The following is a 127964-nucleotide window of genomic DNA, read 5'->3' on the forward strand; positions in this document are numbered from 1 at the left end:
CTCTAGGCCTTTCTACCCCAACAAGACCCCCCTTAATTTCCCCCCAATTCAGCTATGAGCATCTGTTCACAGTGCTATCAACACTCACGTGTGTCCAACACATACACACACACACACACACACACACACACACACACACACATATACCCACAGAGAAGCACAGAAATGCACCTTGAGGAGCACGCACACCCCACACGTACAAACACTGTACACATACAGGGAGACACACATACACACACTGGCAGAAAGTCATTTATCTGGTTCCGTGGAGGAACCAAACTGCGAGAAGCACTTTGGCAGAGATCGGGTTTATGGTTCTAATTTCATTGCGTTGCCATTTTAACTCCATTTTGGCGAGTTGCTGAAATGGTAAGTGACTCTAACCCGATTTGGACCCACCCAGCTGACCCTGGTCGATTATTTCCGAGAGAGAAGTCCACACGCTGGATGCCGTGCCGTGAAAAGAGATTAATCCGTCCCCACAAAGACAAATACAGGCATTTTAAACTTGTCTGTTTAACTGTTCAAAATACCAGATACAGTGGAATGGATGTTATTGTGACGAGGAAACGCGACATTGATCTCTGTGCTCTGGTTTCCGCTCGCAGACCAGAGCACAGCGATCAATGTCACGTTTCCACATCACAGTGAAATGTGTCACATTATAATGTGTCTCCTCTGAATTAGAGACTCTAAACTGCCCATGGTGTGTGTGTGTGTGTGTGTGTGTGTGTGTGTGTGTGTCTCTTTCAGTGACTTCAGGAGGAAAACAGGACTGGACCCCCCCCCCCCGACCCAGCAATTCTTAAAGAATTTCTACCAAAACCAGTAACCTGTCATGCAGAATAAACTGGGATTGGGAAAAACTTTCAAAAGCTTGTTAATTTTTTGCAAATACATCCACGTATAAACCGTAAAACAAGGGCTAAAGGGCTCAAAAGGTTCACTTTCAGTCATCATGCAGATGAAAAAATTAATTTTTTTCACGCAGAAAAATTGATGTCCCCTCTCCAGACATTTTCAAGAGGACATCGCACCTCCTGTTCTCTCACCGTCTTCGTCCTTTTTCATAGAAACTTCCGAGAACTTCACACAGAGGACGTCCGAATACCCACACACACACCATACAAATTGAGGTCACACATTACACAGCGGGTGGGATCATGTAACAGTATAAAAGAAGTTCCAACATCTATATTCCAAATATTTGGAATAAATTCAAATTATAATGCAGGTCAAATGAAAGAGGGAGACATCCTTTCTTGCCAAATATTGCTGAGCAGGGAAATACAGGGGGACAAATGAAACTTCTTGTTAAAGACTGATCTGCCTCCGATGTGGTGGAATGAGCTCCCTGTGTCACTCAGAACTGCTGAGCCCCGTGTGAAAAGATATCACGCTGAGGAACCACTTCTGTTCCGATCTCTTACCTGCTCCCCAATTTAATTAAAACATTACACAATAACAAAAATTTAAATATGTCGATTTTTTTTGCCTTTTCCGTTCAGTTTTGTTACATTAATCATACTTTCGACATTAGTTTGTACTATATGTAATTTTTTAGAAAAATATTCCATATTTTCGAAATGAGCAAATGTGGGGTTAGGGTTCCAAACACTGAATTTTCCAGTACGTTTTACAACTCTAGATAGTTTCGGTACTTTCTAAAATGTTCTTGTGCTTTCTAGAATCTTCTAGAAGAGCTAGTGGTATTTTTGTAATCAGTAAACTTATACTAATCATTATCGACGCAACAATCGTCACACCTAGGAACTAAATTGCGTTATCTGTATTATATTGCGTTATCAATTAAAAAAATGACTCTCTATCAGTTCTTTACTCTGCTATTGGTGTGATTTCATTAATCCTCTTTGCTCCAGGTGGAGCATAAGGCTCTAACAAATCTCTGCCAGCTGCTGTGATCCTGGACTATCCAGCTGTTTTTATTTGAGGTCTTTGACTGTCCTTCTTCAGGTGCCCAGTGATCTACATTTACATTCATTTATTTATCAGATACTTTTCTCCAAAGCGACTTCCAATGAACTCTATGTAGTGTTATGAGCCCGCACACCTTATTCACCGCAGTGACTTACACTGCTAGATACACTGCTTACACTGGGTCACTCATCCATACATCAGTGGAACACACACACACACACACACACACACACACACACACACACACACACACACACACACACTATGGATGAACCTGAAGAGCATGTCTTTGGAGTGCGGGAGGAAACCAGAGCACCCCAAGGAAACCCACGCAGACATGGGGAGAACATGCAAACTCCACACAGAGTGAGCTGGGATCAAACCCACGTCCTCTCGCACCACCCAGGTGCTGTGAGACAACAGCAATACTCGCTGTGCCGCACCGGAGCTACCTTCCTTTTGCTTGCCAGGTGGTATCCATCTAAGAGCTACACAGGGGTGTCCGGCCACATTCATGCGCAATACGTGGTCCAGCCATCTCCAACGTCTCTGTTTCGTCTTCGTCTGCAATGGTATTAATGCCCATCCGTTCACTTATTTCGGGAATAATGTGCGTAACGTTGGTAAAAACGGTGCTTTTGGACTTATTCGCTGAACTCGGAATATGCGCCTGCATCCGTATCGCTCCATCTGTTGGGGGAATGAACTTTAATTGACTCTGAGTCGTACATATGTCACTTTGGAGGAATCGTCTGCCAAATGATCAAATGTGAGTGCAAACCAGGTGTAGCGATGGCGGAGCTGCGCTTCTGCTCAGCAGGAACTCAGCGCACCGTGTCCCCTTCTGCTTCTCCTGTCCTCTCGCTCTCTTTGTCCCCCTACCTGCTGAGTCTGTCTTTCCCAGTCACTGCATGTGGCCCCCCTCCCCCACCCTCATCTCCTCACACCCATCAGCCACTGCAGGTCCAGAAGACCTGCGCTAAATAATGCATGAGAGCGCACGAGCGGGTTAATGTATGGGAGGAAGGTAACTGATTGGTCCCTGGACACCAGGACACAGCGCCGGCCATCAAGGGCTACTCACCGTACTGGGGAGGAAGTGCGTGCGGAGGGGGTGGGGTGGTGGGGCTGGGGGCTCAAGAGAGGCAGAGTAGGAGGGTCGGGAGCTGGGAAGAAGGATTAAGTGTGGCTGAGCAGATGGAGAGAGGGTGGAGGAGGGAAAAAGAGGAAGCAGGGACGTGTTTGTTAATGGACATTCTCTAGCCCCCCACCCCCGGGGCACTCGCATGCAAATGGGAAAAGAAAGGTGCAGATAAACACATGCAAGTAGAGAGGGACAAAGGAAGACAGGTAGGAGGCATCAAAGCAGTCAGTAGGAGGCGGGCAAGGATGGAGAGGAAGCTGGAAGATGGATCGGCAGGTTGGAAAAAGTCGTCCCGCGGTCCAAAGACGTGTGTCCAAAGTCTTTCCGGGGACGCGCTGACTATTAATTGCCCTTGTGTGTGTAAGTCAGTGAGAGTGTGATTGTCCTGAGATGGACTGGTGTCCCATGCATGGTGTACCCTGCCTCACGCCCTGTGTTTTCAGGATAGACTCCGGACCACCGGGACACCGCACCGGAAGACCGGTTCTCGATAATTAATGAATTAGTAAGCGAATAAATTTCGGGTGTGTATCCTGAGGATTTTGGGAGCCACATTTCCCCAGACGGGACTCAGCCTCGCAACTGCCGCTCCATTCCAGGACGGCGAGGTCGAAGGGACGGCGGGAGCCCGGACCCCGCGCCCTCAGCCTCGATTATGGGCTGTGCCGAATCGCTGTGATTTTAATTGAATGAAGCCCCAGGTGGCTCGTGAGAAATGTGCAGCGGAACCGGGGGGACGGGTAGCACGCAGCCGCCCGCCGCTACATCATTATTACTGTCAATTACGCTTTCTTAGGTCTCAAACCGCAGGTGGTGACCCGGAGCCACAGGCGCAGGTGGAGTTTCACATGCCCTGCACCGAAAAGGCCCCAATCGAGGGCGTGAAAAACCAGGGAAAAGGCGTATCGAGACATTTTGGGCATCGTTTCTTACACTCGGGTGGGGAGATATTGGACCGTCCCCGTTGCGGACTGTCCATGTCCTGGGTAGTGCCTGCTCTGCACTGCGGAAAACACCAGCCCTGCTTCTCGGAAGCTGGTAGCAGGGCAGCAGGCGATGTAGTGTTAGAACTGACTTGGGTTCGAACGCCGCATCCTGCTAGAGCACCCTTGACCAAGGTCCTTACCCTGAATTGACGCGGTAAAAATTACCCAGCTGTGTTAATGGGTAAATCACACGCTTAGCAGGCAAACCTGACACTTTCAGTAGAACTGGAGAAAAGTGCCGGGTGAATTACGATCTATAATAACTAATAATGTGTTCCAAAGGTCTACGTCCTTTATGCCTTCAATTCACTGTTACACCAAACCATACCTCACTCGACTTTATGTATGGATTAAGAAAAGGTCTTGTGCTCAAGACAAATAAGTTCTCCTTTCTTTTACTCATCTTACCATAATGTACCACACTAAGGGTAAAAACTGTAGGTGGCGTAACACCGTGAGTCACTTTGGACGAAAGTGTCATCGAAACGAACAAATGCGATACGGCATGCGTACATATATTGCGGTGATCGACCTTACGGTTCTGCCGGTTTCTCGTGCGGACGTTTCCTAATGAAATTAAAATGAAGAGGTCACCTCCCTTAAATTGTACCCTGAAAACTCTTGGCCATATCGTCGCGTCATTTCGCCTTCCAGGAATGTCCAAACGCCGGTGGAATCCCGTCGCGGTATTTCATCTGCGACGTTTTTAACGCTTACGGCCGCCCCGCAATCTGGAGCTCCCGGAGATATTCGGGGGTGCGAAGAAAGAGGAATAAAGGCCGCCCCCCCCTCCCACCACGTCCTGCTGCAACAAATCCACTTGGGAACCATCTACTTAATTTGTGTTGTTGGGGCAACAATAGTTAACACCAACAATAGGGAGCCACAGGTCACGGAGAGCTGAAGAAGCGCGCATCCTTGAGCCATTGTCCGGCCGCCGTATGTTTGTCAAACAGGGCTGGAGGTGCCTTTGGGGGGAAATCAAGCAGCACATATCGGCGCATTAGCGCACGAGGGCATCTCCCTCTTCGGCTGGAACGCAAGGCACCAGCGGAGGTCGGAGGGCTTTGGGAAGGAATCGTTGCGGCTGGGGGATGGGAGCTCCGATGGAATTCCACTCTCGCTCGTAGAGCACTTCTTCGTGGGTATATCTGCACCCTCCACTGAGATCGCCTCCATCCTCCGCTCCTCCTCCTTCTGTAACCTCCCCGAAAGATGTAAGGATGTTTCCCGGCACCGCGTCTACGAGCATGCATCAGTTCCACTGGGACTGTGGGAGACGCAGTGTGTGCGCGCGTGCGTGTGAGTGTGCGAGGGGTGTCCCGAGAGCACGATTCCATGTCATCTTCTGACCCCCATCTCCTTTTAAATCCCCGCCTCTTACAAGCATCTCCTCTCTTGCAGCAGTAATCTTTTCCGCCATATTCCGCTGCACCTTTAAACTTGTATTCGAATGTTCTAGTGGGACTAGAATGTTCCATACAGTACGTGTAGCTTTTATAAACTTGTATTGCTATCTCAGCAATAGTTTTGACTTTGCTACTAATATTGTAATTTGATGATTCCTGCTTCGGTTGCAGTAGTTCCTTTTTGCCGAGTCCTACCCTTAGTGCCTGTGCCGAAAGCTCCTCGTCTGTTGTCGGACGCACTTCTGTTTACTCTGAGCTGAAGGTCCCAAGTTGACCATGTGCGAGCGGCAGTGCCGTGTCTCATCATTGACCGCGATCGTGTGATTGTTACCCCGTAACCTTGTGTAAGCCGTAGACGTACAAGGGCAAGGCGATGCTTTGCCCTCAAGTTTCGCAGTTTTAACCCTTGATATTTGTGTATAACTCATGTGCTCTGCTGCTAACATAGTGCAACACCTGTCAAGTTGTTACATCAATGCTGTAAGCACTTTTGAATATTTCTCAAGGCAGACACTGTATGTCACCCTAGACAAAAGATTCAGTGGAATAAATAAACAAATAAATTCATAAAAATGTTTCCAACAGAGAGAATCATCATCATCATCATGCCTTGTAGTGACCCCTGTAGGCCATGGCAGGTACTGCAGGTCAATGATGGGCTCTTCTGAAGGACTTTGCTGCCCTCCTGTCACAGTTTTTGTGTGGGTCTCTGATGGGCTGCTGGACACACCTGACCCATTTTATCAGCTGGTCGCCTCCACACTAACACAAGGTGGGACACGTGAAACTGGTGCGTCCTTCTGCTTCAACGGGTTAATGGATTGCGTGCTTTTTTCCAGATGATCTGGTCCCCAGTCAGCCTCCCCCCAGGAGGCCAAGGGCATCGGAAGAGATTAACCGCAACTCAGACCTCCGAGTCCTAAAGTCTCCTTTCTTACGTGGATTAAACATGCAGGGTAATGATGGAACCCGGGCGCGGAAAAAGGGGCGGAGCCCTGCCATTTCCGACAAAGGCGGTTCAATGACATCTGAGCCGGTCTGGGACCCGCAGCCCCTCTGTGGGCAAAACGCTCAAGGAGCAGAGAGGCTGTCAGAGCCATCCGCACTCGAGACCCCGTCTTCTGTCATCTAGAGCACTGGGGAAGAGGGGTGCTGCGATTCTATGTGTGTGTGTGTGCGCGCGTGTGTGTGGGCGGGAGTGTCCAGATGGAAAAATCACAGCACCTTTGTCCTTTAGACCATCGTCACTTGTGGCAGCTGCTCTGTGACAGAAGTGTGGGGATTTGCTTTACCTTCCTGGTCAATGACTCATGACATCAGGACACCAAAGGAGGAATTTTCTTTACCCTGTAGGTCATTTGCTAACACTTCTTATGAGGCAAATTGGAATAAGAACTGGAGCTGCTGCATATAAATGAAGGATATAGGTTCGAATCCCTCCACCTTGAATGCTCATTGGTACAAAGGCAAGTTTTCAACCTTGTCCGGTAACCCAGTTATGCAGAACACTGGGGCCAGCAGGTGGCGCGGTGGTTAGATCCATCACCCTGCACTTGAAGGATGTATGTTCAAGCCCTGCTCCTGCAATAAGACCCTTTATCAAAGGTACTTACCCTGAACCGATACAGTAAAAAATACCCGGCTGTATAACATTTACTTATTACTGAGTCTTTTCTTTAAATCAGCTTCTAGTTCTTTACACAGCTGGGTGATTTTAATGGAGCGATTTCAGTACCCTGCCACAGCTTGGACTCAAACCCACAACCGGTGGGGCCGAACGCACCGGCTCCAACCACAACACCAGCAGCCACTTCTCATGATGTAAATCATTGTGGATAAAAGTGTCAGTTGAACATAAAGGAGTCCAGCTGACAGAAGACGTCCACCTGGCAGCAGGTATCTCGCGTGCCGGGGCTCGGGATTCAAACCCTGCTTCCTGCCGTAAGATTGACAGCAGTAGATGAGGCATCACTGGGACGCGCAGGTGACGCTCCGGGGTGACTCATCCGGGCTGCATTTGTTGTAAGTAGCTTGGTGTACAAACCTAACAGCACGTTGGCTTGGACAAAAGCGTCTGAAATATGGCATCACATTTATTCGAAGCAACTTACAGTTATTCATCCAGCTGGGTAATTTTACTGGAACAACCGAGGGTTGAGTACGCAGCTGAATCCCAGTTGACGGTGGGATCGAAACCCGTAACTTTACCTGACTAAATGATGACAAGAAGGCCGACGACCGAAGGAGTGTATCGGGTTGCGGGTCTTTTGTCGTTCGTGCGCAAAGGGGCGGGATTTCGATGGCTGATTGGTCAGAGAGAAGTGACCGCAGCCCAGCCGAGGGACGAGCTCTAAGAGGGCGGGAGGCGGCGGTAAGGGCCGCGCTCACAAAGGCGCTCAGCTGTGTTAGCGCTGCACATCTGTTAGGAAGCGGCGAGGTCTGCTGGAGATCTGCTCTTACGGGGGAGTGTTTGGGTGCTTGGCGGGGGGGAGGCTGAGGAATAAAGACATGCAGTAAATCTGTTCAGCTACTCACCCCTTCCCCCACAGCTTACCCCCCCGCTGGTGAGTCGGACCCATCAGGGTGGGCGTATATCTGTCCCGCTGACAGCTCTTCGATGGCGGCGAGGGAATCGGGAATTCGGGGGGACCCTGCGGACTCAGCGCCCTGGGGGGGGTTGCCCTTCATGAATAAACCGACGAGTGGTGAACTGCAGCTTGTGTCAGCTGCAGTTTTACCCCCCTCATCCCCTGTCCTCCTCTGGCCTCTGCTAGATGTTACACTCCGGGGGGGGGGGTTTAAACTGCCCGCCCCTTATTGGCAAGTTAGAACTGCCAATGGCTGCTATTGATCACCCCCCCCCCGCTGTGCCCCCAGCCCCCGACAGGCACCCACACCAAACACCATCTGATTATCGGTCAGTCCATCACCTAGACAGGTGGGCGTCCGTATTGGAGCTGCTGACCACAGCATTAAAGTGGACTGACACGGAGCAGGACAGCAGGGTCACCGTCATCATGCCGTCGGACTGCTAATAGAAATATAAAGGTAAAAACGGAATTTGATTTACAGAGCGCTGTCCGCATGTTCCACCCCGTGCGTTTCGGTGCTCGACAGAACGAGGCGCTACAACAAGTCGATCGTCACGACCCAGACGATAATAAACTGAAAAAATGTCCATTAGAAAGCAGTAAAGGATTAATTTCGAAACGACACACGATGCTCGAAGTCCAAGGTGAAAATGAGCCACAGACACATAAAGGAAAGTTTACGAAAGGAAGTCAATGGAAAAAGTGTGAAAGTCGATGAACAACCGCAAGAGGTGCGTTTACATTATTTACTGTCCGAAACATTTTCTCCAAGGTGACTCAGATGTTAAGCTGTTTTCTCCTTTATACAGCAGGGTGATTTTTAATGAGTTAATCCAGGGTAAGATCCTTGCTCAAGGGAGCTACAGGTGGAGGTGGGGTCCAAACCTGGGTTCTCGGAGTTCGAGCCCCGAACCAATACACCGCCTGCTGCCCTTGGATCCATGTCTAATTATCTTTCTTTTTGTTATTTCTCAGGCGAACTACTGTAGAAACACTAAACTTTGAAGCCTCTCCTGTGTTACTAATTAACCCTTTATGGGATGGCGGACAGACTTGTGATGGACAACAGCAGCTAAACGGTGGACGGGAGATTTTGGACAACTGTTCACTTTGTGTGTCCATGATGGACGAGAATGGTGTGTGCTGGGGGCCACCGTTGGGGGGTATCGCATTTCAGCTGGAGGAGAAGCATCCGATCTGTTTCGCTTTGAGGCCCCGTGTCCATGTGGCTCTGGGGTAACGGAACACGAACTGGGGAGACGGACAGCTGGCCGTGCCGGGGTTCGCGTTGCCCCTCGCAGCAGGAAGGGGCCTCGTTGGGGTGGGGGTCACAGCCTGGACCGTTGGTCTCGGAGAAGTGCCTGTTGTCCTGTCTCACGAAATGCAGCCTCGCTCCGAGGGTCCTGCCGCACGTAGACCCCGGTGAGTCTGCCTGAGCCTCTTTCCCTGCACCCGGGGGTTCTCTTGATCTGAAGCGTGGCTGTGTGTGCGTGAGGAAGTGGGATAATCTGGGTGACTGACCTTTGACCCATCCCCCCCAGCCCTCTATCCCCCTACGTCCCTTCAAAAGAAAAAAATATATAATAGAAAATATATTTGTTTTAAAATTTAAATTAGAATATATTGTTGTAATCTCGGTGGGGGGCGTGGTGGCGCAGTGGGTTGGACCGGGTCCTGCTCTTCTGTGGGTCTGCGGTTCGAGTCCTGCTTGGGGTGCCTTGCGACGGACTGGCGTCCTGTCCTGGGTGTGTCCCCTCTGGCCTTACGTCCTGTGTTACTGGGTAGGCTCCGGTTCCCCGTGACCCTGTATGGGACAAGCGGTTCTGAATGTGTGTGTGTTTGTTGTAATCTCACACACACTCACAGTGTGTATAACCGTTTTTCCCAAGTGGGGTTGTGGCAACCCGGAGGCTAACCTGGCAACACAAAGTGCAAGGCTTTTGCGGTGTTAGGGACACACCCACGACGGGATGCCAGTCCGTCACAAGGCATCCCAAGAAGGACTCGAACCCCAGGCCTGCCAGACAGCGGGCACAATAATAATATCAGTATGAATTCACAGAGGGGGGTACGGTGGCGCAGCAGGTTGGATCGGGTCCTGCTCTCTGGTGGGTCTGGGGTTTGAGTCCCGCTTGGGGTTCCCTGCGATGGACTGGCGTCCTGTCCTGAGTGTGTCTCCTCTCCCTCCAGCCTTACGCCCTGTGTTGCTGGGTTAGGTTCCGGCTCCCCGCGACCCCATATGGGACAAGTGGTTCAGACAATGTGTGTGTGTGTGAATTCACAGTCGTAGTCTAGCCAAGATATGACTGAAGCGTCAGTTACGCGGCCGCATTGAAAGATTTCAGTGACGGGAAGACAAACAACTAACACGCTCGGACAAAACGCTCACAGGGGTTCTAATTAAAAGGCACCGAAGCAGAAGGAAGGAACTGGGACAAAAGGGTGGGGTCTGTGCACCTCTGGCCATCCTTTTCTACACCTCAGGATGCTCTTACGGGTTTTTTTTCTTCTCAAAGCCCAGAATCATCCCAGTCGTGGATGCGGTGGTCAGTCCTTGCGGTCCAGCGTGTGCACGTGGTGTGGACTTGTCCTCCTGGACTCCACCACCACAGCGCGCAGCGCTCCGGGCAGCTCTTGCAACGCAGTATCGCTCTTCCATCGGCCCACTGGCGCCACCCGCTGGACTCCCGTAACACTGCAGTGATGCTCCCGCGCTTTGCAGCGTCAACGAACGAGCGCTCGGCCCCCGAAGCGCTTCTCGAAGCGTTACCCCCCCCCCCAACCCCCCACCTCCCTGCGAGGCGCGCGTGCAAGGCGACCGCGGAAGCGCGCTCTATTTCTTATTAATAATTCATAATCACCTGCGTTGTTCTATAGTTTTTTCTCCAGTCTGTACTGCACCCGTGCCGCGCGTGCGCTCTTCCACTGAAGTAAATATGTCAAGTTGCAAAAAAGCAACAAATTATCGATAATAAATATTATTTCTAGTCTAGAATTCCGGCTTAAAAATCTGCATCCCTTACGACCTAAAAAGTTCTAAATACTCATTTAGGCGTTTTCTTTTTGTCTAAATGTAAATTCATCTTTATTCATGATATTTTAGGCTCTGCTGGGAAGTTACTGAGCTTTTGGCGGTACTGTACTGTGGAACAGCAAGAACACACTGTCGTTAAATATGTCCTTGTTCGTTCTATCTACTACTTTTATTTACTCTCCTCTAAAAACGGCACAGTATTTTTTAGTTTTGCAGTTTGTCGCATAATGCAAAAAGTGCTTGGATTTTCCCGTGGCACTTTTCCGTAAGAAATGTTGTCTTTATCAGGCATTAAATATGTTGAACGATTCATATATTCATTTTCACTGACCGCTTGTCCTGATCAGAGTCGCGGGGGTCCGGAGCCTATCCTGGTCCTAGCCACTGAGCGCAAAGCTGAGGGGAGTACACCCTGGACCGGACGCCAGTCTATCGCAGGGTAGCTACACGAGTACATTCATTCACTCTTTTATACTATACGGGACATTTAGTGTTGCCAGTCCACCTGAACCTCCTGTCTTTGGACAGTGGGAGGAAACCGGAGCACCCGGAGGAACTCTGGCACACACAGGGGAGAACACTGACTCCACACAGACTGAGTTGTATCCTAACCTACGACCGAACAGCCCTGGCGCTGTGAAGCAGCAGCGCTGCCCGCCCCTCAAAGATTTATGAATACCAAAATATAACTGTCATGAAATATAATTCAATAAATACACTTCCATCACGAATAGGACCAGTATATTTTTCAGTTTATTTTCCTGTTACAGTTTCTAACCCGGGAAACATGGATATAACCTTACTGGAGATGTGCTGATGGATGGAACCGGCTGCGGCTGAAGATGCAGTGGGAAGATTGTGCGCCGCGGACGGAACGCTGCATTTCCACAGCTGCGCGGTAGATGGCGACAGAACACTAGTTTTTGGCAGCCTTCAGGCAGTGAACGATTTTTTTTCATTTTTTCCAAAGCGAATTACAGTGCACTTTAAGATTACAATTATTTACCCATTCAGACAGCTGGGTAATTTTACTGGAGTCATTCTGGATAAGTGTCTTGCTCAAGCAGAGTATATTTGGAGATGAGACTTGAACCTGCAACCACTGGCTCCAAAAGCGGTAAGACTAAGTTAGCACTAAACTTCAGTACCAACTGGGGGCGGTGTTATTCTATTCAACAGCTCACCCTACTGGGAGACGCACATATGGTGGGCTGTTGAATAGAATAACACCACACACACACACAATGCGACTTTATGGCTTTAAATTGCAGCGTTATCAATCAGGTCTGTTTCCGACTACATAGATTGTAACATAATAAATCTGAATACTGGAGATATTTCACTGGTTAGCGTTCACCGAAGCTTTGATAAAATAATAGCTACAGCCTGGACTTAGCTGTTTGGTTGTTTCCACAGTCACTGTCCAGCTGTTGATATGAAGTGCGTTTGCCCCGGAACAGTTCATTAAATATGAGCAGTTCAATCCCAGTAACAGGAATGGAGCTTTCCCTGGTGCTGAATGAACTGGATGGTCACTTGGTTCAACCCCCAGGTGGGGTTAGGCCAGGAGGTGTCGATGTCAGGGTGCAAGGCCTTTGACTTTTAAAGTGAGGAAGCACAACAAGCGGCGCGTAGAGGCCCGTGGTCCTCTCTGGAAGGTTACATCAGGAATGGAGCTGCACACGCGACAGAGGTAACGTCAGAGGTGTCAAAGTCCCCCGCTCCTCCTGGCTCGGTTTACAGCACTGCTGCGTTGGCACACGGCTGTCTGAGATCGGCAGGAATCTGCACTCCTCACACCCTCCACGTCAGCCAGGAGGTCCATCATTTCGCACGACCCTCCGCATCTGGTGTGTCTGTCTTCTAAAGCTTATAACTTGACCTGATCATGTCACTGAAGCAGGTCAGCTTACATTTATTCATTTAGCTCACACTCTTCACTAAAGCAACTTAGAGTGTTAGTCTACCCACAATTATTTACCCAGCACATAATTTTACCAGAGCAATTTAAGGTAAGTACCTTGCTCAAGGATATTACAGCCAACAGGGAGATCAAACCCACAACCTTCAGGTCCAAAGCTAACAGCTCTACCTGCTACGCTACCAGCCATCTCTACCAGCTTGCTCAGCATCTCCATGGCAACCACTCTTTTCCCTCTCAAACTTTCAACACGACACCACCTACTTCCCATAGTGCGGTGCCTTGATTTTCGAGTCTTTTTAATTTGTCATCATCCACAGACAAAGGTCTCATTTTAAATTTTTTTTGACTATAAATTTGGGGAAAAGTCGATTTATTAATAAAATAAAAGATATGCACAAACGAAGCATTTGGAACTATTTCGAGAGCCACAAGTGATGCTCAGAGGACTGTTTCCCACCTGCAATGTTCCCATGAGAACTATGAACCGCAGCTGCGCTTCAGAGAAGTTTGTAAAGTGATATTCACAATGAACGTCTCAAACAGCGAGCAGCTGAATATGTGCTCAGCTACACGCGCAGCTGTTCGGGTAGCCGTGAGCACCGAAACACACAGACAAGCACACACAGATGGAGACATGCAAGCTGCGCTTTAACGATGTAGTGTGTCGCTGAACACAGAATGGAAACTATTTAATTCCTGTTTGACATGTGCTTCAACTCAAAGGAAAATAGACCTGCTTAAAATAGGAGTGACGGCAATCGGAGGTGTTCTGACTTTCAGCCACTGAGAAGTGCAATAATAAATATACTCTGCGAGCCTTATTTTCCTATCATTTGAGGAAATAAAATAAGTTAGAGAATTCCAGTATAGCCTTGAGCGCAGTATGGAATATCAGCATCTTCTCTGAAGGGAAAATGTTTCTTAGGTGAAGAACATTTCAAGTTTCAGCAGGTATTTCTGCAGAAGCACAGAAAATTCCTATATAATTCTAATAAAAGGTCACTAAATTTCTCTCGCTGTTGAGTGCCAGTACACAGGATGGGGGCACGCTGCCAGCCATCCTCTTTGAGCCACAGGGACATGCTGCAACTTGTAGCCTCAATACCTGGTGCAACACCTTGGACCATTTACATTTATTCACTTAGCAGACGCTTTTCTCCAAAGTGACTTACAATGGATGCTATATAGTGTTATCAGCCCACACACCTTATTCACCGCAGTGACTTACACTGGGTCATTCATCCATACATCAGTGGAACACACTCTTGCTGTCACTCATACACTACGGGAGAACCTGAACAGCATGTCTTTGGACTGTGGGAGGAAACCTGAGCATGGTTGTCAAACACACTGTAAACAAACAATGGTAAAGAGTAAACCCCAGCATGTAAAATAACATTTTTCCGAGGCTCGGAGACCTGGGTACAGTATACAAGTACAGTATATGAAGTGCAGCGGTTAAGAATCCATACAAAGGCTTTATGATTAAAGTAACAGCGAAGCTGTTAAAAACGATATGAAAATGCGCAACGTCTCCAGTGACTGAGACAGTCCTTATTTCCTTTTTACCGTGGGAATTGCTGATATGTTGCACATATCTACCCAGAGTCACTAGAAATACTTCTGATCTGAGTTTTAATCGAGTTTTCCCACGCTTTACAGCGTCACGTCTGATTAGTAAGGTGAGCGGTGCCAGTTGTGCTTCCATTGTTTTGTTTTCACCTGCACAGCAGACACACCTTCCGCCGCAGCAGCCTGCAGCTCCATGAATCACCGGATTAGACGTCTTGAAACTCGACAGAAGATCCAAAGTAAGGAGCTTGGACAGGAAACGGTTACGATGTGAGGTCATCAGCCGCTCGGCTCCGGCGGAGGATAGCATGTCAGCTCTGTGTGTGTGTGTGTGACCTGTCACGTACACGTAGAAACACTGTACCCAGAGTGTAAACACATGGACCCTCCACGCCCCCCCCAAACAAAAATTAAAAACAAGTAAACCTCATGGGAGGGCACCCAACAGAGTCCACTTCTTCTGAACCTGCTGCCACATTGACAGCTGGCCTGGACTTTAGACTCATGGCAAGAGAGACGCTCCGACCAGGTGCGCCACGACCGTGCGGATGTGTCACGCTCGGAGCAGCTCCGACGCTGGATGCCGTGAAGGCGAATGGTTCGAGAGATGTCACCTGACTTCTAGACAAATGCGGCTCCGGTCCTTCACCACGTCACACTGAGCGAGGTTATTGTTGAGCTTAATAGCGGGAACTGCTGTCGCGCCAAAAACCGTGGCGGTTGAGATAAACCTCACGAGACTCGGGGCAGTTGCGCAGAACAGGAGAAATGGTGCAGATAAAAAAATGCACAGTCATATATAAATGCTGTTCTTGGGGTGTGTGATCAGTTTTGGAACCATCCGGTGAATATGAATTCATCTTTCGGTCCCAGTGAGGGACACTAGCAGGGAATTTGTGACGCTTTAAAAAACATTGGCTTTGGCTATTTTGTGACTTCTGGAAAGGACTCTTTACTCAAGTTAATTGCTAATTAAACTAATCTCCAGTCAGAAAAAGGGGATTCGTGTGAGAGCATAAAAGGCAAGGCCTATAAAACCGACTGGGACAGGTGCTGTCAATCACTAAATGAATAAAGTGAGAGTACATGACCCCACCTAGTGCTCCCTTACACATCGTGAGGATAAACATAAGGAGCATTAGATGAAATGATCAACTTCTACAACAGCTCATATATTAAAGGTAATAATTATAAAGCTTTGTAAACCCATCCTGACTCAACTCAAGCGTGTTATTACACATGAAAGCCTTTGTTGCTCGGCTTGCAGTCGGAAGTTAAGCCACAGGTTCCAGGACCTACCGTTACCACAGCGCCGATCTTCTGGTTCCCGTCGTAATATGCGGTTCTTTGAAGTGCCTCCCCGGCGGTCCCTTCCTGCCACATGGCAGCCACTTCTGAGGGTCCGACAGCAGGGTGACGACGAAGTTCAGGCTGGATCGCAATGAATCCGTGGAGCTGTTCTGTTGCTTTATTATAATTATTAATAATTGGATTTTTCTGACACCTTTCTACAAACCATTATAACAAATACTACAGCATCATATTTACACACAGAATTATTTATATTGATTTTCTCCATTATGTGGCTGTGTTATCGGGCCTGCATTGCTTCGGTGTAAGGACCTGGGACTAGGGTACAGTCAGCAGAGCAGAGATTCAAACCTAAGTTTTTTTTAAGTACAGGGTAAAGGCTCTAACTGTAATGCCACCTGGTACCCCAAAGCTCAGCATGACTGTCCTGCAGGACATGATCAATATTCTAGGGACAGCACAAAACACAGCAGTTAAGGATATCACATTTGCAGCAATAAGCAAAGCCCCGAAGATGAATTACTCCAGTACAATATCTAGATATATAAATATACAGAGTGTTTAAGCCCATTTGGCTAAAGGCATCCGATGAGTATTGGAAAAATAATAAGAATGCTGCCAGGGTTATAATGATGCAGCAGGTTATAGTAGAGATGACTATGTGCTTCGGGAAACCTGTAGCAGTCCTTGCAGTACAGTGTAGTGTATTTCAGGGTATTTAACCTCACATGACAGTGTCTAAATTTCAGGATGTGATGCAAAACCTTTCTGGGGGGAAAGGGGAACTGGTTTGTAACAGATATTCCATGACATGGATGAATATTGCGTGGGCCACATGCATTCTGTACATGTGCAGAAAAGTGAGCAGGGAAAGACGCTACGCAGCAGTGACCAAATCGGCTCAAGTTGCCGCGTGGAGATCTTAAGGATTAAATGACAAAAGGGTTTGAATTGTTTCCCATCAGTTCGTCTGTTGGTTTAAAGGAATTAATTAGTGAGAAAGAACGGAGGGTAATACCAAGGTACGTACCATGTCGCTGTTGGAGAGCAAGACTCATACGCAGCAAAGCTTCCCTGTGAGACTTCCCATAACACCTGATGCTATCTATAGCCACAGTGGTGAGTTCATTGGGCTCGAACCCATGGTGGACGGGCTTAATGGGAGTGCGTCACGGTGCCATGTTGGGCAACGAGCCCCAGGATGTAAATAAGGCAGGCAGCAAAAAGACACCCCTCCCCTCCATGAGCGTGTGTCAAGGATTTGGAGCGTCACCATCCGCGTGGCATCAGTGAAGTAGAATAAAAGAAACAAATAAATAAAACACAGTTTCACACTTTTCTCTTTTAAATATCAAATGTAAGGTGACTGACAATAGCGAGACAATTTCTGTGCCACTGATTTATTTGTGTTTTTCATTTCAAGTGGAAACTTGTCACGTTCAAGCATGGAATGTGAAAACATCTCTGGATTATCCATTTCATGAGTAATTTAGCAGATTTCACCACACTTTACCATAGCAACTTTGTAACACACAAAAGTTGCTATGTGACACAAAAGCTTGGGCGTCGGTGATGATGCAATTTCTGTACAGCAAGAAATGATCTATCACAAAGCGTAATTACAGCTGGTTGAACATGTCCACTGATTTTGTGTACATTTTTTTAACAGTTTTTTTTTTTTTTTCTTTTTTTTTACCACATTTGTGTCAGATCTATGACAGAAGGCTAGCTGAGTCCTGGGAGTGAAGCAGGACTCCCTGGTGGAGGTCACTCAAAGAAAGACTCTGAACAAACTCTTTTCCATCACGGACAATTACTCACAATCTCTGCATGTCACCACAGTAAAACAGAGGCATACTTTCAGCAAGAGGCTGATCCAGTTCTGGTTCCGACAAGTGACTAGAGGTCATTCCTATCTCTGAAGGCATGTGCCCTCTTAATGGTCCAGTGACAGTGAGCTTTAACCCATCAAACACTGTACCACCTCGCTTCACTCCACTCTCCCCTCTCTTGGAGGACAGAGAAAGGCAAGAGAGAAGGCTTTGAAAGATCCCCTTCTTATAATCCAGACTCAAACAATTACTTATTTATCTGACACTTTTCTCCAAAGCAGCTTACAATTATTTACCTGTTTATACAGCTGGGTAATTTTACCACAGCAGTTTCAGGTATGTTGCTCAAGGGTACTACAGCTGGAGGTGGGATTCAAACTTTTGGGGCCAAAGGCACCATCACTAATCATTACCACTACCGTACCAGCTGTTCTTACATAGATAGATAGATAGATAGAGTTTCCACTTAAAATCAGTCTTAGGAACCAAGTTGGAAGGGGAAGATCTACCAACCAGCTGGTGTCATATAAGGTGTGTAGCATGGTTTCCCTCTGGGGTTATCACTTAATCTCCCTTTTTTTTTTTTTTAACTGTTCCAAGATGTGTGGCGGCTTGTTGTGGATTTAGATATTTTTGGAATCTCCGTTGATCCTTCTGAAAGGCACAGCTGTGGTGAAAACATTGCGTGACTCTGCTGTTGGGTTGGGGACACTGCGTGTCAACAGATTAGACAAATCGCTTGATGCCGTTTTGCCACGACTTGACGCTGCCCTTGTCGCTCACATCCGATTTGAAGGCAGTGGTTCTTACATAAGAAACTCGGTGTTGACATCTAAAAGGATCCTGCAGACCTCACAGCTCCTTCACCATGATCTACCGCGACAACTGAACAACTCGGGCTTCCTGTGTGACACCACTGTGGGGTTTCTAATGACACTGGAGGCTGGGTGGAGACGTGGTCACTGCTCATCTGTGAGGAGCGTTATAGGAAAGACAGAAGACAGAGGACATGAAGCATGGGCTCTTCATTTGACCAGTAGATTGCAGGTTCAAAACCTACACTCTGTGGCCTCTTGACAGGTTTATAGATATAGTTCACGGACTTCCAACAAGATGTCCAAGCTGCACCACCAAACGTGGTATCAGTAGTATCCAGTTGCGGAGAATTAGATGTTACTCTTTAAATGCAGTGCAGAGCTACCTCTTACAAAGTGAGTGCAGCAACCCAGGATGGAATACTAGTTAGGGATCTTGTTTGACCAGTATGGGGTAGGTTCAAAACTTCAGGAATACCTCTGGCTTGGTGCCCAACCTTTTCTTAAGAAATATTAAAGCAAATTTTTGATGAAAATACACACCTAAATAAATAGGTGAAAACAGGTTCGATCCCCACCTCCAGCTGTAGCACCCTTGATCGAGGTACTTACCTTAAATTGCTCCAGTAAAATTACCCAGCTGTAGGTGTCAGCTAACTATGTAAATAATGCAACATGAAATTCTTCTTTATGTGTGGTTATCGGGGGTTTTCTATACTCTCGCTGGCTGTTTGATTATAGCCTTTAGTGTGTATTTTGGGGTTTCACTTGATGAGGACATTGTGGGTCCTTGAGAGCTCCGAAAGGCCTATCCTTGTTGTCTTTTTTAAAGTTTCTGTACTTCTTTAATTCCATACATAAATGATAATTTTACAAAACGTCTTAATTTACCAGAAGGTTTTATTTACAGCAGATTGGCCTGTTCTAAAGCTTATTAATAAGAATGAGTTTGTCCGAATTTTCCCCATGATTTTCCTCTTTATTTACAAGACACACAAACCCTTATCTAACAGTGACACTTTCCCAGGATTACTGGAAGTTCACCGCTGAGGGTGTCATGGATCTGTGCTCAGCGCTGTGCTGTTGACCTCTCCTGCGTTCAAGCTGTACGAGAGCCCGGTTATCTGTTTGTAAACGCGGCAGAGTCCGCGTGGCGAACCTTGGGACCTGGTGTGATGCGTGTTCTTGAGTGAGGGACATGCCTCCTCCACGCCCACATCCCCTTTCAGTCTCCCTCGCTCTCACGCACACACAACCTTTCACGAAGCAGAAAATTTGATAAAACATTAAGTTCAAAGTTTCTGAGATTTCATAAGGCGGTGTTACATTAAACTGCCCCGGAGAAATGTGTGTATGATAAATTCATAGAAAAAATTAGGAGCTGATAGTATATTGGTTAGTGCTGCTGCCTTTCAACCCGAACATGGTAGTTTGATTCCCTACTCTACCTATTGTACCCTTGAATAGGGTCCTTAACTTACCTTGCTCTCTTGAATTTACTCAGCTGTACTGATCATGGGTAAACAGTAGTGAGAAAAAGTGCCAGTCACAGCCTATATATAAACAGTCCTAATTATGCAGCATTTTTAAATTATGCGACATAATATTTGTTACATGAAGCCTTCAAGGAATTCAACATGGTGTCACCCAGCAGGATATATGACCCTCACTGATAAAGTCTCATTTTTTTTTAAATTACGTTATTTATACACCCAAATTTTGCTATATGAAAAAAATTCACGCTATATCATGACATGTGAGAAAATTATATCCAATTTTAAGATACTGAAGTAAACCAGGGGGTGCGGTGGCGCAGTGAGTTGGACCGCGTCCAGTCCTGGGTGTGTCCCCTCCCCGGGTGTGTCCCCTCCCCATCCAGCCTTACCCCCTGCGTTGCCGGGTTAGGCTTCGGTTCCCCGCGACCCCGTATTGGGACAAGCGGTTCAGAAAATGTGTGTGTGAAGTAAACCATTTATAGTCTTATTATGTTGATGCCGACGCGAACATGTATGGATTTAGAAAGAAAGAAAGAAAGAAAGAGCGTGTTACACAGAGTATCAGTAAAGACAGAGCGCGGAGCGGACGGGATGAGCCCGGGAGGAGGCGCGGAGACACTAGCGCATGAATGGCTGCCAGCCTGTGGGCGGAGACACGGGTTCTAGTGGCGATCGAACCGCGAGCGCGTCGCCTTCACTTCGCCTCAGTTCGCACAGCCCGCGCGCTCGGCACGAATTGCCGCCTTTCTCGCAGCCCGCGCGACCACGTAGAACGCCTCCGAGTGCACGCGCACCATGGCCCGGGGAGAGGGAGGAGAGCAGTTCTCCGCCACGAGCCTCCTGCAGAGCAAAGCTGCGGCCCCGGATGGAGTGAAGCTGGCCGAGAAGGTGGGTGACTGACTGACTGACTGACTGATTGACTGACCCTCATTCATTCATTCATTCCGCTCGCTCTCCGGAAACAAACGTACCGGAGTAAATCAATCATTGGTTCGGCGGGAAGAAGCGGGTGTTTTCGCGGCGACTCGCGCGGGGGCGGGCGCCGGAGGGTTGAAGAAAAACCGTGTTCGACGTGTTCGTAGCTCCAGACCGGTTTTTCCTTCCGAGTAGCTAACTGTCTTCTCCGGAGAAAACCCCCCGGCCGGTCAGAATTCTTACCGAATTATTCTCTCTTTGAACAAAGACACTGTACAGAACAGGATACGATTCCATACTACTACTAATGACAGTAGTAGTAGTAGTAATAATGAAGCAAGAGCACGGAGGCGTGAACGATGATGTGTCCCTACCCGTGACGTGAGGGAAGGTGAAGCGCGAGCGCCACGTGCGCGACACGTCACTTCTCCTCCTCGCGCAGAGCGCGGGATCAGCCTCTACGCAGTTGGTTGCTTTGTTACAATAAACTCTTACAGTGTCGTGGGGGGTTTTCAGGGCTTTTTTTTTCCTGTTTGCTTTTTATAGAGATGTTCTCGTTAATAGTCTTTGCCGCCCTGTTCGAATCGGTTAAAAAAGTAACGAAATGAGGCAGTACTATGAATATGATTAGTGGATTTTATTCCATGATGATCCAGGTAGCTAGTACCCTGTTTACTGTGGGCTGTTCCGTCATGGTGTGGTAAAGTTATTGTTTCCATAAGGCGAAGGCATGACTTTTTGACTTGTCCACAGTCATCAGGTCGCACAGTTTGGGTTCTTGGGAGCTTCAACAGAATCACCTTTTTGATGCGCTCCCCTTACTTGCACGTTACTTGGTCGAGAACATCGTGTCATTTTGTGTAACTTATTCTTTTTAATGAATAAACTTTCCATTGAGAACCGTGATGTCACTGGACACCATGGTTGAGCTCTGGGGAAAATCCAGTAGGAACCTTAAAAAAGTCCCATAGGTTCATTACCGTTTTCGGCCGGTTTTCACCTTAAAATCATAAGTGTAGGGGGAAAAAAGGGTGAAACTGGCTGCCGCAATTGGCAACGTCTCGTCATACCCCATCGTTACACACACTTACTGTCTGGGAGCTATAATTTACAGACAGAGTGATCGGTGAGGTCTGCGGGTTCATTGCACGCTCTCGATGCCGAGGACAAGAGCTCGGCCCTTTCGACCGCTTCCCACTGGGCTACGGTACGACTGCTTTGCATGCTGCCCGAAGAGCTCACATATGTCTGCCTTGCGATGCCAAATCTCTCCCTTGGCGTGATCCAAAATGTGCCATCGTAGCAGTCCTACTTTTATTTTAGAAGTTTTATGGATGCATATTTATAAAACTGACTCCAGGCTTTAATCTCAACCGTCAGCATTGACAAACCCACTTCCCCCAAGGGTATTACTTTATTTGTGTAAACAAAAATAAAGTAATCGCATTAGTTGTCGGTGGCATGACGCTACAGCAAGTAGCGCTGCTGTCTCACAGCGCCTGGGTGGCGTGAAAGGACATGGGTTTGATCCCCACTCAGTCTGTGTGGAGTTTCTACGTTCTCTGCGTGAGTTTCTTCCAGGTGCTCTGGTTTCCTCCCGCAGTCCCAAGGCATGCTGTTCAGGTTCCCCCATAGTGTGTGAGAGAGTGTGTTCCACTGATGTATGGATGAGTGACCCATTGTAAGTAGTGTATCTAGCAGTGTAAGTCACCTTGGTGAATAAGGTATGTGGGCCGATAACACTACATAGAGTTCATTGGAAGTCGCTTAGTGTCTGCTAAATACGTAAATGTAAACACGTGTACTGCAGGGCGTGGGCTGAGGGCAGGTTGTGTCATGTGTCTTGATCAAGGTCCTAATAGCATTTCCTAGTCTCCTGGTATTTCTGTGTGTTTTAGTTACGCTGATCAAGAAACGTGCCATAAAACATGTTGCCCTTTGTTCTGTGCAGACTTTTGTGTAAACTTGCACTTTTTCACTCTCCTGTACAAATCTTCTAGTGATAATGACAAATCGCCAGTGCTTTTATGACCTTGACGGCGAAAATAATTATAGCTTTTCCTGAACACGCTCCCCGTATTCTAGGCAAGGTGACATTGTGGACCCTGCAAAGGTCACTGAATTGGAAATGAACACATGGCGAGAGCAGCGAGTCGAGTTACTGCGATGCACGTTGCCTGTCACTTCAGGAGTTGCATGGGAAGAGCAGCTTGTGTTACAGCTTGAAAGGTTCCCCCCCCCAACGTACGTAAGGGTGGAAATGTTAATGACATTTTGAACATTTTAATATTCCTGCCTGTCTTGTGTAATGCAAATCAATGTAAAACCTTTACAGTTGCACACAGGTTGACTTTATAAGTTGTATCTTCAGTAAGTTATAAAAGGTTTTTACTTTAAAATTAGAAATGACAGCTGATATGTTCACTTTAAAAAAAAAAAAAAAAAAAAAAGGGAAATACTGGAAAAAGGGAAAGTCTGTCTTTGGGTGACTAATGATGAAATGATATCAGGAAGTGCATGTAACGCAATCTAGTTGTGTTCTGATCTTGAAAATCAGGTTGTGACCAAGCAGTCAGGAGTGTGACGTACTACTACTGCACCTCCCACCTATTCTGCCCGCATGCGTAACCCTCTGTTCAGTACTGTGGTAACCAGGTGACCAACATCCTATCACCAGAGCCAATCAGATCACTCTCTGCTGGTAGGCGGAATCTCCTGCTTAGAAAGGATAGTGACGCCTTTGTGTGTGTTCGTGTCTCTTTTCTGGTCACATTACTTGGCACTGAGACCCAAATATAAATACCAGACAGGATTTCAATCTTAATTGGCTAAAATGGGTGAGCTGAAGGTAACAGATCCAGACCTTAATTTCGCAATATGACTCATGCTGGAGGCTCCGCTGACACAGAGGGGTCAAATGCACGTTACACTAGTTCAAAAGTAAAAGTACAGTACTGAAATGTCTCAATTTGAGATAGCATTCATTATATTTGATGGGACCTTTTTTTTTGGAAGTTGGACAGCTGGAAATGTGTGAAGGCAGGGAAAGCCTATAAATCAATACAAAGTGAAATCCTGACCACATAATCACTTGTGTGTCCTTAGAACCGGCTGACGTGTCACACAAGGAACTCTCGACTCCAGATCCGTCCTCACTCTGTCCCTGTGTGTGTTCTTGTGTTTCCTCACAGCGTGACCAAAAGCACCGTTTGTCTGTGTGCAGCAAGCTCTGCTTTGCCATTGGCGGGGCCCCCTACCAGATTACAGGAAGTGCTCTGGGCTTCTTCCTGCAGATTTACCTTCTGGATGTGGCACAGGTGAGTGCAATGAAAATGAGCTTCATCTTCGGTCACAAGTTTGCTGAAGTGTCTGAATACTGTCTGGTTTTTAAAGTGCTCCTTGCGTTGATAAGGGCCTGGTCTGGTCAGGTAGGGACCATTGAAGCTGGCACCTAAAAAGGAGAGAGAGAGAGAGAGAGAGAGAGAGAGAGAATATAGCCTGTGCTATTAGGATCTCTAGGAAACAAATTTTAAAGGTAAAGAGTTTTCACTTGGAAGTGTGTGAAATGGTAGTTGACTGGCATCCACTTACCGGGGTAAAGTTTTCTCCCGACACCAGGCTCTTGCACTCTGTTCATTCCCTGATTAACAGTGTTTCCCTGAAGAAGGGGGGGGGGGGGTGTGTGAGAATGTTATCCCACTAACATTCCCACAATTAAGGTGTCCTCCCCCCATAGATTACTTAGAAAATGATCAAAAAGGCCACATGTCTCACTCAGCAGAGCTGATTCATATAAGATGACAGTAATCTGTTGTTAATTAAAATCTCTCCATCATGCTTCTAAAATGTCTGGAAAACGACCATCGTTGGTATTCTGTTGCTTATGACTTTTAAAATACTTCATGGGCATATGTTGTAATATTTGAACAACTCGTTCAGTTTTTCAGGACAGGGCTCAATTAGATTTTTTTTTCAGATGACACTCAAATACTCTGTCATATGATCCACCTACAGATATAAGATGGCCTGTTTTAATTTTACAAATATCAGTTGGCGTACAATTCAATTATGCACCACGTTTGGTGGGTCTGAAGAAGAGGCAAGATCATCGGTCAAGATCACAAGTTTTCTCTCGTTGCTCACGTATATATTTATATGAAGGCCTCCTGGGAGATAAACAGGTTATGAAAAAACCCTGAGAAAAACCTCCTCGAAAGGCAACAGTATCCATTTATGCTGGAGCTCTGGGCTGATGAAGTGTGACCATGAGTAGGAAACTATTGCTTGTGTCTGCTCTGTTTTAGCATTCTTCTCAGGACAGCATATTGGCAAAGGACTGTTGAGTAACAGCCTTTCCACATCTACTCAGCCAAATGACCTTCAGGCTCAATAAGACACATCAGTTTAACTAATGATCCTTTTGAAACACTTTTTGCCCTTTTTCTCCCCATTCACTAGAGTTAAGGCCAGTTGTCTAGTTCACATCTTCTCCCCTAAGTACAACAACCATGGCAACTTGGCAGGGGTGACCATGAGAGCACACCAGGTAGATGTATATTTTTGGGAGCAACAAGTTAATGTAGCACAGCTGGGATTCAAACCTGGATCCCCACCACAGGGTTTACAGCTGTTCACAAAGCTACCCAGTAGCACTTTAAAAGTAACTTGCATAGTTTAGTTTACCATTGTTTACCTTATAATAAGGCAGAACAGGCTGCATATGACATTTGTACTGCAGCAATAGGCCTGTGCTTGGGATGTTTGAACTGACCACCTTTTGGGTCCCTGCACCCAATTGCTAAGCCTTTGTGTCTCTGTGGTTGGACAGCTGGATCCCTTTTATGCCTCCATCATCCTGTTTGTGGGTCGAGCTTGGGATGCGGTGACAGACCCCACAGTTGGCTTTCTGGTGAGCCGAAGCCCATGGACGCGATATGGGAGGATGCTGCCCTGGTAGGTGTCAATGTTTCCAGCACTGCTTGGTCTAGACAGCTATGTCTTTAGTGCCAAGAGTATCAATCTGCAGTGCAGCTTGTGTACATTTGTAAATCTTCTCCATGATCCTGATGGCTTACCTACTTGGCTTTTCTAATGAGTTCTTTCACTAAAATGACTAGGAAGCGGCAAAAAGGCAGGAGGTTTTCAATATGTTTCTTGATCCTGAAGCTGAAAGAGCTAAAGTTATAGATTATTCAGTGCTGGAGTTTTGTCGTGGGGGTCTCAACATTACAGTTATGGTATTTCTGGAGCTCTCCACATGGCCTGGCCCTCTTGACTGCAGTGCATACCAGCACTCCCACGTGTGTCACTGTTGGGGGGAGCACATACTGGCCATTCTTTCACAATTTAGCAGCTGTTTCCAGGGCATCTCAGGATAGGCCCCTTTCCACATTTCCTAGCTGCTTCTAGTGCCTGTTGAGATAAGTCTAGGTCTATTGAGTTGCTTAGCTGGTGGAGGATTGTGGGTAATATGGTGAAGTATGAGTTGCCAGTGGTCTTGATTTTGACCGTACAGGTATGACCACGACCTCCAACACATGTTGGCATGTGTTGAAGGTCAGCTGGGATTAGGTAAGCATTGCCACTTTGGTGTTGTCAGCTGAGACATTGTGCAAATTGAACTCTTTTTCTCTTACTTGGCAGTGCTTTAGTTTGGTTTTCCCTTATTCAGAGTTATAAAAGTGGATGTTTAAATCAAAGTGCATTTTACTCCATCCAACAAGGCGCAGTAAAGCAGAATGGTGAAGTGTTTGTATCATATTCGAGACCACTTCTCGTGACACACACGTTTGCTGTGGATTGGGAAATGCCTTCGTTTGCTGTTAAGTTGAACTGCTTTAAAAGACTCGGCTGTAAAGTCTAATTACCTGTCAAATATTGACTTGGTGCTTCCATATTCCTATTTCACTTTTGTGAGTACACATCAGAAAATTAAAAAAAAATGATTAAAGAAGAGAATAAACCTAACGAGTTTGACTCTTGTATTGGCAGTACAGGGCTATAGAAATGTATTGTTTTAATAAATCATTTGCATTTTAATGAGGTCAGTTGATGTCAGCGGGAAACAGTGAAAGTTTTACTGCTTGGCTTGGAAGGGAGCAGGGCCTCATGGATTTGGATCGTGGGTAATGGCCTTTTACGTTCACCCTGACCCTCCCATAGAACAGCTATTATTCGGGTTAGAATTCCCTCTGCGGTGCGGTGGATGACCTCATTTGGAGGGGTGTATGAGGTACGTTGCTTGACTAAGCTAAGATGCTGGTGCCACAACAGTGCTGCTGGAGAGCGTAACTTTAAACATGAAAATAGAGGCCTAATGTTAGCACTCAGCGCAATCATATGTCTCCAGCAAGCTGTACAGTCTATCGCATGGGGGAGCTTTCCCTACGTAGACTTGAACGTCTCCCACTGAATCGAGAGCAGGGCTACGTGGAAGCCAGCCCACACATCTGGAGCTTTTTTGGCCAACCCAAGCCTGAAAGGTGATAGGAAATGGGCCTGTGGGGCCTGTACTGTGCACACTTCCATACGACCCCTTCGCAAGGGTATTCGTGGAGTAATCACTGGTAATACATTTACATTCATTACAATCCAAAGTTTATACAGTTTATACAGCAATTTAGGGTAACAACCTTGCTCACTGGTACTACAGTTTTGGGTCCAAGGGCAACAGCTCTATCCACTATGCTATCAACTTTCCCACACTACTACTTTTCCACTATAGAATTATTCTAGTGTGGGGTCTGTTGCAGATTACAGGCTGAACTAGCGATGCGTCTACTGTAGAAGTCTGACATTAAAATAATGTGAGGCTCACGAAAAAGAGCTGTCCGTTAGTGGTGTGGGGAAACTGCGAAATATCCTTTTTAGAGCAAAATCCCTTGAGAAACAGTACAGAAAGGGGGAGGCAGTAGCCATCAAGATACCCAAGTAAAAGCAGAAGTTTACACCTACTTTGACAGAAGACAAGAATATTATCGATTTTAAAAATTTTGTGAAACTCTAAACCATAGCTCTGAACAACAGAAATGGGGGGGGGAACTTTAGTGTCAAACAGTCAGTGTTAGGAAGGACTTCCCTTTTTATTTCTTTATAAAAAAGCTAAAGCGCAGTAATAAAAGGCTAGAATAAATGAATGATTCAGGAACTGAAAGAAAGTTTTTCATTGGAAGCAAAAAGAACGACCACAGCTTGAAGCTGGTGCGCTCAAAATGTGTTGTGGGCGTGGCCTCGCTTCTGATTGGTCCAGCCCACAACACACCATCAGTTTCGGCCAATGACGTGTCTCATGATAAACGGTAAGGAATGTGCGAGGTTACTGAAGTTCAAGTTGCAGGGATGGGTCCACGGTTTTATGTCACTGAGGATAGACCTCACCGGGGCAGTGTGAATGAACCATGTTTGACCCCAGGGTCTGACAGGAACGACCACAGGAACCATCGCTAGTACTTTTTCAGATGTGTGCTGAGGATCGTTGCGAGGCAGAAATATTGGGACTTTTCACTTTTGTCACCTCAGATCTGGTCGTTCGCCACACAGAAATCGTAAATTTTCCGTTGCGCACATGTCGCGAACACAGGGACGTCACAAATCTACAAAGGCAGTGGCACAAACTGCTTTTACCGCCGTAACGCATGGCATCCTGAACCACTGGTGTGGTGTAATGTGTCGAGTGACTTGTGTAAATTAAGCACACCAAGTCTCGCCTGTCCAGCGGGAAGAGAAGTAACTTCTAAAATGCAAGCTGAGGGACACCCTAAATACAGGAACCTCATCAGGGCTGAAACAAGCGCTTGAGCCTCAACAGTTTTTTTTTTTTTGTACCTGCAGAGGATAGCAAAATCTACTCCTATGGAAGGATGTGTGTGTGTGTGTGTGTGTGTGTGTGTGTGTGTGTGTACGTACATATATACATACACAGACACACACTGCCTGTGGAAGTCATGACTGTCGGAGTTTAGTGGCCATGAATGCACTGCTTGCAGAAAAATGTGTGTGCATGAAGTTTGGGTGAAATAATTTGGATTAAAACAAGAGTGCATTTATAGCCCTAAATGGTAAAATATGGGGTTGGGAGGAGAAATGTTGTGCAGTTTTGCCATATTCAGCTTTTGTTAATGGTAATGTTCTGTGAAAGAGTTCCAGAAATGTAATATTGAGAATGCCTGACTGTGTAGGAGGGTACGGTGACCATACACCCCAAGTGTTTGGAGTCGAAACCCATCCACCATGCGAATCGCTGCTGGTAGGAATGTTTTACACAGCAACTTCCCTGTCCAACCTCAGTCGAGACACAGCAGTCAGACCTTACTTAATCACAGGAAATCGGAGTGGTTCTCTGGCAGCCTGATCGTAAAAGATCCAGTGCGTAATGTCTTGCCTGGAAGTGATGTGGGAGCTCGCGTAATAATTTCCTGGTGCAAACACCAGCATCCTGCCTGTGCCTCTGTGTGGGTGGGAGCAGGAGGTGCTCAGAATGCAGAGTTGTGCCTTGCCTCACATCGTGTCCTCAGCGCTTCCGTTGAACCTTCTGTACCCAAGTTAGTCCTGTGTAAAGTCACCATCTGCTTGTTCAATCTGTGTGAAGGACACTGTATGAATAAATAAGGACTAGTGAAGGGAAATATGTCTCATCAGAAGGGTTTGCCTTGGTCACACAGTGTAGTTGGTCTTCAAAGTGTGCATGGGAAGTCTTTTTGGTACTTGGCACTGCCAGGTCACGTTAATGTCTCACATCTGTTTGCTTATGATCGCTGGTTTTCTGGCATGGGAATTGTTGGATGGATTCAGCCTCACTTACCGTGGAAAAACTCCTACAGCAAACGTAATCTCAAATTCTTTTTGCCTTACATCAGTAAAATAGTCAGCCTGCTGGGTGTTGCAGTCTAGATATTAATCAGTTCCAAGGTGCTATCATCATACTGCTGTAGGGTAGACCTTCTCCTAAAATTAAGGAAATATTTGGTTAACTACAGATGGGTGGACCTATGCAAATTGGATAACGTTGATAGCCAAACTAAGGAAATGGGATCCATCACGTTTTGTTGAACATGAATGAGATGTGAGTTATTTTTGAAACCGGTGAAAACGAGAGTTAACTTACTGCCCTAAATGTACTTCAGGATCAAAGGTATTTAAAGATTGGTTGGAAGAAGCCTACATCTCCATACATTGGCGGGTGAACCTCTGCTGCCTTATTTTCAGTGATATAGTTGGTACAGTTGCTATGCATTGTGGTTAGAAGAATCGTCTGGTCCGGATCCCGTCAGCTTCTCAATTTATTATCCATCTGTGTTAACCTGCAGGATTGTGTTCTCCACTCCGCTTGCGGTTCTGTCCTACTTCCTGATCTGGTTCGTCCCACCCATTGAGCAAGGAAAGGTCATCTGGTACCTGATCTTCTACTGCTTATTCCAGACAATGCAGACGGTGAGTTGATGCTGCCTTGGCCTCCTAGTGTCCACTGACACTGGTCAGCTGGTCCTGCCCAGCAATGCCCCTGTCCCTTGGGGTTTTCTTGAGAGACTTGTCCAGTATGCCTTATTCATTGTGCTTCTGCCTTCTTCCCATCCAAATGCAGTGTTTCCACGTTCCATATTCTGCCCTGACCATGTTCCTCAGCTCTGATCAGAAAGAACGGGACTCTGCCACTGCCTACAGTAAGTTGTCTAGGGAACACTCATGTGACACATGCTCCTCAAAACCAGGGATCTGCAAACTGATGAATTTTGTACACTGCTGGCAGCCTGGTGATTCTTGGTCACAGATTTGAAATAACAAATTCCATTTCCGAGGTATGAACCTAGAAAGCAGAAATGCGCCAACAGAAGTATTACCGAATTTCGTGCTGTAAAATATCTGTGAGATGTCTTCTGAAACTGGGATGGTCCCGCTTGATTTCTTTCCTTCATGATTTCCTCAACCCTTGCAGGGATGACCGTAGAGGTATTGGGCACACTCATCGGTACAGCGATTCAAGGGCAGATTGTAGGGGGAGCCATTGCTCCATGCATCAGCCCCCCGGGGATGAATGTCACAGAGCCTTCGCTCACTGATCTCCTCAATGTCTCCACGTCACATGTAACCCTTGATCATACGGTACGACTCACTGCGCGCTGCCCCTCCTTCAGAGTCCAATCGCTCCCCGGCCGTTGTAGAAGTTGATAAATCTGTCTCATACTCTTACCGTTTACAGAAAAATGCCTATATGACTGCATCTGGAGTCATCTGTGGTATCTACATCCTGTGTGCCATTATCCTCTTCTCTGGTGTGAAGGAACGGCGAGGTAAGATATACATTACACGTCACACTTCTTAAATTTGAAGTTATTCGATCTGAAAATCGAAGCCAAAAATTGCCCCCCATTTAAAATCCCGGACGGAACGTTGTGGAGATGAAAGCATGCGCGTCCTCCTCACTACTGAGTTTGTGAAGCCAAACGCGGAAGTGTCCTAGTTCGTGTGATACCCCTGGTCCTGGCCCGCCTTTTCGATGGCCACAAGACTACATGTTGAATGGCTTTCATTCCAACCCATTCTGGTTGCCACGTGGGCCTGTGAACAAACACAGACAACCCTATCCCCCTGACTCCACCTTTTCTCTTTGTTCTTCTCAGAACTCGTTCGGCCAAAGTCGGAACCGCCCATGTCGTTCATCCAGGGCTTGCGGCTTGTCATGGGTCATGGGCCATACGCCAAGCTTGTTATGGGCTTCCTCTTCACATCCCTGGCTTTCATGGTGCGTCTCACCTTCCGTACCCGCTCTTATCCTTGCACCATACAGTTAAACGTCTTCATTAGGAAGGCCGAGAAGCTGCCCTGATCGCCATAATTCTTGAACTCCTGTGTTTGTACAGTCAACTGATACCTTTCTTCATGTTCAAACAGCTTCTGGAGGGAAACTTTGCACTGTTCTGCAGCTACACACTAGGCTTCAGGAACAACTTTCAGAACATCCTCCTGGTCATCATGGTAAGAACAGTTGTCAGTCAACATACCAAAGACCATGCTGGTATACCTCTTGCAGCTGCTCATGATTTAATACATTCCACAGAGTGCCATCAGAGGTGTATCCAAATGTTTCACTGGCAGCAGAGCAGAGTTGTGCCCTATCCAGAGCCTGTAATTTCAACACAATTTCTGATGCAGTTAAAGGGTATAGATGCTTATTAAATATTACTCACCCAGGCAAAACTATTGAAATGCGCAAGATTTTCAGGCTGCATCTTAGCACAGTGTCTCTATTCAGATTACATTCGTTTTGTATCCGAATGTGGAAAAATGCCGTCCTGTTCTCAAGAGCCGAGCAGATTGTTTCGGGGGAGCCTGGCGTGTAGAGGAACGTGAGAAAGATTACTGTAGTTGGTTCAGTTTCTCAGTCAATGAAAGCTTTCTGAGGAGACTGTGCCCTCCTCTGTGGGATTGTTCTAGGGAGGTCACCACATCGGTGCCCTCTCTCAGAGCCTTCATCACCCTGACGAAGATCCAGATTATTAATCTAAAGCAGGGGTCTCCAACCTTTTTGAAACAGAGCTACTTCTTGGATACCGATTAATGTGAAGGGCTACCAGTTTGATACACAATTCTCAAATAACAAATTTGCTCATTTTACCTTTAATTATATGTTATTATTAATAATTACTGATATTCATCTATGTGAAGACACTGATCATGTTAATGATTTCTCACAATAATTATCAACAATGATTTAGAAGGTAGGAAACAGATAAATATCAATATGCAACACTTTATTTCTATAAATCTCTGCAAGTATTTACATTTTCAAATGATCACTTCTACAACATTTTCTCTAGCCACTAACAATTTTTAACAAATCATGCACTTAACTCGCGGGCTTTTTCCACTCGTAATGCGCTGCCCGGTGGGTAGTTAGCATGGTAGCTTGCGTGACACGTTCTGAAATGTCTCTCAACATTGTGCCGCTTTGCCGTCGCCACAGTCGCCCCGCAAATGAGACACACGCAGGAATCTTTCACAGTGGTAAAAAAGAACTCTTCCTCCCATTCACTGTGAAAATGATATGTTTTCTTTCTTTTTTCTGCCATGTTTTCGGGGGTAAATCATCTCCTCCCCTTCACTGCGCCCGCTAGCTGCTCTCTACGGCAACGGTTGCCGTGGAGACCAGCTAGCTCTAATCTAATATGAAATATTTTTTAAAGGTGTTTTTTTTTTTTTTTTTTTTTTTTTTAATATTGTCATTTTCAAATTTACGCCAATGCAAGTGTGATTTAAAAAGAATAGCAACAAAAAAAATTAGATGCAGCTTACTGGTAAGTGGTGCTATGGTGAGCTATTTTTAGAACAGGCCCTGCGGGCGACTCATGTGATCCTTGCGGGTGACCTGGTGCCCGCGGGCACCATGTTGGTGACCCCTGATCTAAAGGGACATTGTAGCTGTTTATTGGAAGTCATAAGCTTTTTCTTTTCCTTCCATACCTATTATCCATTTGGGGAAATTGATACTGCTTTGTTAACTTGTTAATTCTCCCTTTATACTGATTTAGAGTAGATTATTAAAATCCTTGTGCATTTCCCATTTTCAGATTTCTGCCACCCTGATGATCCCCTTTTGGCAGTGGTTCCTGACTAAGTTTGGAAAGAAGACTGCAGTCTATATTGGAACCACGGTGAGTCCCAGACACCCACCGTTGCTCTGGGACCATCACGGCTGTCTGACTCTCTGGTGACCTGAGAGGACCAATGTGAATACACATTTGCTTGCATTGCTCACTTGGTCAAAGTTATTAAAGGAAAGCCCTGACACAACCACAAGGAAGTAAGCTGATAACCATGTGATCTTATGGAATGTGTCCACCTGGGACAACACCGCCACCTGTTGGGCAGTTGCAGTTGAACCCTGCTGCTGCTGACTGGTTATATTCATTTTTGCTCAGTATGTACTTTACCTGACTTGAAGGGTTTTACTTCCAAGTATGATGTCCTTGAGGCTGCAGGATCTGTTCTGATTGTGGTCTCATCTGATGTCCTTCCTGTAGGAAATGCTCTCAGGATTCCTTAAAGGGACCTACACTGGCATCATGGCAGGTTGAGCCACAGGGTGCTGGAGGTGAAAATGACTGACCTTTTCCTTTCTTTTACTTTTGACAGTCGGTCATTCCTTTCATGATTCTACTGGTCTGCCTCGAGAGCAACCTGATCATGACTTTTGTGGTGACTTTTGCGGCGGGGGTCAGTGTGGCTGCAGCCTTTCTCTTGCCCTGGTGAGTTGGGATACCCCCTGGGGTCCATCATATTCCCATTGCAACCATTCGGCTTTTTAAATGTTTTTATTGTTTTCTCATTACCTGCATAAGGTTTCCGAGATCTTTCTGCAGGTGTGTTTAATTTTCTGGCTGGTACAAAATAATTGTATTTAACTGGTTTCTTGCAGGTCAATGCTCCCTGATGTGATTGACGACTTCCAGCTCAAGAACCCCGGGTCCCGAGGCCACGAGGCAATCTTCTACTCCTTCTATGTCTTCTTCACAAAGTTTGCCTCCGGTGTATCACTGGGCATCTCCACATTGAGTCTCAAGTAAGCTGCGTTAATGACAGCTGATCACCTTCATGTATTTTTGTGTTGCGTGAGCAAATATATTCACGTTATTAAGTTACTGGTGTGTGAATTCTGGGCTTTGACGCAAGCCTTACATGCCATCGAGTTCAGAGGAGCAGGAACAATGCCTTTCATTGTATGAGCGCAAATATACAGGATGTTTGTGACTGATCACGTGACAGATGTTACTTGCCTCGACTTGCACTGAAAATCCTTCCTCTCCCGCTCTGTCCAAAATGAAGCTTTGCAGGGTATGTGACAAATGGATGCTCACAGCCAGACGCTGTACACCTCACGCTGAGGATGCTGGTTTCTGCGGCGCCTATTGTGCTCATCCTGCTGGGCCTCATCATTTTCATCGTTTACCCCATCAATGAAGTGGTCCGCCTGAACAACCGCAAGGAGCTGCAGAAGCTCCGGTGAGGCCCACCTGTGTCCGCAGCCATGCGTTGCTCATGTCCATGAGCTTCCCTTTGTGAATCAGTGTGCTCCAGATTTCCACACCTTGCCTGGGTTCTTAAACTTTGCCTTGACCTTGCCGTTGCAGGGACAGCGAGCAGGATTCTGAAACGGACTCCTCGGATTCTGGCAACGTCGTGTAGGAGCCTGGACTGACACTTGCTGCCCATGTGGGGGTGGGCAGGCCAGCGGTGGCTGCTTGGCATAGAAATGAGAACCTGGAACACTGCTGAATCACACTGCTGCTTAAGAGCAGTGCTCGCCAAACTTACGGAGGCCTTCGTGTCCAAGGTCACCGCGGCCTTGTCACGCCAGAACTCATGGACCGCTTGTCATCAGGAGGCCATGAAGATTTTTTTTTTTTTTTTTTTTTCCCCCCTCGACAAATGTTGCACGAACCTTGAAAATGTGATGTTTCTGTATATTTTGCCTATTTTTGCTCCACTAAATCTCAGATATCATGCAATCCTTAGATGTCTGAGGCGGCCAAGAGTGAACTTGAAGTACACATTTTGATGCTGCACTAAACAGATTCAGATATACTTGGATAAGTTGATGTCCGTGCTGAAACTTGATTAACTCTTCCATACGTACTTAAATATTTATCTTGCAGGAGTATTTGGGTAGCTTGGCACTGACCACATTTAGCTTATTCCTTTCAAAAGGCACGATGTTATATTTATTGACCATCTTGTACAGGAAGACAATTCTGGCCTGTTGTGGGACAGTATGAGCAGAAATGCAGTCCTTGTACCATCCTCTGCCCACAACCAGCAGCAGTGAAAGTGCGTCACTACTGTGTCGTATTGTTTTACACAGAAGCTCCCATTTGCAGGAAGGTGAGCTGCCTTTCATTTGTGCCATGAGTGTCTAGTCTTGCATAAGCAAAAGAGAAAAGGGACTAAAGACTTGCTCCTCCTCTTTGCTGCAAGACCACGGCAGCATGTTCTCAAGTAGACTGCGTTCTAGCAGATGGACAAAGACACTGACAGCATTAACTATGGATTATATAATGGCAACAAAAGAGGAGTTTGCATTGGCTACATTCACAAGCATTTGACTAAAATTGCCAAAGAACAACTTTTTTTTTTTTTATTTTTTTTTTTTTTGAAGACCAACTGCGTATGGTTCTCCTAGTGTTTAACTACACAGGCGATGCAAAAGCCTCGACTGAACCATGTGCTTGAAGGAAAGGTGTGGAGTTCTTTTTCAATAGTTGTCTCCACTTTGTACTGGTGCATCTTTGAATGCCAAAGATTTGTATGGGACTGGAGTTCAAAAGCATGCGCACTGAATTTAGTTTGAAACCTCAACCTTTAGCCAATTTTCCTTGCCAAATGCATTCTTGTGCTTGGTTACGCCTCCATTGGCCCCATTAGGCAATGTGGGGGGTCAGACTCGCAGCACGGCTGTGAACTCAGAAGGTTTCCTCGAGCCTTTAGCGGTGTCTGAAAAGTGCATCTAGATGTTAAACATTTTCCACTTGTTCATATTTTTTCTACATTTCTGCACCACAATTTGAATGGATTAATTGTGTGTAGGTTGCTATAAATGGTCACATACATTTTCTTTGGATGTGGCAAATGTTCAACAGGGCTGCATTTTCATTGCGTGTCATTTTTGGAAAAGAGTAACAAGTATTACTGCTCCAGTTTAACCAGTTTTTGTGCATGTTACTGTTAATAAAACTTAGTATTTAATTTTTTCTAAATCACATTGATAATGGGAATTTTCCCAAAAGGAAAAAAATCTCCACACAACAGCTGGAGTCTAATTTTGTTTGTGTCTTGTCTTGAAACCACCAGTGGACCCATTGTATAGTTTGTATATACTGTAAATAATGTATATAAGTAATAGAAACTGATGTGAGGTGTTTGTGCACCAGTGGATCTAGTTGTAGTGACAAATTACTGTATAATTAGCGTTAATAAAAACTGAAGTTCATTGACGTAAAACTTGTGTGACGTGTGACCCCCCCCTCCTCCAACTTCTCTGTGATTTCTGCAACCAGTTACCAATGTTCAGAAGAGTTTTGTTTTTGTTTTTTTTTTAATAGCACAAACCTGGCTGCTGACCAGCTGTTTCCTTTTAGAAATACTATCTGGGAACTGAACATAATTAGTAACATAGTGGTTAGAGCGACTGCCTTTGGACCCAAAGGCAGCAGGTTCGATCTCCGGCTGTAGTACCTTTGAGCAACGTACTTACCCAAAATTGCTCCAGTAGAATAACCTAGCTGTACAAATGGGTAAATAATTGTAGGTAGACTACCATTGTAAGTTGCTTCGGAGAAAAGCGTCAGCTAAATGAATAAATGTAAATTAAAAGTAGGATCATACAATACTTAAATGAGTAATTTTGTGTTTTTTTTCTTTGAATAATATGTTAAATTATCTTAGTAAATGCTATGGCTTTGCCTGATAAATGGCAGAATGAAAGAAATATATAGAGGACAGGAGCGGGCATAGTGGTCAGAACTTGCAGCCAAAGGGCCTGGGATTGAGCCCCCCCCCCCCCCCCAACATACTTACCCTGAATTAACAGAGTAAAAAAGGATCCAGTTGTAAACCCCGGGTGAATCATTCATTGTAAATAGAGTGTAAAGTTGAATGTTATCTTGGAGAAACTAGGTGTAATAATGTTAAATTTTAGTACAATATCGAATGAACTTGCTGAGCGTAAGAAGGAGAGGAGGCAGAGCATTTAAATTTATGTAGAGTTACTATTCAACCAGTAGAAAATCTGAAACGTGCAAACAGATCCATCATTGAGACACACAATCACAGTGCAGTAAAATATGTTTAAAAAAGTACAAACACTCTAACAGGAGACTCTTCAAACTTCATTTTCTTATCCGACTCATCCAAAATGGTTACACTTCTGGAAAAGCATTGGTGCAACGATGAAAACTGTCTTTGTTTTATTTGAGTTAATTAAAATCCTGAAGCAAAACCTCTAAATATGAGGATTAGCCTGCAGCGTTTCGTCGGTTGCTGTTATCGATTGATTTTACTGGGCTCTGTTGGAGATTGAGTTTGCCTTGGCTCTGTAATGGATTACTTTACCTAATGAGCTCTGTTTTCGATTGCTTTTGCTTGGAAAGCTCGGCGAGCAAAGATTGTCGTCAGCAGCAAGATATTCAATGAATTGGAGTGTGTGTGGATGGGGCTCTTAACTTAAGCAACTACTTAAAGGTCGCTACATAGTAGGTGGGAAAATTTCGGCTTTTCTTTTAATTAAAAAACGAGTAATTCTGAGCATAAACCATTCTGACTTTTATAGGGGAAACTAGAATAAACACGTAAAACTACGAACAGCTGAACTTGGGCATTAATTTTTATTACAAAAAAAGCAAACTCTTAAACATAAGTTTTAAAAAGCCAAGGCACCATGATGAGAACTAGTTCTGCAGTTCAAACAAGGTCTTTCCGAGGTGAAGTAAAGTAAAATGACATACTGGAATCATCTCCAACTCAGTTCCACTTTAAAATCAACAGTAGAAAAACTGGTAGTACAAGTCCCATCACTTTCTGTAACAAGTAAAAATGAAAGTGATAATATAAATGACGCATATATAAGTGGTATACAGTGTACATGGTATTTGAAGCTGTTCCGGAGAGCGGGAGGGAGTTTGCCTTCTCGCTGCTGAAGACGATCTTGTTCGAACGCCGCGGTCCGCGCGACGCTGATGCAACGCCGCATCAAGGGAGTGAGTGACTGGTTGAGCGAGCGCGCGCCGTGGCTCGCGGCAACGCAACGTGTCCGCAGTTGACCAGGTACGTGGCTAACGTGGCTTTCTCTTCGTGGACCCGTTTTGTTCTTATTGAACGGGAAAACGGACTGGTTTTCAGTCGCGTGTAACGGTGAGAGGAGCAGGAAGCGGCGCTCATTCAAACCCGCCGGCCGTCATCATGCCATCATGGGCGCTGCTGACGTGAGGCGCTTTAATAAATGAGCTTTAAAGAGCTTCAAAAGAGCTCCAGAACTGTTCTGTGATCTGTGTTCGCACCGATGCTCGGTTACGGTCTGGATGTGAACGCAGACGTCGTCCTACCCGTTTCTGAGCTCGATAGACGTACGTTTCGACGTGTGGAACTGGGAGGCCGTGGGGAGGCTCGCGGCGAGGAGGGGCACGCGACACACTGGCGCGCGAACGTCGCTCACCGCGTACCGGGAGTGCGGTCTCCGCGCGCGCTCCTGCAGTGTTGGTGCCTCGCGACGGCGAGAGACCGTCATGTCACGTGTGGTTTCTTCTTCCCCCGCAGACAGTGGAGAGAGCAGCCATGGGGGAGCCGCTGGGTCCGGAGAAGAAGTTTCACCTCATCACGAGGAACCTGCAGGTGCCACGCAGCTGTCAATCTTCTCCAAGTTAGGAAGTCCTGCAGTTGTCCCCAAAGAGTTTGTTTACGCCACTTTCCCAGGGACCCTCTCTGGGAGGTTTGGGTCCGGCTCCGAAGCCAAGCGGTCACCCCCCCCTTCACCTCCACCTCCATCACTACTGACAGCTCCCCTCGGTGTGGCGATCCTTGAACCCTTGCCCCTCACTTTGTGCGTGTGGTGATGGAGAAGTAAAGTCCTTCTCTCTCATTTGTAGGAGGTCCTGGGTGAGGAGAAACTGAAAGAGGTCCTAGGGGAGCGAGAGCTGAAGGTGTACTGGGGCACGGCCACCACCGGGAAGCCGCATGTCGCCTACTTTGTACCCATGTCAAAGATCGCAGACTTCCTGAAGGCAGGCTGCGAGGTGAGCGATCGCTGTCTGCGAGGCCCAGCATGACTCATCGCATATTTTCATTTTGCTGCATGACTGCAATTCTGAACGTTTACTTTGACACTTGTTCTTTCAGTGTGAAAGCAGTAGACACAGAGCTTTAGATGCATATATGTTATTCAAATGATTATCAAAGCACAGCTCATACCGTCATGTTGCTGTTTCACATCCCTCCACTACCTTCCAATTTAAGTGACACAGAGATACTTGTAGCAAATGTCATTGGACTCATTTATGAAGCTGTAGGGGGATCGTGACAGAAGTGTGTCTGAAAGAGATTTGAGGCGCTTCTTCAGTGCTGGGAGGGATTCAGCAGCTCTGAGGGACACCACAGGAGGGTAACGCTGAGGACTGCAGGCTTTCAGTGTGGACCCCTTGCAAAAAGGACAATAGAAATTAACAGTGAGTTTGTAGTGACCTGAACCTCCCTGCAGGTGACCATCCTGTTTGCCGACCTTCACGCATACCTGGACAACATGAAGGCCCCCTGGGAGCTGCTGGAGCTCAGGACTCAGTACTACGAGCAGGTGATCAAGGCCATGCTGGAGAGCATTGGGGTTCCCCTGGACAAGCTCAAGTTCGTCAAAGGAACGGACTTCCAGCTCAGCAGGTTTGACCTGTTACTGTCCACATTGTTTCCTTTGCTCCATTTCTTAGATAAGCACAAAGTAACACTCATCACCTTGGCATTTAGTGACAATGGTATAAATGGCTCTAAATTGAAAAGACTTTTTTTTTTTTTCTTCTCCATTGTGTTTCGGTTTTGAGTTTTTTGGTTCCTTTCCTCTGTGGTCAGTTGGCGTACTTACAGCTTTAACAATTACATATTTATTGTAGTATTTTAATATATCACCACCGTTTTATTTATATTATACCTCTGTTCCTTTGCTCAGTGCTCTTTGTCACTGTGTGAGAAGAGTTCTATAAAAATACAATATCTACACATTAACGTGCAATACTTGCTCTGATTTTACTTGAATTGATGTCTGGTCATTTAAAATTTTTTTTTTTTTTTAGCTAATGCTCCTTTAATTACATGGCATTTACTGCAGTTTTTTTGGCAGAACTAAGATTAATGTAAAATTTTTTTTTTTTTTTTTAGCTCTATTAAAAAAATACACCCTAGCTTCTCGTGTTACGAATTGTAGCAAACATCGTGTATATACCTTGGCCTGTCTTTCATATTCTGCTTATTAGCCCCCTGCACAGTCAGTGTGATGCCCACCTCTTTATCGCATAGGGAGTATACTCTGGATGTGTACAGACTTTCGTCCGTGATGACGGAACACGATGCCAAGAAGGCTGGAGCAGAGGTGGTGAAGCAGGTGGAGCACCCCCTGTTGAGCGGGCTTCTCTACCCCGGCCTGCAGGTACACACATGCTCTCTCTTTCTCACACACACACACGCCTGCTGCAGAGCTATACTGTTATCGGTTGCTTAGAGTCACACTGAAGTGCAAATAATGAATAACTTTGGTGAAGTGTATAAGTCTAGTAAGTGAGGGTGTCACATGACAGTGAGCCTTTTTACATTGACTTAAGCAGGGAGAGCACTAGGCTTTTGTGTCCCTCAGCAGGAATTGGCTAAATTAATAAAAGGGTACATGCATATGACAAAAAAAGATACATAGATATGAGCACGTGAGAAAATTTCAGTTATTGTCATCTAATTATGATAACACATTGCTTATTGCTAAATAAGCACAGTATGCAAATGTATCCTTTAATTTATACTTTAACCACTGAAAACAAGTCCTCGGGTCTGTTTTCAAGTCCAACGTAACATTTTAAAGACACGGAGCAGTGATGCGTCGCGCGATGTTTGTCGTACATACATAAGGCTGCGGATGTTTTCCGGTTTTCTGATAGAACTGTTTATTATTTAGCCAGTGTTTGCACTATTTTTCTTTCCAAGGTGAAAATTTATAATTCAATTTTAGTAGCAAAATTTGGCACCCCGGGTGATTGCCGGCTTTTATCTAATTATAAAACCGACCGTGGTCACACAGCGTTGTTCACATTGGTTCATGTAAAACCAGGGTAAATAAATACAAAACGATTATGAATAATTCTTCTGTCTCCAGGCCTTGGATGAGGAGTATCTCAAGGTGGATGCTCAGTTTGGAGGAGTGGACCAGAGGAAAATCTTCACACTGGCTGAGAAGGTACCTTTTTTATGTGACTCTGGACAGTCGATTGGGTTATGTCGTCACTATGACTTGTCTGATGCTCGTGGTTCTGGATGCTGAAAGGCTGGCAATCTGTTTCCTCGTAGTACCTCCCCTCTCTTGGTTATGCCAAAAGAGTCCACTTGATGAACCCAATGGTACCTGGACTCACAGGCAGCAAAATGAGCTCCTCAGAAGAGGTGAGGCTTTGAGGGCTGAATTTTTTGCCATATACCTGCTGATGATGATGAATGACTCTGATGCTGGGAAAACTCTGAGGTGTGTCAGTGATGGTTTCTAAAGATCTGTGTGATTCTTCAGAGTAACTACAGTCAAACATGTCTTTTGGCGTCACTGCATGGCATTGAGAGCTCCGGGACTCTTAGTGTCAGGAGTTTGACTAATATTTCATGTCTGTCCTTAGGAGTCCAAGATTGACCTCCTGGACAGGAAGGAGGACGTGAAGAAGAAGTTGAAAAAGGCCTTCTGTGAGCCAGGCAACGTGCAAAACAACGGTGTGCTGGCGTTTGTCAAGCATGTGCTCTTCCCACTGAACTCAGGTGAGTGTGCCACAGGGCCACCCAGCGGAGAACATGCGTCAGTGCAGCCCTTTTCAGTACTTTGCAGTGAAGTGGAACCTGGTGATGCCTCACTGACCAGTTTAACCACATTTTCTGAACCGCTTGTAACCAGTCTGATGTATTTGTCTCACCTGTTTCAGAGTTTGTCATCAAAAGAAGCGAGAAGTTTGGCGGAGACAAAGTTTACACATTGTACGAGGAGGTGGAAAATGAGTTTGCACAGGAGGTACGCCTTTGCTGTTGTTGACAGTTGCCTCCACCGTGATTGATCAGCTCATCCACATGCACACAAACAGTCCTCTCTCTCGTTAAGAGGGTTACAATGCTGTTGTAGAAATGGGTACAAGACCTCGTCACTCCCTACACCCCAGCGAGACAGTATTGCTTCTTCTCTTATGGCCGCTTGGTGGTGCTGCTCATGAGGGGTCCAAAATTTATAGTCTGTATGCTCTTGGCTTTAGCCCCGACGTGTTGGAATGAGCTCCTTCTGTCCCTCAGAGCTTCCAGATCCCTTTCAGCATTCATTGTTTTCCAGAATGTGGTTCTTTTGTACTTATTGTTCTCCGGATTACCTAAAAGCTTTGTACATTTTGATCATTCCATCTGTCATGAACACCTTTGTATTTCCGGTCTATTCCATTAGCAGCTACATGTGTAATGTGTGCTAGGAGATTGGTGTTGGTGAACAAACTGAATGTGCTTTGACAGTCTCTTGTCCACATCTAAAGCTTTTTGCTTATTTCAAAATGCTTTTTTGTTTATTTTGAGTTGTCTTTCATTTTAAAGATGAAAAAGGGTCCCGCTGAATGAATAAATGTGAACGTGCATGACCTGTGAGCTTTGACCTCTGCCTTCTGATCCTGGCCCCACAGCTCCTTCACCCTGGTGACCTGAAGGCTTCAGTCGAGGTGGCTCTGAACAAGCTGCTGGACCCCATCAGGAAGAAGTTTGAGAGCCCGGAGATGCGGAAGCTGACGGGCCTCGCCTACCCAGACCCATCAAAAAGCAGTGAGTGTGAATCCTGCAGTTCTTTTACAGCCTGCTCTTGTGCATCTTGGCTTGTCAGAATGGCTGAATAATCTTTCTCTAATATAGTTTTTTGGCTATGTTTCCTATACTGCCATTATTTGCTGAAAAAATAAGTGCTGTATTTTTGCGGTCTTATTTCTCTGCCACCAGAGGGCGCTATGAAAGGAAACCCCAAAAACTCAGATGATGAGGAGATTATTCCATCCAGGCTAGATGTCCGGGTTGGGAAGGTCATCAGCGTGGAGAGGGTAAGGGGGACTCTAACACTGACTCTATACGAATGGCATCCAGGAAGGAAAGGGTAATGTGTGCCATGATGCTGAATGACTCTGAGTTGAGACATGGAGGGGAACTGCTACTGTACCGTTTGGGTAATTTAACCAGAATGATGCTAATGGAGTACCTAACTCTGAGTGGGAGCAAGTACCACTGGTACCAGAGGCTGACTTTTCTCCCTTTCTTCGCAGGGAGTTTTTTTGGTGTCTTCTCCTCAGTTGCTAGATGGCTCTCTCCTAATAGTTGGCACTAACTGCTGCTATTCTGTATGTTGTCTGTAGAAAATAGACACCATATAGAATAGTAGCAGCATACAATAAAACGAAATTGAATAATTTCGGGACTTTAATCAGAGCATTTCATCCAGAAACACACACTTTTACATTTCATACCCCATTTTTCATTCTTTCTTGTAACTCACTAACTTTTTTCCTAACTTTTGACTGTTTGTTATAGGAAAATTATATAACTGTGCAAAAGTACATTTGGCATCTTACACAAGTCCAGGCGAAGTTCATGGTGAGCTTGAAATAGTGTGTTTGTGGTGGACTGTTTGTCTTTCCTTCTCCTCTGAATCTTGTGTTTTTACTCCCTAGGGACTGGGTAGCATTTAACTACATCTGTTACTCATTTTTATACAGCTAGATGTGTTGTCACACATTGTTAGCTGTACAATTGGAGTTCAACTCCTGGGATCTGAACCTGCAATCTAATTATCTATTGACTTGTACCCCTTGCTGCCCTCTTGGCTGTGTGTTACCGTGCTTCTCTTTGTCGGCAGCACCCTGACGCAGACTCACTGTACCTGGAGAAGGTGGATGTGGGTGAGGCGGAGCCCCGCACGGTGGTGAGTGGCCTGGTGGCGTATGTGGCCAAGGAGGACCTGGAGGACCGGCTGGTGGTGCTGCTGTGCAACCTGAAGCCCCAGAAGATGCGTGGTGTGGAGTCCCAGGCGATGCTGCTCTGCGCGTCCATGTAGGTCCCCTGCTTGGTCCCTGTACCGGGGGCCCCGGCTCCTCATCTGTTCCACCTTTGACCTCTGGCTCCCTGTGTGTCCTTGCTCCTAAGGGGTTCTTAAGGGTCAGGGATGAAACTGACCCCCCCCCCTCTGTCTCTCTCTCTTGGGTTGGGTAATAGAGAAGGGGACCCACGAAAAGTGGAGCCCCTGGACCCGCCTGAGGGCTCTGCACCGGGGGACCACGTCTTTGTGGAGGGGTACAAGGCTGGAAAGCCTGATGATGAGCTGAAGCCCAAGAAGAAGGTGTTTGAGAAGCTACAGGTGAGTCTTTCCTGCAGTGGTGCTGCACTCTTCTTCATTGATAATTTAATCATTACATATTGAAACTTGTTGCCAGCATTATTTACTGTGATACATGGTATGAGCCTGTTGGTGATGATTTAGGTGGACCTGAAGATCTCCAGCGAGTGTGTGGCCCAGTGGAAGGACAAGCCTCTGATGACCAGACTTGGTCAGATCACCTGCAAAATGCTCAAGGGGGGCAATATCAGTTAGAGCCTCCACACCCCCTCCTCTTCTCACATCTCCATTACAACCACGCTCTCCCTCAACCAGGTCTGAAGCTGCTCAGGAAGGAATGGGAAAAGTCCATTAATGCTGGGTGTGGCCTGGGTTATTAAACCAAATAATGCCATGATTAACCCTTCATCCCGATCGCTGACTCTCATTGACTCCGAAAGGTAAAGTGTGTGAGGCACCTGATGCCAGACTGCCTGGTCGTGACACCTTTGTGGTTGTCCAACATGACTGTGACACATTTGCTACCGTGGCTTCGTCCAGTGACCAGACATCGCAGTCCTGTGTTTGGTTTCATGCTTCACTATCAGACCTGATGTTTCATTATTGCCTTTCAGCAAACCACTCAACCCCCTCATCACCACCCCATCAGATGGGCATCCTTTCCTTCCTTTGCTCATTCTCCCCTCTTATTCCATGTCCCTCTCCACAGTATCGGAATTTTCACAGACCACCTGCTTCTGGAACATTCTGACAATGGAGGTTCTGGGTTGAATGAGCTGTGTTGTTGGGTGGCGGGGGGGCACATGCTGGGCGGCATGTGGTTGTAATATCGCTTCGGTGTCTCTTGAGCCCTAAGGCCGCACTGTATCGATCAGTCTTATCATGTTAAGCACACTGTAAAATTCAATAAACGCAACTGTCTGGCTCTTACTAGTCTTTGTTTTCGCGTAATCTCACAGATTTTGGGGCCTGGGGGGGTGTGTGATTGCTGTGTATGTTAGAGTGATGTAAGGCAGGGTGAGCAGCAGGCACCATAGCGTCAACTAATTTAATAATCTCTGTACAAAGTGATCATGGATCTGGTGAGACATCAGTTGGTGAGCAACTTAACCTTTTTCTTGTATGTTTTACTGTGGAAACATGAATGCGATGAATAAATGGAAGAACATGATTCACATAATATGAACTTTTGAAGGTATGATGAGGGCATATTGTCATGCCATTTTGCAAATTGGAACTGAACACAGTTTTTTTGCATTTTGTCTGACTTTGATGTACAGTATCATTTAAAACACGGTTGCCCAAAGTTATGTGTTCTGGTGGCCCAAATGGAAAGAAAGACTGCCGCTGGAACAGAAACCAAGTGATATAAAACACATTTAAAGTTACAAAACACATTTAAAGAAGCAAATGAAAAAGGTGTCACAAACTGCATTTTCTCTCATTTTTAGGTGTTTTGTCATATATTTGCAAAACAGTAATTTTTGTTCTAACTATGGATGTGCTATAAGATTTTAGTTGGCAATGATTACCCTATTTAATGTTCTGCCCCAAGCATGTTTCTCCCATTGTAACTTTTATTTTTACAATGCGAATTGATATAATCTGATGTTTCATAGAAACAGTAATTGCACTTTGTTTTACAACTTCTGCTGAAACCTCTGTCCTTTATCACTTTTCCTTTCTGCCTTGTTCAATGAACAAAAAGCTTCCAAAGTAAATCAAGTACGAAGTAAATATTTTTTTCTGAGCTGCATTTCGGTCTTCGTGACCTTCAGGACCACAGTCATTAAGCTGGAGGTTCAAACAGCATATGATTAATTGTTCTATTGAAGCTTATCAACAAAATAGCATTTGTCGATGAAGTGACACCGTAAATTCCTACGTATTTTATTTCATACTTTTTTCTTAACAAAGAGATATCAGCTGTACATTATTTTCAGTATTTAACGTAATAGCTTCAGTATTTGAATTACCGAGGCAGAAGGTATGTGGCTCAACTCCCAGTGAAAGGTCATCTCTTCCTCTTCAGGTACTTGTAAGGCCAGCTGTGCAAGGTTGCATTGAAATAAAGAAGGGATTTTACCCAAAAAGTACAACAGCAGTGGATGTACTGCAGAAAAGCAATTGCAGTTTAAGTCCTGAATAGAGATTAGACCCCAGGTTTTCAGTGTTCAGTCAATGTTTGGTCCATTTGTTGAATTTGATGGGAGTCTTGGTGACATGACCATGGTCCTGGAGGATTAGAATGACTCACTCCTGGTTTATGGAACTAGTTATTCAAGATGCTTTCCGGATGTCCATCAATTCACATCACTTCTCATGACAGGAAGAGGCGCTCAAGTTGGATGCCAGAACTCGAGCACATTCTGTTGAGATGTGAAGGAGCGTCGGGGTTCCGGAGCCCGTTTCTCGTTCCGGAGTCCATTTCAAATAGAAAGGAGCACAGTGTGATTAGTGTGACAAGTGTGGCCTTCTCTGTGGTGCTAAAGGCAGCGTTTCTGCTTCGGTGCCATCTGGACAGCTTGTGTACCACTGCATATTACTACATAAAGTAATAGGCATTAAGATCAACAGCATCATCTCAATTATTGGGCACATCAAAGTGCATGTAGCAGACAGGTTTGAAATGAAACAGCTATTTTCAAGAAATATTAACGATAAAGACTGACAAAAAACTGAATTAAATGGAGTTTCTATACCTGTATATATGTGTTTGTATACGTAGCCATAGTGATGTCAATGTATGGTTGCTGTGGTAACAGTGCTATAAGAATGCATAATATACACTCTTTGGGAATATACCTAAGGAGCAGTTAATTATCTTAACCCGGAAGGACTACACCGTTGCTATCCAAAAGACCTGATGCAGCATATTTGCTTTTCAAAGTGCTTTTCTGATTGAATGTTTGAATATGCAGGTATCCCTTTTTGTCAAGCACTTAGTTCCAAAATAAAAACAGTAAAAATGTTTTTTTCAAAGTTGGAAAAGTAAAATTGCATATAGAACAAAAATTTGAGGTCAGCTCTAAGATCAACGTACCAACTAACAAAGTAAATGCAGTAAGTAGTACTTAACTCCAAAAAGGAATACTGCATTATTGTAATAATACGTTCATTTTAAAAGGGAATCGTCTAAAATCTTGTGTCATGTATGCACAGGAATGTAGCTACCAGGTTTTCGGTCTTCTGAACTTAACAGAGGTGGACACAACCCTTTCTGACCACGAGATGGCAGCTTAAACTTGCAGTCAGGGAGACTTGCAAGAAAAACAACATTCTTGAGGGTACTCTGAACTTGTTCCAAGTCAAACTGCTCCACAGAAACTAAATGGTCCAAAACAAAGCTATAAAAAGATATTAAAGATCCACAGCTATTTTTGCATAAATATGCAGGTCGCTTTAAGGCTAAGGCTTTTATTAAGACTTCCTCCTGCTGAGAAGATCCAGCGGACCTTTCTCACGAGTACGTATCGCAACCGCTTTCTGTCCGGCTTTCTCTCAGTGCCCTCTAGAGTTCCGACTGGTCCGTCCGTGCAGAGCCTGAGCTCCTTCGTGACGTGGGTTGAGCTTCAACTGTGTTTGCAGCTTCTGTACTACCTGTGAAGAGACATGTTTGGTAAGGAAAGGGTTAAATCTAGAGCTGCCACAGATGCATAAGAATAAGCATGTGTTACATCAAATGCTGTGTAAATTGAGGCGAAGAAATTCAATGAGGACCAGAAACGTGCATATCAGTCGAAGAGGAAACGGCAGACTGCATGGTGCTGCTATTAACAATCTGCAGTGTTTCCAGGTTACACCAAAATAATCATGATATATGGATATGAGTTGAGAGGCATATGTGAGATATGTTCTTAACACAGATTTTGAAAACTAACTCAGAGGTATGAAATACTATGGGATAGTACCCAAAATCAGGTCTGTCTGTCTTCAAATCTCGAGGAACGTTACAGTCTTGTAGTATGGAATCTGACAGCAAGTGGCCTCTGACAGTGCATGAAGAGCCAGGCGAAAAATGTTCGCTAATATCTAACGCACATTAAATAGCTGTAAATACTTACTTGTTGCCTCTTTGCTGTCTTCTGGGTGTGCATTCTGGCCTGCAGGTTGCACCCGTTTACTTTGCACATTGGCCGCGCTTGCTGGCATCTCAGTTGGGGAACTCTCAACCTTTTCGCTCTGGCTCGCCAACTTACTCTGGTTATTTGATACTTGGCCTGGTTTCCTGGCAACAGGAGGGGGAACTTTGCTTGGCCTCTTAGCCATGGCGCTGGGCTTACTGTCTGCAACTGCCAGGTTTGCCGTGTCCGAGACCTGCATGAGTTCTGCCACCAGGCTCTGCTTGAGGCTGGACTGGGCCTCAGGGGATGTGGGCGTTTCAATGACGACCTTCTTTGTGCTCCTGGAGAAGATGAAACTGGCAGTGGAGGCAGGGGACTTGTGCACATCTCCTCCTTCTGAGGGCTTCGAAGAAAACACTCCTGACTCACCACCACTGTTTGAGGAGAGGGGGGAACGCAGGCTGAGCCTGGCTGGAAGTGCATCCTTTGATGTCATGGCTGCAGTCTTCATCCGAATGGCCTCTTGCAGTCTCAAGGAGGGTGCTGCTCCACTGGGCCCGGGGGATTTCAAGGACAGAGACTTGCGGACGGGCTTCTGGGGAACACTCTGGCTACCAGCCTGGGTCTGGCTTTGTCCCTCACTAGGACTGCTCCCATTGCCCATTTCTCTATCCTCTGCAGGGTTAGCGGTCTGATCATCGCTGACGTTGACAGATCGCAGACGGACCATCTGGAGAAGGGAGGGGGTGACTAGGGGAATGTTGGCATCCTCCTTAGGTACGGGTGAGCTTCTGTTCCAGGGCTCTAGGTCTTTACTTTTACTTTCCCAGTTCATGTTTCCTGGCTGTCTTTTAAAGATAGCTGAAGTCTTTTTTTCTTCTGGCAGTGGGGGTGCAAGGGGCACATGGGTTGGAAGGGCTGGTGGGAAAATCACTGCTGGAGCAGTTAGGATTTCATTGTGTACTGTGGGTGGTGGAGGTGGGGCTTCCTGTGGTGGTGGTGGAACACCCGCTGGTAAAGGAAGTGGCATCTGCTTTGAGTGTGGCACTTGTGGGGCCTGTGATTTGCTCTCTGTAGAGTGACCTAGAGTAGCCCTTGGCTGTACAGCCTCAGAAGTCTCTGGCCTCACCGGCAGGACATTGGCAGTTGAATCTGTGCTGCTTTGGGTCACCAGCTCTTCTTCATGTACGCATTCCTTCACCGCCATTGGAGTGTCAGCCAGGGATGAAACAGGTGGCTGCGTCTTTGATATGCTTTCAACCAAGGATTCAGATGTTCCCTGAATTTCAGTCACAGTCACAAAACCCTCAGTACTATCCAGCAAGGTTTCCTGCAAGACAGGGGGAGGAGGTGGGGGAAAGTCCAACTCATCCTGCTCTTCAAAGACAGGTGTGGGAGATTCCTCGATGGGTGGAGGGGGAGGAGGCCAGCAGGACTCCACTGTGGTATTCAGTTGATTGTCTTCCAGGAGCGAGGAGGATACTGAGGCGGTAAGTCCATTTTTTGAGGGGGGTGGGGGTGGATGATAAGCAGGAGGTGGGGAAGGAGGGGGAGAAACACCAGCTACTTTGGGAGCATCAACTGAAAGAGTCTGCATGGACTGCAAAGTGTTGAATCTCTCTGCAACAGCACCCTTGTCTAGAGCCTCCTGCTTCTGAACATTCATCATCTTTTCTTCAAGAAGGGGATTAGTTTCCACCTCAGGAGGAAGATTTTTCTTTTGTACCAGCAGATTTTCCTTAACTTTTGGTGGGTGATATGTGTGTGCCATTAGACTATTCTTTTTCATAACTGGGGGTGGTACCTTCTTTAACATGGCTGAACTCTCTTGTTCCCTCTTTTGGTTGGTAAGAATGCAGGCTTCTAAACTATCTTGGTCCTTACTCTTCTCTGTAGGTTCCTGTTTCTGCTGAACTATTAAATTTGTTTGTTCTGCTTTTGGATTCTCCATATCTGAAGGCCCTTTTATACATTTTGAAGTCTCTGGTTTATGTTCTGAAACTGGATCATTCCAACTTTGTAATTTGCCTTCTTTATTTGTTTCGGATGAATCCTCCCTTTGTTTCTCTGTCCCAGGTGTCTTATGTTCACCATTTACAGTTTCTTGTTTTTGGTCCTGTGAAGGTGCTTTTGGATGCCGCGTCTGAGGCATGGTCAACCTGGTGGCAGCAGCTCTTGAGCCACACAGCAAGTCAAAAGTGCGTTTGTTGTGCATCCATATCTCTGGAGGTGGGGGGAAAGGCGCTCGAACTTTTGGTGGTGGCGGAATGTCAAGTTCTTCCCTGAGAGTCACTTTTCTGGATGCAGAGGAGACTTTGTCAGCTCCCACAGCACTATGGGGTGAAGCCTTGGGAATGTTAGAAGGTTGCCCATTGACCTGGGCATCTTGGTGTACAGTCTCTGACACAGATGAGGACAGAGAAGTCAACGAAGAAGAGATGGAGGCAGCAGGAGATGCTTGTGAGCCCATGCGCTCTGGCTTAGTGGGCTTTGCCTTTTTATTTCCAGGTGAGGGGGGGTGGATCTCTTTGGCAGATAGGGTTGGGGTGCCACTCTGACTTGAGTAGCCACTGGAGGGGGACAGGGTCCTTTCAAACTTATTCCCACGGGAAGGTAATTTCTGTGGTGAGGATTCGCTGGAGCCCGGTGCACTGTCAGGGGTGACAGTCTGATCAGACATAAGTGCACTGGAGGTCACAGAAGATCTAGAATCATCTAATGAGCAGGAGTTTGTAGAGTCTGTAGGACTTCCAGCACTTGCAGACAAGTTTTGTGTGAGAGCCTCCTCCTCTGCGTTGCTGTACTTTGCTCCGCTGACCCCAGACATCTTCCCACTGCTAACTCCAGAATCATTGGAGTCTGTCTCCAATATCTCTTGAGAACGTTGCTTGAGCTTATCCTGGTGCAAGGAGTATGTCCTCTTGGGTGGAGCTGGAGGCATCTTTGTCTTAGTCACAGACAAACAGCGAATGAAGGAGCCATCACTCCGCTGGCTTTCCCCATCGTTCATCTCCCGCCCACCATGGGGTGCCATTTCAGCCTGCTGTTTGGTACTTGCACTGGCTGAACTGAGCCAGCTGGTGGCACTACAGAGACTCACTCGATCTGAGGCCAGTGGCCCACCATGCTCTGCGTCTTTCTCCGTGCCATTGGGGACTTGGGCACTGCACTTAGAGGAGATGGTGGAAGAGTTGGAGATTACAGTCTCAGAGGACTGTGAGTGGCTCCGGTTGGAGGAGGGTCCTCTGGCAGCGGCACAGCGAGATGAGGCTGGGCTGGCTGACAAGCTGCTCTTGCCCACTGTGCGCACACTGCTCTGGCTACGACTGCGGTTGATCTCGATCACGTCAACAGCCGCAGGCAGGATAGCATTGGGAATGATCGTGGACAAATAGGTAGCCTGCGGTGAGATCGACATGACAGGGCCCTGGGGCTCCGCCAAAAATCCGCCTGTGGTCAACCCTGGCACGGCCAGAGACTTGGGCCTCCGCATGTTTGCAGGGCAGATCTCCACATCTTCCTGGTAAACTTGTTGGATGTGGTGTTTCAAAAGTTGTTCTTCTTTGGAGGACTGCAGCAGCTCAATGTTCTGGAGATGCACTCGTGCTCCTCCGTGATTGGCTGTGGGCACTTCTCCATCAATGGTTGGGATGACCACAATACCAGGGAGACCTTCCCCTCCATTGGACACTTTTCCATCCATTTTTGGTTGAAGCATTACTCCTCTCTCCAGTCCTTTAAGCAAAACAATATAAATGATTAATATTTAATAGATGTTTGTCTAAAAATATGATTCGCTTCAAATGCAGCTTCGAGTTTATATTATCTATTGCCGTTGTAAAGCTTTCATTAACTTAATTTGCTAGAAATTAAAAATAACGCTTATTTTGTTTTTATAACTGGCTAACGATTTTATGGACAAGTAGTATATATGAAAAAAATATATAACGTGGCTTATATGTGTGTATATATACACGTTGGAGAGAGAAACTGGGTGACATCCATTTTTCCATTTTACTGCGGCTCAATTCAAAGCAGGTGTGCTGTGGATGTACCTAGCTCCTTCTGGACGTGGTGCGGTATTCCCATTATCGTGGTTCTCCTGCTTCTTCTCCGTAACTTCTCGGGCCTCCTCACTGGGTTGGGAGGTTTGAATGTGGAGCCTGTTCGTTTGAGTTTGTTCGAGTTTGTTCGTTTCAATGTGGAGCAGGGAGGGAAGAAGTGAGAGAAACAATCACATCCTTCAAACAGTATTAGCCTGTGTCCTGATTGTGGTCATGGGGAGGAGAGACAATAAAATATATGTACACCTCTTGCAATCACACAGCATGTTTACACACCATATTATGGACAGTGGGTTAGCATCTATACACACTATTATTTCAGTCCTTGTTTTGTTATTTGAAGGGTATCAGGGCAGGGTGTGTGACTCTTATACATCCAGGGAGAACTGGGCTGGTTCTACACACAGTTCTGGTTGTGTGGGTGTTGTACCTTGGCGAGCCAGCGCCGGCCTTGTGGAGGCTGTTGACGCAGTGTCACCCGTGGTGCTCCGAGACCCCAACGAACCCCTTCTCTCCCGCTGGCAAGCACCACCCCCTGGCCCCAGCGTTGTCGTTGACTGCATGGGACAGAGCAATGCATGCTGGTTACACTTTCTGTCGGTCCCTGTAGCATTCCTGTTTTCCTGTAATAGGTGCTCCTCGATTTACGACGAGGTTTCATTCCAACAGCCTTGTTGTATGTAAACTTCGTTGTAAATCTCAACCCCCCCTTATACTGTATTATATAACCCATCAAGAGATATGAACAGTAAACACACGTTAATGCTACATTGTGTAATAGGGCTTTGTTATATTTTTTCACTAATTTCACACATTATTCTTGTTAAAATAGTACTGATATACAATAATATAGATAGCACACTGTACTGTTATTTGTATTATAATTATGCATATAAGTATAGCTTATATTAGCATATTATAATTATACTTTATGCTGCAGTATTATTTTCACTTTCTAAACCTGTTTTATTTTTCTCTTCTGCACCACCAGAGTATTTATCTTTTGCTTGCTCGAATTTGTAAAAAAATAACTTTAATGGAATCACAAACAACACTTTCTGTAAATAAAATGCTTTTGTATCTAAAACACAGTGGTCAAACGTATAAATGTAAAGTTGAGGACTAACTGTATACATGAATAAGCTTTACCCTCTTTACTCTTTCATATTGATAATAAACTTTTTTTATTTCCCACCCTTTATGTAATTTTACTCATTTAAGCAGTTTTTAACCCACAAAAAAAATAATAATATGAATGGTTCTGCTATAATTGCCAGTATATTTGCAGACTAATCAGTACTTACGCTGACACTTTCGGCATCAAGACCATTCTGTTTTTCTGTAAGAGAAAGGTAAGAAGAGCTTTAATGACCATGTTACAGCACCTAGCACTCACTTGGGGGGGGGTGGGCTCAGGGTTTCATTTCCCAGGGGTAGAAGGAAAATGGTGAAGGGTTTTAAGATCATTCGCTGTACCTTCTTGCTGCAGAATTTTGAGCCCTTCTTGCGCCTCTGAGTGCAGCACTTCTAGGTACCGTGGCCGGCTGCCCTCGATAAACACATTCTCCTGGTAGTGTGGGGAGCTCTGGAAGTGTACAGTCAACCTGCGGTCATCCTCTGGTTTGGAGGCAGCTGGAAAAGGGGGCATAGAAAGTGGGGGCATATGGTGAGCAGAGGCTTGGCGTGCTGTATGGGGCCATTAGAATACAGGCCCTCAGGTCATTTCACACATTCCAGCTATTAATTCTGAGTTTTGGATGACTGGCATCACAGTTTTTACCGCAGAGCAATGAAGAACCGTGTAAATCCCACTAAACGGGTAAATTAATCATACATCATATTAATGCAGCAGTGCATATTACATCTAGTACAGATCAGATAACTCATTGTCAGTCCACTGCGGTAAAATAACCACTGTGACATAGATTTATAGAGCATTGACATCATTATCATAAACTGTTATCTCGACAGACATAGAGAATGTAGAGGAGTGAAAAAACATAGCAAACGAGAGGAGACACCTGCTGCTACAACATGTTTCAGATAATAGATGACCTCTTATTAAAATGAATAAGGCAGCAATCGTGCTGAAGTGCTTGACAGCCACTCGGTTTGTTTCCTTCTCTGGAAAAGTCCCTTCCCTTCCGAAAGCTTTCGAGATGGCAAGGAGTAGAAGCACGTGGAGCCCTTTTGCTATGGTGCTATGGTGATGCCAGTTAAAAAAAGGGACTTAAGGCTCTTCTTATTATACCTTATAATTTATTACACATACTGCCACACAGCTCTCGAATCTGTTCACAGTGAAGTGCGTACGTACTGAGATAGGAAATGGGGTCTTCATGTCTGAAGAAGAGCAGAAATACAAGGCTAATGTGGTAGAAATATGGAACGCTACAGGGTTTGGGTACAGAGTACTTTCCCAGCACGGCTGTTCTTCAGGATTTCAGCATCTTACCCCACACACAAATATGCCAACCATACGGAGCAGATGTAGGTTGCAGGAACTTCAAGGACAGCCAAATGAACGATGGTCATAGATGAAGAGGCACAGAGAGCACAGAATAGCTCTCTAAAGCCCAGTGGACTATAGTTAGGAGAACAAGAGGAATCAGGTAATTTGGAATCAGGTGGGACACAGCTCATCTTGACATTGTCTTCCTAGAGCCTAGATGAAAAGCCTTGATGTAAACATGAGAAAGCAGTCATGTTAATTTTTTTACGTTTGTGGAATGATATTCCCAATGCCAAAGGAATCTATAATTTTACCATTTCAAGCAGTTCTTTTTTAATTCGACGAATTTACGAATATCTTCTAGTATCACATACTGGGTTACAGTGCCGTCTCTGGCAGTGAAGGGGTTACTTTTCTGTGCCCATTTTCCCTGGATGTTGACCGAGCCAAAAACTGTCCCACTCCTCTTGTGGCACAGTGCTCCCCTTTGCCCTCACAATCTGTCCGGTCCAAGCCAACAAGGCAAGAAGACATTGGTGCATCTCAATGTGTGGGACACAGTCAGCATTCAGGCAGTATTTCTGAATAAACAGCCCTGCCTGATGCAAATGTAACAAAGCTTTTAAAGAATTTTTTGTCATACTGGACCACTGAAAAATGTGAGTCCACCTGGCACTCTGGCTAATAACGAATATGAGAAGAATTAGACACAAGAGTGAAAACAAAGTAACCCATAGGTGTCCTGTGTTTCTGGGAGCTGCTGCAGAAGAGCTGGGAAGACATGGGCCCTCATTTCTTGCTCCAAGTCAGAGACAGAATGCCTCCTAACCAAATACTTGTTTCCAGCAAATGCTCAATCTCTGGACTGGTACTGCAAGATGAAATGATGTCCATCTCCTCCTCGGCCAACAGGTTCTCTGTTTACCTCTTAGTAGGAACACTGCATTCTTGTTTCTCACTGCCGATCTTCTCGCTACCTTTGCTATTCCCAGTGGCATGAAGTCATAATGTTTTCAGAAATAACAAAAAAAAATCTATGCGCTCAAGTGGCTTTGTGGGTTATCAAGGGCACCAGAGGTGCATGAGTTTAAGCTGAGCAAGTGCTGTAACCATGGCCAGATGGTGCATGAATTACTATGGTAAATTTTCTGATGCCTAAGGGGTAAACTGGACAGAGTTGGATATACATTGACAGCTGAGACAATGTCCCATATTCTAAATCCATAATGATGACAAATCTGTGAGAGCTCTATCCATACATGCTGTGGAATGTGCTAATATTGTTGATTTCACTTCCTCTTCTCTCGGCCCAATCTGTCCACTCTGCCCCCAATCTAGAGAAGGGGACAGATGTCTCCCACTGCCCGTTAGCGGGACAGAGGCCCTAGAAGCCGGCACACGTGGGAGGGCAGTGTGACACGGATTCCCTAAAGGGTTGCTGCTCTCTGAGCAGGGAGGGGGGACTTGCTTGGACAAGCAACATGAGGAATGGCTGTGGAGCCTGCAGCTCATTTGGAAAGGTCACGTCCCAGCAAAGCATGGAAAAAGCAGCATGGTGCTCTGAGATGCTGTGGAAGAAGTTCCCTAATGATCAATTGGCCTCTTCGCAGAAAAGGGGGATAACCTTTGACCTCTACCTTTCCATACTACCTAAAGCATACGTCACTGACGGCTTTTTCAAATCTCTATCAGAGCCAGAAGACTTTCGAACAATCAGACAGCAGGTGCATTACGGAGTTCAGAGAGGTGTTAAGATTAAAAAATACCCTGCTTTTTAAATGGATAAATCACTGTAAGCAGCTTAAGATCGTAAGTCTAGAGAAAAGAGTCACAGGAATAAATAACGGTAAATGTAATTGGAGTTGTGTGCGTTTGTTACATGTCTGATGTCTCAGTGCAGAGGGCTTTTAGGTGAAACACACTAAGCCCACCTTCACCTATGGCTCCTCCTACTGACAGATCTTTCAATACACACTCCCAGTGTGACAGATCCAGCACAATGTTGGACTGTAATTGTCTGGAACGTTCCCTCAGGGGATCCCGTAGAGCGAAACACTACTTTTGAAATCACGGTGGGGGGGAGGTGTCCTTATGTGTTCGTAAAATTTATGCTTCGGTACATTTGCTGTGTGCCCGAGACAGGTGTGACATGCAGAGGCGGGAGGAGAAGAAAAGGGTTAGTATTGGTGTTCAGGTGAATCAGAGGAAAGTTGTAGCACAGACTTTTGTGGCATGGGTCCCCTTCTTCTGCCCTGATAGGTCGCAGTTTTCTGGTGAGAGGAGTCCTCTCCATTGGGTTATCTGAGGCCAGTACCCCCAGAGCAGACAGGCAGATGGCCAGAAGATGTGCTAGGCAGCCCTAGGCTGGCTTCTCAGTTCCTGGCCAGTTAAGCTCATAGAGCAGCTCATCCTCAAAACGAATAGCAGATTAGCTGCATTGAGCTCTCAGGTCATTGTCATAGGATGTCCATGCCAAGTGTAGGGCTCAGCTGCACTGCTCAGCTTCTTCATCCTGATCTTAGGGAGTAAACACGGAGAGGTTCCTGGGTCTGCAAACCTTAAGAAGAGACTATTCCACACAACTGAAGATGGCGCAGGGCTCAAAGAACGAGATGTGTGACTAACAGGTTGCTGGATCACATTAGAGGAAGTGAACATCTATGGTACCCCTCAGTCTGGTTTGTTGCAGCAGGCATTGGTGTAGCTATGAAAGTTACTGTAGAAAAAATTGATTGGCTGCAGCTAAAAATACATTTTTGTGAAACCTAAAAGTAATGAAATTCTTGCATGGGTCGGTGACATGAACTAAGCTGATCTCAGAGCTTTTGAACCGTGATTAAAAGCTAATATCATGTTTTTTTAATGCTTCAAGAGATACTCATATATCTGTCTCTAAGTGGATGCCGTATATCAGATGTCACATGATACGCCGGAACTCTGTAAGAGTGTGTGGGGCTGAAGCTCGCACTTTTCCCCAGAAACCTAGGAAAAACAGGTTCAATTGTGCGGGCGAACTGGGGGCGGGCTGTTCCCTGCAAGATGAGAAGAAAAGGGCCACCTGACAGCAATCTCAGGCTGGCCAACGGTCACCTGGCAGAACAGTACCGAGCTTCATTCCGCCGCCGAGGTGGAAACCTCATCCTCGCCTCAGAGGTAACCTGCACCCGGCGCCCTCTGTTAGAGCCAAGAGGATAAAAGGCAGATGAAAAAGCCCTTGCATCAGTCCATTAGCTACCCCTCTCACCACCCCCTGCTCAGAACTCCTACCGTTAGCCTCGGATTATGCGATTCCTGTCGGGTGTCAAGTGTCGTGACACTAATGCCAGGCAAGCTTATTGGGACACTGCTGTTGTACTGCACATGACAGAATAGTGCCTCTGATTTACCAGGCTGGAAAAGAACTTCAAGATCTCAAGGAAACCCCAAAAGCTTGCACTTGGGGTGGAGGGTAAGGTGTTTTACTCTTGCAGATCAAGTCTCCTGCTAATCAAACCCACACTGTGTTGAGATGCTAAGACATTGTTTTGTCATGTCACCAAGGATGCACGGACCCAGAGATCCAGGAGAGAAACGATTGTGATCTTAAGTACCTCCCGATAGGTTGAGAGGAACATGACTGCACCCAAACCAACTGATGGACACAGTAATGGAGTTCCATGATGCTGCGCCATCAGTAACTAGTGCATTGCTGGGGGAAGCCCTCTGCTCTGGTTTCATGCAAGCCTGACAAAAGGAACGTAGTTAGAAGATGGGCTCAAACTCCTTGTCGAAGGGGCTGGGACTGATCTCCAAGCATGTAAATGTTCAAATACCCCAAAGCTCGTGAAGTGCTCAAAAGCAACACAACCACGTCCGCTCTAGATAGACTGATATCCATCTCACAGACACACTCCCATCTTCCAAAATTTAGCAAAGTCACTCTTTGTTTAATTGGAATGGTGGTTCCTGGACGGTGCCGGCTTCAAGGAATCGTTGCTGTTCAGCGGCTGTGAAAGTAATTTTTACGTAGTACAGAAAGTTAGCTTCAAATAAAATTCTGCCACAACTTCATCCAAAGTTTTGCACACCTTTTTGTTCCGGATCCACCACCCGAGAAAGCGAAATACCGGTTTACGGAAAGCAGAAGCTGGCGAAGAGAAGCATTCCCGTACTCACCCTTCTTCTTGAAGACGGACAGCAGGGACCGAAGGCTTTTACTCAAGAAAATCACCATATCTGCCCGGGAGCATGGTTGTGAAGATGAGAAAAAAGAAGAGCGGCACGTAGTGGACAGAAATCCTTGTTGCTAAGCAGGGTCCAGCTTCAGATTGTCCAACTGCTAGACTGGGGCTCCTACCCCATAGTTCTCTGCGGAAGGACAACTGAGCAGGACACAAAGCGATCTTCTGTGCGCTGCTAATCCCAGCTGCCAAAATCCACCACCCACTCCTCCTGCTCCTTCTGCTCCCGCTCTCCTTCACAACTCCCTCGCTATTGTCTGTCCCCAGCCTGGCCCCCCGCTGTGTCCGTTCCCTCCCCCGTCCTGCTGGGCTTTCAAGGCACCCTCCAACCTCCCAGCCCTCGGAAAAAGTCAGTCTCGCAGGTCAGGTGTAGGCACTACAAGTTACTTGTAGAGTCGCCAGAAAAGAGGAAGGCAATGACAGGAGATTTAAAAATCCACTGATCATGATAATCATTTGACATCTGTGTCCATACATGACTCTCTCTCTCTCTCTCTCTCTCTCTCTCAGAAGAAGGCAACTTTCCAGAAAGGGATTCATTTTTGTGATGACAAAAGGCATTAGCTCCACCTCTCACAAGTAGTCCTACTGCTACCATACTAATCACCTCCCACCACACACACACACACACACACACACACACACACACACACACACACACACACAAATGCAGAAACACAGATCCCGCTCTTCCCTGTGGACTGTTGTGTTGCCTAATGTATTGGAAGTGACAGCAGTGTTCAGATTTGAGGGTAAATAAGGGAGCAGGGGGGGTTGATGGGGTCTTTTCCTCTACAGCTGGAGTCACCAGATCTGAACTCCAGACAGAAACACACAAGAGGCTATACTGATTTCTGAGTTGCCCTGTCGTTCGGCCCCATTTTCTGGCATCGGCTGGAGCCACAGCAGGTGGGACCCCCAAAGGCTGCCCTGACTACCGCTCACCACCCCATCCAACGCCTCAAAGAGCTTGTCTGGTGGCCCACGGGGGTGCTTTGTTTGGCAACAGACGTGACACATCAAGGTTCGAACTCAGGGATGCACGCTGTAGCTGTGCCTCCCGCCACCGGGGGGGATCGAACGCCCGTCCTCGACCCACCACAGTCATCAGTGAGACAATTCACACCTCGGTCCAAAACCTCAACTCTGTGCTGGGATGCTGATGCTGAAGATCTCCAGAACAGCTGAAGGGAGCGCTCGGCACATTCCCACTCTCTCTTTCCCTCTGAGGGAGTGCGTGTTGCTCAATTATTTGTACTCGGCCGTATTTTGTCTTTTCGTAGTTCATATTTACATATTTAACAAGATATTATTTCCTACATTACCTGTACAAAAATTTTAAAACGATACTCGGTAAAAAAAGCTCACTCCCATAACCAGCATCCCAAGCAAATGAAATAGTTACCCTATAGTGTAGTGCTGCAAATTTTTCAAAAGCTTTATGTGGGAATTTTGTATTTTTTAGCTGAATTACTGCACCTTGGCCGTCGCAGCTCCTTTCATTAGTTCGTCCATTTCTGTCTCGTATCCTTGCTCCTCTTGTCTGTTGTGCTTAGAATCAGCAGGGGTTATAAATAAATCTCCATCTGTCAGTTTGCCACTTCGGTTTTCTGTCACATCACCTTCTTCCGAATTCCATCCCTCCTCTTTAAACCCACGGCGCACCCATTTCATCTCCTATTCCGTCTTCTGGGGTCTCACAGTGCTCAGCAACTCTTATGCTGCTGAACAATTAAGACACACACACTGTCTGAAACCGCTTCTCCCAGGCAGGGGTCACAATGATCCGAAGCCTAACCCGGCAACTCAGGGCGTAAGGCTGGAGGGGGAGGGGACACACCCAGGACGGGACGCCAGTCCATTGCAAGGCACCCCAAGCAGGACTCGAACCTCAGACCCACCAGTGAGCAGGACCCAGCCAAACCCACTGCACTACTGCGTCCCCCTGCATTTAAGACAATATTTTAATATCCTTGCATTCAACAAACAAGCAAATAAATAATAAACTGTGGTTGAACAGTAAGGACTTGTTCCCTCCCTGTTCCAGGTACAAATGCACAAGTGCGATAAATCCCTTTCATACCTACATATGGCTGTGACAGGTACGCTGCAGGCAGACTGGCAGACAGTTGCATAAGAAGGCTTGATGAACATTGTATTTATTGCCCAAACACACACACAAATAGCAGTTTTGAGACAGCGACCCTTTCCCTGACAAGAGACCCTACTGCCCCCTATTTGTGACGACCATGAATATTCATCAGCTGTTTTGCAAAGGCACCATCTGTCACATGGTGAGGAATCTCAAGGCCCAGGGTGCATGTATGTGTGTGTGTGTGTGTGTGTGTGTGTGTGTGTGTGTGTGTGTGTGTGTGTGTGTGTTTGGGAGCCTTCTGACTCCCAAACTTGTGTTTATGTCAGTTTAAACCCTAATCCCTCAAATTTCATTCAGGATTTTGTCAAGGTTTTGTAGCCGTTTAGGTATTGATATGACATTCGGAAATCTGTCATATCTCATTTCATGTATCAACCACTGTCGAGTGAAAGGAGTTATGTGAAGCTGCTCTGAAAATTATTTTCAAAATAGATGACTGTATTTGCAGAAGGTGTTTAAACACAGGGAGCCTGATGTTGAAGAATACCATGGATTACACAACAAACATATTAGAAGCCACTGTCACTCCCCGTATCAGGGCCACATCTCATATCACGAACCAGTCACAGCTGAAATAAAGTTCGCCCACCAAAAAAAAAACTTCACAGCTTAAAAGGAAGAGATCGGTAAAATGTCATATTCCCTTTCCATTGCATTCCGTGTGTTGTTATTAACACATTTCTAAAAATTGTGCAGTAGGCCAATGGGAGAACTGCACTGCCCCCAACTAATTTATCGATTTAACACTCTGCTATTAATGGACCATAAAGAACACCAGGACACCTCAGCTGAAGGCCAAACATATAGGGCTTAAGTACAATATGTTTCATGCCAGTGATCTGCTGCAGAAACCACTGCTAGATGGGCTGTCTATTTTAAATATATTTATGCAATGCAATGTCTACAACTGCTTGCCCCAAGCAGGGTCACGGCAAACCGGAGCCTACCCGGCAAAGAAGGGCGCAAGGCCGAAGGGACTCACCCTGGACAGGATGCCAGTCTGCTGCAGGGCACCCCAAGCCCCCAGGCCCACCACACAACAGGCCCCCTAAATACACACACACATTTTCTGAACCGCTTGTTCCATATGGGATCGCGGGGAACCGGACCCTACCCGGCAACACAGGGCGTAAGGCCGGAGGGGGAGGGGACACACCCAGCACGGGACGCCAGTCCGCCTCAAGGCACCCCAAGCAGGACTCGAACCCTAGACTCACCAGAGAGAAGGACCCAGTCCAACCCACTGCGCCACTGCGCCACCATGCCCCCTCCCCCTAAATATAGCTATGATTATTTTTATTGTAGTGCTCAGCGTACCAGGAGAAGCATCTACAGCCTCAGGACATTAGTTCTGCATAGTCATAAAGAGTTCGCAACCCAAGCTAAGAATGGTGTGTTTGTGCACCTCTAGGACCTGGTGTGAACCTGGAATTTGTGTGTGAGCTCAGAGTGCGTGAGTGCCTGTGACATCATCGTCAACCCAAACAAGCAGAGGAGGGCCTTCACCACCTTTCCACTAGGTGTCGCTACATCACCCTTAATGGCACAGTTTTGGAACTTGAAGCTCACTGATTAAAAAAAAATCCAGTAAAAAAGGAGTCAGGTAAAGGGTGAAGATGTTTTCTGAAATATTAAAAAGATCCACAGTCAAGCCTGGCACAACCCAGAAAGGCTTTACATTAAAACAATAACTCGAGACTTGAGAAGCGGGTAGAGTTGTGGTTGTAGAATACAGAGGATGGGTAGGACTACTATGTGCATTTCATAGCTCTTCAGTAGGGGCACAAGAAATCGCAATCTACCCTCTCTTATGACCGCCCTCTTGTCAAACAATCACACACGTGCGCTCACACGAGTAGAAACATGAACAACGAAATAGAGGAAGAAAAACCAAAACGCAAACTAGAAGACGAGAATTCAGAGAGGCAAACATTTACATATTTACATTTATTTATTTTGTAGACAATTTTCTCCAAAGTGACTCCCAATGAACTCTATGAAGTGTTATGAGCCCACACACCTTATTCACCGCGGTGACTTACACTGCTAGATACACTACTTACAATGGGTCACTCATCCATACACACTTTCTCCGTCACTCACACACCATGGGGAACCTTAACAAAAACAGGTGGAAGGTTAATGAGACAAAAACAGAGGCTCTCGGATGTGGAAGACACACACGTGTCGCTCGTGCAGACTGCCAGTGAGGACAGTTAAGACACGGACATGACATGTTACTTCGCCGCCGTTAGAAAGGAGGCTTCGGGGGTCAGGTCAACGCGCTGAGCTCAGCAGTATGTGGAGAATGCCAACACGAGCACTGCGTGTTATCAGTCACTCAGAAATGGAAGCAATGATGGCTTCACATGACGAATTCATGTCTGAACTTGTAGCTTTAGCGGGAGATAAGCAGGGGTTTGGCAGGTGGGACAAGTTCTAGCAGCAGGACACAGCACGCTAAGCCAAGCTTCACAGGACAACACTTTTACACTCCCTGGTGCTGGAAAGGCGACTTAAAGGCACTTCATGCTGTCAAATTTCGATTGTGACCTGATTACACCTGCAAATTCCTTTGGTAACATGCAGCTGGGCAAGCGAGCGGTTGGTCAGTGGAGACGAAGTTGCGAGCCAAGGCTGACCTCACACGTTTCTCCCGGAGGGCCACAGCTGTGGCAGTTTGGCTCTCGGGCCTCGTATTCATATACACACAGCAAAGCTGTCAGGAGCTGGTCTCTTATTCTTACCACTGAAGCAGGGATGGGATGCAGCTGTCAGCAGGCTGTCAACATCAAACACCACCTACACAAGCGGTGACAGGGCTGGCCGACCCACGATCCCCTGCACATCGTTGGGACAGCATGATCTGTATCTGGTACAGCCAACCTGTAAACTATGGGTTTCCACGGCATCCTCCTCCCACCCCAATTACCCTGCACTGACTGGGCATCATCACAGAGATAAAACATAGCAAAGATGTGCTCCTGGGCCATTGTCTCATCACCACGATGCTCATATTCCACTGCAGGGTATCGGTTGGCTCGAACCAATCGGACGCGGGCAGAGTCCTTCTAGGAGGATGTCTGTCTCCCGGAAGCAGCACAGCTACACCTCCCTGCTTCCACTCCCCAGGAAGGATGCTGCTGAAAGTCACATGCAATGATCTCTCCCTTCCCCCATCGCCAGTCTGCAGGATGCTATTTTTGCCACTCATACTTACGCACTCTTCTGAAACCCAGCACCTCCTGCCATCACAAGTTGGAAAAGGAGATTTTCCCCCCTCTAGGGAAATTCAGGATGAATATCAGCATAAGGAGGGTCACTCAACACTTCTCAGACTGTCTTCTTTGCTCGGAGCAGTAAGAATAATCTAGTTTTGGTGAATGCAGACCTCAGGGCAGCGGAGCTGCTCTAACAAGGGGCCATTCACAGCTCGCCCGTGGGCCGTTCCTGATTGGTCAGAATCAGCCAGCCGTGTCGCCGCGACGGATTCACGGGTTTGTCTTCTCTTGCTATTCAGTCCATCACCCCACCTCCTGTGTACTGTCCTGCCCGGCGAACGGTGAGGCATTGTGATGCTTTGGAACCAGAGGCTGCATTGTCTGTTCGCCCCCCCGCGCCCGTCTCCCGACCACCCTCCCCGGATCTTCCGTGCCAGTCGAGGCCGTCTGGGTCGACCACCGGCAGCTCCTGAAGGACATGCAGCAAGGGAGGAAACGTGGCAGTGACCGACCACCGATCTGGAACTGGTTCCCATGTGCATGTGTATGTTTTCATGCTGTTTGTGGAGGTTAAGAAAATAAAGAGGTTCCTCTGTGACTCTGACACCCCAGATGGGTCCCAACTGGGAAACAACTGGGTGAGAATCGACAGAACAGTAACACCGATTGCTAATAAGAATAACTGATCGTATACCTGGCACTGACCCTGGTGCCCCATCGTTCCCACGGCCTCCAGAGGTTACGGGTCAAGAAGAGATTTCACACAGGTCAGCTGGAAGTGGGCATCTACATGGAGACACCTGAACGTCCTGTTTACAGAGCACATTTTACAGGCCCTCTGGCTCTGGACCAGGCTCTGGAATTTCTCTGGCTCATTTAAAATGCCATTATAATCCATATTCATAGAGTCTACCCACCGCTCACACCCCATTCCACCCGCTAACTCCAGAGGCGTGCTGGGAAATTTAGCAACAGTAATTAAAATGGAAGTAAGCAGATGGATGTGCTGGGAAAGGGCACTAAAGAAGACGGCTCTGCGCTACTAAAACACCTCTGGTGCAGGGATGTGACATGGTGTTTTAACAGGAAGCAAATAACTCGGAAAAGACTGTGCCTCGTGTTATCAGATTTTCCTTGTCAGTTCGATAATAATCTATTCTGAGTCATATTTCACTCCTGACATCACTGTGGTTCACGATCTGTATCCACAGATCATGAAGAAGGGAAAAGAAAAATGGAATTTTTCAATAAAATGTCGATTTTTCTGATATTATGATACAACATTTGCAAAAATGATATATACAAAGAGCACAAATTTATACTTTAAGGGCTGAAAGCAGGCTGAAAATTAAACAGATATTCAAGACTGAAGTTTGCTACATTTACATTTACATTCAGTCATTTAGCAGATGCTTTTCTCCAAAGCGACGTACATCTCACAGAAAATGCAATTTGTAGATTACCTTAGGAGAAAGAGAGATATATGCTACGTATTACGTAGTGCGACAGTTCTTTTCGTAGATAATGTTACTTATAAAGCTGCAATTTTTCAAGGATACAAGGCGATGATACAATGTCTGCATAATTTGTAAGGTGGCAGATCTTCAATTTCTAATGAATTCCTTTATTGTTAATCAAAGGTTGTTTTTATTAATTTTTTACGGCTACATGTACATTTATTCATTTAGCAGTCGTTTTTCTCCAAAGCGACGTACGTCTCTGAGAACAATACAAAAAGTGCATTCCACCAACAGTAGGAGAGTTCCAAGATTTACTAGATTTCATCGTATTTTTTGATTTCAGCAGCAAAATTTAATGCCCCCAATTTTGGCGCCCCCTAGCTGATCGCCTAGGTGTGACTAAATACGAAACAGGCCCGACTCGCCAGTCCCAGCAACCCTGAGCTGCCTTGTGGATCTTTCTCCCATGGTTATTGTTTCTGGTGCGGTAAGACAGGAATGTTTTCCCTTTAGGACTGAATCTTTGAAGCCAAACAGGAGCTCATGGTCGACCTTGTCCCAACCTGCCCTTTCCTCAGAAATTAAACACGGCGCTCCCTACGCTGTTTTTTTTTTAAATCCCCCTCAGCGTACGACATTTCCTTATCGTTTGCCAGGCAAAACGGGCTATACAAAGAACGTGGTGCGCTGGAACACGGCAGCCAGCCAGGGCCGTGACCTCGCGAGAGAATGGGCGGCTGGGCAGGATTAGGTTTCAGGGACAGCAAAAATCGATTTGGGGCTCAGATGCTGGTTTTCTCCTTCCGTCGCTCTCTACCTGCTGTGCCGTCACACACGTTCATGTTCACGGATCGCATTCCTCCCAATATGGAGCGAAGATTCCTTTCCACTTCTGACCACGAGCATTCCTAACCCCTATTCTCAACCTCACACACAAAGAAAGGGTGGGACAGCGGGGCTTTGAACTGAGTGCTCACATCTGGGCAGTAAAAACATCGCCATAGTAACGGGGAAAACTGAAATTCGGTACGGCTGCTCTAAATACAGATGCGCGTGACGTGATTGAGGAGCAATTTCTAAACAAATTCATTTCTCGTCAAGGAAGAAATGCAATAGCCCAAAAATAATCCAAGCAAATCACGTAATAGTAATGTAAGCCAAGGGGCGAAACCCCCGTGCAATTAGAATGAGTTACATAACCATGAGGTGAAGGAAATGTATTAGGTCATGCTGATAAAAATGAAGATGTCTCCGGACTGAAAACGATCTAAACCTCACAGTCGAAAATGGTAGGAATTTACATAAGGGGCAAAAAAAGACAAACGAAGAACACAAAAAACAACGAGAAATCTTGACATTTGACACCTTCAGATGTTCCGATTCAAAGGCGATGTGGGTCTTCTGCAGAACAGGAAGGTTCCTGTCATGTATGCACAGTGTGTCTGAGCTAACGTGTGTGTGTGTCTGTGAAACTTCACACCTCCCACCTCCTGGCCATACTTGCTGGCAGCACCACCTGGTCGTCATTCCCACCAGAAAGACGCAGGAACACATGACATTGATAACATCTTGCGAAGCATCTCCTGATAGACTAATCAGTTGGAGAGCCAGGTCGGTGCTGGAATGGGGTGAGACAACATGTTGATGACAGCTGTTGACAGAATGTGGGAAAGACTTCCCTCCGCCGGCACATGTGCACTGTGCAAACCCTAATCCTCCAGCTGACAAGTCTGTTTTCTACCTACTCACGTACCTGCTTTATTCACTTACATTATCTCACAGAAGCAGGTTTATGTAGCAGAAACTTCTGTCTTGCTATTCACACCTGCCTTTAAGTAAATGAGGAAAATACTGGAAAAGCAAACAGAAAAAAACGGTATATAATTTTATTATCCATCCATCCGTTATGAATCTTTTCTACCTAAAAGAAGTATGAAGGGGTCCTTCTTTGTAGTGAACCCAAGGATCACATCTATCGTATATAACGAAAGTCTGAGACAAAGTAGCCAATCAGAAGTGAGCAGGACTTCAGCCGCAACCAATCAGGGCGCAAAGTGAGCTCAGTGCTCCATGACACCAAGTCAGATGTTTTTCAAGTTGCCCACCTTTTCCAAAGGTTTTTAAAAGGGGTTTTTCAAAGCGGATGGGCGGACTGGTGTCCCATCCATGGTGTGTCTCCTCCCACTTCAACCTTACACCCTGTGTTGCCGGGTAGCTCCGGCTCGCCTCAACCCCGCTCGGGACAAGCGGTTATAGACAGTGGTTGGATGGATGTGAGCATTGCAATATTGCATTAGCTGACCTTCTAACCCAAACAAACTTACGATTAAACCCATTTATATACACAGACACATTTACTGGGGCACTTCTGCTTAGATACCACACTTGGGAGCTCAGCGTTAGTATACCCTGTGAAACTTGAACCGGTGCCACTTTACAAGCTTTGCGGATGGCAGCCGCAATCAGTGCGTGCAAATGACGCAGTCCGCAAGAGCTGGCAGGAGCGATCCAGTTAACACCACACAGCAGTGGTAAAATCACTTTGCAAGGGAAAATAAATAATGTAAAATACTGCAAGAAAAGCCTGCTCCAAAAGCAACAACATCGACAAATGAAAAACACATTCCAGAGGGATGTAGTGGATCCAAAGTGTTCTGACTATGTCTGAAGATGACCAAAAGGATGGCTGTATACACCAGTAAGTCAGGCTGCTTGGAAGATGTGAGCAGCAGGCCAAGGGAGACACCATAATGTCAGATGACTCACGAAAGAACTTAAGAGGTACAAATAATCACGTAAAGAACCTTAAGTTTTACTTTTTAGTTGACCTCCGAGGGCCTCTAAGAAGAACCCATTTGGACAAATTTCCTGGATGTCTGCAAAGATTCTCTAGTGGAATCATCTCATCATCAAATCATTGCCTCATCGCTGTGTCAAGGTTTTTTTTAAACACCCCACAGCTGTCGTGTCCAAGTGCAGAAACATGGGTACCTGAAAGATAGGAAAAACACCAAGAGACCCCGGCAGGACAATAAGGGGATTGATTTCCAGTTAATTCCAACTCAGCACCATCCCCCACAGTCCTTTGTTGGCTTGTTGATGTGAGGTGGCTATTAAGAGGATAGCACTGGTAGGCACCATGGCATGAGTTTGGTGTCTCCACCGTGCCTCCTGGCGATCCATTCTGCAGGAGTCCCCAAGCAAGCACTGTGAAACAGACCTCTCTTGTTCAAGAAACTCTGTGTTTTCACTGCCATGTAAGATTTCCTTCTAATTTTATAACTTGTCATGTGGCACATTGAAACAGCCCCTTTCACAGGGGTGGACCCAGACATGGCAAGGTAGTATAGTGGTTACAGCGAGTGCCTTGCAGTTAAAGGTCCCAGGTATGAACAGTTGTTCCTGCTATAGCGCCCTTAACCAGAGTTCTTACCCATAACTGACACAGTAAAAATTACCTTAGTGCATAAATGGGTCAATTATTTTAAGTAGCTTAGAATACAAACCCAACATTCTGAGTCACATAGGCAGAAAGCAGCGGGTTTCTGTTGGAGGTAATGATGCTGTGAGTGAAGGTGGGGTGGGTAGAGGATGACATTGCAAGGTCATCACCTCTGGAGCTAAGAGTTTTTACTTGTAGCTTCAACCTGAAACCTGAGTAAGTACAACTTTCAGTACTAAGCCTTCCAGGCTCAAGGTTCCAGCTGAAGAGATGCGTAGGGAAGACACCATCCGTATCTTTAATTCCACCAGGCAGACGAGAGAACTTCTGAGTATAGGTGAGGCAGAATAAGGCAAAGGGGACTTTTTTCTGAAATGAAAACCGTTCTCACATCTCATCACAGATAGGACACACCCCAACCCACTCCATCCCATTCCAGCAGCATATTATTCTACCAAGATGGGCTTGCAAGTCCAATATAAACCAACACATTACAGTCCAAGGCTTTTTAGGGCTGCCAGAACAAGGTGGAAGATCTCAAAAAGAGGTTTGGTAGGACCGCATGCTGTATACATTAAAGCCAACACCCCATGGAAACTCAGTCAGCCAAAGGTCTGTGCTGTTTACTATGGTTTTGTTTCCTTTGTATGACTGACCGAGCAAAAGGTAAAGGCAAGCCTGAGATTCCTTGTCTGAGCCAAAAATGGTGTAATGTACGTTAACATTTACATTATATTTAATTTGTTTCACACTTTTCTCAAAAGCAACTTCCAGTGTTAAGCTTTTTACAATGATTTACCCATTTACATAGCTGGGTCTTTTTTACCTGAACAATTTTAGGGTGAGTACAGTGCTCAAGGGTACATTAATAAAGAAGCCCCCGATGGGGGAAAGAGGGGAAAAGCAGGGTATGGGGGACGAAGCTGGAACTAGAGAGCCAGATTCCCTGCGTAATGGGGTGAGACGTAAGCACATGTGTATCTGACTCATCCTGAATCTGAATCACACCACAGACATTAACATCCAACAGAGGACCTTTGTATTGCATTTGTGTTTGTCAAACCAGCACCCGGTACCACAGTAATGGGTGACACATGTGCCTTTTGGTCACAGATGGGAGATAGACCCATGTACTTTTCTTTAAAGTCATATCTGAGCTGACTCAGAAGGAAGCCTTGTGATGATTGAGCAGGACTTGTGACTGAAGGGGCTGTAGGGTCAAGTCCCTTAAATAAGATTCTTAACCTCAGCTGATTCTGTAAAAGCTATTTAAATATAATGGGTACTGATTATATTTAGAACTGTAAGGTATATGGTTGCTTTGAGGGGAAAAAAAAAAACATCTGCTTATCTGCTGGGTGATAGAGTTGAACCCCAACAATATGAGGCAAACAAAAACAACAAAAACATCTACATTCACATCTACATTTATTAATTTATACATCTTAACTGCATTGTCTACTTTTCTGAAAAATTCTATCTCTGACAGTATTTTTCAGTTCCCATTAATAAAAGATTTTCCTCATTTTATTCACTTTGGACTGCAAGCTCCTTTCCATAGCAGACAATGAACAGACAAGAAACAGGAAAATGAACCTCTTCAAAGCACTGCAACTATCAACAATTTATACAAGGACTCACTGCACTTAAAAGCCCAAGACATGATTTTGCATTCTGTTTTTTTTTTTTCTCTTTAAAGAAGACCTTTAGCTTATGACTGCTAAAAAACAGGCACAGTTAAATCAGGCACAGGGACTTGTCAAGGTTAAAGCGTCACCCTAAAGAGCAATGAGATCCAAAAATGTTGCCCTCGGTTGAACACTTGAACACGAGACAGAAAGGTTGCAGGTTCAAATATCAGGAGGGACCCTGTTTTTAAGTCTCCTTCAGCAAGATATGTAGTTTCCACTTCTTCAGTAAGTTTCTAGGATGATAAATGACTTAAAGGGCAGTTATGGAAATTAGTTTGGATGGAAGGGTCTGATAAGTGGATGATGTCAGCTATGCAACGATTGCACAAGAACTCGCAATAACATCTGCACGTAAATAAACATTTAAAAAAGACCTGAATTACCACTGCTCTCTGGAGTGACTATAGGGAGTGACCAGCAATGTGTGTCTTATTAGTCCATTTATATTTCCATCAGTGATCAGTGGGCCTGTACCAACTGGTCTCTGGTTTTGCTCCCTCACCACCCAGCTGCATTATCGGTGCGTCATCATGAAGTGTTCTCTCGACAAGAAGTAAGCAGCAGGTGAACAGCCTCTTATTTATCCCACAGCATCCCGGTGGTCACATGACAACACACTCACAAAGTAGTATAGAATACGTCCCATAAACATATCCAGAAATGAACAAGGATCCCGTTGTGGGTGTTGGGAACAGAATGCTTCCTGGGTGAAATGACAAGGACATCAGATTTTGAATCATCATGAGCAAAGGAGCCTCTGTCCACAATCCAGACACAACTGATCTTCCTACTTTTTATAATGCCCTGTGATGAACAGGTGTCCCAGCCAGGACAATCACCACCTTCTGCTCTGTGCTTCTGGGAAAAGCTCTGAACTACCAAGACCCAGCATTTTGAATGACGCAAGTCGAAAACAGAAAAAAAGCTTTTGACCAAGACCATGAATGAATAAACACAAGATGGTCCCACTGACTTGCTTTTATAAGACTAAGTCAATAAATGGATTAACCTGTAAAGAGTGTAAGAGAGCGTCTGAGGCTGGCCTGATAGCGAGGATGAGGCAATGATCCATTTAGCCGGATTACACAACACCTGCCTTTTGGTGCAAACTGGCCCCCTCACTTCGCCACAATACATGCAGAAGATCCCAGGCTGAAGTGACCAAACCAATGAACACATGCAGAGGTGAATGCAAATATTCATTGTTGTTTCAGTGATCTTCTGGAGACGTCAGGTGTTCCGGCTTGTGTTCCGAATCAGAGCGAAAGTGCTCATGGGAATGCAGGCGGTGCCAGGAGATAGAATCTGCTCTGCTGCAGGCCCACGCTATGACTGAATTCATTTCCTGGGGAGCTGCGAGGGAAAATTCACGCAATGGAAGCCTTTCGCACTTTGCAGGCTTCAGAATTGAAAGCGAAGCTCAAAGCCTCGTAGGCTAACGCGCCACAGAGTTGCCCAACAAGACCGTGACCCGCTTCAGTCACACCAGGAAGAAGAAACAAATACACAAGTAGCAGAGGAGGTGACACCTTCCCGTTTGTCCCCACACAGAGATCCATCTCCAGGGATTTGTCACAAGGATGAGGGAAGCGCTACCAGCTATGACATGTAGCCTAGCATAGGGCGCAATAGGCTAGCACCGCGTAGCTTTTGCACGAGCGTAATGTCCGCAGTGCAGCCCTCAGGCGGTAAATATTCCCCAGCAAGTACATTGTAATTTCATAGAGCGCCAAACTCCAGACAGATTGTTTTGACTGGAATGGATTTCCCAAAAATAAATGCTGTTCCTCAGACGTTCATAAGCAATGCTTTAAAAAAGATATCTGCCAGCGAGAAGGACGGACGGGCTCAGACTCCGCACGCACGCACGAGACGGAAGAGGCATCAAGGCCAAACCAAAAAAAATGACGCACGAGAAGGAGGCCCTCGTTCAAACTGTCTGAATCTAATATCCTAATTGAATTTGTGGCCTTAATACGGAGAGCAGCTGGATTAAGACAAAACGGCATGGAACACGCAGAGCCGCCTCTCCAGCAGAGAGGCCTCCTTTGTGGGATCACAGAGCGTGGGCATGAAGGCCTTGGATTTGGAGAAGAGCGCAGAAATCCTCAGCTATGAGTTGCTCTCTAACAGCAGTGTGGCAGTCAGACCCACAGGATAGTCACCATGTGGATCCATTAACCGGAATGAAAGGGGTGCGCGCTGTAATGTAATAAACCACCATATTACAATAATGCAATAAGCCAGATAGAGACAGATCCCCAGCGCTGTATTTGCACTGCGAGACACAAAGGCAAATCCGGGAAAACACCGTAAACAGCATTAAAAGGAGAATTTTTTTATGAAACCACATTGTAATTATTATTTAATAATTTTGGTGTCGCTTTTCTCCGAAGTGACTAGTGAGCTGAGGTTTGAATACAGGTGCTTACATTTATATGTCCGTTAGAGTAGGGTAATTTTTACTGTCACAGTTCAAAATAAGTGCTTCAAGGACACTACAGGAGAGGGGATTCAAACCCCGGACCTTTGACTGCAAGGCAATGGCTCTAACTACTGCGCCACCTACTGCCTCAACCTTCTGTTAATGATGTTATAATAAAGCATTCAGTCCTCCATTCACCTAATTGTCAATCTATAATAAACCTGGAAGGTGTGTTAATATTACTATATATATATATATATAGCTATATAATATATGCAATATGCAGTAATACTTTTGCAGAACTAAATAGGAGTCAAAAGAACAAGCAGTATTAAGTGGTACTTAGGTGTAATTAATTTTTTAATGCATTTAATTCATTAATTAGTGATTATAATTAACTGTGAGAATGAATTATTATAAGTATTGTTATGTGGTAAAGTCATGCACACTGATTAAAATGTATGCATCTTACGAACATATGAGGAAACATGATGAAATTACCAGAGTTATTTGCATGTCAGAATAGAATGGACACCATTACTGGACAAGTGCTGATTCACACGCCTGTGCGTCACACTCAGAAATACCAGAAGATCCCATAAATGAGGGTGTGGGACAGTTAAAGGGTGACATACAATCCGGTATTTAATCCCTTGTTATGTATATATGTACATATCACAGTTTACACTGTGAATCCAATTCCATTGTAATAAAAGGCCATTTCTACAGTTATTGTGACAAAATCCTACTGTTCATTGTTCACCTTCTCACTGTGAGATGACACACTGAAACTATAGACAGGAGGGAAACACCTGTAAGGTGACCCACCCGCTCCTAGAATGGCTGGATCAAAAATAGAGGAACGTTTTTCCTGCACAAGCACACAGTTAAGGTGCGGTGGTGCTCTATTTCTCATATATCTATGTAAAGCAATGTGCGTTAAGACAGAAGTGTGAACATGAGTGTTTCTTGCTGCCCTCTGCGTTGTGCATTCAAGCAAAAGAGAGAAGGACGGCGAGCGGGCTGTTACAGGATGCTGACACCATCCCGCTGGGTGTCTCCAGTCGAGAGGGAAAAGAGAACTAGCAGAGATCGCAGCACCGCCCTGTCATTGTGGGAAGGCAACTAGAGAGAGCGGTTTCATTCAAACGGTCATCAATTTCATGCCCCATTACCCATCGCAGTTTGATTCAGCGCTGAAAGCTTCCTGGCGTTAATAAGTGTAGAGTCGCGCTCATTCCTGCTGAGCGGTCATCCATTTTTCTCACAGTTTCTAAATCACTGTCCGGTCGCCTATGTGCGAAAACATCCAACAATATCCGAGGACCTCATCTGTACCGATATGGACAACAAGGATTTTGGGTGGAACCGGTGGTTCTTAGACTTCCACCCTAAGCTGTTCATGACCACAGCACCAGAATACGTTATTTGCACATTTAGTGGAAATGACGACGCCCTCAGGGTTGTAGAACCCAGGTGTCACAAGTGCTCCGGAGCCATTTATACCTATAGGGTCCTAGAATCCGATCACTGGGCAGAAACATTGCTGGTGACCTGGTAACTATTTATATTTCACCATTTCTTCATGCATGTAACACAAGTATCCAAGATAACTTTGTACACTTCGAATAACTGGGCAAAAGGGCAATTTTTACTGTATCATTTCAGGGGATGAACCTTTATTAGGGTAGTACAGCAAGAGGGGATTCAAACCTGTGTCCTATCTGACCACTGTGTGCCCTACTGTCCCATGTACGTAACCTAAGGACCCTGGCGCAGGCCCGTGTCCCACAACATGTGCTGAATGTCTTCGCAAACTTGGGACCACATGCAAAATGGGCTGGCGGGTCGAGATGTTCCAGGAAACAAGGCGCGTACAAAGGTTTGAGGTTTTCAACTCCGGGATGCAGACAAGACGCGCTCCTCCTAAATGGGGGCAATCCATTAGACATGCTTTACCACTATAAATAACTGCAGTATTGCTACAAATCTGTTTGCGGCGAGGGCTTCGGAGCACATCGCGCGCACACACCGCACAACCTTGTTACGTCAGTTTCTCAGATTGTGCATCACACTCCCTAAAGAGGGTTTGCACTTACACACACATTGGCCAGATACTGCAGAGGTAAATGAAAAGCAGAGGTTTATTTCCAAAACAGGGCACATTATCGAGTCGGTTTGCAGCCCCAGCAGGGTAAGATCAGGACAAACAACAGAAGAAGCAACTGATGCTGCTGAACAACTGGACTTGTGACCCGCTAATGTACCAGCTGCTATTGTTTTGTGGTTTAGTATCATGACGCGCACATGATAAAAAGCCTTCGGAGAAAATGCTTTTAAAATCTCCCGTGAATTTAAACATTGGCCAAAAATGCAGAAGGAGCTCGCTGGCTGCTGGCGGGTAGAAGGGCCACTGTGAACCAGCGGTTTCTCATACTTCCTAGGGGTGCAAACACAGGCTGCCCCTCTAAGAGCCGCCGCCCCCCACAATATCCAGCCGGAGGGCGGGAAACGATAACTGACCTCGTCTGGGGATCCTCTCGGAGACGCTCTTTTTCCAGGCTCGGCTGGGGGCACGCTTTTGTTTCCAGCGCCAATGGAAGGGAAGACACAAACCCACAACATTCCCGCTCTCTGATTGGCAGCTAAACAATCGCTGCATTTCCATAACAATACTTATGTCCGATCGCTATAGTAACGGCGCTCCAGTTTGTGCCGTTTTACCTGTAATCAGACAAGATGGGCGTAGACCTCGGGCGTTGGGCCTCGGCTCAGGGAAGCCCAAATAAAAGACCTCACACACAGCGCAAGAATGTACCAGATGCCATTTATCTTTGATCTGCTGAACAACCCACACAGACAGAGAAATGAAGAACTAAATAAACAAGCAAATGGAAGGAAATTTGTGCACGTGAACAATACCCTAAAAATGAAACATATTTAACCAGTTAGAGCAGAAGGGGATTTGAAACGTAGCCTCCTGTTAAACCGCTGAGCTCCATGTTATTTCTTCAGCTGTTATCGATCTGCCCTCGACAGACACAAACTGGAACAAATTTTGGAATTATCTGTGTTTGGAAGAGGATTCTGTGCGAAGAGTTACTGGCGCTGCGACCTTGTCATGGTCTCCATGGGGTAAATCTCCAGTGAGCTCTGCTCTGGGTTCCCGTGTAACCCAGCATTACCGGATCACCACGATTACCTGTTATTTGCTCTCTTCGTTATCTTTTCGGATGACTCTGCATTCTTCTGCTAGGACTGACCTCATGAGCTCATGAACAGTCCCCTCAATAAGGAGCCATTTTTCCTTCGGTCCTCTCAAGACATCGTAGATAACAGCTGTTCATCATTGCCATGGAGACAGCGATGCTGTCACATGTCTCACCGGAACTCTTATCCACACGACACGGCCCAGCCTGGAAGGCAGATCCGTTGGCTTTTCGATGAAAGGGCTACGCTCGGTGAGGGTGGCCTGGTTGGGTCAAGCTGGACTGCTCAGGCTCTTGGGTGTTCGTGGAGGAACGGGATGGCAGATGGGCACAGGGTCAACCCCCTTTCAACCTCAGGGAGCAGAACGACACCACAATGTGAAATTCCACCGGCCAGGACATGGTGCCTTGGGCGATCGCATTCCCACGGTAAAGAAATCCTGTTCAGGTTCGGGTTCAGTGGACGACATGTTCTTAATGGGCAGCAGGTGGCGTAGTAGTTAGTGCTCTTGCCTTTCGCTCAAAGGACCAGCATTCCCACTCCTGCTGGAGTACCATTGATCAAAGTACTTACCCTGAACTGACCGTAAAAATCACTCAGGTGAATAAATGGGTAAATCAGTGTACTGTAGGTAGCTCATTATACAAACTGGAGAATCTGAATGAATAAAAACAATAATAGTTTGGAGCAGAGGACTAAGGGTACATTTTCATTCTGAGTTTGGTCTGGCCTCCCTCCATGAACGTGTCATGTGTCAAACGGTTCAGAGCCTATCCTGGAGGAACAGAGCACAGGGTAGGGTGGACCCTGGATGGGGTGCCCATCCATCGGAGGGAAATTACACACACACACACACTTATGTCTGTGGACATAATTTTCACAAACCAAACTACAGACACAAGCAGCAGCAAAAGATTCTAGCTGCTGAAAGGACAAAAGTCAAATACGGAAACCTGTTTGTCTGCTTTTTCTTGCCTCAAGGGGGTCACGGGGCCAGGGCGGGGGGTCAGTCGGTGGGGGGGAGAGCGGCAATGGAATTAGATTTTCCACTCCGGCTCACCCATCTCGACCTGGTTGCGGACAACCTTCCAGAAGACGGGTGTTAACACACCTGGGAAACACACAGCCTCAGACCTGCAAATTACCTGGCTGCCAACCATGTGCCCTCGGGGGCCAATGGAGACCCGGACCGAGACAGCTCCTTATCCCCAGAGCACATCTGGGGGCCAATCAGGAGGCACACACACAGACACACACACACACACGCGGGCGCGCGCACTTGCTTGATCGTTTCTTTATCGCTGGAGTCACGGGGAAACGGAACAGTTTTCACAGCAATCGCATCAGCGCCAGCGAGTCGCCACCTGGACCCCCCCCACCCCTTGGAGCCCTTCCCAAGCCACTATGAAAGGCATCTTGTTAATGGGTAACTTAGTTTCGTTTACATGTCTAACTACAGGACCCCGGAGAAGTAGACCTTTTCACGACCACCTCCCACCACAGTTTCCGGTGACACTCGGCGACACTGGGACATCGCCCGCTTCCCCTCCCGGCACCACCGTCACTCTGACTCGAACCTACCTGCTTTGAGTTTGTCCGCTTTCCCCAGATGCTGGGAGGACTTGGCTCGCCCATGACCGCTGTGTGCTTTCCTCCTCTGGAAGGAGTTGCCCATGATGACAGTCCTCCGCGTGGATCTAGAGTCCCATGTTGCAGGGGGCCGCTAACATAGCGTCGCTAGCGGTTGCTGTTCGATCCCCCCCCCCGCCCCGCTCGCGGCTGCAGGCGCGGCGCTGCCCGCTCGCTCTCGGACAGCTCCGAGCCACTCCGATTCTGTGCGCGCGCGCGTGTGTGTGCGTGCGTGTCTCCCGCCCTCTTCTCCCTCTCAGGCTGCATCGGTCGCGGCTCAGCCGGGCCACTGGGAAGCCGAGGGAGGAGGGATTTCAGCTCCGCCACTCCAGCCACTCCCCTCACACACGCATACACACACAAGCGCACAAGCACGGCCTGTATCCCCCAGCCTCTCGCCACTCCTCCTCTTGCTCCCAGGGGCGACATCGAGACCTGCGGGGGTCTTCCGCCGAAGGCCCCTCTACTTCAAAAGCAAGAGCAGACCGAGGGCCATCAGTACTCCGGGAATCCTGCCGATTTCTGTTTTTATTTTTCTTTTCTCCCAGCCGCTGCCCCTCGCCTGTGTAGTCAACATTGCATTTATCCAACAGGATGAGGGTCATATGTGTTACGGCAGAGTGACCCAGCGATCCCTGGAGCACCACCCGAAAAACCAACACTGCGTCGCAGCCCGGGTCGGCCCCATCCACCGGGGCCTGTTATTGCGACGGGGGCTCGGTTATTTTCACTGCCGTCGCTTATTGTTTTGTTTCCACATGCCCACTCCCTCTCCGGTTCGCACCCGAGGCCACGAGCAACTAAGCCCTGGATTGTTTGTTTGGATTTCTCAGAACCTCTTCCTATGTTTGAGTAATGTGACACGACAGCAGGATTCCACCCCCTGTGGCCTGGGACTGAGTCCCAGCTGAATGCGGTACCTGCTACTCATTTACTACACAGTTACTAGTGTCAGGTCATCTCCTCAAGATACTGCATCCTGGAACTTGAAGCTGCAACCACAAAACCCTATTCCTAACCCTAAAACTAACCCTAACAAACCTAACCCTAACTATGACCCTGACAGTCACCTTGGAAACTATGTTTTTAAGCACCGAATCAGATCACAACTGTTATCTTTACAAAACTAAACAACTAAAGGAACAACTAAAGTCAGTCAAGAATGGGAACCGCTTTAGCTTCCGGGTTCAAGTGGCTGCCTTTCACAAATTTTGAATGTTTGGGGTTAATATGAAACAAACTGGGCCGTAAGAACATCGAAGTCCACAGTGACCCAAGGCCACTGACCTCCATGGAATGCAGATGACCTTTCGTGGGTTCCAGGAAGGTGAGGTGTATTCGTTAACTGCCCAACGCCTACACCCCTACACCCTCGGGAGAGAAGCTTCCTGACATCACTTCAACTTTCTGAAATCCAACCCAATGAAACCTTTTATTTGCTGTTGTTGGTGGATTCGATGAGCCGGCTGGTTCCTGCTCTAGGACACATGCTGTTGATGAACCTCACTGGGATTATAGAGAGCCTGACTGCTCAGATGCTCAGTCCAGTGCCCAGCTCCCCTGCCACCCATTATCAACGGAAATGAGCTCACCCTGGGGAGCAGTACCAACCATTAGGTCCAGAGACAGACCCGATTATGTGTCGGACCGGATCAGGGCCCTGCTGAGTGCGCCACACCAGGACCGCGTTGCCTGGAGACTCGATCCGCCAGGAGCAACAAAGAGGAAATGTGAGGTTTCATCCCGGGCCAAACTGGCATGCCTCATGGGCTGAGGAGAGGATGCTGATGTTGTCCTGAAACTCATGTCAGCAGGAGCCACACATCAGGGATTCAAAGTCACTGCTGCTCTGGACGACATTAGATGAGATTATATTAGCAGGAATAACCAAAACAATCTAAACAGAAACAAACAGTGTTAAGGACACAGAATGTCCCCAAGTTACAGTGAACCCTCTCTTGCACCAAGAGAAGAGCTCACCGGGTTTTATTTTCCATCTAGGAATCTTGCAGCTCTGGTCTCATTTAAGAGGTTCTGGCATGTTTAGACCTGTCACACTCATCTCACCCGTGATACCCCTCCGTCTCGCCGAGGCTGAAACACGACCCCAGGTGTGCAGACGGCACCCTGGCTTTTCAGAGCCGCATTCCTGCTTGCCCATACAGGAATTCCACCAAAAGTGAGCAGCCTCTGCATATCTGAGGTTCCGCACCCAACGGTCGAACGATGCAGAGGTGATCGCAGGTGGTTTTCACACTTCACACAATCTGCCATCAACATCTATCAAGCAAAGTGTGCAGCCTCTTGCTACACAGCCACACCGCATGGAGTAATCGGTGCTCATTAGGGCTCGTTTGGATGCTCTGGCCACAATGTGAGTGAGCAGTCAGAGGAAAGATCAACGCGAGGTCACGGGCACAATCGTCATCGGGGGCCACATTTCGGTAAAATCTCAGCACGATAATCTGATTGGCAGGAACCAGGCCTGGAGGGCAGCCGTCTCTCTCGCCCTTCTCTGCCCCTCTAACGATGGCTATTTTCGCTGAGTACCCACAAGCAGAAGCTGAGCCCTCGCTCCAAAGTATCAGGAAATGATACCCACCAATCCTTGGCTTTGGCTGACCACATGCAATATCCCAATCGTACAGCACTCATAGCTTCTGCTGCCCTGTAGGGAAAATATTGTTTTACAGTTGAGTATGACTGATCGCACACTAGGCTGTGGACAAGAACTTCACTCGACCTTTACCTCCACCCTCGCCATAGCGACTTGGCCATAACAAGGGCAGATGCTGCAGAGTTCCCAGGATGGACAGTAGTGCTAAGATGTGCACAACACCCCATGGCCTGTCTGTTTCACTCAGTGCCGGAGCAGTAGTTGGGGGTCGGTTTCATCTGACTCTGTTTGGTTTCCGACAGTCAGCAGACCGGCCCTCCACTGGCAACTTGGATACAGAGCACCTTGTGGTACAGACCATGCTGACTAGACCCTTCGAGACACCTGTTTTGTGCTGTTTCCATAGCAAATCCCAGGTGGGTCATTTTCCCATCTTATACCAGCTGCGAATACACTGTGTAAAAGCTTTTAATCGACCTATTCTGATTCAGCAAGTGAAGTAGCAGTTGGAGACATTACTTTGGAGTCAAAGAATTCAAAGGAGCTAAGTTCAAATTCCACCTCTGGCTGGATGGATAAATGTATAAAGTTGGAATCCATCTTCCGAGGGGTCCATGCGTGCTCTGGGGCCCCTTGCCAGTTGATAAACAGCAGTCACTGTTTATCCCACAGTGACTGCTGGTCGTGCAGCTACAGTGGAGCACCGGCAGCTCAGAAGGTGTCCCATAATCCACCACTGGTGCGTCTGGAAACATGGGCGGCATTCGACGGCAACTATCAGGGTGTCGTAGTTCTCCCAGAAAGACATCCGCCAACCCACACTACTTTGACATGTTCTGATTTAAGAGACAGTCAGAGAAAGAGCTGGTTGATGTTTTGGTCACATTGAAGGCGACTGTTTTACTTAAAGGTTGCAGCTGCGAAGCGGCAGGGGAAAAACGAGGAGCGGGTGGGCTGACACAGCTCATCATTGTTCCGCATAAATGTGTACGTGACTCCTGGTCCTGGCTGGTCAGTGTGGCTGTAGCTCAGCACTGGACCAAACTCTCCCCCTCCAGAAACAGCTGAGCAGATATAATGAAACTCTTATTCTGCAGACCTGGTGTGAAACGTGCAAGAGGAGCAGGGCTATGAACAGCTGTGGAAATGTAACATTATGCAGGCCGCCACCTAGTGGAAAAATATTGATATTGCAGTTTGAGAAGATAAGTAACACCGGCATCTCAATTTACAAACACAACTGGGACTGGAAGTCTGGTGGTGCTGCGATGTTGTGGACGGGCCCAGGGTCGAGTCCTATTCCCTGCTGTATAGCTCCGATAAAAATTACCCAGTTGTGTAAATTGGTAAATAATTATAAGTAGATTAACAAGCCCTCATGCAGGGCTCGTTGGTCTAGGGGTATGATTCTCGCTTCGGGTGCGAGAGGTCCCGGGTTCAAATCCCGGACGAGCCCTCCGGTGTACGTACGCTGCTTTTGCTCTATGGCTGCCGGTAAATCACGAGTTCCTAACCTGTGGGCTGAAGGGTGCCCCAGAAAACCTGTCTTGATTGACTCACTGATTAGTTTAGGGACAGCTGGTATCATAGTAATAAGTGTTAGTGCCTTTGGACCCAAAGGTTGCAGGTTTAGTCTCTGTCTCCAGCTGTAGTTCCTTGTAGGGCAAGGTACTTACCGTAAAATTACCCAGCTGTATAAATGGCTAAATAATTCTAAGTACCTTAACACTGTGAGTCACTATGGAAAAAAGCATCACTAAACAAGAGAACCGATGTGTGACCAAAAGTCCCCTTCAAAGTTTAGTAACAGTCAATAATAGTAGCGACGCCCCTCGCTAGTTAGACTTTGTAAATGTCTTGGATAGAGGTAAAATATATATATTAAAGAAACTGTGTATGGATTATTAAATCATTTTTATTAATTTCAAAGATCAAAATGAAAGCACGTGTAAAATTAGTGTAAATAAAAGTACGCTGTCTCAATAAACTGCTATTTAATGCCAATTGTTTACAGATTCATTCGATAAATGTGTGCAACGTCCATCATCTTGCTGTTGATCATGGGCATACAGGAACAACAGACCTGATCTGTAAACACTGTGATATTAACTGGAACTAAGGTGCTCCCATAATCGTCTCGCTAGAGCGTGTTTTAGAGTTTTCCTTCCGCAAGAGGTCGATATTTTAGAAAACAGAAAAGTGAATGCAGCTAAATATAAATAATGTGGTTTTTTTTTTTTTTTTTTTTTTTAAATCTTCCAAAATCCATAACTCAACTATTTATAACATACGGGGCCAGTGTTCATACACACAGCGTTCCTCAACATCAACTACAGGATGTTTCTCTTTCCTCCAGACATCAAGCAGTTGATTCAATCGTCCGGGTGACCCCAAAGGTGGAGACACGTCAGACCAGAGCTGGATTCTCTTCCTTGCTGCGGCTGTCCTGGAATGAAAGCAGCTGGCGCTCTCAAACGCTGCAGACAAACCGCAGGGAAAAACCGTGCGGTTCCCAAATGTGATGCCTCCAGCTTCCATTTATTCTTTATCATTTTGGGTAAAGCTGGATATTGGTAAGATTTCCCATCATCCCTGATCACTCTGTCTTTGGTACATTTTGGTTTGGCAAGCTAGCAGCACCCATCCCTGCTATCAGAGCGACAGGGGTCAGGTTATGAGAAGGTATAGCGCTTGAACCCCTGCTTCTATTGTAGTTCCACGTTCCACATGTACCCTTGAGCAAGGTAATTACCTTAAATGGATACATTAAAAATTACCCTATTAAATAAATGGATAATGGTTATAAGTAGCTCACACTGTTAGTCACCTTGGAGAAGAATGTCAGGTAGGATAGATAAATGAAGAGGTGATGATGATGATGATGATGATGATGATAATAAGTTGAAAAGAAATAGCAGTGATTACAGCTCACAGCAGAAGCAGCCACAACCAGGTATGACCAGAGTTTCAGTTCGTTTTTTAACACCCAGTTCTTATTTCAGTGTCCCAGTGAGATCTTCTGCGCTGCTAACATAGTGTGTTAGCTGAGATGACACGGGTCTATTAAAACACTTTAGCCTGCAAAGGCCAGCAGGATGCGTCGCTCAGAGGACATCACATGCTGCCCAAGACTTCACGTAACGTTAAGCACCGTCTTCTCAGAAATCCACCATCGTCTCGTGGAATCTGCGCCGATCACACCAGGTCGCATCCAGCACCCTGTACTGAAGACGCCCTTGGAGCGTAAATACAGCAAAGTCGCTCATTATGGAGCAGGGCGACGGGTGAAGGGCTGTCATATTACCTCTGGCTTCCCCTGGCATGGCGTGTGGTGCGGGATGGCCTGCAGAGACACTCCGCCGCGCCACATTTTTACTGGGAAAGATTCCGGAGAAAAGAGTTTAGTCTACGATGGGATTAACAATGGCTTCGCTTTGAAGGATGGCGACAAACATGATGAGACAAAGACCTAAGACATCTATGACTCACAGGAGAGTGTATAATGGTACCTGGAGGACACAAAGTGCAGTGCGACTGAATACGGGCCAAGGGGTGTAGAAATGTTCCAAGCTGCTTTCAAAGGCCTACAATAAGTGGAATGCTGGTAAATAATGTCCCGGTTTCCATAGTAACCAAACGCGATGCTCCCCCTCTGGGAGGATACACTGTGCTCCTCTTATCTTTGCAAGGGACAGAAAACGTGGGGCTCCTCCCGTTGCCACCGGGTGCGCATTGGCGGGCCGCCCAATGGACTGGGCACCGAGCGGGGGCAGCGGTCCAGGTTATCGCACACGTGAAGGATGAGCAAACAAAGTCCCAGGTGCAGGGCGCCTCCACAACCTTCACCCTCAAAGCAACAGTACAAAGCGGCAGCTTAAAACGATGGTGAGGGCCTTATTTACAATTTCTGAAAACTTTGTAAAGTCAGCGACCGCTCTAGTCAGGGTACCATAGACAAAGATGAGGAGATGAACCCAGCTGACTTGTCAACTCGAGTTTCCATGCCTCGTATTACGTATCAGGAATCGCAGACACACAGACGCACACGGAGACGCCGACACGCCCGCTGTCTCACAAGGCGGCACACCGTTTTCCGCTGGGCTCGTTGTGGTCCCCCGTTACCACAGCGCTCCGGCCCACGTGACACCCTGCATCAGTGTTTCCAACAAACAAAACAACTCACATCTGTTGGCAGGGTTACTGGTGACCAAGCAAACACACAGCTCTCGCAAAGGAGCTCTTTATACGGTTGCTCAGCAGACGCTTGCATACAACAACAACCCACTTATGGAGACTACGGTTTTAGCCACTGATTTCGCCGGAAAGCTCCGGAAGCAGCCGCGGTCAGCGGTTCCTCCGCTGGCATCTGCGGTTACCTGGTACTTGCGAGGAGTAGCAAAGCCAACTCCTTAAACCCCAGGTGACTTGGGTGAAGCATATCCGTGAAGAGAGTGGGATGCATACAGCGTGGAGGTGAAAGGAGCCTTCTAGCTTTCTTGAGCCCCTTCCCAGCTGAGTCGGCACTAGGCGGCCCACCTGCTGGGGCGAATGAGCAGCCCACAGCACGGGGGGTGTCTGCCTCCACCTTGCAGGTGGCCTACCTGTCTCCAACAATGTCCCCCCCTTCAAACCCAACTCCTTGTCCTTGATGACATCCAGTTTCAAGTCTCCGTGTCCTGCCTTTCTCTCTCCGATGCAGGCAAACGCCAACCGTTTGCTCGACCCTGGCTCTCGCATCCACGTTGTCAGCGGAATGTTAACCTCTGACCGTGTTTTTCCGCCGGTAGGTGACTCAGTCCAAGGGGAGGCGATGGGTTCGAAGCCGAGGACTGGAGCCGTTTCCCGAAATGAAATCGACGTTGCCGCCATCCCACCGGAGGAATAGCCTCGCATGAGGGACACAACAGACAGTGATGTTTAAGATAATCGTAACGAATGTGCAGTTAACCACGTGCCAAGAGAGGATCGATGCAAGCAGCACATGCTGGACATATTTACCAGTGGCTGGTACGCACTGACAGTCACACCGACATATGGATTTCTCTTTCGCAATAATAACAATAACCGCAATAACAGCGATGGCCAGCAAGCAGTTCTTACCAAAAACCAGGAATACTGTAGCCTTGAGCGATTTTCTTAATGCAAACTCCAGTAATTTACGCACGTCAGTTTGAATAAGTGTCTGATAGGCAAATTAGTAAGAATAATACATATGTAAATGAGTTCACAGGACAAAAGATGGACAAACTTCTCGTGGAACAATAATCCACAGAACAGCACGTCCCAGAACAATTTCCTGATTCAGTTCTGAAACTCAATGTATAAAATGCATAATTCAGCTGAGGGATTTTAGTCTGCTGCAGTTGTCAGGCTCATCGGAACCCCCCACCCCCCGAACCCCCACCCGTCACAGCTACAAAGGGTCGGCCAGCTGCGGAAGTGGGGAGAAAGGGAGGGGGGAGGCCGTTTTTCTGGGCTAACCCAAAAAATTTCACGCAGCTTGCACAATGATCTCATGAAGCTAAATCCCCCGATAGGGAGCGGTGGGACAGGCTGGGGACGGGGTGGGCGGGGGGGCGACAATGCACTTTCCACAGAGGTGATGCAACACATTAGTGCTGGACTGCGGACTTGGCGAGCCGAGAAAGACGAGCTTTTCCGGAATCACACGCTGTCTCTCTTAGGTCAGCTGTAATGGCTAATGGGAAGACAGCTGATGTCAGAGGCAGTGTAGGTAACCTCTCTACACCCTCTGCCTTCTACATGCGTCCAAACCACTTTACACTTATGTAAACAACTCTACACCCAGGACCTTCAAAATCCAGCCAAACCGCTCTACAGGCACCAATTTCCACATCCATCTAAATACCATCCAGACCCCTGTACAGCCATCCAAACTCCTCTAGACCACCCTAAAGGGATCTACATCCACTACCTTCAACATTCAGCTGAAATTCTTCTTCTTAGCACTTTCTACAGCAACACAAACATCTACACCAGCTCTCCTATGCTCACCCAAAATTGTTCCACCTGTATGCAAACTCCTATATACCCAACTCAATTTTTTTTTGCTGCAAAGTCTCTCCTTCCCCAGACCACCAGCAGGCAGGCAGAGGTGACAGGTATCGTGAGTGAATGACCACCTGAGGAGCTGTTGCAGCTTCTGTTATTGTCACCAGGACTGTAGTACCGAGCCAGTCAGAAATTAATCCGCACCGGTTTTTGAAGTTTTTAATGCTGTGTCTCGGAAATTTAAGAGAAAATATGAATTGTACATGCAAGCCTAGGCGTAGATGGACAGTGATACAGAGAAGATTCAGGCAGGATCATCTGAACAATGCACTAAGTGGGAACTGGATAAGTAGATAAAGAGTCAACATGACTTCCTTATGATTATGCACAGCAGTGTGATCATAGGGGATTGAAGAAAATGTACGCAGGAGTAAAACCTAAAGTATCACAGTAAAAAGGACCCTCCAATTAAAAATATTTTAAAAGATTTAGCACTTTGTCATCACTGGGGCTCAGTAAACTTTCACCTTCATAACCCTCCAACTAGGAGGAGACTCTGATTTTGGCACAATCAGAAGTAACTGCATATGTCACATAAACTGTGTGATCAAAGCCCACCTTTTTACCTTTTCCGGGGAACCAGGTGGAAAAAAACGGGGGAAGGGGGAATCTTGTCTCGATTCCATAAAGGAGATAAATGATGCGAAAAGGATGGAGATGCTTTTGCCTGGACGTTGCCGATTCAGCAATCTCGCACTTGCCGCTCGGCCGAGCTTTACTCACACATGCCAGTGCTGTAAAAACAGTCCACAAGGGGTGGGGTCTAGAGGTCCATGGGTCAGCACCGTCGACCTTGTTGGATCGCTCTTTTTACAAAAAATCCTGGTTCTTCAGGTTCGACCGCCACCCAGAAGTGACCCAGCAAGTTTCTGAGAAAGAGAGGCAGGAATTCCTGGGTTTCTGCAGTGGTTTGCCGTGAATGAAAGCAAACCTTAGGCTCATCATGGTGGTTAAAAAAAGACTGAAGGGAAATTCATGCGCTATGTGCTTGAATGAAAACTTAAGGACTTGTATAGCATTCGTGTATAAAATGTGATCCAAGTATAATCTGACCTTTTGCAGTCAGTCTGGCAAAACTTCTTCTCAGACATATTAAGTAAAACGTGTTTTCTCTGAATTGCAAAAATTTCAACTGAAACACATCTACAGTAAAGAATTCCACTCCGTGGTTAAAGGTCAACTCAAATGTAACTTGCACATTGTTGTAGCTGCCCTCCAATAGCAAAAATTGAACCTGTTTTTATTCACCTTCAAAATCAAGTCAACTTTGCTGCCATCCTGCCAGAGAAATCTTAGCACAAGGGTTTCAACATCTTACCCTGTGTATCATTGTATGGCCTTCGTCAGAGCAGTTGCCTAGTATAGCCGCAAATACGAATAGCAACAGAAGTATTTTCCCTCAAAAGAGGATATATTTTAAACACCAAAACAAAAAAAATCAGCTATTTTACACTTACATTTACTCACATAGCAGATGTTTTTCTCCAAAGTGACAAGAATCATATAGGAATCCCTTGATTTCTGTAGTCAAAACCCTACAAAAAGCAGAGCACACAGACCACATGGATGGATCCTCATTTCCTTGCAGTGCTGATGCAGGACATTTTTTCTGATCAGCAGAAGAAGTTTAATGTGAACAAACTATCTGGAAATGACTAGGGGTCAGAACTAACGTGCCCACTCTGAGCTCTGCTGAGGATGTAGCTGAGAACAAGGAACCTGCTGAAATACCTGAACACATCTACGGAATCACGTGGAAGTAGGTTCAGTTTGCCAGTAACCTCAGGAGAAGCGTAGAGGTTTTCTGTGAATGTGGTACAAATCCATATGAATCCAGTGAAATCATATAAAGTTCAGTGAAACCTGAATGAAAACTTCTAATCGGGCAAAGAAATGTAAGGCAGAAATAATAAGTATCAGCAAGCCAAAGCTGACCTTAATTGTGCAAGATCTAAACCAGGATTGAATCTCATGAACAAACCCGAACAGTACAAGTTAGTATGCTTAAATTGCAAGTCAACATTACCACCTGGTTTGTGAACTGGGGAAGTCACACCTTTATCGTGCGTCAAAGCCCTAGATGCGAGCATATACTGTAATATCGGTGAACGTAAGCAAAACTCCTGGTATCACCATACAGTGCTCATGAAAAACTGGAATCACCATAAACTATTAATGAGGAATTTTAAAGCTGCCTCAATCTTAAGAAAGTGAGGTGACAACACTGTTAATCCACCTGTCGCTTACCTGTTAACACTTCTTGTTCATGGTTGCTCGGTTTTCCAGACCGGCTCTCCCCTGGTCTGCTTCCCTTGGCTAGGCTACCCCCACCAGCATTGCTCTTCTTCTTCCTTGTGCCCCTCAGCCAGCCCAAGGCTCGGCTGAAAGAACCGTTGTGCTTCTTCTTGACCTTGTTGGATCGGCTCTCTCTGGCAAAGATCTCCGTGATGTCTCGGGGAACTAGGTCCCCAACGGAACTTCGCCTTGACATCCCCCAAGTGCTCCCCTTCACAACTGCACCCCTGCAGATCTCCTGCCACACTCTCCTGCCCTCTTACTGGAAATCCAAAAGGGAGAGGGACAGGGTGGGGATCTTCAAGTGAAATGTGGTGCTCGCAGCAGTCGGAGAACCAGAGTGCCTCCTTGGAATCCTTACGCTTCTGCTATTGTCTTTAAAAGTGTATCCATAAGAGGAGAGAACCCCCGGAGAAGAGCGAACACTCATGCACAATGCATGACTTCCATGTGTTTCGTATCAGGAGTCATTGTCATGCAGGGTTTCACGTGCTCTCGCAGTCTGTCCGAGTCTCCCTTTCCCTCAAAGGAGTCGCCAAACACGCTGGAGACAAACTGAAACAAGGAGAAATTCAAATTAAACCGAAACAACCTATCTAGCCAACCATCAAAGCAAAGTTTGCTCTCAAGTTTGTCTTGTGATAGTCAGTCTTTTAGCATTTCCTTGGTGCAGAGAAGAGCTTCAGCCAGGTCTGTGGAAATGTTGTCTAGCTTGCCGAGATTCAGCCAGAAGAGAAATCCCTCTCGGGCAACAGAGCGAGTAACACCCGTTCGCGCAGGACCTGCCTCCTCTCTATGACTCCGTTATTTTTTTGTTGCCTTTCAGCGCGGCGGACAGAGCAGAGGAGCGATCGTCCTCCCCCTCTGCCCAGTTCGCTGCTCCAGTTCCCGTCGTCTCTCCCCAAACTCAGCTCTTAGCGATGAAGAAGTGGCTGGCTTCTCTTCACTGTTGCATATGTGGTCATGTTTCATGTGCGCTGGACAGCCACCCGGCCTCCGCCCACTACCCACCTCCCACAGAAACACACACTCCCACAGACACACACACACACACACACACACACACACAAACACTCCCCCTTGCCTCATACATGATACTTACAGAGACGCTCTTTTCACTCCTCCCTGCTGTGGAGTCAGCCCTCTTGCCTCACATCTTCCCTCTCCTCTGCCGACCTCCTTCTCTTCTGGCGTTACCGACTTCAGGAAGAAAAGTCCCAAACATGAACAAACCAAATATGAACAATAATGTCATCCAAGGAGCGAGAGAGGCAGCCGAGTCGGAAAGCCTGACCGCCTTCCGGAGACGTCCTGTGAACGAACGCACCGACACTCACACACCTACTGCTTCCGTGCTGCAGGTCTGTTATGTGCGCTGAAATAAGGTCCCCAAGCTTGACTAACATGATCAACGAGGAAATGAAGTAGGTATCCGCACCGTTGGATGGTGACGGGCTAGAAATTCACAGTTTTTCTCACTTTGTAATTGCACACTATGTCGCAATCTCAACTCTACGTGTAAAAGCAGAAGAACGAGTGGGAGGGTATCAGAATGGGTGTAGATCCCACACTTCCTGGAGATTCCAGGAAATGGGAATGGGAGATTCCCTGTGAAGCATTTCCCATCTTGTTCTCTTTAGCTAAACCCAGGGTGCAGCACACGGCAGACCTTTTAGAGGACTTTCGAACCCTGGCTTGTGCTGCGGAGCTCATGGAGTCTGGTGGCTGGATGCGACTGCGTCTTGAGCCAGGACGCCCACGGCCACGTTGGTGCCAAGCTATTCATTATAGCGGTTACTTCGCATGCTAGACATTGGCCTCATGCAGTGATTCATTCCACGTGGCAACCTGTGATGGCTAGCATGGCGAGAACAGCGAATCGAGGGTTTTACAGTCATGTGACACCACTACGCTCGGTGGCACTTCCTACAGTACACAGCCCTGTTGGGTGAACACTCGCAAGGGGCAGATCTCTGCTCCATAGATGAGAAAAGACCATTTACACCAAGCAGACATTCTGACAGCTAATCAATACACTTTCTTTATACAATTCAAACTGGTCAGGTATTAATATTGATTCTTAGACAAATATTTGCTTTGTAGTTAGATATTCTTTGTGGTTTGCTAATTGAGCAAAGCATTGCATGAATGCATCATGTAACCACACCAGCAGGGGTTTATAAATCCTATTTTCATGGCCCATGCCATTTTTAGAAGCTCTGTGTGAAAGTTTATAGCTTCAGAAATAGGAGCTTACACAAGGGGCACTTCGACTTGGACAAATTTCTATTTTAGCACATATTTTGACTATGGCTTGTCTTCGAAGTCTAGCTGAGCCCCAGCGTAATGCTTCTGTTTCTTGTGGTGTCATCAGCGTCTGACAGGCTACATCTGACTCCAGCTTGTTCCTGGCTGGCTTTCAGGACGTCTGCTGATAAACCTCAGTGAACCTTGGTCCTGGTTTTGGATCAGTCTTTGGGACTCAAATGGAGCTGTATCCTTTGCACAAGTCACAAATCAATAGGTCTCGCAACCATTCCCGTTGCTTTGGAAACACTGGTTAACCATGCAATCTAGTACTCAATTTCTCGACCACAGAGGTCTCTCAGCCCCATCAGATACGTTGTATCGTTCTGTCCCAAAATTCTTGGCAAAGATTCTCTAAGATGTTGCATTTCTACGTCAACAATCTTCCAGCGAAGGATAATCCGCTTTACACACAAACAAGCTTGAAACCTCTGGCTTTTTCATGCTCCTTAAAATAGTTTTCTAACTGATGTACGTCATCTGACAGACATGATGGCTTTGAAGGAATACAGAATGAGTGAAGAGGACAATGTGAATCCCTTCCCAAGTGATGGGGCAAGCTTTGACATTCTTTAGTTCACCACCACATCCTGAGTAAAAAAATGGCAGGCAAGCCAATATAGCATTGTGTGAACAAGCATGGGTATGTTTGTGTGTGTGTGTGTGTGTGTGTGTGTGTGTGCAAAGACCACGAAGGATCTATGACACTGATGACATAAAACCAAACCACAGTTTCATCTGAGCTCGATATCCAGAGTCAATGTCCTGTTCTGCAGAAAGGTTTACACGCTCTGTACAAGACGTAGCACAGAATGCATCTTCACTAAGGGCGAGCACACAGCCCATTGCTTCCGATTTTCATCTTGAGCTCCATCGCAGCGTTGTGAGACAAAGTTCTTTCCACTATGCTTTTCACTGCAGAGAGGCAGAAGTAGAGATGTCCTTGATGCTGTGGTGCTGTGTTCTAACTTGGGAGCAACAATTACCGGGGTGACTCAGCCAGGTCTTTCACACCACCGACCGCAGTTCTGAGCTGGTCCAGCAGACACACGTACATTCTTTGTTGTCATGGAGACCCGAACCCATTCTGTGCTAATTAGAGACCCCCGGCCTTTTCATATGATTTCACGTTGTTTATGAGGACTCCGTAATCCTTCTCCAAACTGCCCTTGAGAGCTCTGACGCCACACAGCGTAAAATGACTGTGTGTGACTCACCAGCAGTTTCAAACTGCGATATATTCTTAAAATTGTCCGTGTTTGTTCAGGTTCTTTTTCAGGGTCACAAAGTTTACTCGGAGGCCTTAACGCCCCAGAATAAACGGCGTCGGTGCAGTCGATCGAAAACACCGAGCTTTTGAACCGATTTGCCGTCAGTTTGCAGACGCAAACTCTGAGGACAGGGAACAAGTCGTGCCGCAGACTCAATAGTCGCAGGGTTAGTACCTATGATTAAGACGTTTTCAGAAGTCTGGCATGAGAAAGAATGCATCATCATCGTAATCTTATTAGCTTCCATAAGCTGTGGCTCTTTCCGCATCCTCTGAAACAGGTCCGAAGCCGCGTAACCCCCAGCAGGGCAGATATATTGCCGTCGTTTCGTTCAGAACCTCTGCATTTGAGCTTGACGACTGACTAACGTCATCCACTTCACTCCAGATCAGTCCAGCATCACCGCAGCGCCGACCTGGTGGTCCTATCTGTTGAAATTCGGTCAAGATGTTCGTGAGGAACGTGGTCACCTTTCCTACAACGTTTATCGAACGTCACTCCACTCCCCAGCCTTCTTCTCTTTCTCTCTTTAATTGCAGTGTCACAACAGCAGTAATTGCAGTGTGCCATGTCCCTTTCAGTAGCGGCTGCCATCACACACACAATCTCACACCCAGCTATGCGTGCCACATGCTGACGAGAGTCATGGCAACAGGCAGGAAATGTGGCCCTGCTTAAGATCAAGCCTTCTTTCTTAAAAGAGAGTCCACTCACACACCACCTGCAACGCACGCCCGTAGCGGCGGCTAGCTTGCCTGGCGGCAAACAGCAGCCTGACATCGCTGACATCCCCTGAATGAGCAGTGGAAAGCAGGGATCCCGTTTCAAGCCAACTCTTTGTAGGCCGGACTGCTCACAAACAGAGCGGGATCCCCTTTCAGTCAGCTGTGTATCCATGTGACAATACCTCAGACTTCGCTTGGTGACCACTCCCTTTGTTCTTACTTTCCGGCCTGGGTTCTGCTCCATTTACCGGCAAACACCGAAAAAATGCCTCGGATGGACATTTTGCGGCAAACCGTCGCCTGCTTTTAGGCATCGGCCAGTTCGGCTTCTGGAGACAGAGGGGACCTGCCAAGCCCCAGGTTGGGTGTTGTCGGAGTGATACCTGCAAACAATGTTCGGTGGAACCATTGTAATGAATCACTCCATTATCCAATGACCTGAACGTTATCCCAAACAAAAGGGCATAAAGACGGCCAAGGACCAGTGGTTAACATGCCACAGAATGAAAAAGTACAGTACATGAGCATCTCCACCTCCCATGCCAGCAGGATCACTCTTTCCTTCAGGCGCTTATCATTTTTTTTCTCTCTTTTGTTGAATCCAGTTTTATATCAAAAACACATTGGATTTTACAGCCAAGAATGAGCGATTTAGAAAAAACCAGTGCTGTTCGGCATCGCAGGGCCGGGCTGAACTTTAAAATAAACTGCAGCTTTGCTGAGAGCGTATGTCCCTAATAAAGTCTCTGATAGGCCAGGGTGTAATGAGAACCAAAAGCTCGGAGGTCTTGATATTTTTACTTCTTCGTAATTCCAACAGTGCATTCCAGCATTATTCTGACGAAGTAAATTCCTCTGGATTTCAGTCCATCCCAGGTTGAAAGGATCCCAGATAAAATTATTAATTTGATCCTTTGCAGTCATGGGAAAAAATGTTACGCTGCAAAGGTTTGTTACATGCAGCTGAAATATGCACCTCTCTTTGGTAGCTTCAGGAAACCAGACAATTAAAGATTTCAAAGCAACCAGCTGGCTTTAAAAGAGGAAGTTCTGATGCATGGCAAACTCACAGAGGAGAGTCATCAGCCACCAGTGGCGAGCAATGACGAATTAAACCCTCCACACCCAGATATTGCATCCAGCAAGATTCACAGCTGTGTCGGGAAGAGAACGTCTGATTTTGGGAACAATTCTTCGCCCGTGATCCTCCTTTTAGAAATATGTTGCTAACCGAAGCCTGATGTAGCAGGCTGAGAAATGAAAAGGTCAGGCCAAAAATATTCCACAGCAACTTATGTATGACATGTATATAGTGTATATTATTTAAACATGTTGGAATGAAAAACGGTTGATACAAGCAATTGGTTTCAGAAATACATTTGCAAATCACCACATGTGGGAAATGGTGACAAAAACATTGGAAACTGGGGTTTCCGGAGATCAGTTTTTTAACAGCATGGGGTCAAAGCAACAAACAAGTAGCGACGGTAAGAAATTGCAAATATTACCACATACGCTACAGAACAGGGCTCAAGGTCAAACGGTTAAGTATTAGAGGTAAGATCAAATAACACTTCCTAATAAATTCCTGAAGGGTCTCCACAGATTTAAGAATTGTCTCACAAGTCAAATGTTAATTTTTCCAGTGAAATTTAAAAATTCCATGTATTTGCAGCGGGACCTTCTGGGGTGGACCAAAACATTACAATACATATCCTTGCCAACGATGTAGGAGTAGTCAGCTTACGCACCATAACGTCATCAAAAAGAAATCTGGGTTGTGATTTAGCAAGAAAATACACAGAGACAAGTAAAATTTTTGGTCAAGGGTTTTTTTAATGGTTGTGCGAACCTCATGCCAGTAGACTTGTATCTTATCACGTTCCCAGAATAAATGTGTCAAAGACGGGCTTTGCAGTTAAAACGCAGCTGAGATGCTCCTGGGAACATCCTGCGATTAGGGAGAGTTAGATACCTGGCACCATCTCTCTCGTTGCGTCCATAACAACGTCCATAGCAACGTCTTCCGACCGTGATCCAAGATGTGACTTTGTTTCTTCAACTCCTTTTCCGGTTAATTTACCTTTCTTCATGTGGGTTTATAATCTCTACTGCCCTTGGAATGAAAAGTAGATGCAGTTCTACAAAAACGGTCAATTAATGTCAGAAAGGAGGAAAAGAGATTTAAAAAATTGTATGTTTCTGGAGCAAAGCCAGAAGTGAAGTGTCCAATCGTTCATTCGGGTCACATGATATCAAAGTGGATTTTTAAATCCAACAATGGTTCTGAGTGAAAAAGTCCAGTAGATTTATGCTGCACCATATTCACTGCTGGCAAATTTCATGCTTAATTTGATACACTTGTGGCTTGGGCTCAAAGTCCTTTTGCCAACCCCAGGTTTTACTGGCATTTCCCAAAAAGGGATATTCCACAATTACTGGAAAAGCAGCATTCAGAAGAAGACGGTCTAAGAGCAACCCCCCTGTTTTTGGCATGTGATCGCGTTGTGTGCAGAGTGAACCCTGAGCAGATGGACAAACCCCTGTCCTCATAGTTTACAGTTCAATATGTGTGTGAGTCCAAGCCTTACTCAGTATTTGCTTTCGTTGTTTAAACACACTGGAATTTGTCTGGGTACCTCAGAGTGCCCTGCCTTCACAAAGGAAACAGAAATATGTTCTATGCGACGGCTTTTACTTTCTCTTTCCAGGGGTGGCCATCCAATGTGCGGAGGTTAGCATCTTCGAGTTTGATGGACCTCCTTCTTAGTGAGTTACGGTGCCTAGAGAGGCATGTAGGTGCGCAAACGTGGTCCATATGGGTCCTTTTACCCTCGTGTAAAAATTTGTACGCTAAATCCAAAAAAATCCTGCCATTTTAGTGAAAGATGTCATCTACCCTGCTATATTGTTTCACACACAAATTGTCTGAAACCAATTGCCCCTGTTTGTGGCAAGCTGGAACCTAATCCAGCAACAGAGGGCGTAAGGCTGGAGGGGGAGGGGACACAGCCAGGACAGGATGCCAGTCCATCACAAGGCACCCCAAGCAGGATTCAAACCCCAGACCCACTGGAGAGCAGGACCCAGTCCAACCCACTGTGCCACTGCACCCCCTTTGCTATATTCTCTCTTAAACAATATTTAGTCTGGGTTTCCCTTTAAAGGCATTGTCATGCTGGAACAATGGAAGCCAGGGCGAAGGTGAGTAGGACCCAATCGTGGGTTTCATTTACTAACAAACAAAGCCAAGGAGCAAGACAAAGAGCTGTAGTTGGGGACAGGCGAGGGTCGAGCGATGAGCGTTCAGGGTTTCTTGGAGCACACAAGGGACGTAAACGACGAGACGAAGCCAAGGTCGGTAGCCAGGAGATCAGGAGCTTGGAACGGAAAGGAATCGTTGGACGTACGGAAGTAGCGGTTGCTCAAGTGAGGTTCCGCAAGCTGGCTTGGAATCCTTACCTTTTTATCCTGTGCCGCCTTGATAAGATGCCTGTGCGGGCGAGGTGCGCGTTACAGGCATCTGCCGAACATTATTTTCATGATTTCCCTGAGCATCGAGTCTATGCCTCTAGTTCCTGCCTATAAGCCAACTGCAAAAAGATTTGTTGACCTTGAGTACTAGCAACTCAGGGGACAGTAGGAGAATTTGATTCTGCAGGTTTGGAGGTTCTTATTGGTTCGATACTCTTGGAAAGTGTCCCAGGTTGCTGAGCTAAATCACGTGTTGAGCATGTCTCAGGGTTCTCCTTCATCAGCACATCCTGTGCAACGTTTTCTGAAACCTTGCACGGAAGGGCCAAGAGCAAAAATAAACCAGAGTCATGGCAGCAGGCAAGCTAGACACCAACCCACCATCCCATTTTCCCAACACCAGAAACTAGAGTCACAGATACACATCGTAGAAACATGGTAATAATTACAGCAATCTTCACGTAGCAGGATGAAGCACCTATGAAGAGTACAGCCCAGTGTCTTGCTGTGCAATTCAACTCTTTTTTATACACGTGGGCTATAATTTAGCCTCAGGAAAATGCAATTATCTGGTCCAGTGCAGAGGTGCAGTCAGAAGCTGTAACTCTCTCCTCTTGAGTTTGTCATCTCAGCATTTTTCCATAACCGGTTCACAGAGGCACTTAATGCGAATGAGGGCCCGGGTTCATAGCGTCAAACCAACCTGAGACTGGAAAAGGATTTACCTGCATCAAACTGTGGTTCAGCAAAGATTATGCAAGCAGTCATTTTGGAAATGAAAAGTGCCAACATTTCTAACTGGCCAAATTAAAAATAGAAGTGCCCATGAGATTTTCCCAGTTCCCACATCCGTGCTCCTTCTGCGACAAACTCTTTGAACCCATAGCAATACGAGTCGAGTGAGTGAACAAATGACTGGTTTGACACCACACCAGCAGTCAGATGCGTTCAAAAAGCTCATCTCCAGTGCGTCTTCTTTCACTAGCAGTTTCGACTCAAAAACTGGTGCATTGCACATAGCTTTAGCTGCTGCCTTGGTCTGTAGCGCAATGTTTTGCTCTGCTGTACATGTTGCTGGAACCCAAATTAAATAAATCCGTTTTAGTTACTTGAGGTCAGCGCTGCTCTTCCAGGCAAATCCTTTAAATTTTCAGTCTACAACTCAAAAAAGAAGTTGTGGAGTTGAAAGACCTGAAGAATGCTTGTCTTCCCACACATTTAAGTTTTTGAAACAGTCCATGACCAGGCTGGAACCAACATTCCAGAGAGACCACGCCCATCACATCTCATCTAAATCCATCAAGGGTCTAAAGAGTTAGCCTGTTTGTTTTTTTATCCATATTGTATCTCCATTTAGATCTCGCAATCTCTTAGACTTCTTCTGAGCACCGAGATTTCTTTAAAGCGGTTTGTGTTCATCTTCTGAGGTACTCCACCTGTGGGAAACCCATCTTTCTTACTTCCTCATAGCAAGTTAACTTCACTCAATCAACTTCCTCTACCTGTCTTACCACTTCTGTCTCTGGTAAAACTCCACATACAAAGAAATCATCTGAACGTCAACAGTCAACGGACATTTGGTGGCCTTTCATTCCCTTCTAAACGTCAGTCTGGCATCATCCAACTGCCAGTCCTACCAATCTAACCCAGAGGAGGAAGTGGTAGGTCTACCTCTCCCTGCTTTTCTGATGTGTGTGGTAAATTCAGTACTCACATACATGTAGGGAAAGACAACCAGAGTGAAGCGAGCCGGTGTCACTTTCTGTTGCTTTTAAACTCAAGGAAACCACCATTGAAGGTACCAGTCAGGATCAGGGATAATGCTCACATTAAATCTGGGAAACAGCAGAGTAAGAGCACAGAACATCTCCACTCACCACCTTATCGGTGTTCTGCACATTCCCTACTCACGTTGTGACGAATGACTGTTTTGAACAGTGACACGCAAAGGTTAACCTCATGGACCTGGTGGTAAACTCAAGCCACAGCTGGCTGGAGATTAATGAGTGCTGGAGGTCAGATAAGACTGGGTAGATGCTGTCTGGCCGCCTTCTTTAAGAGCACCGAAGAGCAACGACGCACCACATTAACCCCAAAACCAGTGAAATGTTATGACAGAACCTCAATCAGCAGATGAACTGTTCTGCTGTTATGGGTGACTCCCATGATCTTCTAAATCCTAGTCTACTGAAAGAGATGAAGTTCAAAGACTAAATCCTCCACTTTCTTGCTAATGTAGACATTGCAAAACATCTCCACTTAAAATACGTAATGCTACTAATCTGCAGGTCTGTGAGGCAGGTTTGATGAGAATGATCCAAACTCTAAACCCCTTCTTCCCTTATTTACCACCTTACCGTAACAAGTGAGGAGCCTCAGATGTTCAGGTTCCTCGAGATTGTATGTAGAAGAGCATGGGAACAAAAGACCAAAAGGACACTTTAGGCACAGCACTTCTCTCAGGATAGCAGCGATCCTCCCTCTGCTCTCAACCGCAACACATCCCGATTTATGAGGTGAGCCGAGGGGCGCCGAGTGCACGGTCACGGAATTACCCGACTCAAGAGGCCCCAAGCAAACGTTTGGCTTTCCAAACAGCCAGAACCTTCTTGGAGAACATACAATTTATAAGCCGAAAGAGTTACAAGACAGTGCAAAAAGAATAACAAAGTGCAGCTGGCGAAACTTAAGTTTTGTGCACATGGGAGCGCTCAGAAGTCCATCACAAAAGAGTCCATCGAGCTGTTAGCAGAGGTCTTTCCTTTCTCAACCTCAGACTTCCCAGATATCTTCGGTAACCATGGTGACTACACTTCCTATGCTCTCTGCACGGTCGGCTTTTGCTTCAGCTGATAAACTGGCGATCTGATATTACTTTGTTAATAGAGAATGTTTTCATTTCTGTGTCACCAGAATATCAAGGCTGACCATATTTTGACAGGGAGACAGCCTGAAACCGGAAAGTCACGGCCTCACCTACAACTTAGCTGCAAAGAAATATACTTGATAAGAAGTATATTTATCATTAAAATGACTCCCAGCCGTGTGAAATATCAGTTTTTTTCATGTGACTCTCTAGCGAAACCTTTCCTGAACAGAGATGACAAAGCAACATTTGACACAAACAGTGGAACTGGTTGGGCTGTTGGTCTCCAGGAGACCTGGGTGGAGTCACTGTAAGTGCCAGGCATCCGCACTAACTTTGCCAAGAGTGGGAGGCTGCAATAAATCCGCATTAGTGTTCGAGAGCTAATTATTGTGGAAATTCTCTGCCCTGACAGATAAGGGGGGCCGGAGTGTCTGACCAGCAGGCGTTTCTCTGAGAAGGGAGCGAAGAGCCCCACCAGCACTTGACTGAAGAACAGAATTTGGGTACAAAAAGGAATGCAAATCAGCCTCACAAACACACCCTTGATTCTGGGTCTCCATGGAGATGAGGAAAGAGTGGAGAAAGGCTTGCTGGAGTTGGGTGGGATTGTTTGGGGGGCAACAAAAAGATTATTCTGAACATGTATGGATAAAGGGTCCCCCACTAACACAAGACGCCCAATTATAAGAGACAAGGACAGAACCATGCGTCCCCCCCCCCCCGATGCTGTAGCCATCCTGTTCTGCTAATTAGCGACCTGATGCTCACAGTCCTGTCTCTCCTCTCGGGTCCAATGAAGTCTGCAGTGTAAAGAGAAGTCTAAAAATGAGCTGGACCAGTGCCAGGGTTGGCGCTCTCCTGCTGACCACAGAACCAGGAAAAAGTTTGAGGAGAGGCTCAGCTTGTAGGGAGTCACGCGGACAATGCCGTTTCCTCCAACGTTCGGCGGCTTGCAAATAAAAGGACCGCCTTGTGTTGCGTGTTCTTCCTCTGTTGTTCCAGACTCAGTTTTTTTTGCGATAACAAAGATAGCCTCGAGCAGAATCAAACACCCACTGGGTTCAGTTGGTGGTAATTCACTGGGGGCAAATACAACGAGGAGCGAGAACATTCCGGCACACTGGACGGGTCAAGAAAGGAATGCACCTCACTGATAATGCCATAATAGGCTCACAAGAGAAATCCCAGCCAATGCTGTCAAATTATTCCGCTGGGATGGAGCAGAGCACCGGTAAGTAGAGGACCATCCAGAAAAGTAATAAATAAAATTCCTCAGACCCACGTTTAATTAAAAAGATTAAAATCTCTCAATGAGAGGTTCTGGTGACACTCCTGGCGGACTGGGCCAGCAGCTGCTGCATAGTCTCCAAAGCTGACCACTCCGTGCTCTACCTTCTTTATGAACTTTTATCCAGCCAAAAATGACATGGGGAGGATAGTTTTCCCCATCCGTGTTCAGCCCCGCACGCCCCAAGTTGGATAACCTGTCGCCCTGCATGGCTTCAGAAACACGGTGGTCCAGCCAGCCCACTCCACTGACCAATTAGAGGGTTTGGATGTGATGATGAGGAGCGCTCATTGAGTCAAAGGAGAAGAAGTGCATACAAGGGAATACAGACAAGGTGATTACCAGCACCAGACCTTGTGTTTTGTGCAGACACTCTTTAATCGTAGGCTGACACCACCCGGGTCGACCAATTTCCTTTTTTTTTGTATAAACAAACAAGATGGCATAATGGAGAACATATGGTGCTCAGCCTCTTCAGTGTTCTGGTCGTCAGATACCGGTTCATCCCTGTAGAGGTGTTCAACAGAAGCTCTGGCAAAGCTACAACTGGTCCTTTAAGAGCATCAACATACATCCCAGTGCAGACAAAGATGGACCCTGGTGCAAAAAGTACCACCTGAGCGTGTCGGCATGAACTGCATTTGACTGAGTATTGACAATACAGCAGCACTACCGACACATCGAGTCATAAGTTCAGTGTGGTGTCGAGCATATGACCTCAACTAGCGCCATTCCCCGGTCAACTCTCTCCGGGGAGGGGGAATCTGAGCAATCACTGGTACAGCAGGGGATGCACCTGACTGCCAACCGAGGCAGGAAGGAGTTATGTAACAACAAAACACGTCCTCCTCAACTCATCACTCTCGCAGTAGTGCTCCCAGCCAAGCGCTAACCAGGCTCCGGCTCAGAGACAAAAACACGGGAGCAGCACCGAGGTCCTCGAGAGTCTCAGCATGCTCCAAATCACTATAAAAAAGCCAGCAATGTCAGCTCTGGGAGAGAAAACTAAATTACTTTTGTGAGGAAAGTAATTAGTTTAATTAAAAGCTGAAATGCACAAGGACAATGAAAAGCCTCTTTGGGCCAAATCTAAATACCGTTGGATTAAAGAATGACACAGAGGTGTTCAGGACTAATAGAAGGCATTAATGTGTCAGCTGTAGTGTAAAAGTTGGATAGCCGAACACCAGGGGATTCAAAGGCTTTATTCTTTACATCTTAATACAGATGTACATTTTTATGATGATGTATTTGTTGCGCTCTGAGGGCAGCAGTAGCCCCCATGGAAAGGTTTGCTAGTTCAAGTCCTACAAGTGACCCTGCTGAAACACGTTCGGTGAAGATGAATTTTTCCCATAAATATGTCCAACTGTATAAAGGTTTAAAATCCATAATAAATTAACAATATACTATTTGCATGTATAAGTGTGTGTGTATAAAGCAAAGATGTAAATTTAGAACATGTGTATTTCTGAGCATACAAAGCAGGTTCATCTCGTTCCAAAAGTAATGTTCACGTTCAGGATTATCCCCCACGATCTATTAATCCACAGTCCTGGTACTACAGTCGCAGTCTCGATCGCTGAGACAAGACCACCTTTTCTTTTTTCCCCGGCACTTACAAGCCCCAGTAGGCTCAACACAGACATCCTACAAGGAGGCCTTCAGTCCTCCAGCAGAAAGTCTAATTATTGAGTCTCAACTTCAGAGTCCCTTTTCTAATTAAAGATTCCACATGTACCTAAAGAGTCCAGCCCACTATTTATGTAGCTCTGGATTCTTGCTGGCCCAGGACACTGGTCTTCATTATACTTATTGCAACCCAGTTTTAAAAATGTTTATGGATTATTACACAGAATGCTGTACAAAACCACACAAATCCTAAACGCCTACAAGAAGCACTTGCGAAGATGTAGTCATGACAGTTTCATTTCATTTCAGTGACTGCATGACTAGTTTATTAGGTAGTGGGGGTGTATAGCCCATGGTCAGACTCAGCAAACTTTGTATTAGTAGTGAGATGATAAAAGCAAAAATATATAAATTTATATAATTTATTCATATAAATTTATAAAGATTCCTTAATATAAAGCAGAATGTTTTGTAAAAATTCTAGCTTGAAATTGTCTAAGTAATATTGTGTGTTTTCATTATGTCTAAACTAGATTTCTTCGGTTTGATCAAAGGTCAGCGATTATTAGAATTACGAACACCAAACAGCTTTAGTTTTTTTTTTTTTTTTTCTGTCCCACCAATACCTGACAAGTTGCTTGGACACTATTTGAAAAGACAATTTCCAGACCAGGGACTGGACTGACACTGGAACTTGCGCACTGGTCGATGCTGAACTGTCCATTATTGTGCCCATTGTCCCTGTTTTAGTAATTGTTGAAATGTCTAGCACTGTCTGCACAAGTCTTGCACACAAGTCTGTGTAGGTAACTGTGTTGTTTTATTTAGCACCGTGGTCCTGGAGGAATGCTGTTTTGTTTCACTGTGTACTGTACCAGCTGTATATGGTTGAAATGACAATAAAGCCTCTCTTGTCTTGTCTATTTGGTGTCATGTAACAGACAATGAGCAGCATGGTGAGTAGCGCTGCTGTCTCACAGCGCCTGGGTGGTGTGAGAGAACATGGGTTCGATCCCTGATCGGTCTTTTTGGAGTTTGCATGTTCTTCCTGTGTCTTTGTGGGTTTCCTGTGGGTGCTCTGGTTTCCTCCCACAGTCCAAAGACATGCTGTTCAGGTTCACCTCTAGTATGTGTGTTCCACTGATGTATGGATGAGTGACCCAGTGTAAGTAGTGTACCTAGCAGTGTAAGTTACCACGGTGAATAAGGTGTGTGGGCTAATAACCCTACATAGAGTTCACTGGAAACTGCTTTGGAGAAAAGCATCTGCTAAATAAATAAATGTAAACATAAACGAGCATGGCGAAGAAACGATGCTTTTGAGCTGTTGTTTATTGCTAAGTAGCGCCATCTAGCGATTGAAAATAGATAATTCAAATAATTCTGGCGAATAAACGCATCGATGTTTTGGCGGCCCCTAGTGGCCATTCAATAAGTCTCGTTGAAAATGGGTTTTTTCGCCTGCTTTTCTACTGTGTCTCCGCTAGATGTCGACAAAGTCTATATTGTCGTTACAGAAATGAGCTTAAACTGCGTAGTTTAACGGTTGACGAAAAGATTGACAAACTTGAAACTACAGCAAGTTTAAGGGCCACGATGCTGAGCTGCAGCGAGTATTGCGTTGAGGTCAAAATACACATGATGCCTTTTGAAGGAATTCACTCATGTAAATCTAAAAAGGAAAATGTTTTGAAGTGAACGAGAAAATAGCGAGGCAAAGTAGCTCCACTCTCCCTTCGTAATGTACGGCTTCGTGTTTCAGTCCGGCTCCACTGACCCCCAGCGAGCTTCCTCCTGTCACCCCTTCACCTGCCCAAATATGGGGTTGAGTAACCGTTAAAGGCGTGGATGATGTCAGCAGCCCATGAGAGACCACTCCCCAGCCAGATTCCTTTTGATTCTGGGTAGCGTGTCATTTAGCTCGACGTGGCGGCCCCGGCTGCAGCTGACAGATTAAACACTGGCAACCCCAAAGCTTTTGGGGTGTATTTATAAACAGAGTAACCGTTGCCCTGGAGCTGCAGGGCTGTGATAAAGACATAGAGCTTCCTTCCTAACCCTCAATCGCTCCTTGGATAGCGCCAAGAAGAAAGTATCAAAGGGCATCCAGCACTCGGGTGAGTTGCCCACAGCAGCCACGTCGCTGCGGTTCACCAAGTTCAGCCTCCGCAGTCCTAGCGGAAAGTTTAGAGCTCGTGCCGCATTTGTTTAAAGAACATTTCGATACGCGACGGCCTCCGCGTGGCTTCCGAGACTCGCCGTTCAAGTGGGCTTCCTAGGAAGTCAAAAGGAAAATGAATTTTTTGGGAAAACGCGATAAGTCTCTCACGATAAATGTCTCCGTGCGGGAAACGTTAGAAGTCGATCGGTGCTATGCTGTATGAGTTGGGACTTAGAAGCACAAATACGCAATAGCTGCTCGGGCTCCTGGAGAGCTGGGCTTCCATCACTAAAGGGCAGCAGCTGCTCGACGGATGCCAGCTGCTGCGTTTGAGAAAATTGGGGCTGCTTGCCCATTCCGCAGTAACTATTGCAGCTTAGATTCTGCCCGTTAAAACAATTATGATCTAATACAAGCACCGAACTGTTGTCTATAACACTAAACGACTCGTACCGTACCTTACGATCTAGTACAATAGTATCTTAATAGTGTAATTGCTGGAAAAATATACTGTTGCGGTCAGATCGGTTAAATCATGAAGACCCTACGGTTAAACCGCGCTGTTTCACTGGAGAAGGATGTTCAGGACCAGAAACCTGCATGGGCTGTTGGTGAAGCAGGAACCCTTTACTAATGGCATCCTGCCGTTGTTGTTCTCATTGTGTTTGCTCTCTGAGGGTGTGGAACGTGCAATTACACGTTGCCACAAGGCACGGATTTCGTTTCACTTCTACATAAACGCCCTTTTCTCAGATGGGTGATGAACAGCCAAGCTGCCACCGGCCGGCTGGAACCGACTTCTGTAACGCAGCAGGGGGCGGGGCTCCAGCACGCCGGGAGCTGCGCCCTCACCGCGAAGCCCAACTCCGACGGCGAGAGACGTGATGCGGAGACCGGTTCCGAATCCAGCGGCGAGGGCTCGGATCCCGAGCTCCTGCGGATCGAAGAAGATGCGGACGAGCCTCCTTGCGTGGACGAAGCGCACGCGCACTCTGGCCGCTCCCTCTATGACCTGAGTGCCCAGTTTGAGGAGTGTCTCCAGGAGGTGGAGGTCCTGCTCAGGGGGTGTTATAGTGGAGTGGACCCCCAGCTTGAGGGCTGCCTGCAGGCAATGAGCACCAAGCTGGAGGAGTATGGGCATGGGCTTGAAGCCCAGCTTGCCAGGAGCCCGTTGACAAGGGCACAGGAAGAGCTCTCCGGGGTTGGGGCAGGTGACGACCTCATGGAGGAGCTGGGGCTGCAGTTCGAAGCATGCATAGCTCAGGTAGGGGACCTGGAGCGGTGTCGGGACAAGCTCGTGCAGGAGCTGCTGCAGCTTTTGGAGCCCATGGAGCAGGAAGTACGGGGGCTCCGAGTCGAGGTGGGTGAAGCAGGGGCGCTGCTCACCCGGGCTGAACTGCAGAGGCGGAGCCTAAGGGAGGAGGCGCACCGGATCAAAATGAAGCTCTTCGGCATCATAAGGGAGTGCACCCAGTGCCGCATCTCCATGGCGACACTGCAACGTGACGTGGAGCAGGCGGCCGTCACGCAGGTAGACACCCCCCACCCCACACACAGGTACAAACGGTTCAGTTCTGGTCAGCTTTTGTTTAGAGCTCTTGGCATATAGTCTCACGCTCCCTTCCCCCCGCAGCGAGTTCAAAATATTAAGTACATGTCTCAGTGGTTCGTTCTCCACTTCTGCAACAAGTGCACACCCTCATTCGTAGTCTATACTTTAGACTGGTTTAGATATGTTCCATCTATAGAACTCCCCGTTTCTCCTTAAACGTTGCTTTTCCAGGAAACGCTGCAAGCGGAGCTGCTCCGTCTCACCAACATGTTTACGGAGCTGCAGTTGGAACAACGGAACCGCCTCAATGACCTCCGGAGCCAGGTGAGCGGAGCCGACCCGTCCCAGGCCTCCTGCGGCATGTCCCGTTGCCTGGAGGCCTCCCGGGACCCGAGCCGCTGGCTGCGGAGCGGCGTGAAAGAACTGGAGGAGCGGTACGAGCCGCAGCTCCAGGCCCTGCTCTCGCGCAGGGAGGCCGGCATGGAGGCTGCCAGGAGGAGCCGGGAGGAGGCCAGGGAGCTGAGGGCCAAGCTGGGCCCGCTGAGGGAGGAGGCACAGAGACTGGCCCTCCAGAGGAGCTGCCTGCAGGAGAGGCTCGCACTCATGCACCAGGAGAGGGAGGAGAACGCAAAGCAGCATCGGGTACGAGGCTGAGGGTCACATGGGTTACGGGTCAGGGGTGATCGAGAAGAAGGGTGACCTGCTAACCTCAGAGGACTGGACATCCCAGCTTTAGGGTTAGAGATGGTAGAAACGCTCGAAGTATTTAAATGTCCATCCATCAATAATAACAGCTTGTCCAGTGTAGGGTCATGGTGAGCCAAAGCCAATCTTGGAAGGTGGTGAACCCTGGGCGGGACACCAGTCCATCACTACACACACACACAAAGGGCAATTCAGCTTAAGTTTACCTGAAACACATCTTTGGACTGTGGGAGGAAACCCGAGCACCAGTGTGAAACCCAGGCAAAGTGGAAGAAAATACATAATCCCCAGACTTGACTTAGATTTGAACCCACAGCTCAGGAGCTGCGAGGCACCAGTGTTTTCATTCAAATGAGAAGTGGAACGACAAGAGACAGAAAGAAAAGGAGTGACGGAGCGCTGGTACGCAGCTCACGTATTTCTCTCCCCACTAATAGGAGACACTGGACGCCCTTGAGGAGAGCAGCCGGAAGCTGAAAACAGAGCTTCATGTTCAGCTGAGGAAAAACAAGGAGCTCGACATTGTGAAGAAAAACCTCGAGAAGGCAGTGGGCCTCTACAGGCAAGTGCCGCACCAACTGTCAGTGATGTAATGGTTTGGAAAAAGGACTAAAATTAAACATTGCACCTGCCCGGACTTGATTCTGCCCAAAGTTCGGCTCCACCCACCGTTGCGGGATGTAGTTATGCAACCGACACAATTTTTAAAAACACATGTAGCACTTGAAAAAACATTTATACTAGAACTATTAGAACCCTGGGGAGAGTGGCGGTAATAGTCTATGCTTGCGCTTTTTTTCCCAACATCTAGATCTCCCAGACCAGCTTCCAATGATGACACAAGTGCAAAGGAATGCCAATCCTGCTCAGGGGAAGGAGACATAAGAGCTTTTCAACAATAGAAAACTTGTGAATTCAAAGGGCAAGAGTTAGAGCAACACTTCGTTTTCGAGGTATATACATAGAAGGGGACTGCCATCAATTCAGCACTGCGGCAAAGGCTGAAACATCCTTACGAGACCCCGTGGGGTGTTTGGGGATGGCGTTTGCCCCATTGCAAAACAAATTCCATTCTGGAGGGAGTTCTGAGAACACTGCCGTGTATTCTTCCAAAATCCTTTGTGCAACACAAGAATTAGACAGGCATTCTGAGTCTGAATACAGATGCTTCACTCTGTGTTCCATACACGGGAACAATTAACAACAGCAGTGCGTTGGGGTGGGGGGCACAGCACAATCCGGCCTCGTGTTCCCCTATATTATACACATTAAGCCAATTTTAAATGTGGAAGGAAAAAAAAAGAAAAAAACCTTGTCAATTAATTTTATACCAACTATCGTTGGACTTTGAGAAACAAATGAAACTGAACGATTGGCAGAGCAGCTTTCACCACCTGTAACAAAAACCTCTGAAGGACTTGTAAGAGTCATGTTTCCCGATTTAGTTACAAAACACATTTATTGAGAATGCACTTTTTACAATTACCTTTAAAGGGAATGTATGTGTGTGCGTGTGTGTGTGTGTGTGCGGGAACAACGTGACATTGCAGGAAATCACAGTAACGGGAAAGGAGAAGGAACAAAGTGAAAGAGCAGAAAGTAAAGAGTGAAGTGGCAGTAAATAGGGCGTCAGATAGACTTTCCAGGCCAGGTCTCCACTCACTGGGGCGGTCGGACATTAGGTCAACTTTAACACTGAGCTCAGCTCTGCTGATGAACCATACAAAAACCTTTGAGCCCGCAAGTGTGTGAGTCACTTGACAAAAGGGCAACATTTAATGCAGACACTCGAAGGTCTGAGGAGGAGGTAACAATGGCTGTGCTTCACCAACTGTGACACGAGCAGGAGAAACAGGCTGCACTTTGTCTATCAACACTAGGGCACGCTTACATTACTTAAATTAGTTCATCTGAAATTACCGGCAAAGCTTAAATATCAAGTATGCGCTGGAGGAGATCATGACAACATATATTAACAGAACAGTCAGCTACTTTCAATCTTGAGTATCTAGCCAATTTCTTTAAAAAATGTTTTTACATTATGATAGAAAACCATTTTCATGGATTTTTCAGATAAAATGTTTTTTGCACTGAAAGGGAGAAAAAAATAAATAAAAAATACAAAAAAAAGCCTTCGTTCTTCCAAGTGTGGGTGGGTGATGGAATCGGACTGGCAACGCATGCCAAGTTCACGATGTCCTTTAAAAAAAAGAAAAAAAAAAAAGGACTTTGGGTGACAAGGGTCCAACTGAATCCTCAGCCCTGGACCTCGGCATCGGCCGCCCCCTCTGGATCTTCATCGTTGTAAATGTTCTCTGCCTGAAAGTGAACAAAAGCAGCACATTAATCTGTCAGGGCTGGAAACTTATTTCCCAGCATTCCGAGTTAACTGGTCAGAACAGAGAAACCTTTTTCTGACTGGACTCACCATTTGCCAGACTTGCATGATGTTATCCTCCGACACGGAGCAGATGACCCAGGGCTCGTTAGGGTTCCAAGAGAAGTCCGAAATCTTTGCCGTGTGCCCCCCGTGAATGAACTAAGAGAAAAGGTTGACACCGCTTCATCAACTGTTCCACTGAAGAAGGGAGACGATTTGCTGCTCTTTTAACCCGCAACACCCACTGACAAGGGAAGGAGAGTGGATAGGAAAAAAGTTCGCTCACCAGCAATTCTGGTGGTCCGTCTTCTGCATCCTCTGGTGACTGCTCCTCACCAATTTTACTGGGGACGGGCGGAAGAAGCAGCAGTGTTAGATTCTGTATTCCAAAGTGTTCTGTGAGCCTTTACTCAGCGCTGCTAAGATTCCCGTAGAGGGTACAACACATGGAGAAAACATTGCTCTTACATCAAGGTTACAAACACAAGCCCTGACCTGCTAATTGAACTTGTTTACTGCTCGCAGGGAAAATTTAGACTGAGCTAAAAATGAATTAGGTGATAGACTTCAACAGTTGAACAATAAAATCAGAAAGGGCAGTTCTGTTAAATCTCTAAGAGGTGAGTGGGAGCTGGTGTCTAAACAAGGGGTTTAAAAGGGCCTTTTAATTGAAGAGTTGTACCGGAGCCACAAGGCAAAACGTGCCCAACCACACCACGTCCGATGCCCGGTTCCATCACTTGGGTCTGCGACGTCGGACATGTTGTAGTTGGGCACGCTTTGGGAAAGAGCCTCGGTAATAACAGACGCAAGGAGCACACACCTGAGGTCCCAAACGTTGAGCCGCCTGTCTGTCCCACTGGAGGCCAGAATGGTCTCGTTGTGAGGTGACCACTGAACCTGCAGGTAGAGCAAAACACCCGTCAACCCCCATAGTGGCCACAGCGCTGCTGTCCTCTAAAGCTGGACCGATGGCGTCAGTAGGAACGTCCACTAACGCCTTAAACTGATAACATTCATTAAAACGCCTGTTGTACAAAGACCTACTTGGAAGATCTCGTCTTTGTGGGACTCAAAGGAGTGTAACTTGAGTTTCAGGTTCCGCAGGTCCCACAAAGCCACGGTCTGCAAGGGAAAGAAAAGCCTTTGTCAGCCCTCTCGACTCCCGTAGGATCACAGCGAAGAAAGCCCATCACACATTTGTAACGATCGTTCTCGCCCTACCTTGTCCGCGGAGCCAGTGGCCAGAATGAACTCGCTGTACGGGTTGAAGGAGAGGCAGTTAACCTCTGCCGTGTGGGCGTCCACAGCGTGGCTGGGCTTCGAGGTGTTGTTGGATCGAGTGTCCCAGCTACAAGCAAGACAAAGCGTAATGCAGAGGTGCACCTATGTGTCGATGATATATCTTCCTGCTTCACCGAAAAACAGAACCCAACCCAAAAGCAAAGAGCAATTCATGCAGACCAAACAAGAACAAACAAAACAATACTGTTGTATGATGCAATTCCCCTGCTATGTGTACACAAGTCTGATGTGGTTTGAACTGATGTGGAGCGCAGGCCTACATCATGAGCTTCTGGTCATCAGCCACAGAGCCAAAAAGCGACTCATGCAGTAGGTGCCAGGAGACATCCTCCACCACGGCCGTGTGTCCCGTGAAGATGGTCTTGGCATCCACCACCTTGCCCTCCTTCGGCACAGTGCTGATATCCCACAAGCAGATGGTCTAGAGGATTAAGGAAGGCCAACAGGTATATGAGTTTTACATGGAGTGTGGCGTTTTCCCTCCCCAGCTGTGTATGGTGTTCTAAATTTACTATTTGACATCTCCTTACATATTTCTCTAGTATCGAGCCCAATTAGCCCTTTACATGCTAAGGTCACACATCTGTAGCATGACAATGACACGGTACATAGAACAGGGCAGCCTGAACGTGTATAAGGCATAAGATGTCAGTAGACACACCATACAGTCACCAAGATAAAAGGGCCCTTCAATCCTGCAGTTACAAAAACAATTCAAGGAAGACTTGCATGAATGTTATAGGTGACAGAGTTGCTCAGAAATTCCTTTTTGTAGATTTTATTAATTAATAATGCAATTACACCCAAACAAATAATTAGAAGTCACAGCTATACTAGAGAAAGTCCAACAATCCTAAGGTCTCCAGGCAGCTTTGCTTGCTGAGAAACAAAAAGATTGTTGGGTGGCACTTTAGAAAATGATGGCTTAAGAGCAGGATAGCGAACTGGGGAGGGTCTTACATGATCATCAGAGGCACTGAGGAGGCAGCCGCTAAGGTTTGGGTTCCACGACAGGCCATAGCCCTCCTTCTGGTGTCCTCGCAAACGTAGGTCTGGGGTGCATTCTCCAGAAGGATCTGCAGCAGAAAGGATTACAATTCGTGACACAAATACAAAGCAGTCCCGTGTCACACCTCAGTTCACTGCAGGGCAGGACCATCTAAACTGCAGATGAAGCTGTCACGGTCTCTTATCGAGGAATTCTTCCATCAAGCGGAGATCAAGCCACCAGACAAAAACAAGGCAAAATGCACTTTGAAGATAAGATTGTATTGCGTGCACCTGAAACAATCAGCACAATGAACACTTTATTAAGATCTGGAAAAACAGGCAGGGCAGGTGTGTTAAAAAACACAGGTCCCTGAAATGTGATCCCACAAAAAATCATAAAGACGCCCAAAAGCAGTGTTAGAGGAATGTAAAACTTCAATGCTGCATGGAAGCGCCACATTGAAAAGAGTGTCCGATGGTGGTTTAAGTCCAGTAGGCCTCTGACGGAAGTACCTGGCTTCGACGGGTGCTTGGTGTAGTCGAACACCAGCACATCGCTTGTGGGAGTCTTGGTGGCGATGATGCAGGGGTTCTGAGGCATGTAGCGGGCCCGGTTCACCTCGCCCTCATGGTTGATCTTTATCTCAATTTCAATCTTCCCGCTCACTGAGCCAAAGCCACCAAACTCTGTAGGAAGAAGAATACTGAGTAATGAAACAAGAGAGGGCCCTTCATGGGGATTTGGTGGGTTCCCAAAAAGGCAGGCCTTTAATTTTAATCCAACTCCTGAAGCAGTCCAGTGATCTCTCCACCAAAAAATGCATCCATTTCAGCAGCTCATCGCAGTACCGAGACCCAGTCAAAGCCCAGGGCTTCAGTGCAATTATGTGCACCAGTAATGCATGGGAACACACAGCACACCGGATGATTCTCACCTCCTTTCTCACTGTCATAGTGAGAGGCATCAAACTGGGCGTCATCGTTGGGCAGCTGCACGCTGGCGATGACCAGATGATTCTGCTCATCTGACGTGTGTGTGCCAAGCACCAGACGGTGAATGCTGTAATCCTTCCCCTCGGGTCTAGGGAGAACACAAGGCATCCATTAACATCCCACGATCCACCCTTCTGGATGCACCAATTCCGTGTACGCAACGTTTAATTTATTTGCACAAATCTCAACCTGGTGACGTCCGGCAGCCACTGCGCCGTAAGGCTGGGCCACTCGAGCGCGTGGGTCATCACCAGGTCGTACAAGAAGGGCGTGTTCTTCTTCCAGATCTTGTACTCTTCATTTATGACTCTCTCCTCCACGGCATCGTCAAATGCTGCTGGAATCACAGATCCGGAAAGGGGCTCAAACAAACACAGCATTTAAGACGTAGCATTCCTGCCAGACAGTTCTGGGTTCCAGTGCAAAGATTCTTAAAGTCACAGACAAGCTTTTTATCCTGCTGCTTTAAGTGTTTAATTTGCAGTGCAGCAATGAAACACACCACACAGTCTGAGTCTACCGGGAGTGTGTTGTACAGGGTTGGAACCCGGGTGAGTAAAAACGTGCAGAGTCCTGACCTGTTTGCAAAACTATGTGGAATTAATTTAAACTTCTGCTCTGCTTACAGTGAAACTGATCCCAGCTTAACTTTTGCAGCACTGCAGGCCCAGCCGTGTCATTTTCTGAGGCATGAAAGCCTGTTTTAATCCCCAAAACAACAAGCACATCACACATGCGCCACATGAATATAAATACAGTATGTATTTAAATCTGTTTTGAGGTTATTTAGCAGCGACACGCATTCATTGCATGTGTGCTAGCTATGGATGCCATATTATATGCCTACTCCTAATATGCATTACTCCTCGGTTACTGATGACTCAAATATGCTATCACGGCTTAGTATCAATCATGGGTATTACACTGAGGTGAAACAGTAAGGTTTGGGGGACTTTTTGTGCCTATTTCAACATGCTAATGCGCTATGCTAGCTAAGCTAAATGCTAACAGCGTTTGGCGGGACGCGCTCCGCCACCGGCGCCGGGCCGAGTCCACCGGCGCACACTGTAGCCAAATTCCAGTGAAAACGCATTAACATGTCTTTAAACAACGGGCGAACCGATAAAGAATTACCTTCTTTATCCGCCATCACGACGCAAGCGGTAACACAAACCACTAAGAGAAAAATAGAGTTAAACGAGTCGAGACACTTCTTTGTTCGGCTAGATCGCAGAGCTTCGCGCCGATGCCCACAGCCTGCGTCACTACCTCCCGGAAGCGCCTGTGTCCAATCAGAAGGAAAACCTTGGTTGGCTCGGCCCAATGAGCTTTGGAGCCGACGGTTGACGTCACCCTATATCACGGCTGGCGAAACAAAGTCCGCCATGTGTGTAGTCCGTACAGTGTGACGCGCTCAGTGCGATGTGTGCGTTTCTTTGCACTCAGCTGTGTGTTGAGGAAGCGTCTCACTAAGGTTGCGTTTCTCTCCCAGACCATACAGAATCCTTATTCATGTTTTTTTGTACTGTTACTGATAAATCGAAATTCCCCTTTATCACTTATAATAATGATGGCAGTAGTGGCATAAACAACTAGCAAAATTAAAAATTACACCTTTAAATTACAGTATCATGCGTTTCGTGGTTCAAGTGAAAATGAATTCAGTAAGAAAACAACACAGAACTCGTAGTAAAAACGTTTAAGGACTAAATCGGAATTGTTTATTTTAATGTTATTGAAATAGGTCCACAAACACTGATTACCACAATATTATTGTAGCTAAAACACCAGAAAATATGACAAATTCATTGACTATACAAAATCAGCCGCGCTTGCAAAAAAAAAAAAAACGGAGCGCGTGCGGAACCACGTGATTCGAAGCGTCACTGTAATTGTAATTGTAATTGCATCGTAATTGGTGAGCGCTATATGCGGAGCGCATTATAAGAAGGCTAAAAAAGTAAATGAGCACAGAGTTTTATCCTTGGTGGTATATTGATGTATGTAAACTGAGCTTTATTACAAAACATGTTTTTGTTCTTTAACTACAGGGATATTTTTTTTTTTTACAAAAAGTGATACATTTCTGTTGAAACACTGCGCAAAAATTTTCTAGACAGTCATTTTCGGTGTCACCAGTTGTGGTCCGCACCCCCCACACCCCCCTAGTGCCACCACTGGCTTTTCACATAGTATTACTGAAGGCAGATGATTCTCATGTCATCATCGTAGCCAGTGAATAGGTATGGCTACCGCACCACCATTGGAAGACTGGGTCACACAAACACAGCCGTTTCCCTGTCACTGATTTTGGGTTTAATGAAATAAAGTACTACCTCCAAGTTGAATAATTGGCTCCTAGGCCCTAGGCCAAGATGTACATTTACCCGATGCTCCCCCCAAAGCAACAATGTTAAGCCACCTATAATTACACTTGTCTGTGATGGTCCTCAATAATCCTGGTCATGGTATATCGTAAAACAGAGGCAACTGGGCTTGCATGACTTTTCTTGAAGCCATTTCACCACTCAGCCAAGTGGCTTCTTCAGTTCTAAATTAGAGTCTGGAGTTTCTGGCCATGAATGGGTCGTCAGAGTACCACTAATTTGTGGAAAGATCGGACGTCACCCAATATAATTTGAACAACATCCTCTAACTGCAGGTTATTGTTGGGTTGATAACAGACCCCAGTCATGTGAGTCTCAAGTGGGCTCCACCCACAGATGTTCCAAGTAAAAAACCTAAACTCCCTACCTATCACTTAGAACTGAAGAAATTACTTGGATGAGTAGTGAGATGTCTTCAAGAAAACTTATGCATGTCCAGTTCCCTTTGTTTTAGCTTTGTTTTTAGATATCAGAATCAGAATCAGAACGAGCTTTATTGCCAAGTATGTTCACACATACAAGGAATTTGCCTTGGTGACAGGAACTTCCACAGCACAGACAGAATGACAGTGGCAAGATAGATGAGAAGATAGAGTATGTGAATAAGGGAGGAAAAACATATAAAAATATACAGTACCCAATATTATATACAAAAATAGTCACTAGTTACAAATGCATGGGAGTGTGAGAAGAGATATGATGTGATAAAAAGTTATAAATATAAATAGCATTATGTATTGCACTGGTTTACTCTCTAGGGGAGAGATTTAGGTGTTCATGAGGTAGATGGCCTGAGGAAAGAAACTTTTCTTATGCCTGGCTGTCCTGGTGCTCAGTGCTCTGTAGCGCCGGCCAGATGGCAAGGGTTCGAAGAGGAAGTGGCCTGGATGGGAGGGGTCTAGAATGATTCTGCTAGCCCTTTTACTGACTCTGGACGAGTGCAGTTCTTGGAGAGCTGGGGGGGATGTGCCGATGATTCTTCCAGCAGTCCGAACTATCTGCTGTAATCTTCTGATGTCTGATTTCGTAGCTGAGCCGAACCAGACAGTTATAGAGGTGCAGAGGACGGACTCAATGACTGCGGAGTAGAATTGCATCAGTAGCTCCTGTGGCAGGTTGAACTTCCTCAGCTGGCGAAGGAAGTACAACCTCTGCTGGGCCTTCTTCACAATGGAGTCTATGTGGAACTCCCACTTCAGGTCCTGTGAGATGGTGGTGCCCAGGAACCTGAATGACTCCACTGTTGCCACAGTGCTGTTCATGATGGTGAGTGGGGATAATGCTGAGGTGTTTCTCCTAAAGTCCACAATCATCTCCACTGTTTTGAGCGTGTTCAGCTCCAGGTTGTTATGACTGCACCAGACAGCCAACTCTTTAACCTTCTGTCTGTAAGCAGACTCGTCACCGTCCCGGATGAGGACGATGAGTGTGGTGTCGTCTGCAAACTTCAGGAGTTTGACAGAGGGGTCTTTAGCGGTGCAGTCGTTGGTGTACAGGGAGAAGAGTAGTGGGGAGAGCACACATCCCTGGGGGGCGCCAGTACTGATCGTGCAAGTCTTGGATGAGAATTTTCCCAGCCTCACTAGCTGCTGCCTGTCCGTCAGGAAGCTGGTCATCCACCGACAGATGGAGGTGGGCACAGAGAGTTGGGTTAATTTGGACAGGAGGAGGTGTGGAATGATGGTGTTGAAGGCTGAGCTGAAGTCCACGAACAGGATTCTCGCATAAGTCCCTGGTTTGTCCAGATGTTGCAGGATGTAGTGCAGTCCCATGTTGACTGCATCATCCGCAGACCTGTTCGCTCGGTAAGCAAACTGCAGGGGGTCCAGCAAGGGTCCAGTGATGTCCTTCAGGTAGGCCAACACCAGTCTTTCAAGTGACTTCATGACCACAGACGTTAAGGCAACAGGTCTGTAGTCATTAAGTCCTGTGATTTTGGGTTTCTTTGGGATGGGGATGATGGTGGAGCGTTTGAAGCAGGAAGGAACTTCGCACATCTCCAGTGATCTGTTGAAGATCTTTGTGAAGATAGGGGCCAGCTAGTCAGCACAGGTTTTTAGGCAGGCCGGTGAGACGCCGTCTGGGCCTGGTGCTTTCCTTGTCTTCTGTTTGACGAAGACCCGACGCACCTCCTCTTCGCAGATCAAAGGTGCAGGAGGGGGGAAGGTGGGGGTTACTGGAGGTGTTAATTGATTCGTGGAGAGAGGGTCTGAATGGATGTAGGGTGTGAGACAGGGTTTATCAAACCTGCAATAAAACTCATTCAAATCGTCGGCTAGTTGTTGAGTTGACATGGTGCTGGGGGATGGTGTCTTGTAATTTGTGATGTCTTTCAGGCCCTTTCCACACTGATGCAGGATCGTTGGCTGAAAACTGTTTCTTCAGCTTTTCAGAGTAGTTTCTCTTAGCCACTCTGATCTCCTTTGCCAGTGTGTTTTTGGCCCGTTTATACAAGACTCCGTCCCCGTTCTTGTAGGCGTCTTCTTTGGCCTGACGAAGCTGTCTGAGTTTTGCAGCGAACCACGGTTTGTCATTGTTTTATGTTAAACCAGTCCTGGTAGGGATGCACATATCCTCACAGAAACTGATATATGATGTTACAGAGTCTGTTAACTCATCCAGATCAGTAGCAGCAGCCTCAAGAACACTCCAATCGGTGCACTCGAAGCAGGCTTGTAATTCCTGCTCTGCTTCCCCAGTCCATCTTTTAACAGTCCTTACTACAGGTTTAGCTGATTTCAGTTTCTGCCTGTAGGTCGGTATAAGATGAACCAGGCAGTGATCAGAGAGCCCCAAAGCTGCCCGTGGAACAGAGTGATATGCATCCTTTACTGTGGTGTAGCAGTGGTCCAGTATATTACTGTCTCTGGTGGGACATGTAATATGCTGTCCATATTTTGGCAGTTCACGGGAGAGATTTGCTTTATTAAAGTCCCCGAGAATGATTATAACAGAGTCCGGGTGTTTTTGCTCTGTGTCTGTGATCTGGTCGCTGGAAGCCCGGCAGATATATAGTTACACTTGTGAACAGGCTTTTTTTTTGGCCCATTTGTATATATTTTGCACACTGAAATAAAATATGTTTTCAGAAGTTTTCTATTGCCCATAGTTTTTATGTTCCAGTATATTTAGATATCATACTGTAGAGTATATTGGTACCAGTACTATATGGGGCATTTGAAACAAAATGTTTACGAAACACAGCTATTTCCATTGTTTGTTTCATTGTTTGTGATGTACAGTAGCTTGACTAGGGGAAAGGCTTCACCAAGACATTTTGGATGTGGAAAAACGGGACCAAGGCGAGCGGAGTCCCAATGTGTTGGCAGATTATCGCTGGACACTGGAGAGATGTTCTTGAGGTCAAATAGAGCCAAAAAGCATCCACTTGTACATTTTACAAGTAAGTTTGTACATACTTTAGGCGTAATGACAGCCTTATTTATGAATGAGTAATATACATTTTTTTTCAAAACTTAATTGCTTTGTAACTTGTAAACCCTCCGTGACAGAAATGTTCTGAAAACAAATTTGAATTCAGCGTAAAAAGTACTACAAATACACATATTTTAGTTTGTGGGACAAAAGTTAAAAATTTTGTTGACCAGTGTTATTTTCCATCTGCTGGAATTACCCATACAGCTGGGTAATTTTACCGGAGTATTTTTTTTCCAGGATAACTACCTTGCTCAAGGGTAGTGGAGGCGGGACTTGGACCTTTAATCACTGACCTACTGTTTACACACAGAGTGTTTGACTGGCTTCCTTGACATGACTGGATCGTGTACCGAAACCCAGAATGAACAAGATATGTGCACATAGAGCTCCTGCTCATATTTAGTAATCTCTAAACAATGTTTTGCTCTGCCTTCTTTTATGGTCCCATCAGTGGAACATTTCATTAGAATGGCAAGTGAAAACAATAACTCTGGCCTTCCACTGGAAATATTTTTCAACCCTTTTCTGTGTGAATCGCAATTCCATTTACCGAAATCCAACCCCGTAAGTCGTGTTACTTCAAACCCAGCTGTTTTTCATTTTGCATCAGTGAGCAGAAAAACCACTGTACAGCACACTTCCAATTAAAGCAAACGCCACATGGTACCACAGGGTTTCTTGTCATTTTCAACAGGTGGAAATAAAATATAACACATAACAGGTTTTTTTATATTTTACATTTAATGTGTAATAATCATACACATTACCAGCAGGTGTAAGGATGTATTGAAAGAACCAAATTTGCTCTTTCACATTTGACATTTCTTTGTTCTTTGTATAGAAGCAGACAGCGTGGGATAGCAACATCTAGAGTTTGTTTTTACCTACAAGTTAGACCACATTCCACTTAGATGAAATAGTCCATACAAAGACAGCATTATTATTATTATTTTTAATACAACGCTCTTTTCAGGTAGTGACACATTATTAAAATATGGGATCACCCCTGCCTGAAATCATTCTTTGAAAAAACGGAAAAAAAGTTACAATTACTTCCGCGTTCTTCCCTATACAACTGTGAAATAATGCCTCCTCTCCAGGATAATCGTGGTTAACGTTTCATAGTCCACTGTAACCTTTGAAATCCAGAGGAACCAAGGAGTGTTGTGGTTACTACCACTACCATCGGATTCTAGTGACCAAACTTTGATTCCCGATGGGGTACCCTTGAGCAAAGTACCCACCTTAAACCGTTGAAAAGTTTTTAAAAGTTCAACTGTTAAAAAGTTAAACGTGGTAAAGCTAAAAGTGGTAAAAGTTACCGAGCTGAACAAAAAAGATCATCATTTTTAGTGCATTAACATTGCACAATACAAGATCATTACAGCAGTTGTTTCTCCTGTCCTCCCGTACTTTTCCATGGGAACAATCATCCTCTTTGTCACTTTATTGTCAGCACTGTGAACGTATTCATGGGGGAATGCAAGTTGTCATCAGCTATGCAGGATGCTTGACATCTTTACTTCAGTTTAACCCATCTCTCTCCCAGAGTACAACACTTAACTTATGGTTTTAACATCACCACATCACTTTTTGCGAATGCCATATAAATAAAATAAACAGATGATTTGAAATGTCGATTCAGATAAATATAAAAGTTACTTAGTAACTCATAGAAAGACAATGCATTCTATTAAAAATATGGTCTTATCTGCTTGACCGGTCAGTGAATAAAAGTGTGGTTTTTACTTGGTTTAGAAAAAAATAAATACTTAATGAGGACACAGCAAACACAATATAAAACAGGATAGAGAGCACAGGGAAAAGCACACATGTAAACAACAACAACAACAACAACAACTACTACTACTACTACTACTACTACTACCACCACCACCCCTCTTGGGGCATAGGCTGTCAACAAGGGCTCTCCAGGCATCTCTGGCCTGGGCCAGTTTTTCCAGTTTTCCCCCGGTGTGGCCCATCCTCTTGGCTTCTGCATGCAGGTGGTGTCGCCATGTGTTTTTTGGCTGGCCTCGCTTCCTCTTGCCTTGGGGGTTCCATGTGAGGGCTCTTCTAGTGTTTGAAGCTGGCTTTCGCAGCGTATGGCCGATCCATCGCCAGCGTCTTTGCAGGATATCATCTTCTACTGGCTGTTGTCCTGATCTCTGCCATAGCTCTTGGTTGCTGATGATCACGGGCCAGCGGATCCTGAGAATCTGTCCCAAACAGTTGTTCATGAATGTCTGTATCTTTTTTGTGGTGGTGACGGTGGTCCTCCAGGTCTCTGCTCCGTAAAGTAGGACTGACTTTACGTTGGCGTTGAAAATTCGGGTCTTGGTCTTAACTGTCAGAACTCTGGACCTCTGGACCCCCACATGTTCTTCAGTTGTAGGAAAGCTGCCCTTGCCTTGCCTATTCTGACTCTGACGTCTGTCCCACCCTGCTTGTCGATTATGCTGCCTAGACACATGTAAACTAATTGTGTAAATAAAGACAACACATAGCTTGCGAATGAAGTCAAGCCATAACCACAAGTGGACATACGGTGTAAAACAGTGCCATCGTGGATCAGTGCCATGTGAATGGCCCGCTCTCCGCAAACAGCTACTCATTTACACAAAGGTAGTGAAGTACATTTTCATTTCCAGCTATACAACTGTCAAGAGGTAACCTCTATGTAACATACCATATTTAATCAAAAGACAAATTACTGCTCTTTACACAGTAACAGACTTGACGGCTGACTGTATCTGAAGATGTAGAATGAACAGTGATGGAGTCATGATGAGGTTGACCAAAGACTTTGGCAGTTCAGGCTGTCCTGTGGTCAGCAGGGTAGCACAGCAGGTAGTGCTTGTACCTCATAGTGCCTGAGCTGTATCATTGGCAGTAGGCTGGATTACTGCTCAGTCTGTGCAGAGGTTGCATGTTCTCCAATGTTCATGGGCGGTTTCTTCCAGAAGCTTGTTTCCTCCCACAATCCAAGACACCTTTCAGATGAACTGGTGACTAAATTGCTCTTATTGCATGTGTGTTACATTGTTCTACCGAGCACATGGTGGAATTATTCTAAGGTGTTCATAAAATTGGGCATTTTAAGTTGCCTTGGATAGAGGTGTCAGCTAAATGCTATATAGAAACATTCACCGCTTCTAGAAAAGCATCTAAAAAAAAAATTAATAAATGTAACGCTCTTCTCCCTCTTCTTCGAAAAGCCTTCAGGAAGTTATGCAAACTATTTTGTCAAATTTAAAATAAACATTCTCTGCCTGAAGCAAATATATATATACACACATCCTGTAATTGAAGGTTTTTAAATATTTATTTTTTTTTTTTAAATACTTCCATTCTCTGGATGCTTCATCAAAATTCTGAATAAAAATAAGAAAGAAAAAGTTAATTTTACACCAAAGAATACAAATTTTCTTCACTGCTCAGAAAACTCCCAGCCCATCATTAGTCATGAAGACATTTGAAAATTTTTTCCTTACCTTTTCTTTCGCATGATACAAAGTAAGATTATATTACATGCCAATGAAAGAAGAACGAAGCAAATAAGAACAATGTTAATCCAATGAGAGCTGTTGTCAGTGCAGTATCCCATGGCATCTAAAAAAAAGAAAACACGGTAAAAGTTTCAACATAGTTATATTCATATAATGAGATATAACTTAATTTCTGTAGCACACCAGCAAAGTTTGTGGGAGGTGGTGGAGCTGCTTTCTTAGATTTGCAAAGTGAACACAAAAATCTTGTGTGGTGCTCCTGGGTCAAACATGTCATGTACAATGCTGCTTGAAAATATACAAAACCCTCATGTCCCTCATTTTTAACCATAAAATGGTTATTTAATGAGCAGTCTTATCTGACATAGGGCTAATAGGTGTGCACAGGTGCAAAAAAAAAAAAAAAAAAGTGACCCTCACATTACATTGGTTAAATGCAGGAAGTAGAATCAGGTGTGTAAATCATTTACATTTTATACATTTAAGATTTAACATTTAGATTCTAAGTTTACTTTAGCATTGTATACATGAATAATGACCATCCCTAGAGGGTTCAAGTACTTTCAAGCAGCAGTGTATTCCCTCAATTCACCGGCAAGTTGACGTAATAGGGAAGAGTAGATGAATATCCTGGGGTTTCAGACAGCATCTAGACGCTGATGTGGGAAATGAGGTCATAGATGGACTTTGGTGGGATTACACATCAACGGCGGGCTAAAATCAACAGGCACACACTCAGATGGGCAAGCATGCAAGGGAGAGCACAATGGTCATGAGCAGCAGGAACATTCTGACATCCTCACCGCTGAAGACCACAGGCCTCTTTATGACTTGGCCGAGGAGCCTGTTCTTCAGGGTGAAGGTGTAGTTCATCTTCGGCTGGGCCTCCAGCACCAGATGAGTATGCAAAAGGAACAACTCTCCGTCCGTGTCGGCTTTAACGACGTCTGTGTGGGAGAGATTCTGGCCCGTGAAGTCCACCCACTGCACTTCTGGCGCTGGGTAGCCCTTACTGTCATAGCGAAAGGTAACACTGGTGTTGTGCCTCTGGATGGTGAGAAGGGGCTCGGTGTAGAAAGCTGTAAGGGATGGGATGGACTATGTTAGGTTAGTGCTTACTTTTGGGAAAAGTCTCGAGCTGGATCTACCGTTGTGCCAACTTTTGTGCTCGTTTTCCTGTTCTGAGTTTCACATTTCAGCACGTTGCCATTCATTCATTAAAAAAACATCTGCAAAATTCTTAGGATGGTAGAGTACATGCAGCCTATTAATAATAGAATAACTGACCATAAAAGAATCTCTGGTCTTTGAGTCTTCCTTTCTTTTGTGCTCATATTGTGGAATGTAGTTTGGCACTGTCAAGTATCCGGGATTCTAAATAAAGTGATCGCATGTGAGAACTCGGACCTAGAAGCTGTGGAAGCTGAAATCCAAACAGGTTCCTTGGAAAACAGCAGTACTTCTCTCAGGAAAAACAACCACTGGCTCCCTGACCCCTTCATTCCAATTCACTCGAGCAAAGGGCTGAACACAAAACACCACTCTTTAGGGACAATAAGGCTGCCTCAGAGATTCTATATCCCGTATTGAGCAAAGTCAGGTTTAGAAGCAAAGTTCCCACTGCTTGGAAAGATTATGACTCCTCTTTCATGTTAAGAAAAGGCCACTATGTTTATACAGTAGTAGGAAGCACAACCTATTTTATATGCAGTCCCCCAATTTTAGGGGCTGAAAAGTAATTGGACAAACTAACATTCAAAGTAAATTGTCATTTTCTACTTGGTTGCAAGCCTTTTGCAATCAGTCACTGCCTGAAGTCTGGAACTCATAGATGTCACCAGAAGATGGGCTTCTTCTCTGGTGATGCTCTGCTAGTCCGTCACTACACCAGTCTTCAGTTTTGGCTCATTCTTGGGGAATTTTTTCCTTCAGCAAGTGAAATGCATGTTTAATTACATTCAGGTCAGGTGATTGACTTGGCCACTGCAGAACATTACACTTTGCCTTAAAAAAAGTCTCAAGCTGCTTTCACAGTATGCTTCGGATCATTTTTCAGCAAAACTGATTAATCACCAATGAGTTTTGAAGCATTTGGCTGAACCTGAGCAGATAATGTAGCCCTGTACACTTCAGAATTCATCCTGCTGATTTTGTCAGCAGTAACACACACACACACACACACACATTTTCAGAACCGCTAGTCCCTTACGGGGCCACGGGGAACCGGAGCCTACCCGGCAACACAGGGCGTAAGGCCGGAGGGGGAAGGGGACACACCCAGGACGGGACGCCAGTCCGCCGCAAGGCACCCCAAGCGGGACTAGAACCCCAGACCCACCGGAGAGTAGGACTGCGGTCCAACCCACTGCGCCACCGCACCCCCGTCAGCAGTAACATCATCAATAAATACAAGGGAACCTGTTCTACCAATAGCCAGACATACCCTCGCCATGACACTACCACCACCATGCTTCGGATCATGAGCAGTTCATTCCCTTCTCTGTACTCTTCTCCTCCCATCATTCTGGCACAAACTGGCCTTTGTCTCATCTGTCCACATGATGTTGTTCCAGAACTGTAGAGTTTTTTTTTTTTTTTTTTTTTAATAGCTGTTTTATGGCAAACTCAAATCTGGTCATGCTGTTTTTGAGGCTTAATGATTTACAAATTGCAGGAAACTATTAAGTCTGGTGAACTCCCCTCTTGGTTGTTGACAGCCAGAGGAATGCCTGCCTCCTGGAGAGTGTTCTTGAGTTGGTCAACTGTTGTGAAGGGGTTTTTCTTTACCAGGGAAGGAATCCTTAAGATCTACCACAATCGTTATCCGTGGCCTTCCAGGCCTTTTGGTGTTCCTGAGCTCACCAGGGCATTTTTTTTAAGAATATACTAAATAGTTGATTTGGCCACACATGGCCACTGTAATGTTTTGCCACCTCTCTGAGTAGGCTGGAAAATCAAAAACTAATGATGGCACGCTTCACTTCACTCTCTCGACTTCAAATTAGGAGTTAACAGATTCCAAATGCCGATACCACCCTTGAAATCAGCTGCTTCACTCTTCCACATCTGCCGGCTTGGTGGTCCCACACATGAAAGGTAATGCACGAAGGTTCTCGGTTCTGGCTCCGTTATGGTGGAATGACCTCTCCCCTCACTCAAAACTGAGGAATCTCTGTCCACGTTTAAAAAGGGTCTTAAAACTCACCGCTTCAAGACTCGCTTCGCCCACGATCGCTTAAGGTGTAAATGTTCATGCACTATACCTTTAAGATCATGCAGGGATAAACCTTTACACAGCTACTCCTGTAATTTAATGTAAAGGTTTATATACACATCTAAAACAAATTACTAGGAAGGTGATTTGGAATTGTCAATATTCAGATAACGTTTTATGCAGCTACTCGTGTGATGAACACCCGGGACCCATTAGTTTGCATATCGTCATAATCGCTCGTTAAAATGCTGTTTGTAGATTATAGTTCAGCATTCAACACTATAATTTCCTCCAAACTCATAATGAAGTTGGAGGACCTGGGAGTTTTCCCGTCCCTGTGAAATTTCCTTACAGCCAGACCACAAGTAGTACGAGTGGGTAGACATTTCACCCCCCCACCTCACCCTGAGCGCTGGAGCCCAGCACCCCTGCTGTACTCATTGTACACTTATGAGTGTGTGGCCACTTCCAACTCTACCACCACTGTTAAGCATTGATAACAATGAGAAGGCCTGCCTGCAGGAGATTAAGAACCTGGACAACTGGTGCCAGAGAACAACCTTATCCTGAACATCAGCAAAACAAAGGAGTTGATAGTGGACTTCAGCCAGAAGCAGGACAGGAGCCATCACCCCCTTAAGATCAACGTGGCCCCAGTGGAGAGGGTGGACAGTTTCCACAACCTTGGTGTTCCATTCACAAAGGACCTCTCATGGTCACGTCACATCAGCACCCTGACAAAGAAGGCCCATCAGCGTCTTCACCATCTTAGGCGCTTAAGAGACTTCAAACTGCCCTGTAGGGTGCTGAGGAATTTTTACATCTGTACCATCGAGAGCATCATGACGGGAAGCATCACGGCTTGGTTTGGGAACAGCACCAAGCAGGACAGGCAGGCAGGCTCTCCAGAGGGTGTCGCGATCAGCTCAGCATATCATCCACACTGAACTCCCTGAACTGCAGTCAGTTTACAGCAGGTGGTGCTGGACCAAGGCCAGGAAGACAGTGAAAGACCTCAGCCACCCGAACAACAGCCACTTGTCCCTGCTGCAGTCAGGAAAGCGTTTTCACTCCCTGAAGGTCAACAGAGAAAGAACAAAGAGGAGCTTGTTCCTGCAGGCCATTCAAGCTCTTAACCAGAATAAGAAGAGAGTACAGACTGGACTGCATGCACAAGGAGCACAAATTGAGCCGAATATTGCTCAGATCCCCCCCGCACAACACCGCACACATTGCACTTTTATTTAACCTTTAATATTGGACTACTTCGGTGGGCTCACCACCTGCCGGAGAAACCGTAAGGGGCCGGTGCATTGTGATTTGGGCGGTGGTCGGGGCCGAGTGCCCGGCCGACCCAAACCTCGGGCGCCAACTCTGGTTTTTGGGACTTGGAATGTCACCTCACTGGCGGGGAAGGAGCCTGAGCTGGTGCGGGAAGTTGAGAGATACCGTCTAGATATAGTCGGGCTCACTTCCACTCACAGCTTGGGTTCTGGAACCACTCTACTCGATCGAGGGTGGACTCTCCACTATTCTGGCGTTGCCCAAGGTGAGAGGCGGCGGGCTGGTGTGGGCTTATTAATAGCCCCCCAGTTCAGCCGCCATGTGTTGGAGTCTACCCCGGTGAATGAGAGGGTCATCTCCCTACGCCTTCGGGTCAGGGAA

At 46.2% G+C, this 127964-nt stretch overlaps 6 protein-coding genes and 1 non-coding gene across 10 annotated transcripts in view; 4 read left to right on the plus strand and 3 right to left on the minus strand.

Annotated features, from left to right (window-relative positions):
• Positions 1–20468: 20468 nt before the first annotated feature.
• mfsd2ab (MFSD2 lysolipid transporter A, lysophospholipid b) lies at positions 20469–36992 on the plus strand. Its single transcript, XM_018759897.2, has 14 exons — positions 20469–20940; positions 24159–24284; positions 25796–25920; positions 30273–30396; positions 30548–30626; positions 30899–31065; positions 31163–31253; positions 31584–31705; positions 31855–31938; positions 33531–33614; positions 34096–34208; positions 34379–34522; positions 34786–34962; positions 35091–36992. The coding sequence occupies exons 1-14, from the start codon at positions 20848–20850 to the stop codon at positions 35143–35145; spliced, it is 1584 nt and encodes a 527-aa protein (XP_018615413.1). The 5' UTR covers positions 20469–20847; the 3' UTR covers positions 35146–36992.
• Positions 36993–38574: 1582 nt separating this feature from the next.
• On the plus strand, positions 38575–46012 carry yars1 (tyrosyl-tRNA synthetase 1). The gene is made up of 14 exons (XM_018759871.2): positions 38575–38778; positions 39268–39342; positions 39597–39743; positions 40205–40380; positions 41011–41140; positions 41855–41935; positions 42046–42138; positions 42363–42498; positions 42660–42745; positions 43392–43527; positions 43699–43796; positions 44606–44799; positions 44962–45103; positions 45227–46012. Exons 2-14 carry the CDS (start codon positions 39286–39288, stop codon positions 45335–45337), a joined length of 1587 nt encoding a protein of 528 aa, XP_018615387.1. The 5' UTR covers positions 38575–38778; positions 39268–39285; the 3' UTR covers positions 45338–46012.
• An 83-nt stretch (positions 46013–46095) lies between these two features.
• nhsl3 (NHS like 3) lies at positions 46096–91095 on the minus strand. 3 transcript variants are annotated; one of them, XM_018759868.2, is made up of 7 exons: positions 90052–91095; positions 54687–54842; positions 54515–54549; positions 53641–53767; positions 53202–53309; positions 49147–52881; positions 46096–48682 (listed from the first exon to the last, which is right to left on the minus strand). In XM_018759868.2, the coding sequence occupies exons 1-7, from the start codon at positions 90293–90295 to the stop codon at positions 48594–48596; spliced, it is 4494 nt and encodes a 1497-aa protein (XP_018615384.2). In that variant the 5' UTR covers positions 90296–91095; the 3' UTR covers positions 46096–48593. The 3 variants fall into 3 exon arrangements, with proteins under 3 accessions (XP_018615384.2, XP_018615385.2, XP_018615386.2); XM_018759869.2 differs by lacking the exon at positions 90052–91095 and adding an exon at positions 79068–82205; XM_018759870.2 differs by lacking the exon at positions 90052–91095 and adding an exon at positions 59818–60531.
• trnap-cgg (transfer RNA proline (anticodon CGG)) lies at positions 83117–83188 on the plus strand. The gene has a single exon. It is a non-coding gene; the product is annotated as a tRNA-Pro (tRNA).
• Positions 91096–105578: 14483 nt separating the features above from the next.
• Positions 105579–110317, plus strand: sync (syncoilin, intermediate filament protein). Its single transcript, XM_018759939.2, has 5 exons — positions 105579–105782; positions 106580–107357; positions 107610–108020; positions 108521–108645; positions 108895–110317. The coding sequence occupies exons 2-5, from the start codon at positions 106587–106589 to the stop codon at positions 108983–108985; spliced, it is 1398 nt and encodes a 465-aa protein (XP_018615455.2). The 5' UTR covers positions 105579–105782; positions 106580–106586; the 3' UTR covers positions 108986–110317.
• On the minus strand, positions 109503–115035 carry rbbp4 (retinoblastoma binding protein 4). 2 transcript variants are annotated; one of them, XM_018759941.2, is made up of 12 exons: positions 114886–115015; positions 113941–114085; positions 113694–113839; positions 113272–113445; positions 112729–112844; positions 112029–112189; positions 111688–111814; positions 111511–111588; positions 111287–111363; positions 110750–110807; positions 110512–110622; positions 109503–110402 (listed from the first exon to the last, which is right to left on the minus strand). In XM_018759941.2, exons 1-12 carry the CDS (start codon positions 114899–114901, stop codon positions 110340–110342), a joined length of 1272 nt encoding a protein of 423 aa, XP_018615457.1. In that variant the 5' UTR covers positions 114902–115015; the 3' UTR covers positions 109503–110339. The 2 variants fall into 2 exon arrangements, with proteins under 2 accessions (XP_018615457.1, XP_018615456.1); XM_018759940.2 differs by having other exon boundaries at positions 109504–110402; positions 113941–114088; positions 114886–115035.
• Positions 115036–121825: 6790 nt separating this feature from the next.
• Positions 121826–127964, minus strand: part of LOC108938856 (CD276 antigen-like) — a 12636-nt gene continuing 6497 nt past the window's right edge. The window contains exons 3-5 of the mRNA XM_018759820.2: positions 123889–124164; positions 123071–123188; positions 121826–122950 (exon numbers count right to left, since the gene is read on the minus strand). Coding sequence (XP_018615336.1) covers positions 122914–122950; positions 123071–123188; positions 123889–124164 — 431 coding nt within the window. The 3' untranslated portion in view covers positions 121826–122913. The remainder of the gene's footprint in view (positions 122951–123070; positions 123189–123888; positions 124165–127964) is intronic.

This window comes from Scleropages formosus, chromosome 23 (assembly GCF_900964775.1).
Source record: "Scleropages formosus chromosome 23, fSclFor1.1, whole genome shotgun sequence".
NCBI lineage: Eukaryota > Metazoa > Chordata > Actinopteri > Osteoglossiformes > Osteoglossidae > Scleropages > Scleropages formosus.

Bases quoted from the DNA above. Each gene is read 5' to 3' on its own strand.
- mfsd2ab (XM_018759897.2), top strand. From the start codon at position 20,848: ATGGCCCGGGGAGAGGGAGGAGAGCAGTTCTCCGCCACGAGCCTCCTG. The intron at 25,921-30,272 runs GTAGGTGTCAAT...GTTAACCTGCAG, and splicing joins TATGGGAGGATGCTGCCCTG to GATTGTGTTCTCCACTCCGC. The intron at 33,615-34,095 runs GTGAGTCCCAGA...TACTTTTGACAG, and splicing joins CAGTCTATATTGGAACCACG to TCGGTCATTCCTTTCATGAT.
- yars1 (XM_018759871.2), top strand. From the start codon at position 39,286: ATGGGGGAGCCGCTGGGTCCGGAGAAGAAGTTTCACCTCATCACGAGG. The intron at 42,746-43,391 runs GTACGCCTTTGC...CTGGCCCCACAG, and splicing joins AAAATGAGTTTGCACAGGAG to CTCCTTCACCCTGGTGACCT. The intron at 43,797-44,605 runs GTAAGGGGGACT...CTTTGTCGGCAG, and splicing joins AGGTCATCAGCGTGGAGAGG to CACCCTGACGCAGACTCACT.
- nhsl3 (XM_018759868.2), bottom strand. From the start codon at position 90,295: ATGTCAAGGCGAAGTTCCGTTGGGGACCTAGTTCCCCGAGACATCACG. The intron at 54,550-54,686 runs GTACAGCGAATG...TTTCTCTTACAG, and splicing joins CAAAATTCTGCAGCAAGAAG to AAAAACAGAATGGTCTTGAT. The intron at 52,882-53,201 runs GTACATCCACAG...TTTTGCTTAAAG, and splicing joins CCACGTCCAGAAGGAGCTAG to GACTGGAGAGAGGAGTAATG.
- sync (XM_018759939.2), top strand. From the start codon at position 106,587: ATGAACAGCCAAGCTGCCACCGGCCGGCTGGAACCGACTTCTGTAACG. The intron at 107,358-107,609 runs GTAGACACCCCC...TTGCTTTTCCAG, and splicing joins AGCAGGCGGCCGTCACGCAG to GAAACGCTGCAAGCGGAGCT. The intron at 108,021-108,520 runs GTACGAGGCTGA...CCCCACTAATAG, and splicing joins AGAACGCAAAGCAGCATCGG to GAGACACTGGACGCCCTTGA.
- rbbp4 (XM_018759940.2), bottom strand. The intron at 113,446-113,693 runs GTGAGAATCATC...TTCTTCCTACAG, and splicing joins CTATGACAGTGAGAAAGGAG to AGTTTGGTGGCTTTGGCTCA. The intron at 112,190-112,728 runs GTAAGACCCTCC...TTAATCCTCTAG, and splicing joins TCAGTGCCTCTGATGATCAT to ACCATCTGCTTGTGGGATAT.